We start from the raw sequence: 117,268 nt of genomic DNA on the forward strand, positions 1-117,268 counted from the left end.
ACAGAAACTGGTTATTGAGGGGGCAGCAGGCCGTGGGGGGGGGCAGCAGGCCGTGGGGGGGCAGCAGGCCGTGGGGGGGGGGCAGCAGGCCGTGGGGGGGGCAGCAGGCCGTGGGGGGGGCAGGAGGCCGTGGGGGGGGGGCAGCAGGCCGTGGGGGGGGCAGGAGGCCGTGGGGGGGGCAGCAGGCCATGGGGGGGGCAGCAGGCCGTGGGGGGGGCAGGAGGCCGTGGGAGGGGCAGGAGGCCGTGGGGGGGGCAGCAGGCCGTGGGGGGGGGCAGGAGGCCGTGGGGGGGGCAGCAGGCCGTGGGGGGGGCAGGAGGCCGTGGGGGGGCAGGAGGCCGTGGGGGGGCGGCAGGCCGTGGGGGGGGGCAGCAGGCCGTGGGGGGGGGCAGGAGGCCGTGGGGGGGCGGCAGGCCGTGGGGGGGGGGCAGGAGGCCGTGGGTGGGAGGCAGGAGGCCGTGGGGGGGGGCAGCAGGCCGTGGGGGGGCAGCAGGCCGTGGCGGGGGGCAAGAGGCCATCGGGGGGCGGCAGGCCGTGGGGGGGGGCGGCAGGCCGTGGGGGGGGCGGCAGGCCGTGGGGGGGGGCAGGAGGCCGTGGCGGGGGGCAGGAGGCCGTGGCGGGGGGCAGGAGGCCGTCGGGGGGCGGCAGGCCGTGGGGGGGGGCGGCAGGCCGTGGGGGGGGGGCGGCAAGCCGTGGGGGGGGCAGGAGGCCGTGGGGGGGCGCAGCAGGCCGTGGGGGGGGGGGCAGCAGGCCGTGGGGGTGGCAGCAGGCTGGCTGCTTAGATTTCCTCTGGCCCCTCCCCTACCGACCCACAGGGAATATTTATCCCCTCCCCGCCCCCGACAGGGACTATTTATCTGCTCCTGCAGATTTTTACCAGAACGCTTGGTTTTAGGGCCGTTCCCCAGCACTGAGCTAGAGACACCCAGGAGAACGTGGCTTTGCTCAGGCATTGCCGTGCGAGTACTCGCCGGTGTGTGAGGCTGAGGGCACCCAGGCTCCCATCCCAGTTCTGGCTGCCCGGAAGGGAGTTTGGGACATCAGGGACAAGCAGGACCCACAGTAGCACCCCCCACAGCATTCCCTGCCTGCCTTCATCTTCCCAGCTGTCCCTCCACCCCCCGGCCCACTCCTGCCCTGCGGCTCTGAACTCATTTGGGGACGAGGGTTGCTTAGGCTGGTGGTGCTGGGGCCCAGGGTCTTCTGGGGTCGCTGTAGGTCACCCCACCCCTTCACCTTCCTTGACCTCAAGGGGTGGTTGAGTGAGTTTGCACTGTGCCTGGCCCGTCTTGGGGTGCTGGGAACTGTCCCTGGCCTGTTCTCCCCACGAGGCTGGGGCCAGGCTTGGGTGTGGCTTGGGAGTTTCCTGTTTCAGTCGAAAGGCCTTGCAGTTCTGATGGGATGGCCTTGCACGCCGGCCTCCAGCCACCAGTGCCCAACCTGGCTTCTTGGAGAAGTGCACTGAGCCAGGGGCGCGGCCATGGTGGAGGGGAGGCTGGGCATCCCGCGCCACCTCGAGGGGACGGCCGGACCCTGCTGAACCCCCGCACCGCCCCCACCCCCCCGCCGGCACCTGTCCCTGCTCCAGTCTGCCATTTGATTGCTTTCTTAACACTCCAGAGATTCTATTCATATTTATTTGTAAATTTGTGTTATATGTGTTACGTGGTGTTTGTTTGTTTGTTTTTTGAGATGGAGTTTTGCTGTTGTCGCCCAGGCTGGAGTGCAATGGCACCGTCTCACTGCAAACTTCACCTCCTGGGTTCAAACGATTCTCCTGCCTCAGCCTCCCCAGTAGCTGCGATTACAGGTGCCCACCACCATGCCTGGCTAATTTTTGTATTTTTAGTAGAGACAGGGTTTCTCCTTGTTGGCCAAGCTGCTGTCGAGCTCCTGTCCTCAGGTGATTCACCTGCCTCGGCCTCCCCAAGTGCTGGGATTATAGGCATGAGCCACTGCACCTGGCCTGTGTGACTTTTTGCTGAGGCAAAATCACATAACATAGAATTACCCACGTAAAAGTGAACAGTTCAGGGCATTTGTACATTGACAAAGCCGTGCAGGCACCACCTCTGTCTGCTTCCAAAACACCATCGCCCCGGCAGTGCTCACCCACCACGCAGTTGCTCCCTGTTCCCGCTCCCCGTCCCTGGCCGCCGTCGACCTGTTCATCCCTGAGTTTGCCTCTGGGCGTATCACGCAGTGGCGTCAGCGTGTGGCCTCCTGTGTCCGGCTGCTCCCACGCGGCACGGCGTTTTCAGGGTCCATCCGTGTTGTGGCAGGTGCCTCGGCTTCCTTCCTTTTCACGGCTGAAAAATATTCATTGTACGAAGGTGCCACGTCCTGTTTACTGGTCCGTCACTGATGGACATTTGGGGAGTTTATCCTTGCTGGCTGCTGAGAGTTATGATGGGCATTTGTGTGCAGGTCCCTGTTAGAACAAATCCTTTCACTTCTGTTAGGTGTGTACCTAGGAGTGGCGTTACTGGGTCACGTAGTGCTTCTGTGTTTAACTCTGTGAGGAAAACCACACTTTTCCACAGCAGGGGCACCATTTAGCATTTCCACTGGCAAAGCGCCGGAAACGTTCCGATTTCTCCACAGCCCCACTGACACTTACGTTACGTTCCATTAAGAAATAAGACAGCCATCCTAGTGCTGTGAAATGCTTTTTAATGATGGATTTTTGCTTGCGTTTCCCTAGTGATCTACAGGGCCGAGCATTTTTTCGTGTGTTGACCATTTGTGTATCTTCTTTGGAGAAATGTCTCCTCGAGTCCTTTGCCCACTTTCTTATTCGCACACATTTATGGGGTGCACTTCTAATTTTGTTACGTGCACAGGTTGCAGCGATCAAGTCAAAGTTTTCAGGGTGTCCATTAACCGAACAACGTAATAGTGCCCCTTAACTAAGATGTCATCAGCAACGCCCCTGTCACCCTCACCCCTCCCGGCCTCTGTCGCCTGTCAGTCCACTCACCACGTCCGCGTGCAGGTGATTTTAGTGCGCACTCGTGAGTGAGAACGTGCAACATTTGACTTTCTGTGCCTGGCTTGTTTCACTTGAGATAATGACCCCAGTTCCATCCATGTTGCTGCGAAAGACATGATTTCATTCTTTTTCTATGGCTGAATGATGTTCAATTGTGTGTGTGTAGCACACGTTCTTTTTACTCATCCACTGAGGGACACTTAGGTTTATTTCATCTCTTTGCTATGGTGAATATGCTGCAATAAGCATAGGACTGCAGATATCTTTTTGATATATTGATTCTTTTCCGCTGGGTAGGGGCCTCGTAGTGGGGTTGCTGGATTAAACGGCAGCTCCGTTTTTAGTTTCTGAGAAGTCCCCATATACTGTTTTCCAAAGACGTTGTGCTGGTTCACGTTCCTGCATCTTCAGCAGCGTCTGTGCTTTTTAATGTTTTCTGAGACAGAGTCTCCCTGTATTGTCCGGGCTGGAGTGCAGTAGCGCAACCTCAGCTCACTGCAACCTCTGCCTCCCGGGTTCAAGTGATTCTCCTGCCTCAGCCTCAGAGGCGCCCACCACCATGCCGGCTAATAATTTTTGTATTTTTAGTAGAGACAGTTTCACCATGTTGGCCAGGCTCATCTCAAACTGCTGACCTCGAGTGATCCACCTGCCTCGGCCTCCCAAAGTGTTGGGATTACAGGCGTGAGCCACCGTGCTCGGCGCCACCGTCTTTTTAATAATAGCCATTCTGACTGGGGTAAGATGGTATCTCACTGTGGTTTTAATTTGCATTTCTCTGATGATTAGTGATGTTGAACTTTTTTTCATAGACCTGTTGGCCATTTGCATCACTTCTTTGGAAAAACGTCTATTCATGTCCTTTGCTTACTTTTTGTTTTTTGAGACGGAGTCTCGCGCTGTCACCGAGGCAGGAGTGCAATGGCGCAATCTCGGCTCACCGCAACCGCTGCCTCCTGGGTTCATGAGATTCTCCTGCCTCGGCCTCCCGAGTAGCAGGGATTACAGGTGCACACCCCCACGCCCGGCTAATTTTTTGTATTTTTAGTGGAGACGGGGTTTCATTATGTTGGCAAGACTGATCTCGAACGCCTGGCCTCGTGATCTGCCCACCTCAGCCTCCCAAAGTGCTGGGGTTGCGGGCGTGAGCCACTGTGCCCGGCCCCTTGGCTCACTTTGTAACGAGATCACTTGGGGCTTTGATGTTGTCGTTGAACTGTTTGCGTTCCTCGTATATTCTGGTCACTAGTCCCCTGTTGGATGAACAGTTTGCAAATATTTTCTCCCATTTAACGGGCTGCCTTGCCACTCTGTTTATCGTTTCTTTTTGCTGTGCAGAAGGTTTTTAGTTTAAGTCCGTGCTACGTACAGACTAGTGTGATTTGAAGCCAGATCTTGATGCGGTTACGCTTTGTCCTCACCCAAGTCTCACCTGGAGTGGTAGTCCTCAGGTGTTTAGGGAGAGACCTGCTGGGAAGTGATGGGATTCTGGGGGCGGTTTCTTCCATGCTGTTCTCATGATAATGAGTGAATTCTCACGACATCTGATGGTTTTATAAATGGTAGCTTTTCCGTGTGCTGACACACACCTCTCTTTTTTTGTGCTTATGAATTTTAGGATTATTCTTTCTCTCTCTCTCTCTCTTTTTTTTTTTATAAGACAGGGTTTCACCATGTTGGCCAGGCTGGTCTTGAACTCCTGACCTCAGGGTATCCACCCACCTCGGCCTCCCAAAGTGCTGAGGTTACAGGCGTGAGCCACCATGCCCGGCCTATTCTTTTTCTCTTTTCTTCTCCTTCTCCTCCTTCTTTTTATCTCTTTTTTGTTCAAGATGGGATCTTGCTTTGTCACCCAGGCTGGAGTGAATTGGTGCAATCATAGCTCACTGCAACCTTGAATTCCTGGGCTCAAGCGACTCTCGCCTCTGCCTCCTGAATAGCTGGGACTACAGGTGTGTGCCACCATGCCTGACTAATTTTAAATTAAAATATGTTTTTGTAGAGACGGGGTCTCACTGTGTTGCCCAGGCTGGTTTCGAACTCCTGGCCTCAAGCAATCCTCTTGGCTTGGCCTCCCAAAGTGCTGGGATTAAAGGCGTGAGCCACTGTGTGCAGCTCACAATCTAAAAAATTAGATTGTTTTTTCTGATTCAGTGAAAGATTGCTTTGATATTTTGATAGGGATTACACTGAATCTGTAGACTGCTTTAGGCAGGTGGTGATTTTAACAATGAACTCTTCTGATCTGTGAGTGTGGATGTTTCTGTTCGTGTCCTCTACAGTCTTCTTCCATCAGAGATTTATTCCCAGGTATTTTTAATGCTTATTGGGAATGAGATTGCCTTCTTGATTTTTTCTCATCTACATCATTGTTGTTGTATAGAAATGCTACTGGTTTTTGTATGTTGATTTTGTCTTCTACAACTTTACTGAATTCACTTACCAAAGCTAAGAGTTTTTTGGTGAAATCTTTAGGTTTTTCTAGATAAAAAATCATATAATTGGCAGATAGGAATAATTTGACTTCCTCTTTTCCAATCTGAATGCCTTTTGTGTACTTTCTCCTGCCTGATTGCTCCGGATAGGACTTCCAGTATTATACTGAATAGGAGTGGGCATTCTTGTCTTGTTCCAGTTCTTGAGGAAATGCTTTCAACCTTTCTTCATTCAGTAGGATGCTAGCCGTGGGTTTGTCATAAATAGCCTTTATTATTTTGTGCTATGTTTCTTCTGTGCCAGTTTTTTGAGGAGTTTTATCATTAAGGGATGCTGAATTTTATTAAGTGCATTTTCTGCATCTACTGAGTTGATCGTGTGGTTTTTGTCCTTGCTTCTGTTTATGTGATGTATCACGTTTATTAATTTGCATATGTTGAACCATCCTTACACTCCTGATACGAAGCCTACTTGATTGTGGTGTATTATCTTTCTGATGGGCTTTGGATTCAGTTTGTTAATATTTTTTTGATTTTTTTTTAGGTGGGGTCTGGCTATGTTGCCCAGGCTGGAGTGCAGTGGCTATTCACGGGCGTGATCCCACTACTGGTCAGCACAGGAGTTTTAACCTGCTCCGTTTCCAGCCTGGGCCAGTTCACCCCTCCTTTGGCAACCTGGTGGTCCCCCACTCCCAGGAAGTCACTATATTGATGCCGAACTTAGTGTGGACACCCGATTGGCATAACACACTACAGCCGAGAACTCCTGGGCTCAAACGATCTTCCCATTTCAGCCTCCTGAGTAGCTGGGACTACAGGCACGTGCCACCGTGCCTGGCTGATTTTTTTTTTTTTTTTTTTTTTTTGAGACAGGGTCTTACTCTGTCACCCAGACTGGAATGCAGTGGCATCTTCTCAGCTCACTGTAACCTCTTCCTCCTGGGTTAAAGCGATTCTCATGCCTCAGCCTCCCAAGTAGCTGGGAATACAGGTGTGCACCACCACGCCCTGAAAATGTTTATGTTTTCAGTAGAGACAGGGTTTTGCCATGGTGGCCAGACTGGCCTCGAGCTCGTGACCTCAAGGGGTCTGCGTTTGCTGGTCTCCCAAAGTGGGATTACAGCGTGAGCCAGGGTGTGCCACGGAGGACTTTTTAGTCTATTGGTCTGTAGTTTTCATGTTTTGTGTTCTCGTCTGATTTTGGTATCTGGGTGACATTGGCCTTCTACAATGAGTTAGGGAGAATCTTCTCCTACTCCATTTTTTGGAACAGTTTCAGAAAGATTGGTCCTAGCTGTTGTTTGTATGTTTGGTAGAATTCAGCTGTGAATCCATCTGGTTGCGGGCTTTTATTTGGGGGGAGGTTTTTAACTAGTGATTAAATATCGCTTCTCATTATTTATCCGTTCAGGTTTTCTATTTCTATTTATTCCTATTCAATTGTGTTTCCAGGAATTTATCCATTTCCTCTAGGCTTTCTGATATGTGAGGACATAGTTGTTCACAACAGTCTCTGATAATCCTTTGAATTTCTGTGGTATTAGTTGTGACGTCTCCTTTTTCATTTCTGATTTTATTTAGGTCTTCTCGCTGCTTTTCTTGGTTAGTCCAGCGAGCAGTTTATCAATTTTGTTTATCTTTTTGCAGAACCAGCTTTTTGTTTCGTTGATTCTTTTGTGTTTTTGTTGTTTTGGTCTCTATTTTGTTTAGCTCTGCTCCGGTCTTTGTTATTTCCTTCCTTGAGGCGCGTAATTAGATTGTTAATTTGTAATCTTTCTACTTTTTGGATATAGACATCTAATGCTATAAACTAGGGGCCCTCAACCCCCAGGCCTCGGACCCATCCATGGCTTGCTAGGAACCAGACCACACAGCAGGAGTGAGTGGTGGGCAAGCGAGCGTTGCCACGCAGGCTCCTCCTCCCGTCAGCTCAGCTGCAGCAGGAGATTCTCATGGGAGCGTGAGCCCTACTGTGAACCGTGCATTCGGGGGATCTCGGCTGCACACTCCTTATGAGAATCTAACTGATGCCTGATGGTCTGAGGTGCAACAGCTTCATCCCCAAACCGTCCCTGCCCCGACCTCTGCAGTCTTCCACAGAACCCGTACAGGATGCCAAAAATGTTGGGGACCAGCACTATAAACATCCCTCTTAGCACTGCTTTTGCTGTATCTGTATCTCACAGGCTTTTAAAGTATGTTGTGTTTAATTTTCATTTGTTTCAGCAATTTTTAAATTTCCATCTCAATTTCTTTGTTGACCCAGGAGCATGTTGTTTAATTTCCATGTATGTATAGTTTCCAGAGTAGTTCTTGGTATTTCTGATTTTATTCCACTGTGGTTTGAGAAGACACTTAAGATAATTTTGATTTTTAAACATTTGTTGAGAGGAAGAGGAGGAGAAGGAGAAGGAAGAAGAGGAAAAAAAGAAGAAAAATCTGTTAAGACTTAATTTTTTTTTTTTGAGATGGAGTTTTGCTCTTGTTGCCCAGCCTGGAGTGCAGTGGCGCAATCTCAGCTTCCTTCAACCTCCGCCTCCCGGGTTCAAGCGATTCTCCTGCCTCAGCCTCCCGAGTAGCTGGGACTACAGGCACATGCCACCACACATGGCTAATTTTTTGTATTTTTAGTAGAGACAGGGTTTCACCATGTTAGCCAGGATGGTCTCAATCTCCTGACCTCGTGATCCACCTGCCTCAGTCTCCAAAGTGCTGAGATTACAAGCGTGAGCCACAATGCCTGCCCACGTCTGTTTTTAAAATAGAGAAAGGATCTCGCTATGTTGCCCAGGCTGGTCTCAAACTCCCAGTCTCAAGCAGTCCTCCCATCTTGGCCTCCCAAAGTGCTAAGATTACAAGCTTGAGGTACTACGCCCAGCTTATGTGTGTCTTTAGAGGTAAAGTGAGTTTCTTGTGTGCAGTGTATAGTTGGATCATGCTTTTAAAAATCCATTCTGCCAAACTGTATCTTTAAATTGTAACATTTGCCTGGGCGTAGTGGCTCATGTCTGCAATCCCAGCACTTTGGGAGGCTGAGGTGGGTGGATCACTTGAGGTCAAACTTCTTCCCATGAGTTTGAGATTAGTCTGGCCATCATGGTGAAACCCCATCTCCACTAAAAATTCAAAAATTAGCCAGGAGTCGTGGTGCAGGCCTGTAATTCTAGCTACTCAAGAGGCTGGGGCAGGAGAATCACTTGAATCTGGGAGGTAGAGGTTGCAATGAGTCAAGATCATGCCATTTCATTCCAGCCTGGGTGACAGAGTAAGACTCCATCTTAAAAAACAAAAACAAAAACAAACAAAAAAAGTGGAGTGTTGGAGCTGTTCACATTCAAGGTTAACATTGGGGCGTGGGACCCGGTCGCATTCAAGGTTAACATTGGAGCGTGGGACCTGGTCACATTCAAGGTTAACATTGGAGTGTCAGAGCTGTTCACATTCAAGGTTAACATTGGAGCGTGGGACCTGGTCACATTCAAGGTTAACATTGGAGCGTCCGACCTGGTCGCATTCAAGGTTAACATTGGAGCGTGGGACCCGGTCGCCTTCAAGGTTCACATTGGAGCGTGGGACCTGGTCACATTCAGGGTTAACATTGGAGCGTGGGACCTGTTCACATTCAAGGTTAACATTGGGGCGTGGGACCCGGTCGCATTCAAGGTTAACATTGGAGCGTGGGACCTGGTCACATTCAAGGTTAACATTGGAGTGTCAGAGCTGTTCACATTCAAGGTTAACATTGGAGCGTGGGACCTGGTCACATTCAAGGTTAACATTGGAGCGTCCGACCTGGTCGCATTCAAGGTTAACATTGGAGCGTGGGACCCGGTCGCCTTCAAGGTTCACATTGGAGCGTGGGACCTGGTCACATTCAAGGTTAACATTGGAGCGTGGGACCTGTTCACATTCAAGGTTAACATTGGAGCGTCCGACCTGGTCACATTCACGGTTAACATTGGAGCGTGGGACCTGGTCACATTCAGGGTTAACGTTGGAGCGTCGGACCTGGTCACATTCAAGGTTAACATTGGAGCGTGGGACCTGGTCGCCTTCAAGGTTCACATTGGAGCGTGGGACCTGGTCGCATTCAAGGTTAACATTGGAGCGTGGGACCTGGTCGCATTCAAGGTTAACATTGGAGCGTGGGACCTGGTCGCATTCAAGGTTAACATTGGAGCGTGGGACCTGGTCGCATTCAAGGTTAACATTGGAGCGTGGGACCTGGTCGCATTCAAGGTTAACATTGGAGCGTGGGACCTGTTCACATTCAAGGTTAACATTGGAGCGTCCGACCTGGTCACATTCACGGTTAACATTGGAGCGTGGGACCTGGTCACATTCAGGGTTAACGTTGGAGCGTCGGACCTGGTCACATTCAAGGTTAACATTGGAGCGTGGGACCTGGTCGCCTTCAAGGTTCACATTGGAGCGTGGGACCTGGTCGCATTCAAGGTTAACATTGGAGCGTGGGACCTGGTCGCATTCAAGGTTAACATTGGAGCGTGGGACCTGGTCGCATTCAAGGTTAACATTGGAGCGTGGGACCTGGTCACATTCACGGTTAACATTGGAGCGTGGGACCTGGTCACATTCAGGGTTAACGTTGGAGCGTCGGACCTGGTCACATTCAAGGTTAACGTTGGAGCGTGGGACCTGGTCGCCTTCAAGGTTCACATTGGAGCGTGGGACCTGGTCGCATTCAAGGTTAACATTGGAGCGTGGGACCTGGTCGCATTCAAGGTTAACATTGGAGCGTGGGACCTGGTCGCATTCAAGGTTAACATTGGAGCGTGGGACCTGGTCGCATTCAAGGTTAACATTGGAGCGTGGGACCTGGTCGCATTCAAGGTTAACATTGGAGCGTGGGACCTGGTCGCATTCAGGTTAACATTGGAGCGTGGGACCTGGTCGCATTCAAGGTTAACATTGGAGCGTGGGACCTGGTCGCATTCAAGGTTAACATTGGAGCGTGGGACCTGGTCGCATTCAAGGTTAACATTGGAGCGTGGGACCTGGTCGCATTCAAGGTTAACATTGGAGCGTGGGACCTGGTCGCATTCAAGGTTAACATTGGAGCGTGGGACCTGGTCGCATTCAAGGTTAACATTGGAGCGTGGGACCTGGTCACATTCAAGGTTAACATTGGAGCGTGGGACCTGGTCGCATTCAAGGTTAACATTGGAGCATGGGACCTGGTCGCATTCAAGGTTAACATTGGAGCATGGGACCTGGTCACATTCAAGGTTAACATTGGAGCGTCGGACCTGTTCACATTCAAGGTTAACATTGGAGCGTCGGACCTGGTCGCATTCAAGGTTAACGTTGGAGCGTGGGACCTGGTCGCATTCAAGGTTAACATTGGAGCATGGGACCTGGTCACATTCAAGGTTAACATTGGAGCGTCGGACCTGGTCACATTCAAGGTTAACATTGGAGGGTCAGAGCGGTTCACATTCAAGGTTAACATTGGAGCGTGGGACCTGTTCACATTCAAGGTTAACATTGGAGCGTGGGACCTGGTCGCATTCAAGGTTAACATTGGAGCGTGGGACCTGGTCGCATTCAAGGTTAACATTGGAGCATGGGACCTGGTCACATTCAAGGTTAACATTGGAGCGTCGGACCTGGTCGCATTCAAGGTTAACATTGGAGCATGGGACCTGGTTGCATTCAAGGTTAACATTGGAGCGTCGGACCTGTTCACATTCAAGGTTAACATTGGAGCGTCGGACCTGGTCGCATTCAAGGTTAACATTGGAGCGTGGGACCTGGTCGCATTCAAGGTTAACATTGGAGCATGGGACCTGGTCACATTCACGGTTAACATTGGAGCGTGGGACCTGGTCACATTCACGGTTAACATTGGAGCGTGGGACCTGGTTGCATTCACGGTTAACATTGGAGCGTGGGACCTGGTCGCATTCAAGGTTAACATTGGAGCATGGGACCTGGTTGCATTCAAGGTTAACATTGGAGCGTCGGACCTGTTCACATTCAAGGTTAACATTGGAGCGTGGGACCTGGTTGCATTCACGGTTAACATTGGAGCGTGGGACCTGGTCGCATTCATGGTTAACGTTGGAGCGTGGGACCTGGTCACATTCAAGGTTAACGTTGGAGCGTGGGACCCGGTCGCATTCAAGGTTCACATTGGAGCGTCGGACCTGGTCGCCTTCAAGGTTCACATTGGAGCGTGGGACCTGGTCACATTCAAGGTTAACATTGGAGCGTGGGACCTGGTCGCATTCAAGGTTAACGTTGGAGCGTGGGACCTGGTCGCATTCAAGGTTCACGTTGGTATTTCAGGGCTGGTTCCTGTTGCGTTGTCAGTTGTTCCCTAGTTGTTTTATAAGTTCGTTGCTTCGTTCTTTTCCTCTGGCTGTTTGTCATTGTGGTTTGGCTGAATTCTGTAGTGATGCTGTGATTCCTTTCTCTTCCTCTGTGTGATCGCTCTACCAGTGAGTTTTATACCTTTGTGTGTTTTCATCATGGTGAATGTCGTGCTTTCGCTTCCAAGTTAGGGCTTCCTTGAGCAGTTCTTGTAGGACTAGTGGTGATGAATTCCCTCAGCACCGGCTTTTCTGGGAAAGACTTTATTTCTCCTTCATTTATGAAGGTTAATCTTGCTGGGTATTGAATTGTTGACTGAAGGTTTTTTCTTGCAGCAGTTTGAATGTGTCACCTTGTTCTCTTCTTTCCTGCAAGGTTTCTGCTGAGAACGCCACTGTTAGTCTGATGAGGTTTCCTGTAGAGGTGACTAGACGCTTTTCCCTTGCTGTTTTAGAGTTTACTCTTTCACTGTGACTTTGGGCTGATTCATGGTGCACTGTGGCAGTGTCTCTGTCGCATGTTGGTTTCCTGGGGATTGCTGAGGCTCCTGGTTCTGGATGCTTAGGTCTCTTGCTGGACTTGGGAGGTTTTCATCTATTACTTCATTAAATACGGTTTCTGAGCCTTTCAACATCTCTGTGCCCTCAGGAAGACCAATAGCTTGTACATCAGTCACTGTATGTAGTCCCAGCTCATTTTTTCTCATTCTTTTTGCTTTGTTTTTGTTTGATTGGATAATTTCAAAAAACCTGTGTTTTAGGTTCTGAAATTCTTTCTTTTGCTTGGTCTAGTCTATTGTTGAGGCTTTCAAATATATTTTGTATTTCTGGGTTTCTTTAGAGATATATATCTCCTTGGGAAATATCTCATTCGTATTCTGAATTAATCTCTGAATTCTGTGTATTGATTTTCAGATTTTTCACGCATCTCATTGAACTTCTTTAAAATCAATATTTTGAATCCTTTCTCTGGGATATTGAGGATTTCTTTTTGGTTGAGATTTATCTACTGTCGGAGAATTGTGTTTCTTTGGGATTGTCATATTTCCCTGATTTTTTATGTTTCTTGTGTCTTTATGTTGCTTTCTGAACACCTGGCGTAATAGTTGCTTTTTCTTATTTTTGGATTTACTTTTGTTGTTGGGGGCACCTTTTGCTGGAGCAGTGACTGGGATGTTGGTTGGTAGGGCCCTTTGGATTGACTTCTGAGGCATGCAGCAGCGAAGCCTCTGTATGATTTATCTGGCTGTTAGCAGTGTTAGTGGTATCTGTGCCTTCCTTGGTGTGTTAGGGTGCAGTTATTGTTGGAGGCTGTGGTGAGTTTCTTGTCTGCAGTTGTGCTGGGGACTGGGATGCCGGGTGGGCCCATCTTCAGGCTCCAGTGGTAGCAGCTGTGTGCCAGCCGTGTCTATCCTTGTGCCCCAGGGTGGCACACACTGGCACCTGTGTTGGCAGTACCAGGCAGGCTGATTCTTGGGCCTCTGGATGGCTTTCTCAGAAGCTGGTTGCAGCAGCAGTGTACTATGAAAGTGAGCAGGCTTCCAAGTTTTTGGGCAGCCAGGGTGGTGTGGGCGATGGTGGTGGCAGTGGTGGTGAGATGCCCTTTTGGGTCCCAGGCAGTGTGTGCATGTGTTGGCAGTGGTTGCAATGGACTGTGGTTTTGGCCAGCCTCCAGTCCAGCAGCTGGCACTTGCAGGTAGGTGCCAGCTGAGGTGGTAGTGGCAGGGTATCCCCTGTGAGAAGGGCTTGGTGTCCCAGGTGGTAGACTGGGTTGTGGGTCCTCCAGGTCCCTGGATCCCACACTGTCTTGTGGGTGGGCTGGGGAAGGGGGATGCCAGGCAGAACTGGACCAGGCAAGCTTGCTCTAGCCCCCTGAGTGCATGCACCAGCTATGACAGGTGTGGCTGAGTGATTTTCAGGGCCTATGGCCGAATGTCTGGATGAGGGGCAGCTGCCACAGGGAGGATGGGGCCAGTCCCGGCAGCCGGAAACTTGGCCATGGATGGAAGACCCGCGTCCCTCTCATGCCCCTCCCATGGGGCTTGCTCCCCTATCCTGGCTGTTGGAGACAAAAACTGTTCCATCAGCCCTGACACTTTGTGCCTGGCCCGGGACTTAGCTCCAGGCTGTAGGCCCTGCACAGCTCGAGACCAAACCTCCACGGCAAATCTTACCTCACTCAAGTCCCGAGGGTGGGACCTGCTTCCAGTGCTGGGAGCTGCAGCCCCTCCCACACTTGCCTCTTAGTCCTGGCCACAGGAGTCCACTTTCATGCCTCAGTTCTGCAAGCAGCAGTCCAGGTTTCCCTAATGCCTTGGACTGGCGCCACTTGTACCCAGGAGGCTGCTAAGAGCTAGGGCTGAGAATGGTGTCTGTTCCAGCTGCTTAAATTCCTTCTCAGTCTCTAAATCAGATGCAGAGATTGGGAGGGTTCAGTTGCCTCTCCTGTGTCAGACTGACATGATTCTCCATTGGGAACGTGGACTGTGGGAGATCTTCCTCACCCTCACTCTGGGGAGTCACTCCAGTTCCCGGTGGGAACGTGGACTGTGGGAGATCCTCCCTCACCCTCACCCTGGGGAGTCGCTCCAGTTCCCGGTGGGAACGTGGACTGTGGGAGATCCTCCCTCACCCTCATCCTGGGGAGTCGCTCCAGTTCCCGGTGGGAACGTGGACTGTGGGAGATCCTCCCTCACCCTCATCCTGGGGAGTCGCTCCAGTTCCCGGTGGGAACGTGGACTGTGGGAGATCCTCCCTCACCCTCACCCTGGGGAGTCGCTCCAGTTCCCGGTGGGAACGTGGACTGTGGGAGATCCTCCCTCACCCTCATCCTGGGGAGTCGCTCCAGTTCCCGGTGGGAACGTGGACTGTGGGAGATCCTCCCTCACCCTCACCCTGGGGAGTCGCTCCAGTTCCCAGTGGGAACGTGGACTGTGGGAGATCCTCCCTCACCCTCACCCTGGGGAGTCACTCCAGTTCCCGGTGGGAACGTGGACTGTGGGAGATCCTCCCTCACCCTCATCCTGGGGAGTCACTCCAGTTCCCGGTCGGCGGTGACCACACAGGCTCCCTGCTTTCTCTCCTCCTCAGTTCTGGTGTTTCCTGTCACTTTCCTGCCGAACTCCCATGTTGTTTCTTGGAAAATATATTCAAAGTGTGATCATCTGAAGTCTCCTTTGTCTGGGACTCTCAGTTGCTTCATTTGATTAATGTTTGCCTGGTGTATCTTTTTCTATCCGTTTTATCTACCAAGTCTTTATATTCAGAGTAGATCCGCGACACATTTCTGACAAGGTGGATATTGTGTGTTTGCCTCCTCCTCCAGGCTGCACACAGCCTCACACAGGTGAGGGCTCCTTTGCTTCCTCCCCAAGCCTTTGGCCCAGAGCCTGGCATGGGATGGTTACTGCACACAGGTCTGCAGGATGTTTGTGAGCGCTCAGCTGCCCCTATTGCATGGAAGAATCAAGATTCTGTGACAAGAAGGGTGATGCCTTCTCTGAGGTGAATGACAGGTGAGCAGACTGGCCTGGGCATAGATACTGGACTGCTCCTCAGGGGCCCTGCTGGGAGGTCCACGCCTGTGTCCAGCACTGTTGGTGGCGGCTGGTGGGTGTAGTCAGCTGGACTCAGGGTGCTGTGAGCTAGTGACTTAAGTGGAATCCCAGGATTGTAGAGTGGAGCAGAATTTTACATAGCAAAGAGAAAGCCTGTTGGCCCAAAGCACAAGGCCACCGAGGGCAGGGATGAGAAGAAGAGCTGCTGCGAACACCACAGGGAGGTCACACCAGAGAGGAGATCACGCTGCTGCCTGCACACTCTCAGGGGTGATGGGATCACGTGGTCCCGTGTGTCCCCTTGGGGTGACAGGAACATGGGACCCTGGGTACCCTCTCGGGGCTGATGGGAACATGGGACCCTGCATACCTTCTCAGGGTGACAGGAACACAGGACCCCATGTACCATCTCAGGGATGACGGGAACATGGGACCTCATACCCTCTCGGGGGCAACCAGAACACAGGACTCCGCATACCCTCTTGGGGGTGATGGGAACACGGGACCTCATGTACCCTCTGGGGACGACAGGAACACGGGACCCTGAGTACTGTCTCGGGGGTGATGAGAACATGGGACCCCACATACCCTCTCAAGGATGGTGGGAACGTGGGACCCTGCGTACCCTCTTGGGGGTGACGGGAACATGGGAACCCACATACCTTCCCGGGGTGACGGGACCGTGGGACCCAGCGTGACGACCTGCAGGCTGCCCAGGCCTCGGCCGCGCCTCGTCCGCACGTGGCTTCCTTGATGGCTTCCTGGTCAGGACCTCGGCCTCCCGTCATGGCGCCGTGGGCCAGGCTCCAGCGCAGCCGCTTCTGTGGGGGGGGCCGGGACCCGGCTGCCGTGAGGGGTGACCCAGGGGAGGCCTGGCCGCGGCGGGTTCTCCGCACGGGGGGCTGGAGAGCAGGGGTCCCGGGCCAGGGGGTCCCACGGGGAGGAGGAGGCCGTGGGTGTGGGGGCGTCGCAGTGGGAATGGGCGCGCTTGGCGTTCCGGTGACCCGGGTGCCCCTGTGTTCCAGGCCGCGGACGATGATCCCGCCGGGGGAGTGCGCGTACGCCGGCCGCAAGCGGAGGAGGCCGCTGCAGAAAAGGTAACGTATCCGCGCCGCCCGTGCGGGTCACGTCACCCGGGAAACCGGTGGAGGGGGCGGCGGGCACCATGGGGCTCAGGCCGGGGAGGCGGGTGCAGCTCCGGGCGGCGGGGGCGGGGGCCGTGGCGGCTTCCCAGGCTCCACAGGTGAGACCGCCACCTGCTGGGACGGAGGGTGTGGCACAGCCGTGTGTGCGGGTGTGTGAGACTGTGTGGGTGTGTGAGACTGTGGGTGTGTGAGACTGTGTGGGTGTGAGACTGTGTGGGGGTGTGAGACTGTGGGGTGTGAGACTGTGGGGTGTGAGACTGTGTGGGTGTGTGAGACTAGGTGTGTGAGACTGGGTGTGTGAGACTGTGTGGGTGTGTGAGACTGTGTGTGGGTGTGTGAGACTGTGGGTGTGTGAGACGTGTGTGGGTGTGTGAGACTGGGTGTGTGAGACTGTGTGGTGTGTGAGACTGTGGGTGTGTGAGACTGGGTGTGTGAGACTGTGTGGGTGTGTGAGACTGTGTGTGGGTGTGTGAGACTGTGGTGTGTGAGACTATGTGGGTGTGTGAGACTGTGGGTGTGTGAGACTGTGTGTGTGAGACTGTGTGGGTGTGTGAGACTGTGGGGTGTGAGACTGTGGGTGTGTGAGACTGTGGTGTGTGAGACTGGGTGTGTGAGACTGTGTGTGGGTGTGTGAGACTGTGGGTGTGTGAGACTGTGTGGGTGTGTGAGACTGTGTGTGGGTGTGTGAGACTGTGTGGGTGTGTGAGACTGTGTGTGGGTGTGTGAGACTGTGTGGTGTGTGAGACTGTGTGGGGTGTGAGACTGTGGGGTGTGAGACTGTGTGGGGGTGTGAGACTAGGTGTGTGAGACTGTGTGGGTGTGTGAGACTGTGTGTGGGTGTGTGAGACTGTGGGTGTGTGAGACGTGTGTGGGTGTGTGAGACTGGGTGTGTGAGACTGTGTGGTGTGTGAGACTGTGGGTGTGTGAGACTGGGTGTGTGAGACTGTGTGGGTGTGTGAGACTGTGTGTGGGTGTGTGAGACTGTGTGGTGTGTGAGACTGTGTGGGTGTGTGAGACTGTGGGTGTGTGAGACTGTGTGGGTGTGTGAGACTGTGTGGGTGTGTGAGACTGTGGGGTGTGAGACTGTGGGTGTGTGAGACTGTGTGGTTGTGAGACTGGGTGTGTGAGACTGTGGGTGTGTGAGACTGTGTGGGTGTGTGAGACTGTGTGTGGGTGTGTGAGACTGTGGGTGTGTGAGACTGTGGGTGTGTGACTGTGTGTGGATGTGTGAGACTGTGTGGGTGTGTGAGACTGTGTGTGGGTGTGTGAGACTGTGTGGTGTGTGAGACTGTGGTGTGTGAGACTGTGCAGGTGTGTGAAACTGGGTGTGTGAGATGGTGTGGGTGTGTGAGACTGTTGGTGTGTGTGCAGGTGTGCAAGGCTGTGTGTATGTGTGTGAGGCTATGTATGTTAGTGCTGTCTGTAAGGCTGTGTATGGAGGGCTGTGGGAGGGCTGTTTGTGTGTGGGTGCTGTGTGTGTGAGGCTGTTTATGAGGCTCTGTGTGCATGCAGGTGTGTGTGAGGCTGTGGGGGCTGGGTGTGAGGTTGTGTGTATGTGTATGGGTGTGTGTGAGAGGCTGTGTAGGGGGCTGTGTATGAGGCTGTGTGCTTGTGTGTGCACATGTGGGTGTGTGAGGCTCTGGGGGGTTGGGTGTGAGGATGTGTATGTGTGTGTGTGAGGCTGTGTGGTGGGCTGTGTGTGTGAGGCTGTGTGCATGTGTGTGCATGTGTGGGTGTGTGAGGCTTTGGGGGGCTGGGTGTGAGGCTGTGTGTATGTATGTGTGTGTGTGTGTGAGGCTGTGTGGTGGGCTGTGTGTGTGAGGCTGTGTGCATATGTGTGCGTGTGTGGGTGTGTGAGGCTTTGGTGGCTGGGTGTGAGGCTATGTGTATGTGTGTGTGTGTGTGTGAGGCTGTGTGGAGGGGCTGATGGGGGAGGCTGTGCAGCAGTGTGTAAGGCTGCAGGGGGGCTCCATGTGTGGGAGACTGTGCATCGGGGAGGTTGTGTGTGTCAGAAGATGTCCCCAGCTGTGTGTGTGTGTATGGTGTGTGAGGCTGTGTGCGTGAGGCCGTGGGGGTGCTGTGGGGGGAGACTGTGTGTGGGGGCTGTGTGTGTCAGATGATGTCCCCAGCTGTGTGTGTGTGTGCGCGCGTGAGGCTGTGGGGGGGCTGTGTGTGTGTGTGTGCGGTTGTGTGTCTGTGAGCCTGTGTCAGATGATAATCCCGGCTTTGTGTGTGAGGCCGTGTGTGTGAAACTGTGTCAGATGTCCCTGCCTGTGTGTGTGGGGAGGTGTGTGTGTGATGCATGTATGAGGCTGTGTGTTTGAGGCTTTTGTGTGGTGTGTGTGAGGCTGTGTGTGTGGTGTGTGAGGCTGTGTGGTGTGTGTATGTGGTGTGTGTGTGTATATGGTGTGTGTGAGGCTGTGTGTCAGATAACCCTGGCTCTGTGTGTGGTGTGTGTGTGTGAGAGAGAGAGAGGCTGTGTGTGTGTGTGTGAGGCTGTGTGTGTATGGTGTGTGTGAGGCTGAGTATGTGTGAGGCTGTGTGTGTGGTGTGTGAGGCTGTGTGGTGTGTGTATGTGGTGTGTGTGTGTATATGGTGTGTGTGAGGCTGTGTGTCAGATAACCCTGGCTCTGTGTGTGGTGTGTGTGTGTGAGAGAGAGAGAGGCTGTGTGTGTGTGTGTGAGGCTGTGTGTGTATGGTGTGTGTGAGGCTGAGTATGTGTGAGGCTGCGTGTGTGGTGTGTGAGGCTGTGTGGTGTGTGTATGTGGTGTGTGTGTGTATATGGTGTGTGTGAGGCTGTGTGTCAGATAACCCTGGCTCTGTGTGTGGTGTGTGTGTGAGAGAGAGAGAGAGGCTGTGTGTGTGTGTGTGAGGCTGTGTGTGTATGGTGTGTGTGAGGCTGTGTGTGAGGTTGTGTGTGTGTGTATGGTGTGTGTGTGGTGTGTGTGTGTGTTGTATGTAAGGCAGTGTGTGTCAGATGATGTTCCCAGCTGCTGGGGCTGTTGGATTCTGTGCAGATTCACAGCAACGCCTCACTGCCCTGTCACCTGCTGTGACGCTGACGTCGGGCCCCTGATGGGTCAAATGCTGGGCCTTAGTGTGTGGCCATAGTGCCTCCAAGCACTGTAGGGTCAAGGTTAAGGTCAGGGTTAGGGTCAGGGTTAGAGTCAGAGTCAGGGTCAGGGTCAGGGTTCGGAGGAGCTGGGGCTGGGAAACGGGGAGGTAAGGCCCCCCTTGGGAAGGAAGGGTTTGTTTGCTGTGTGAACAGTAGAGAGATCCCTTGTCCCACAGGGAGAGCTGACCTTGTCCCTCGCACTCTCCTTGCATCGAACGCCAGCGTGCAGCAGGCTCACTGCCCAGGCGGCCGCTGGCCCAGCGGTGAGCACAGGCGCAAAGCCACACCTGGGGCCGTGCACACAGCTGAGGCCGGCCGAAGGCTCAGGAGGGACCCAGCACAGCCCTGCGCTGACGGCGGGCAAGCTCTAGGGCAGGCAGTTGTAGATGCAGATGCTGCAATTCGCATATAAAGGGAGGACGCATAAATACCACGTGTGCACATGTAGTTTATTCATGTCTCCTGAGGGAGTCACAGAAAACTGCAAGTCAGCGGCCTCTAGGCAGGGAGGCAGCCTGAGGACACGTTCCTCTGAGTGTTGAACCAGGAGAGCATTCAACCAGCCATTGAAAACACCAGTGCATAAAATGCAAAGGCCCCAAAACTCCTTTCTCAGGCCTTTGCAGTGGAATAAAAACAAGAAAAGCAGGACATTTAGTTGTGATTCTTCCCTAGACTTCCCCACCATGGGGACCGCATTTGCAGCTGTGGGGCCAAGCTATTTTCTCTCTTTACGAAATGTGACAAGTATGTCACCTACACAAATCTCTCAAGTGCAGAGACTGAGGAGCATGTACATCTCATGGCCCACCCCTGGAGGAAGAACCAGCTACGGAAGCTTCTCAGCCCTTCCTGGCCCCCGGCGTGCACCCCGCACCATCCTCCCTGGCCCCCAGACATGGCCGCCCTTCACCTGCAGACCTCAGCCTCACCCTGTATAAAGCTCAGTCTTCCTTGGTTGCTGGAAGAACCCACTGTGCACACAGCATCAGCCAGGGCGCTTCCGCATCCCCCCACGGGACTTGGGGACCTGGGTGAGTGCTGAACGCGTGGAAGCTCACGTGGCTTGCCGAGCCGTGAGTCCTAAGCCCTTTATCTCCCCCTCCGGGGCCTCATGTCTTCTTCCAGCGTCCACGAAACAGAAATGCGTTGTTAGCGTGCGAGAAGTAAAATCGAATCCCCTACACTCATATATTGGGAGGATGAAAACCCAGGCGTGGAATTGCTCAGCCAAAGCGCAGGCGTTTGTCGTTCCGACAGTTGTTACCAGACCTCCCAGCGTAAAGGTGAAGGTTCGAGGTCCTTGCCAGCGCCTCCTCCCCATGCCCCAGCACTTACTGCATTCCCGGTGCCGCGATTGTCATTTGCTTTCTTGTGCCGTGAGTGAGGTTTAAGGGCGATTTACATGTCGTCTTCTCTGAACGGTGCTTACGGCTTGTGCTCATTTTTCTACGGGGTTGTTTTTGTGTTGTGCGTCTTGATTCGTAAGAGGTCGGAAACTAGGGAAATTAATGTTCGAAAGGGTTTCAAATGCTTTACCCCAGTTTTGATTTTGCGTATAGTGTTCTTGCTGTGCAGAAAAAAATTGAATTTGTATGAAGTTGAATTTGTCAGTCTTGACTTTTGTGGCTGACCTGACATCGTGGTTAGGAAGAGCTCCCCTGCTTCAAGTTTATCGGAGAATATTCCCATTAGTTCTTCAAACACATTCCTTAAATTATATGCATTTGTGGTTGAAACTTTTCAGCATGTGAGGAAGAAAGAGGGAAAAAAGAAAAGCAGTTGTGATGTGAGTGGCAAAGGCAGTGGATGACTTGAGTGCCGTGAACTGTTTTCACACTCAGACACACACGCCCACTGCCGCACACGCTCACCTCTGCACGAGGTGATGGAGGCTGGCGCGTCCCAGTGCGGGCGTCTCTGGGAAGGCTGCGTGTCTTTCTCCTAGAGGGGCTGCTGGGCACATGCTGGGCTCCTGGGCTCAACGTCGAAACAGTGTTTTGGCCTCTAGTTTCCCTGCATGTTTTGAGTTGCAGGCGCCCATCCTGTAGCCCCTCCTGGAGTGGGGGCCCCCTCCGCTCTGGCCATCCCAGCTGTGAACCCTGATGCACCTGAGGGCCACGTCCAGTGCTCTGGTCTGGCTGGCTCTTCTGTGGTGATGGGGGATGGGTCCGTGTGTGCCCCCAATCTCATCTGGAAGGGGTGGCTGGTAAAGGCTGTGGACGGCGCCATCGGAGGGGGAGTTGGTCTAGAACCTGCTCCTGAGAGGCCCCCACAGGCACCGAGTGCAGGGGGCAGCTGACGTGGAGGAAGCTGGGCAGCCGGCTGGACGGCCCTCCCCTCGGTGGTGCCCGTGACTCCTGCTCAGCCTCAGTATCTTTTGGGTCACACGGGGGATCCTGAATCCACAGCGCTCTTCCGGGGGTGAATGCCCTGTGCCACTGGCAGCCTGTTTGAAGCTCCTCGTCTTCTGGGATCGCCAGAGTTTTCTGCAGGGACAGTGCCTTCAGCTCATGACACTGTGGAAACCATGGGAATTCCCGTTTTTGGCATTTTAATCTTTATCGGGATATAACTGAAGCACACGTGTTTCAGTTGAACTGCACGTCGGAGGTGCGTCGTTGGGTCCGTTTGGACGTTTGTGTACACCAGCGAAGCCATCGCCAAAATCCGGATGAAGCGCTTCCGTCACTGCACAAGCTTCTCTGTGGCCCCTCATAATTCCTCCCTTTAGCTCTGCCCCAGGCGACCTCTGATCTGTTTCCTGTCGCTGTAGGTGGTTTGCGTGTCCTGGCATTTTGTGCAAATGGAATCACATAGGATTTTGTGGTCTGCGTGCATTTGTCATGAAGGTCCTGGGATTCGTGCGTGTTTCCAGCATCAGCCACGTGTTCCTTTTTATTGCCGTGAACTGTTCTGTTGTGTGGACAGACCAAATCTGCTAATTTACCTGCGATGGAAGTTCAGGCTGTTCTCCATTTGGGACTATTACACATACAGCCACCGAGAACATTTTCGTACAAGTCTGTACGTTGTTATGTCTCTTGGATAAAGCAGTGCAGGGGAGCTGCTGCCGGGTGACTCTCGGGGCGCCGCTGCCGGGTGAGTCTCGGGGCGCCGCTGCCGGGTGACTCTCGGGGCGCCGCTGCCGGGTGAGTCTCGGGGCGCCGCTGCCGGGTGACTCTCGGGGCGCCGCTGCCGGGTGACTCTCGGGGCGCCGCTGCCGGGTGACTCTCGGGGCGCCGCTGCCGGGTGACTCTCGGGGTGCTGTTGCCGGGTGACTCTCGGGGTGCTGTTGCTGGGTGACTGATTAAGTTAGTACTGTTAACTGTTTTCCAGGGCAGTCGTGCCATTTCCCACTCCCAGAAACTCCCAGTCCCTCTGCACCTCCGCCGGTGCCTGGTGTGCTCAGCCTTCTTGGGTTTTGACCGTCCTCATGTGTTGGTGGCACGTCCTCAGGGTTTTAATGTGCATTTCCCTGGTGACTGATGGCGTTGAGAACACCTTATGTGCTTCTTCACCACCCACGTGTCTTCTCTGGGGGTGTCAGTTTAAATAACTGGCCATGTTCTTATTGGCTTCTTTAACCTTATTATTGAGTTGTAAGAGTTCTTTACAGATTCTGGATATAAACCCTTGTTGTGAATATTTTCTTCCAGTCTAAGGCTCATCTTTTTCATCTTGTTGCTATTGACTTTCAAAAGATGTTTGAAAACCTTTTGACGAAGACCAACTTGTGAGCTTTTTTGTGTGTGTGTTCTAAGAGTCCCGTGACTACCCCGAGGTCTGAAGGACTTTTGCGTGTTTTCTTCTAAGGTTTTACAGTAGTTTGAAGCCCCTTGAGGTCTACGCTCCTTTTTGAGTTAATTTTTGGGGATCACATGAGGGCGGAGCTGGTGTCCATTTCTTTCATGGATATACAGTTACTGGAAACATTTCCCTTGCCCTATTGAGTTGCCTTAGTATCTTACGAAGACCCAAGAAAAACCAGCGTGTCTATTGCTAGACTCACACCATTCTTTTCTATTCACTTTTATTTCTATGTTTTCTCTAATAACCAAATCATCTTTAATGTCGTAGCTTTAGAGAGGGCCTAAACTCGGTGCCCTTCTCTTTATTCTAGGTCCTTTGTATTTCCACGTAAATTTTAGAATCAGCTTGTCAGTTTCTGTAGAAATTGCTGTTGGGGTTTTAATTAGGATTACACTGACTCTATAGATCAGTTTTGGGGAGAATTAGCATCTTAACAATATTGAATCATCCAGTCCAAGAACATGGTGTATCTTTCTGCGTATTGAGGTCTTTCGATTTTTCTCAGCTCTGGTTTGGGTGTCTTTTGTTAGGTTTGTTCATAGGCATTGCATATTTTGGGGCCTCTCTTTCCCCCTGAGCTGCCTTGGGGCTCCTCCCGCACCCATTTCTGTGCTGACAGCACTGGAGAATCCTCCTGGAGTCTCCTCTGCCCTGGACCGAACTGGAGCTTCTCCTGCATGGTTCTGGACCTCGTGGTTCTGTCCGTGATCAGGGCTCCTGGACCTGGCGGTTCCGTCCGTGATCAGGGCTCCTGGACCTCGCTGTTCCGTCCGTGATCAGGGCTCCTGGACCTGGCGGTTCCGTCCGTGATCAGGGCTCCTGGACCTGGCGGTTCCGTCCGTGATCAGGGCTCCTGGACCTGGCGGTTCCGTCCGTGATCAGGGCTCCTGGACCTGGCGGTTCCGTCCGTGATCAGGGCTCCTGGACCTGGCGGTTCCGTCCGTGATCAGGGCTCCTGGACCTCGCGGTTCCGTCCGTGATCAGGGCTCCTGGACCTGGCGGTTCCGTCCGTGATCAGGGCTTCTGGACCTCGCGGTTCCGTCCGTGATCAGGGCTTCTGGACCTCGCGGTTCTGTCCGTGATCAGGGCTTCTGGACCTCGCGGTTCTGTCCGTGATCAGGGCTCCTGGACCTGGCGGTTCCGTCCGTGATCAGGGCTCCTGGCTGTCCTCTCTGCGCTGCCGTCCCCCACCTCCCCCATCTCTCTGGCACCCCACTCTGTGGTCTCTCCCAGCCCCTGCCTGCCCACTAGGTGCCCCTTTGTCTTCTGGGGAGGCCTTGGGTACGGTTCACTGAGAGGTGGGCCCCTCCAGCCAGGGGATGGCAGCGCACACGAGAGCAGATCCGGGTCGTCCCTGGATTCTCCTGCCTATTTTTAAATTTTTGTTGGAGGTGACATTAAAAACAACAACAACCAGAAAGTGGAAAGATAACCAAAGATAACACACAGAATGAGAGAAAATAAATACAAATCATATACTCATTAAGGGCCTGGTATCCAGAGGACACAAAGAATTCTTACAACTCAAAAAGAAGAAGATAACCCAAATTTAAACTGGGCAAAATGCTTGAATAGCCGTTTCTCCAAAGAAAATATAAAAACGGGCAACAAGCATTTGAAAAGGTGCTGAACATCATAAGTCATTAGAGAAATGCAAATCCAAACCATAACAAAATACCACTTCACGCCCACCAGAATGGCTGTCATCAAAAGACCAGAAAATCCGTAAGTGGGGGTGAGGATGTGGAGAACCAGGAGGCGGGCCACGTCGCGGGTGGGAAAGTGAAATAGTGCCGCCACGTGGAAAGCAGCTTCGTGGTTCAAAAAAAATGAAGCAGAATTAACATATGATCCAGCAACTGTACTGCTAAGTGTATGCTCAGGAGGATTGAAAGCAGCAGTTCACACAGAATCTTCCAGACGAGTGTTCCCTGCAGTGATAAACAGAGGAGACAGCACAAACACCATCAGCGTGTGGATGGATAAACCGACGTGGCCCATCCACACACGGGAATATGACTCAGCCACGAACAGTAGGGAAGGAGGCACCGGGGACGAGGTGGATGAACCTTGAAAACGCTGTGCTGTGAGAAAGAAGCCGGGCACAGAAGGCCACGCCTCGATTCCATTTCTGTGACACGTCTTTAGTAGGAAGGTCCATGCCCAGGGCCGACTGGGCGCTGCCAGGGCTAATGGAAGGGGAATCTGGAGAGACTGCTGATGGGGAAGCGGTTTCCCTCAGGGCTGGAACTAGATAGCGCTGATGTTTGCACGGCTTAGCGACTGCCCTAAGGGTCTTTGACCTGCTCACTTGTAACTGGTTAGTTTTGTGTCGAAGGAAATAGCTCTGGATTTGGCACTGTCAGGCTGCTCTGTGACTGGCATATGGCGGGGGTCGTTAGACAATGAGAAATGGAGTTTGTGGCGCGGGGTTCCTGACAGGACATCGCTTCAGACTTACAACATGCACGTGTCGGCTCACTCATAAGTGCAAACACTGGAGAAAAATTAGGGATTTCTTGACAAAAGAGACCCAAACCCCTGGAAACAACAGGCTCACTCCTATGTGTGCCCGGTCCCGGGAGGGTTAGTGGAGAAAGTCAGGCGGCCTCGTTCCCATGGTCCTTCCGGTGACCTGCCCCTTCTCAGTCTCCCCACGCAGCCTCAGTGGACTCCACACTGGCTGCCATCTTTTCTTTGCAGATGAATGTGTGTGGAAATGATATCTAGAATGAGAGGTCAGTCGATGTGGTTTCTGTGCAATGATGGTAAATGGGTCAGTCATAGGGGATGGTCACTCTGAGGTTAAAAGGGTCATCTGTAGAGGATGGTCACTCTGAGGTTAAATGGGTCAGCCATAGGGGACGGTCACTCTGAGGTTAAATGCATCATACATAGGGGACGGTCACTGTGAGGTTAAATGGGTCAGCCGTAGGGGACGGTCACTGTGAGGTTAAATGGGTCAGCCATAGGGGACGGTCACTGTTGATTAAATGGGTCAGCCGTAGGGGACGGTCACTGTGAGGTTAAATGGGTCAGCCGTAGGGGACGGTCACTGTGAGGTTAAATGGGTCAGTCATAGGGGACAGTCACTCTGAGGTTAAATGGGTCAGTCATAGGGGACAGTCACTCTGAGGTTAAATGGGTCAGTCATAGGGGACAGTCACTCTGAGGTTAAATGGGTCAGCCATAGGGGACGGTCACTGTTGATTAAATGGGTCAGCCGTAGGGGACGGTCACTGTGAGGTTAAATGGGTCAGCCGTAGGGGACGGTCACTGTGAGGTTAAATGGGTCAGCCGTAGGGGACGGTCACTGTGAGGTTAAATGGGTCAGCCGTAGGGGACGGTCACTGTGAGGTTAAATGGGTCAGTCATAGGGGACAGTCACTCTGAGGTTAAATGGGTCAGCCGTAGGGGACGGTCACTGTTGGTTAAATGGGTCAGCCGTAGGGGACGGTCACTGTGAGGTTAAATGGGTCAGCCATAGGGGACGGTCACTGTGAGGTTAAATGGGTCAGCCGTAGGGGACGGTCACTGTGAGGTTAAATGGGTCAGCCGTAGGGGACGGTCACTGTTGGTTAAATGGGTCAGCCGTAGGGGACGGTCACTGTGAGGTTAAATGGGTCAGCCGTAGGGGACGGTCACTGTGAGGTTAAATGGGTCAGCCGTAGGGGACGGTCACTGTGAGGTTAAATGGGTCAGCCGTAGGGGACGGTCACTGTGAGGTTAAATGGGTCAGCCGTAGGGGGCGGTCACTGTGAGGTTAAATGGGTCAGCCGTAGGGGATGGTCACTGTGAGGTTAAATGGGTCAGTCGTAGGGGACAGTCACTCTGAGGTTAAATGGGTCAGCCATAGGGGACGGTCACTGTGAGGCATGGGTGAGCTGTACTTCCCTGGTGTGTGCTGTGGGTTTCAGTGTCTGTGTCTTGAGGCATGGGTGAGCTGTACTTCCCTGGTGTGTGCTGTGGGCTTTAGTGTCTGTGTCTTGAGTCATGGGTGAGCTGTACTTCCCTGGTGTGTGCTGTGGGTTTTAGTGTCTGTGTCTTGAGTCATGGGTGAGCTGTACTTCCCTGGTGTGTGCTGTGGGCTTTAGTGTCTGTGTCTTGAGTCACGGGTGAGCTGTACTTCCCTGGTGTGTGCTGTGGGCTTTAGTGTCTGTGTCTTGAGGCGTGGGTGAGCTGTACTTCCCTGGTGTGTGCTGTGGGTTTTAGTGTCTGTGTCTTGAGTCATGGGTGAGCTGTACTTCCCTGGTGTGTGCTGTGGGCTTTAGTGTCTGTGTCTTGAGTCATGGGTGAGCTGTACTTCCCTGGTGTGTGCTGTGGGCTTTAGTGTCTGTGTCTTGAGGCATGGGTGAGCTGTACTTCCCTGGTGTGTGCTGTGGGCTTTAGTGTCTGTGTCTTGAGTCATGGGTGAGCTGTACTTCCCTGGTGTGTGCTGTGGGCTTTAGTGTCTGTGTCTTGAGTCATGGGTGAGCTGTACTTCCCTGGTGTGTGCTGTGGGCTTTAGTGTGTATGTCTTGAGGCGTGGGTGAGCTGTACTTCCCTGGTGTGTGCTGTGGGCTTTAGTGTCTGTGTCTTGAGTCATGGGTGAGCTGTACTTCCCTGGTGTGTGCTGTGGGCTTTAGTGTCTGTGTCTTGAGGCGTGGGTGAGCTGTACTTCCCTGGTGTGTGCTGTGGGCTTTAGTGTCTGTGTCTTGAGGCGTGGGTGAGCTGTACTTCCCTGGTGTGTGCTGTGGGCTTTAGTGTCTGTGTCTTGAGTCATGGGTGAGCTGTACTTCCCTGGTGTGTGCTGTGGGCATTAGTGTCTGTGTCTTGAGGCGTGGGTGAGCTGTACTTCCCTGGTGTGTGCTGTGGGTTTTAGTGTCTGTGTCTTGAGTCATGGGTGAGCTGTACTTCCCTGGTGTGTGCTGTGGGTTTTAGTGTCTGTGTCTTGAGTCATGGGTGAGCTGTACTTCCCTGGTGTGTGCTGTGGGCTTTAGTGTCTGTGTCTTGAGTCATGGGTGAGCTGTAGTTCCCTGGTGTGTGCTGTGGGCTTTAGTGTCTGTGTCTTGAGGCATGGGTGAGCTGTACTTCCCTGGTGTGTGCTGTGGGCTTTAGTGTCTGTGTCTTGAGGCGTGGGTGAGCTGTACTTCCCTGGTGTGTGCTGTGGGCTTTAGTGTCTGTGTCTTGAGTCACGGGTGAGCTGTACTTCCCTGGTGTGTGCTGTGGGCTTTACTGTCTGTGTCTTGAGTCATGGGTGAGCTGTACGTCCCTGGTGTGTGCTGTGGGCTTTAGTGTCTGTGTCTTGAGGCATGGGTGAGCTGTACTTCCCTGGTGTGTGCTGTGGGCTTTAGTGTCTGTGTCTTGAGTCACGGGTGAGCTGTACTTCCCTGGTGTGTGCTGTGGGCTTTAGTGTCTGTGTCTTGAGGCATGGGTGAGCTGTACTTCCCTGGTGTGTGCTGTGGGCTTTAGTGTCTGTGTCTTGAGGCATGGGTGAGCTGTACTTCCCTGGTGTGTGCTGTGGGTTTTAGTGTCTGTGTCTTGAGTCACGGGTGAGCTGTACTTCCCTGGTGTGTGCTGTGGGCTTTAGTGTCTGTGTCTTGAGTCATGGGTGAGCTGTACTTCCCTGGTGTGTGCTGTGGGCTTTAGTGTCTGTGTCTTGAGGCGTGGGTGAGCTGTACTTCCCTGGTGTGTGCTGTGGGCTTTAGTGTCTGTGTCTTGAGGCGTGGGTGAGCTGTACTTCCCTGGTGTGTGCTGTGGGCTTTAGTGTCTGTGTCTTGAGGCGTGGGTGAGCTGTACTTCCCTGGTGTGTGCTGTGGGCTTTAGTGTCTGTGTCTTGAGTCATGGGTGAGCTGTACTTCCCTGGTGTGTGCTGTGGGCTTTAGTGTCTGTGTCTTGAGGCGTGGGTGAGCTGTACTTCCCTGGTGTGTGCTGTGGGTTTTAGTGTCTGTGTCTTGAGTCATGGGTGAGCTGTACTTCCCTGGTGTGTGCTGTGGGCTTTAGTGTCTGTGTCTTGAGTCATGGGTGAGCTGTACTTCCCTGGTGTGTGCTGTGGGCTTTAGTGTGTATGTCTTGAGGCGTGGGTGAGCTGTACTTCCCTGGTGTGTGCTGTGGGCTTTAGTGTCTGTGTCTTGAGGCGTGGGTGAGCTGTACTTCCCTGGTGTGTGCTGTGGGTTTTAGTGTCTGTGTCTTGAGTCACGGGTGAGCTGTACTTCCCTGGTGTGTGCTGTGGGCTTTAGTGTCTGTGTCTTGAGGCGTGGGTGAGCTGTACTTCCCTGGTGTGTGCTGTGGGCTTTAGTGTCTGTGTCTTGAGGCATGGGTGAGCTGTACTTCCCTGGTGTGTGCTGTGGGCTTTAGTGTCTGTGTCTTGAGGCGTGGGTGAGCTGTACTTCCCTGGTGTGTGCTGTGGGTTTTAGTGTGTATGTCTTGAGGCGTGGGTGAGCTGTACTTCCCTGGTGTGTGCTGTGGGCTTTAGTGTCTGTGTCTTGAGGCGTGGGTGAGCTGTAGTTCCCTGGTGTGTGCTGTGGGCTTTAGTGTCTGTGTCTTGAGGCGTGGGTGAGCTGTACTTCCCTGGTGTGTGCTGTGGGCTTTAGTGTCTGTGTCTTGAGGCGTGGGTGAGCTGTACTTCCCTGGTGTGTGCTGTGGGTTTTAGTGTCTGTGTCTTGAGTCATGGGTGAGCTGTACTTCCCTGGTGTGTGCTGTGGGCTTTAGTGTCTGTGTCTTGAGTCATGGGTGAGCTGTACTTCCCTGGTGTGTGCTGTGGGTTTTAGTGTCTGTGTCTTGAGTCATGGGTGAGCTGTACTTCCCTGGTGTGTGCTGTGGGCTTTAGTGTCTGTGTCTTGAGTCACGGGTGAGCTGTACTTCCCTGGTGTGTGCTGTGGGCTTTAGTGTCTGTGTCTTGAGGCGTGGGTGAGCTGTACTTCCCTGGTGTGTGCTGTGGGTTTTAGTGTCTGTGTCTTGAGTCATGGGTGAGCTGTACTTCCCTGGTGTGTGCTGTGGGCTTTAGTGTCTGTGTCTTGAGGCATGGGTGAGCTGTACTTCCCTGGTGTGTGCTGTGGGCTTTAGTGTCTGTGTCTTGAGTCATGGGTGAGCTGTACTTCCCTGGTGTGTGCTGTGGGCTTTAGTGTCTGTGTCTTGAGGCGTGGGTGAGCTGTACTTCCCTGGTGTGTGCTGTGGGCTTTAGTGTCTGTGTCTTGAGGCGTGGGTGAGCTGTACTTCCCTGGTGTGTGCTGTGGGCTTTAGTGTCTGTGTCTTGAGGCGTGGGTGAGCTGTACTTCCCTGGTGTGTGCTGTGGGCTTTAGTGTCTGTGTCTTGAGTCATGGGTGAGCTGTACTTCCCTGGTGTGTGCTGTGGGCTTTAGTGTCTGTGTCTTGAGGCGTGGGTGAGCTGTACTTCCCTGGTGTGTGCTGTGGGTTTTAGTGTCTGTGTCTTGAGTCATGGGTGAGCTGTACTTCCCTGGTGTGTGCTGTGGGCTTTAGTGTGTATGTCTTGAGGCGTGGGTGAGCTGTACTTCCCTGGTGTGTGCTGTGGGTTTTAGTGTCTGTGTCTTGAGTCATGGGTGAGCCTTACTTCCCTGGTGTGTGCTGTGGGCTTTAGTGTCTGTGTCTTGAGTCATGGGTGAGCTGTACTTCCCTGGTGTGTGCTGTGGGCTTTAGTGTGTATGTCTTGAGGCGTGGGTGAGCTGTACTTCCCTGGTGTGTGCTGTGGGCTTTAGTGTCTGTGTCTTGAGGCGTGGGTGAGCTGTACTTCCCTGGTGTGTGCTGTGGGTTTTAGTGTCTGTGTCTTGAGTCACGGGTGAGCTGTACTTCCCTGGTGTGTGCTGTGGGCTTTAGTGTCTGTGTCTTGAGGCGTGGGTGAGCTGTACTTCCCTGGTGTGTGCTGTGGGCTTTAGTGTCTGTGTCTTGAGGCATGGGTGAGCTGTACTTCCCTGGTGTGTGCTGTGGGCTTTAGTGTCTGTGTCTTGAGGCGTGGGTGAGCTGTACTTCCCTGGTGTGTGCTGTGGGTTTTAGTGTGTATGTCTTGAGGCGTGGGTGAGCTGTACTTCCCTGGTGTGTGCTGTGGGCTTTAGTGTCTGTGTCTTGAGGCGTGGGTGAGCTGTACTTCCCTGGTGTGTGCTGTGGGCTTTAGTGTCTGTGTCTTGAGGCGTGGGTGAGCTGTACTTCCCTGGTGTGTGCTGTGGGCTTTAGTGTCTGTGTCTTGAGGCGTGGGTGAGCTGTACTTCCCTGGTGTGTGCTGTGGGTTTTAGTGTCTGTGTCTTGAGTCATGGGTGAGCTGTACTTCCCTGGTGTGTGCTGTGGGCTTTAGTGTCTGTGTCTTGAGTCATGGGTGAGCTGTACTTCCCTGGTGTGTGCTGTGGGTTTTAGTGTCTGTGTCTTGAGTCATGGGTGAGCTGTACTTCCCTGGTGTGTGCTGTGGGCTTTAGTGTCTGTGTCTTGAGTCACGGGTGAGCTGTACTTCCCTGGTGTGTGCTGTGGGCTTTAGTGTCTGTGTCTTGAGGCGTGGGTGAGCTGTACTTCCCTGGTGTGTGCTGTGGGTTTTAGTGTCTGTGTCTTGAGTCATGGGTGAGCTGTACTTCCCTGGTGTGTGCTGTGGGCTTTAGTGTCTGTGTCTTGAGTCATGGGTGAGCTGTACTTCCCTGGTGTGTGCTGTGGGCTTTAGTGTCTGTGTCTTGAGGCATGGGTGAGCTGTACTTCCCTGGTGTGTGCTGTGGGCTTTAGTGTCTGTGTCTTGAGTCATGGGTGAGCTGTACTTCCCTGGTGTGTGCTGTGGGCTTTAGTGTCTGTGTCTTGAGTCATGGGTGAGCTGTACTTCCCTGGTGTGTGCTGTGGGCTTTAGTGTGTATGTCTTGAGGCGTGGGTGAGCTGTACTTCCCTGGTGTGTGCTGTGGGCTTTAGTGTCTGTGTCTTGAGGCATGGGTGAGCTGTACTTCCCTGGTGTGTGCTGTGGGCTTTAGTGTCTGTGTCTTGAGTCATGGGTGAGCTGTACTTCCCTGGTGTGTGCTGTGGGCTTTAGTGTCTGTGTCTTGAGTCATGGGTGAGCTGTACTTCCCTGGTGTGTGCTGTGGGCTTTAGTGTGTATGTCTTGAGGCGTGGGTGAGCTGTACTTCCCTGGTGTGTGCTGTGGGCTTTAGTGTCTGTGTCTTGAGGCATGGGTGAGCTGTACTTCCCTGGTGTGTGCTGTGGGCTTTAGTGTCTGTGTCTTGAGGCGTGGGTGAGCTGTACTTCCCTGGTGTGTGCTGTGGGCTTTAGTGTCTGTGTCTTGAGTCATGGGTGAGCTGTACTTCCCTGGTGTGTGCTGTGGGCTTTAGTGTCTGTGTCTTGAGGCGTGGGTGAGCTGTACTTCCCTGGTGTGTGCTGTGGGTTTCAGTGTCTGTGTCTTGAGGCGTGGGTGAGCTCTAGGCCTCCTCCCAGTTTTTGTCCTGGGGGCAGCTTAAATGCTCCTAGTAAGGTAACTGCAGAGGACAGTTCTGCTGGAGAAGCCCATCTGACCCAGGCCATTTCCCTACAGGAGGCCTGCCTTGGGGGTGGAGAAGTCCAACCCCTCCAAGCGGCACCGGGACCGCCTCAACGCTGAGTTGGACCACCTGGCCAGCCTGCTGCCCTTCCCAGCTGACGTCATCTCCAAGCTGGACAAGCTTTCTGTCCTGCGCCTCAGTGTCAGTTACCTCCGGGTGAAGAGCTTCTTCCAAGGTAGGAGTCTCCCCTGTGTCCACCTGTTCACCTGAGTCAGGCCAGGTCTCCCCTGTGCCCACCTGTTCACCTGAGTCAGGCCAGGTCTCCCCTGTGTCCACCTGTTCACCTGAGTCAGGCCAGGTCTCCCCTGTGTCCACCTGTTCACCTGAGTCAGGCCAGGTCTCCCCTGTGTCCACCTGTTCACCTGAGTCAGGCCAGGTCTCCCCTGTGCCCACCTGTTCACCTGAGTCAGGCCAGGTCTCCCCTGTGTCCACCTGTTCACCTGAGTCAGGCCAGGTCTCCCCTGTGTCCACCTGTTCACCTGAGTCAGGCCAGGTCTCCCCTGAGTCCACCTGTTCACCTGAGTCAGGCCAGGTCTCCCCTGTGTCCACCTGTTCACCTGAGTCAGGCCAGGTCTCCCCTGTGCCCACCTGTTCACCTGAGTCAGGCCAGGTCTCCCCTGTGTCCACCTGTTCACCTGAGTCAGGCCAGGTCTCCCCTGTGCCCACCTGTTCACCTGAGTCAGGCCAGGTCTCCCCTGTGTCCACCTGTTCACCTGAGTCAGGCCAGGTCTCCCCTGTGCCCACCTGTTCACCTGAGTCTGGCCAGGTCTCACCTGTGCCCACCTGTTCACCTGAGTCAGGCCAGGTCTCACCTGTGCCCACCTGTTCACCTGAGTCAGGCCAGGTCTCCCCTGTGTGCACCTGTTTACCTGAGTCAGGCCAGGTCTCCCCTGTGTCCACCTGTTCACCTGAGTCAGGCCAGGTCTCTCCTGTGCCCACCTGTTCACCTGAGTCAGGCCAGGTCTCCCCTGTGTCCACCTGTTCACCTGAGTCAGGCCAGGTCTCCCCTGTGTGCACCTGTTTACCTGAGTCAGGCCAGGTCTCCCCTGTGTCCACCTGTTCACCTGAGTCAGGCCAGGTCTCACCTGTGCCCACCTGTTCACCTGAGTCAGGCCAGGTCTCCCCTGTGCCCACCTGTTCACCTGAGTCAGGCCAGGTCTCCCCTGTGTCCACCTGTTCACCTGAGTCTGGCCAGGTCTCCCCTGTGCCCACCTGTTCACCTGAGTCTGGCCAGGTCTCACCTGTGCCCACCTGTTCACCTGAGTCAGGCCAGGTCTACCCTGAGTCCACCTGGGTCCACCTGGATCCCACCTGTGCCAGCTGTGCCTCCTCTGAGTCCCGCTGGGTCTCCCCAGGGTCCTCCTGCATCCTGCGTGGCCTGGTGACGTGTGTCTGGTGGGCTGTACCGTGTGCACTCCCTTCTTCCCCTGTTGCCCCCAGACTCACCTGGAGACTTGGCCCCGGGCTGGGAGCTGGCAGGGCTGTGGATTTTCCTTGGGGCCGGGTCTGGCCCTGGCTGTCTTCGACACTCTCAGGGTGGGGGTCTCACCCCACTTTGCTGGGATGGGCCAGTTTGCGCCTCTGGTTCTGGGTTCACTGAAGCGGCCCAGCTCCTGTGGGAGGGGCTAGGGCTGTTCCCCCCACTGCCGGGCCTCACTGGGGCTTCCCCACAGCACCCAGCTCCAGCGAATGGGGGTCGGCTTGGTGGGTGAGCAGGGCTGGGCATGGTCAGGAGGCTGAGGTAGGACTCGGGGGCTGCCCTGGTGTGCTGGGCGCCTCCCCCTGCCCATGCCAGGCCCTCCCCGGATGCAGCTGCTGGGGCTGCCCTCCATGGGGAGGGGCTTCCTGGGCTCCTGCCTCTCTGGTGGGGCCTCCCCAGGCCTGTGCCTGTCTGTCCTTGGAGTGTGGCATTTTGTGGTTATTGCTGCCCTGGGAGCTGGGATCTCTTCAGAGAACTCGAGGTGTAGACTGTGGGGCCTTGGCATTGCGGGAGGGTCGGGGAGGAGCTGCTTCCAGCTTCTGTGTTGGGTGACATGCCCACACGTAGTTTGATTGCACCACTTTTAGAATTAAAAGCCTGTCATCAGCAGCACGTGGCAGTTGTGCCCAGCACCTCGTCTTCTGAGTTCTGAGTCAGGGTGGGGACCTCGTCTCGGGGAGGGTGTCTGTCTCGGCATGTGAGAGGGTCTCAGTGCCCGGGCCTGTGCAGCCCCCACACACCCTCAGACACCCCCAAGGAAGGACGTGGCCTGTGGGATATGGGAATGAAAGCCACGGGGACCTCAGCGTAATGTGCTGTGTGCCCCCACACTGAGGGTCTTCCCAGCGTCCTGGCGGCCCCAGCCCCAATGAAAATCAAATCCCACAAAGTGTTAACAGATCTTATCTGAGTGATGAGGTCACAGCAAGTTTTAGTTTTAGGTTCCAGGTTTTCTAGTTTTATGCTGAAAATATTAATTTTATATTTACCTTCATCCCCAGCCCGGGCCTCTGGTGCCCAGGGCCGCTGGGTGGTGTTGGACTCACTTTACCTGTGAGACTTGGGGTTTGCTGTGTGCACAGGATGGCGGCTTGTCCACGAGGATTAAGATGTGGTGCAGTTGGTGTGGTCTGGTGTGGCAGGGTGGGCACCAGCATGGAATCCAGGGCAGGCTCCCGGGTTTGCCTTCTGGGACACGCTTTTCATGGCTGGGGCGGTGTGGCTCGGCAGCCCCCGTGTCTGGACGGCGCAGGAAGGGCTGGGGCAGCCGGCAGGGAGGCTTTGTACCGAGCTGAAGACCTGGTGTGTCTGCCATCGTCCCGGGTGATGGCACGGGGTGGCCGTCCTGTGCAGGGCCCCGCACGTGTCTTGTGAGAGCGCTGCAGCTCTCACAGTCAGGGAACGCAGTCAGCTTCTTGATTTTTCTTTTTTGCTTTTTTTAAAAATTTTGAGACAGAGTCTTGTTCTGTTGCCCAGGCTGAGTGCTATGGCGTGATCTTGGCTCACTGCAACCTCCATCTTCCAGGTTCAAGCGGTTCTCCTGCCGCAGCCTCCCAAGTAGCTGTGGTTACAGGCGTGAGCCACCGCGCCCGGCCAACTTCCTGATTTTACTACCAAGGATTGTGGGTTTTGTGATCCCCTTCAGGCTGTACATGTTACAGGAAATTGTAAAAACCTTTCTGAAGCCATGTCCACTGTGTAATTAGAAACAAGTCGGGCTATAAAAGTTGTATCTTAAACTATGCCTCGACTTAGAGATGGGTAAGCTAATTTCATCAAGGCTGCCATAAAAAGTTGCCTTTGGGAAGGATATGAACCAGGTTCACCTCAAAGGGTGATGATGGCCTGAGCGTTTGCTTGTGACGTTAATGTTTTCCTTCGTGGATTTCTGGAATGCAGTGGGTTTATTTTATGTTTGTTTGCGGACTGGCACTTCAAATTATAAGATCCCTCTCCTGGGCGACGGTTAAGGTGGGCATTTTCCGCTCTCGGCGATTCCCTGCTCACACCGGGGGAAGCCAGGCACGGAAGAGGGAGGGAGGGAGGTGGTGCGGGGCAGACGGTCGCGCTGCCGTCTTGAGAGTAACCTCTGGCCTCCTGTTGTGGGCAGGGAGGGGAGCTGGGCCCCTTCTAGGCTCAGTCCTGGTCACAGCCTGGGACGTGGGACCCTAACGCTGGCTGGAAGGGTCCAGAAGCTCCGCCTCGGTGGCTGAAGCCCAGCTGTGGGTCAGGCCACCCTCCCGGAGCTCCCTGGGGGTGTCTGTGTTTCCCAGGACCCTGCAGTGAATGGCTAAGGGTGCCCGGCACTGGAGACCCTCAGGCATGGAGTCTACCCAAGCCTGGCACGCAGCTGTGTCCGCCTCCACGCGTGGGACGGCAGGCGGCACAGCCTCGCTCTGAGAGCCCGGGGGATCTTCCCGTCGGGATGACTCTGCTCCTGCTCCTCCGGCTCGTCGCCCGCAGCGGCATCCAGGGCCCTCTCGTGGCTCGACGTCCGCCGCGCTCCACTGCACACCTGTGTCCATCCTGGCTCCGAAACCCACCTGGGCCGAACGGGCACGTCCGCGTCACCGCACGTGGCTGGGCAAGAACCGAGGCCCCGCAGCGCCACGGGGGCTCCTGGGATCTGGAGCTCCGGAATCCACGCTTGCTGTGAGTCACAAGTTCTGTGCTCCCTGCGACCGTGGGTGATCGCGTAAGCCCAGGCCTGAAGTCACAGGTTCCTCAGCCACATCGTGCCCATTTCCAGCTTCCACCGAAGACGTGCCGGTTCCTCCACGATGGTCTTACGGACGGGATGTCGGCCTCGCCCCTTCGGCCATTCACACGGTGAAACCCTGGTTCCCAGTGTGGCTGTATTTGCAGATGGGCCTCTCAGGAAGAAATTAGGGTGAAACAGCGTTGTGAGGGTGTGGCCCGATCGGATAGGACCGGTGTTCTTCACAAGGAGACGTAAGAGAACCGTCTGTCACCCTGTGCTGAACACCCCCCTAAGGAAGGCCGTGACGTGACGGGGAGAAGGCGGCCGTCTGCAAGCCGGAAAGACGACCCTCGCCAGCGCCAGATCAGCTGCATCCTGATGACGCCGTTTAGTTCCACGCAGAGAAGTGGGGTGCCCTGTACCACAGACCACGTACCTGAGAATGGCTGGCTGACGGGTGGCGGCTGGAGTTTTGAGGCCTGCGCTAGAAAGAGCCCCGATGGCTGTGAAGCGGTGGTTGGTAGAACTGTGGGTGTTAAAGGCATCGTTGGCGGGGGCTCTGGGAGGAAAGCCTTGTAGGGAGAGCGGCCGTGGTCGTAGAGAACACACGCAGCCCATCAACAGAATGCCGGTGGAAGCGTGAGCATGAAAGCTGACTCTGGTGAGGAACGTGCCCGTGGAAACGCGAGGAAAGTGATTCTTGTTGTAAAACCGCCAGGACTGCGGAAAGTGGAACTCGAGTGATGAGATGGGATGTTTGCTGGGGCGATTTCTAAGCCAAGTGTTGAAACCCCTGCCTCTCCTTGCTGTGCACAGTGAAACGTCGGGAGATACGTCGAAGGAACTGTCAGGAGAAAAGGAACCAGAACTTGCAGATTTGGAGAAGTCTCAGTCTACCCACATTGCAGAAAGTGAGAAAATGTCCTGGACAGAACACTCTGCATGCAGCAGAATGACCCTTTGACAGGGAGACTGGCAGGAATCAGGAGTCCAACCAGGAAGCCTCCTCAGCAGAGGCCAGGAGTGGGGATGGGACCAGCTTGCAGAGACAGTGTCAGCTTGGCCTCAGGAGAGCAGGACGGGAGGCAGCCCTCTCTAGCGGCCAGATGCTTCATCTTTTCAGAAAGGGGAGAGTGTGACTGGGGGTGACTCAGAGGTCATGGGGTGCCACTCCCAGGCCCAGGGCAGGGCTGCCTCCTCCTGGGTTTCCAAGGGTGGGGCCACTGTAGAGCTGGGGGTGAGGCAGGGCCTGTGGGCAGAGCACAGAGCCGAGGAGGATTGTCCCCAGGCCTCCGGGTCTCAGGGGCTTTGCCTTGCCAGCTGTGTGACTTGCATGGGACCCGTCTCCTGTCTCTCCCTTCTGTGCTCTGCCTTTCAGCACGGGAGTTCCATCCTGTGCCTCTTCACCGCTGTATTTTAGAAGCACAGGGCTTGTCCGGCTTCACAGGTTCTTGGCTGGAGAGCGATTCTGCCTTAGGAGAAACTGGACCTTGAGTCTTACCCACTTCTGATTTAGATAGTGGGTAAATGCATTTTGGCTTCAGGCTTTAGAGTTGATGCTGGAATGGGTTAAGACTTTCAGGGCTGTTGGGATGGAATTAATGTATTTTGCATGTGAGGACATAAATTTTGGAGGCTAGGACTGAATGCTATAAACTGAACATTTATGTCCCCTAAAACTCGTATGTCAAAGCCCTAGCCTCTAGTTTGGCTGTATCTGGAGAAGGGGCCTCTAAGGAAGTTAAGTTTAAGGTTAAATGAGGCCGTAAGGGCAGAGCTCTGATCTGACGGGATTAGCACATGGATAAGAAGAGACCCTGGAGGGCTGGCTGTGTCCACAAGCACAGCAGGAATTCCACGTGAACATGCAGTGAGAAGGCGGCCGTCCACCAGCCGACGAGAGAGCCCTCACCAGAAACGGGCTTCTAGTTTCCAGAACTGCAAGAAAATAACTTTCTGTAGTTTAAATCATTTCGTCATAGCAGCCCTGGAGACTAAGGCAAGCTCCCATGGCAGGGCCGCAGGTCGGGGGCTCGACTTTTCTCATCCTGTGGCGGCCGTGGGCACGTGTGGCTCGCGTGGCTTCCAGCTCTCCAGGCTGTGCTCCAGCTTTCTACCTCGCCCCTTCCTCTCCATCACTGGTGCTTTCTGGAAGACGGCTTCCCCTTGGGGAGAGTTTCCTGCAAAGACTCACACGTTTAAAATAATTTAGGATATTTCTCTGTACTTGAGAGCCAGGAGAGGATGAGAGCTGGTCCTGCCCTGATGTTGTGAGGCCACGCCTGCCTCTGACCCTGAGGCCCTCAGGAGGGGTTTCCCGAGCACTGCTGTGGTTGTATGGCAAGATCGCCCTTATTTTATGAGCTGATTTTACTTTTCCTGCCTCTTTTAAATGCTTCTGAAAGATGAACCTGGCCAAGAAGAGCAAGGGCTCATTCACTCATTCATTCCTGGTGCTTGAGTTTACTCCTGAAGGAAGGGTTGAGAGAAGACAACTTTGATTTTTCTCATGTCTGCCCCAGCAAGTGTCCTTTGTGGACTGATTCTCCTGTGCTCAGAAGAAATGGGGATAATCTCAGGACTTTTCTGGTCCCTTCTAGGTAATTCAGTGTCTTCCACTAATGTGGCCCAAGCAGGCTGGGCTTGGTGATTAGTATAGGTCCAGCAAAACCGTTAAAACTCTACATGTCTTCCTGTGAACCTCTTTCTTTCTTTCTTTTTTTTTTTGAGACAGAGTTTCGCTCTTGTTACCCAGGCTGGAGTGCAATGGCGCGATCTCGGCTCACCGCAACCTTCGCCTCCTGGGTTCAGGCAATTCTCCTGCCTCAGCCTCCCGAGTAGCTGGGATTACAGGCATGCGCCACTGTGCCTGGCTAATTTTTTGTATTTTTAGTAGAGACAGGGTTTCACCATGTTGACCAGGATGGTCTCGATCTCTTGATGTCGTGATCCACCCGCCTCGGCCTCCCAAAGTGCTGGGATTACAGGTGTGAGCCACCGCCCCCGGCCCCGTGAACCTCTTTCTAACCTCACCTGGCGCTGTGGCAGGTGGGAGGCTGGGTGTTAGGCTGCTGCCCCATGGGTCCTCCCCAACTGGTAGCTATGACTTCTGACACTGCAGGGTGGGAGGATAAGAGGTAAGGACAGGAGAGGTTCTGTATGGCTGGCATGGCAGAGAGCTGGCACATGAGGCTGGCAGGGAATCCAGGGGCCTCCTGGGGCATTCTCATGGTCTCTTGAGTGACCACCCCACCCTGGGGTGTCTCTGCCACAATTGGCCAACACAGGCGGTACATCCTCTCCAGCTGGTCCCTTACCCTGACTTCCTTAGCCCAGATGGCCGTGGTACCTCTAGCCTCTTGCCACAGTCTGCCCTCATATCTCCAGGCACTGACTTAAGACATCCCAGGCCAGTGCTCAGGCAGTACGACCCCACCTGGTCCACAGGAAATGTGCCACTTTGATCCACTGGGTTAGGGTTATTTCCACATGCAGCCCGGCTGCCTTTTGCCCTTTAGATTTCTTGAAGAGTAAGAGGGACACCAGTTCTCAGTACCCCCGACCAGCCTCAGGAGGCACACGGTAGGCCCTTGCAGGCCTGGTGAAACCTGTCTTGGAGTGGAATGAGGAGAAGGCTGCCCAACCCCCCATGGTGCAGGTGGGGTGCAGAGAGCACAGCCCCCCTCCCTGAAAGAAGCCCTCCTATCAACCTTGAACTTGTCTCATCTTCAGCACCTCCTCTACCTAGGTCACCCAGAATTTCACATGGGAACAATCGGCACTTCTTGTCTTGGGGCCTGAGCTAAAATTCAGACTGGAAAAGTTGCGTATGAACATCCTGCCTAATGCAAGTTAAAAGAGAGCTACCATGGTCCTTGCTTCCTGGCATTTAGAGTCTAGTGGGAGAGTATCTGCTACTTAATTCAGTCTCTTCCATTTCCAGTATGTAACTGAGTCATCCTTCTACTGATAACAGCCAAAACTTTAAGAGAAGATATTTTAAGCCTTTAAAAATACATTTTTGTGCTGGTAGGAAGTTAAGGAATACTCAGAGACCGAAAACTAAGTGAAGCTGAGAATCCAGAGATAACTTTATTAAAGGAAATTATTAAAGATATACTTCATGCAGAAGGAAGAGAATTCCAGGTGGAAGATTTGAGATGCACGAGGGAATGAAGAACAAGAAGGTGGTGACTTTATGGGTAAATCAAATGAAATCAAACATTAACTGTGTAAAATAATAATGATGACATAAGAATTTAAAAAAGAGAAATAAGTGTATAGTCACAATGTCATATAAATTTGAAGAGGGTAACTTGAGTTGAAAAGTTCTAACTTTGGAGGATGGTTATCTAATATATAATAAAATCTTCAGGATAATTTCAAACTAATGGAAGGAGAAAAGAATGAGAAAATGTAATCAATCAAAAGGAAAAGACAAGAAAGGGAAGGGAAAAAACAAACACAAAAGAGGTGGAACAAAAGTCCAAATATATCAGTAGCTACAATAAATGTAAATGGAATAAACATAATTAAGGATAAAGATAATTAAAGTGGATTACTATCTGCTGTTTACAGAAAACACATCTACACTCCAAGGACACAGAAAGAATGAAAGTAACTGGACGGGAAAGGGCATACTGCGGAAATATAAACTGAAAGAGACAGAGAAAATCACTACACAATGATTAAACAATTCATTTCATCAAGCAGATAATATAATTTTGAATTTTTATGCTTCCAGTAACATAATTTCAAAATCTATAAAGCAAATATCATCAGAACTATAAGGAAGAATAACTAAATTCATTATCAGAGAGAAATATTTTAAATACCGTAACTCAGTATTTTAAAGAAGAAGTAAACAAAAGCCAATAAAGGTTCTAGAATATTTGAAAAATGTTAAAAAAAAAAAAAAGTTAATCTAGTGGTCATACATAAAGCACTATACCCCCAAACTACAATATTCGCGTGTGTTCAAAGCCCACATGGAACTTAGAAATATATGGAAACATTATTGGCCAATAAAGTAAGTCTCTGTAAATTTCCAAAGACAAAATAATGAAGAATTTATGATGGGACCTCAATGCAAATAAACTAGAAATCTGTAATAACAATATAATTTGAAAACCCTTATATTTGGAAATAAATAAACACACATAAATAACTCATAGGTCAAAGAAGAAAACATGATGTAATTTTAAAATATTTAAAATGTGTGGGATGTAGGCAAAGCAATACTTATAAATAACCTTAAGTGTTTATGTATAAAAGAAGAAAGGCTAAATATTAATGAGCTAAGCATTCAATTTAGTAGTTCTGATAAAGAATAATAAAATAAAAAGAGAGTCAAATAAAGAAAATAATAAAAGAAGATATTGATGAAATAGAAAGAAACATACAATAGAGTTCTTTTAAATGAAAAACTTTACAAAGATCTGCTGAAACTGATCAAGGAAAACGTAAGCAGTGTTACATATATAAAGGGAGACTATTAGGAACAAATTAATGCTAATAAATTTGAAGTTTGAAAACATAACTAAATTCTTAGAAAATATAACTTATTAAAACTGACTCAAGAAGAAATAGAAAACCTGAATAGTCATAGGACAATTAAAGAAATTGATTCAGTTGTTTAAAATCTTTGCACAGAGAAAATCCAGGTTCAGACAACTTTAAAGCAATTTTTACCAAATACTAGAGAAAAAACAATTCCATTCTATGGAATCTGTGATGTTGAATTGGAACTGGAGGTATTGGTGTGAAGTCATGGTTTTCAATATATAAAGAGAGACATGAATATGTATGTAACATGTGTGTACATTCACACCCCCCCACACACATACACACTCTGTCCACTGAGAGGGCCTTGGAGCAGCGACACCCCTGCAGCAGCAAGCACACCTAACGTTCAGATGCTGATTTCTAAATGCTTCTTGCCACTAAAAGGAACTAAGGCTTTTGGGGCTCTTTCAAGAGCTGGAATAGAAAAGGTACAAGGTAAGTTTGTGCTTATCTCATGCCAGAAAGCAAGGCAGTGCTCCCCAGCGAGGGAAATGTGTCACAGGACACAGAAGCTGTCTTGAATGGGCTCCCACTGGCCAAGTCTGAGACAATTTCAGCATTAAACAAAGAATAATAGTACTGGATTATAACCCAGTAAATAAAATATGATTTTATACGGCCACACTTACATAAATGAATGACTAAAGAAGTAAATAATAAGATAGGTTTTTCCTCACAATGGGCTGCTAATTAATGACTGTAAGAAGAGAGAGGACTGTAGCGAGAAGAGGTGAATTACAAATCAAATATGGTGATCACCACAGTCATAATTCAGGCAAGGAATAGCAACTGGTGCTAAAATTGGTGGTGAAAATGGGGTGAGATGGCATTTTTATACTCTTTAACAAAATATCTATTAATTACGAAGCAGAAAAGCCCAGCATTCACTGTCCTAAGTCACCAATCTGACCGTGCCAATCGTGGAACAAGCGACATTTGCGCCACGCGATAGGGTATGTGAGGGGAGCACAGCGCTGCTTTGTTGATGATACTCCAGCGCCACGCGGTAGGGTATGTGAGGGGAGCACAGCGCCGCTTTGTTGTTGACACTCCAGCGCCACGCGGTAGGGTATGTGAGGGGAGCACAGCGCCGCTTTGTTGATGATACTCCAGTGCCACGCGATAGGGTATGTGAGGGGAGCACAGCGCTGCTTTGTTGATGATACTCCAGTGCCACGCGGTAGGGTATGTGAGGGGAGCACAGCGCTGCTTTGTTGGTGATACTCCAGCGCCACGCGATAGGGTATGTGAGTGGAGCTCAGCGCTGCTTTGTTGATGATACTCCAGCGCCACGCGATAGGGTATGTGAGTGGAGCACAGCGCCGCTTTGTTGATGATACTCCAGCGCCACGCGATAGGGTATGTGAGTGGAGCACAGCGCCGCTTTGTTGATGATACTCCAGTGCCACGCGATAGGGTATGTGAGTGGAGCACAGCGCTGCTTTGTTGATGATACTCCAGCGCCACGCGATAGGGTATGTGAGGGGAGCACAGCGCTGCTTTGTTGTTGACACTCCAGCGCCACGCGGTAGGGTATGTGAGGGGAGCACAGCGCCGCTTTGTTGATGATACTCCAGTGCCACGCGGTAGGGTATGTGAGTGGAGCACAGCGCTGCTTTGTTGATGATACTCCAGCGCCACGCGATAGGGTATGTGAGTGGAGCACAGCGCTGCTTTGTTGATGATACTCCAGCGCCACGCGATAGGGTATGTGAGGGGAGCACAGCGCTGCTTTGTTGTTGACACTCCAGCGCCACGCGGTAGGGTATGTGAGGGGAGCACAGCGCTGCTTTGTTGATGATACTCCAGCGCCACGCGATAGGGTATGTGAGTGGAGCACAGCGCTGCTTTGTTGGTGATACTCCAGCGCCACGCGATAGGGTATGTGAGGGGAGCACAGCGCCGCTTTGTTGTTGACACTCCAGCGCCACGCGGTAGGGTATGTGAGGGGAGCACAGCGCCGCTTTGTTGATGATACTCCAGTGCCACGCGATAGAGTATGTGAGGGGAGCACAGCGCTGCTTTGTTGATGATACTCCAGTGCCACGCGGTAGGGTATGTGAGGGGAGCACAGCGCTGCTTTGTTGGTGATACTCCAGCGCCACGCGATAGGGTATGTGAGTGGAGCTCAGCGCTGCTTTGTTGATGATACTCCAGCGCCACGCGATAGGGTATGTGAGTGGAGCACAGCGCCGCTTTGTTGATGATACTCCAGCGCCACGCGATAGGGTATGTGAGTGGAGCACAGCGCCGCTTTGTTGATGATACTCCAGTGCCACGCGATAGGGTATGTGAGTGGAGCACTGCGCTGCTTTGTTGATGATACTCCAGCGCCACGCGATAGGGTATGTGAGGGGAGCACAGCGCCGCTTTGTTGTTGACACTCCAGCGCCACGCGGTAGGGTATGTGAGGGGAGCACAGCGCCGCTTTGTTGATGATACTCCAGTGCCACGCGATAGGGTATGTGAGGGGAGCACAGCGCTGCTTTGTTGATGATACTCCAGTGCCACGCGGTAGGGTATGTGAGGGGAGCACAGCGCTGCTTTGTTGGTGATACTCCAGCGCCACGCGATAGGGTATGTGAGTGGAGCTCAGCGCTGCTTTGTTGATGATACTCCAGCGCCACGCGATAGGGTATGTGAGTGGAGCACAGCGCCGCTTTGTTGATGATACTCCAGCGCCACGCGATAGGGTATGTGAGTGGAGCACAGCGCCGCTTTGTTGATGATACTCCAGTGCCACGCGATAGGGTATGTGAGTGGAGCACAGCGCTGCTTTGTTGATGATACTCCAGCGCCACGCGATAGGGTATGTGAGGGGAGCACAGCGCTGCTTTGTTGTTGACACTCCAGCGCCACGCGGTAGGGTATGTGAGGGGAGCACAGCACCGCTTTGTTGATGATACTCCAGTGCCACGCGGTAGGGTATGTGAGTGGAGCACAGCGCTGCTTTGTTGATGATACTCCAGCGCCACGCGATAGGGTATGTGAGTGGAGCACAGCGCTGCTTTGTTGATGATACTCCAGTGCCACGCGATAGGGTATGTGAGGGGAGCACAGCGCTGCTTTGTTGTTGACACTCCAGCGCCACGCGGTAGGGTATGTGAGGGGAGCACAGCGCTGCTTTGTTGATGATACTCCAGCGCCACGCGATAGGGTATGTGAGTGGAGCACAGCGCTGCTTTGTTGATGATACTCCAGCGCCACGCGATAGGGTATGTGAGGGGAGCACAGCGCTGCTTTGTTGTTGACACTCCAGCGCCACGCGGTAGGGTATGTGAGGGGAGCACAGCGCCGCTTTGTTGATGATACTCCAGCGCCACGCGATAGGGTATGTGAGTGGAGCACAGCGCTGCTTTGTTGATGATACTCCAGCGCCACGCGATAGGGTATGTGAGGGGAGCACAGCGCTGCTTTGTTGTTGACACTCCAGCGCCACGCGGTAGGGTATGTGAGGGGAGCACAGCGCCGCTTTGTTGATGATACTCCAGCGCCACGCGATAGGGTATGTGAGTGGAGCACAGCGTTGCTTTGTTGATGATACTCCAGCGCCACGCGATAGGGTATGTGAGTGGAGCACTGCGCTGCTTTGTTGATGATACTCCAGCGCCACGCGATAGGGTATGTGAGGGGAGCACAGCGCTGCTTTTTTGATGATACTCCAGCGCCACGCGATAGGGTATGTGAGGGGAGCACAGCGCTGCTTTTTTGATGATACTCCAGCGCCACGCGATAGGGTATGTGAGGGGAGCACAGCATCGCTTTGTTGATGATACTCCAGCGCCACGCGATAGGGTATGTGAGTGGAGCACAGCGCTGCTTTGTTGATGATACTCCAGCGCCACGCGATAGGGTATGTGAGGGGAGCACAGCGCTGCTTTGTTGATGATACTCCAGTGCCACGCGATAGGGTATGTGAGGGGAGCACAGCGCTGCTTTGTTGATGATACTCCAGCGCCACGTGACAGGGTATGTGAGTGGAGCACAGCGCTGCTTTGTTGGTGATACTCCAGCGCCACGCGATAGGGTATGTGAGTGGAGCACAGCGCTGCTTTGTTGATGATACTCCAGCGCCACGCGATAGGGTATGTGAGTGGAGCACAGCGCTGCTTTTTTGATGATACTCCAGCGCCACGCGATAGGGTATGTGAGGGGAGCACAGCGCCGCTTTGTTGATGATACTCCAGCGCCACGCGATAGGGTATGTGAGTGGAGCACAGCGCTGCTTTGTTGATGATACTCCAGCGCCACGCGATAGGGTATGTGAGGGGAGCACAGCGCTGCTTTGTTGATGATACTCCAGTGCCACGCGATAGGGTATGTGAGGGGAGCACAGCGCTGCTTTGTTGATGATACTCCAGCGCCACGTGACAGGGTATGTGAGTGGAGCACAGCGCTGCTTTGTTGGTGATACTCCAGCGCCACGCGATAGGGTATGTGAGGGGAGCACAGCGCTGCTTTGTTGGTGATACTCCAGCGCCACGCGATAGGGTATGTGAGGGGAGCACAGCGCTGCTTTGTTGATGATACTCCAGCGCCACGCGATAGGGTATGTGAGGGGAGCACAGCGCTGCTTTGTTGATGATACTCCAGCGCCACGCGATAGGGTATGTGAGGGGAGCACAGCGCTGCTTTGTTGATGATACTCCAGCGCCACGCGATAGGGTATGTGAGGGGAGCACAGCGTTGCTTTGTTAATAATACTCCAGCGCCACGCGATAGGGTATGTGAGTGGAGCACAGCGCTGCTTTGTTGATGATACTCCAGCGCCACGCGATAGGGTATGTGAGGGGAGCACAGCGCTGCTTTGTTGATGATACTCCAGCGCCACGCGATAGGGTATGTGAGGGGAGCACAGCGTTGCTTTGTTAATAATACTCCAGCGCCACGCGATAGGGTATGTGAGGGGAGCACAGCGCTGCTTTGTTGATGATACTCCAGCGCCACGCGATAGGGTATGTGAGGGGAGCACAGCGTTGCTTTGTTGATGATACTCCAGCGTCACGCGATAGGGTATGTGAGTGGAGCACTGCGCTGCTTTGTTGATGATACTCCAGCGCCACGCGATAGGGTATGTGAGGGGAGCACAGCGCTGCTTTTTTGATGATACTCCAGCGCCACGCGATAGGGTATGTGAGGGGAGCACAGCGCTGCTTTTTTGATGATACTCCAGCGCCACGCGATAGGGTATGTGAGGGGAGCACAGCGCTGCTTTTTTGATGATACTCCAGCCCCACGCGGTAGGGTATGTGAGTGGAGCACAGCGCTGCTTTTTTGATGATACTCCAGCGCCACGCGATAGGGTATGTGAGGGGAGCACAGCGCCGCTTTGTTGATGATACTCCAGCGCCACGCGATAGGGTATGTGAGTGGAGCACAGCGCTGCTTTGTTGATGATACTCCAGCGCCACGCGATAGGGTATGTGAGGGGAGCACAGCGCTGCTTTGTTGATGATACTCCAGTGCCACGCGATAGGGTATGTGAGGGGAGCACAGCGCTGCTTTGTTGATGATACTCCAGCGCCACGTGACAGGGTATGTGAGTGGAGCACAGCGCTGCTTTGTTGGTGATACTCCAGCGCCACGCGATAGGGTATGTGAGGGGAGCACAGCGCTGCTTTGTTGATGATACTCCAGCGCCACGCGATAGGGTATGTGAGGGGAGCACAGCGCTGCTTTGTTGATGATACTCCAGCGCCACGCGATAGGGTATGTGAGTGGAGCACAGCGCTGCTTTGTTGATGATACTCCAGCGCCACGCGATAGGGTATGTGAGGGGAGCACAGCGCTGCTTTGTTGTTGACACTCCAGCGCCACGCGGTAGGGTATGTGAGGGGAGCACAGCGCCGCTTTGTTGATGATACTCCAGTGCCACGCGGTAGGGTATGTGAGTGGAGCACAGCGCTGCTTTGTTGATGATACTCCAGCGCCACGCGATAGGGTATGTGAGTGGAGCACAGCGCTGCTTTGTTGATGATACTCCAGCGCCACGCGATAGGGTATGTGAGGGGAGCACAGCGCTGCTTTGTTGTTGACACTCCAGCGCCACGCGGTAGGGTATGTGAGGGGAGCACAGCGCTGCTTTGTTGATGATACTCCAGCGCCACGCGATAGGGTATGTGAGTGGAGCACAGCGCTGCTTTGTTGATGATACTCCAGCGCCACGCGATAGGGTATGTGAGGGGAGCACAGCGCTGCTTTGTTGTTGACACTCCAGCGCCACGCGGTAGGGTATGTGAGGGGAGCACAGCGCCGCTTTGTTGATGATACTCCAGCGCCACGCGATAGGGTATGTGAGTGGAGCACAGCGCTGCTTTGTTGATGATACTCCAGCGCCACGCGATAGGGTATGTGAGGGGAGCACAGCGCTGCTTTGTTGTTGACACTCCAGCGCCACGCGGTAGGGTATGTGAGGGGAGCACAGCGCCGCTTTGTTGATGATACTCCAGCGCCACGCGATAGGGTATGTGAGTGGAGCACAGCGTTGCTTTGTTGATGATACTCCAGCGCCACGCGATAGGGTATGTGAGTGGAGCACTGCGCTGCTTTGTTGATGATACTCCAGCGCCACGCGATAGGGTATGTGAGGGGAGCACAGCGCTGCTTTTTTGATGATACTCCAGCGCCACGCGATAGGGTATGTGAGGGGAGCACAGCGCTGCTTTTTTGATGATACTCCAGCGCCACGCGATAGGGTATGTGAGGGGAGCACAGCGCCGCTTTGTTGATGATACTCCAGCGCCACGCGATAGGGTATGTGAGTGGAGCACAGCGCTGCTTTGTTGATGATACTCCAGCGCCACGCGATAGGGTATGTGAGGGGAGCACAGCGCTGCTTTGTTGATGATACTCCAGTGCCACGCGATAGGGTATGTGAGGGGAGCACAGCGCTGCTTTGTTGATGATACTCCAGCGCCACGTGACAGGGTATGTGAGTGGAGCACAGCGCTGCTTTGTTGGTGATACTCCAGCGCCACGCGATAGGGTATGTGAGTGGAGCACAGCGCTGCTTTGTTGATGATACTCCAGCGCCACGCGATAGGGTATGTGAGTGGAGCACAGCGCTGCTTTTTTGATGATACTCCAGCGCCACGCGATAGGGTATGTGAGGGGAGCACAGCGCCGCTTTGTTGATGATACTCCAGCGCCACGCGATAGGGTATGTGAGTGGAGCACAGCGCTGCTTTGTTGATGATACTCCAGCGCCACGCGATAGGGTATGTGAGGGGAGCACAGCGCTGCTTTGTTGATGATACTCCAGTGCCACGCGATAGGGTATGTGAGGGGAGCACAGCGCTGCTTTGTTGATGATACTCCAGCGCCACGTGACAGGGTATGTGAGTGGAGCACAGCGCTGCTTTGTTGGTGATACTCCAGCGCCACGCGATAGGGTATGTGAGGGGAGCACAGCGCTGCTTTGTTGATGATACTCCAGCGCCACGCGATAGGGTATGTGAGGGGAGCACAGCGCTGCTTTGTTGATGATACTCCAGCGCCACGCGATAGGGTATGTGAGGGGAGCACAGCGCTGCTTTGTTGATGATACTCCAGCGCCACGCGATAGGGTATGTGAGGGGAGCACAGCGCTGCTTTGTTGATGATACTCCAGCGCCACGCGATAGGGTATGTGAGGGGAGCACAGCGTTGCTTTGTTAATAATACTCCAGCGCCACGCGATAGGGTATGTGAGTGGAGCACAGCGCTGCTTTGTTGATGATACTCCAGCGCCACGCGATAGGGTATGTGAGGGGAGCACAGCGCTGCTTTGTTGATGATACTCCAGCGCCACGCGATAGGGTATGTGAGGGGAGCACAGCGTTGCTTTGTTAATAATACTCCAGCGCCACGCGATAGGGTATGTGAGGGGAGCACAGCGCTGCTTTGTTGATGATACTCCAGCGCCACGCGATAGGGTATGTGAGGGGAGCACAGCGTTGCTTTGTTGATGATACTCCAGCGTCACGCGATAGGGTATGTGAGTGGAGCACAGCGTTGCTTTGTTAATAATACTCCAGCGCCACGCGATAGGGTATGTGAGTGGAGCACAGCGCTGCTTTGTTGATGATACTCCAGCGCCACGCGATAGGGTATGTGAGGGGAGCACAGCGTTGCTTTGTTAATAATACTCCAGCGCCACGCGATAGGGTATGTGAGGGGAGCACAGCGCTGCTTTGTTGGTGATACTCCAGCGCCACGCGATAGGGTATGTGAGGGGAGCACAGCGCTGCTTTGTTGATGATACTCCAGCGCCACGCGATAGGGTATGTGAGGGGAGCACAGCGCTGCTTTGTTGATGATACTCCAGCGCCACGCGATAGGGTATGTGAGGGGAGCACAGCGCTGCTTTGTTGATGATACTCCAGCGCCACGCGATAGGGTATGTGAGGGGAGCACAGCGCTGCTTTGTTGATGATACTCCAGCGCCACGCGATAGGGTATGTGAGGGGAGCACAGCGTTGCTTTGTTGATGATACTCCAGCGCCACGCGATAGGGTATGTGAGGGGAGCACAGCGTTGCTTTGTTGATGATACTCCAGCGCCACGCGATAGGGTATGTGAGGGGAGCACAGCGCTGCTTTGTTGATGATACTCCAGCGCCACGCGATAGGGTATGTGAGGGGAGCACAGCGCTGCTTTGTTGATGATACTCCAGCGCCACGCGATAGGGTATGTGAGGGGAGCACAGCGCTGCTTTGTTGATGATACTCCAGCGCCACGCGATAGGGTATGTGAGGGGAGCACAGCGCTGCTTTGTTGATGATACTCCAGTGCCACGCGATAGGGTATGTGAGGGGAGCACAGCGCTGCTTTGTTGATGATACTCCAGCGCCACGTGACAGGGTATGTGAGTGGAGCACAGCGCTGCTTTGTTGGTGATACTCCAGCGCCACGCGATAGGGTATGTGAGGGGAGCACAGCGCTGCTTTGTTGATGATACTCCAGCGCCACGCGATAGGGTATGTGAGGGGAGCACAGCGCTGCTTTGTTGATGATACTCCAGCGCCACGCGATAGGGTATGTGAGGGGAGCACAGCGCTGCTTTGTTGATGATACTCCAGCGCCACGCGATAGGGTATGTGAGGGGAGCACAGCGCTGCTTTGTTGATGATACTCCAGCGCCACGCGATAGGGTATGTGAGGGGAGCACAGCGTTGCTTTGTTAATAATACTCCAGCGCCACGCGATAGGGTATGTGAGTGGAGCACAGCGCTGCTTTGTTGATGATACTCCAGCGCCACGCGATAGGGTATGTGAGGGGAGCACAGCGCTGCTTTGTTGATGATACTCCAGCGCCACGCGATAGGGTATGTGAGGGGAGCACAGCGTTGCTTTGTTAATAATACTCCAGCGCCACGCGATAGGGTATGTGAGGGGAGCACAGCGCTGCTTTGTTGATGATACTCCAGCGCCACGCGATAGGGTATGTGAGGGGAGCACAGCGTTGCTTTCTTGATGATACTCCAGCGTCACGCGATAGGGTATGTGAGTGGAGCACTGCGCTGCTTTGTTGATGATACTCCAGCGCCACGCGATAGGGTATGTGAGGGGAGCACAGCGCTGCTTTTTTGATGATACTCCAGCGCCACGCGATAGGGTATGTGAGGGGAGCACAGCGCTGCTTTTTTGATGATACTCCAGCGCCACGCGATAGGGTATGTGAGGGGAGCACAGCGCTGCTTTTTTGATGATACTCCAGTGCCACGCGATAGGGTATGTGAGGGGAGCACAGCGCTGCTTTGTTGATGATACTCCAGCGTCACGCGATAGGGTATGTGAGGGGAGCACAGCGCCGCTTTGTTGATGATACTCCAGCGCCACGCGATAGGGTATGTGAGTGGAGCACAGCGCTGCTTTGTTGATGATACTCCAGCGCCACGCGATAGGGTATGTGAGGGGAGCACAGCGCTGCTTTGTTGATGATACTCCAGTGCCACGCGATAGGGTATGTGAGGGGAGCACAGCGCTGCTTTGTTGATGATACTCCAGTGCCACGCGATAGGGTATGTGAGGGGAGCACAGCGTTGCTTTGTTGATGATACTCCAGCGTCACGCGATAGGGTATGTGAGGGGAGCACAGCGCCGCTTTGTTGATGATACTCCAGCGCCACGCGATAGGGTATGTGAGTGGAGCACAGCGCTGCTTTGTTGATGATACTCCAGCGCCACGCGATAGGGTATGTGAGGGGAGCACAGCGCTGCTTTGTTGATGATACTCCAGTTCCACGCGATAGGGTATGTGAGGGGAGCACAGCGCTGCTTTGTTGATGATACTCCAGCGCCACGTGACAGGGTATGTGAGTGGAGCACAGCGCTGCTTTGTTGGTGATACTCCAGCGCCACGCGATAGGGTATGTGAGGGGAGCACAGCGCTGCTTTGTTGATGATACTCCAGCGCCACGCGATAGGGTATGTGAGGGGAGCACAGCGCTGCTTTGTTGATGATACTCCAGCGCCACGCGATAGGGTATGTGAGGGGAGCACAGCGCTGCTTTGTTGATGATACTCCAGCGCCACGCGATAGGGTATGTGAGTGGAGCACAGCGCTGCTTTGTTGATGATACTCCAGCGCCACGCGATAGGGTATGTGAGGGGAGCACAGCGCTGCTTTGTTGATGATACTCCAGTGCCACGCGATAGGGTATGTGAGGGGAGCACAGCGCTGCTTTGTTGATGATACTCCAGTGCCACGCGATAGGGTATGTGAGGGGAGCACAGCGTTGCTTTGTTGATGATACTCCAGCGTCACGCGATAGGGTATGTGAGGGGAGCACAGCGCCGCTTTGTTGATGATACTCCAGCGCCACGCGATAGGGTATGTGAGTGGAGCACAGCGCTGCTTTGTTGATGATACTCCAGCGCCACGCGATAGGGTATGTGAGGGGAGCACAGCGCTGCTTTGTTGATGATACTCCAGTGCCACGCGATAGGGTATGTGAGGGGAGCACAGCGCTGCTTTGTTGATGATACTCCAGCGCCACGTGACAGGGTATGTGAGTGGAGCACAGCGCTGCTTTGTTGGTGATACTCCAGCGCCACGCGATAGGGTATGTGAGGGGAGCACAGCGCTGCTTTGTTGATGATACTCCAGCGCCACGCGATAGGGTATGTGAGGGGAGCACAGCGCTGCTTTGTTGATGATACTCCAGCGCCACGCGATAGGGTATGTGAGGGGAGCACAGCGCTGCTTTGTTGATGATACTCCAGCGCCACGCGATAGGGTATGTGAGGGGAGCACAGCGCTGCTTTGTTGATGATACTCCAGCGCCACGCGATAGGGTATGTGAGGGGAGCACAGCGTTGCTTTGTTAATAATACTCCAGCGCCACGCGATAGGGTATGTGAGGGGAGCACAGCGCTGCTTTGTTGATGATACTCCAGCGCCACGTGACAGGGTATGTGAGTGGAGCACAGCGCTGCTTTGTTGATGATACTCCAGCGCCACGCGATAGGGTATGTGAGGGGAGCACAGCGTTGCTTTGTTAATAATACTCCAGCGCCACGCGATAGGGTATGTGAGTGGAGCACAGCGCTGCTTTGTTGATGATACTCCAGCGCCACGCGATAGGGTATGTGAGGGGAGCACAGCGCTGCTTTGTTGATGATACTCCAGCGCCACGCGATAGGGTATGTGAGGGGAGCACAGCGTTGCTTTGTTAATAATACTCCAGCGCCACGCGATAGGGTATGTGAGGGGAGCACAGCGCTGCTTTGTTGATGATACTCCAGCGCCACGCGATAGGGTATGTGAGGGGAGCACAGCGCTGCTTTGTTGATGATACTCCAGCGCCACGCGATAGGGTATGTGAGGGGAGCACAGCGCTGCTTTGTTGATGATACTCCAGCGCCACGCGATAGGGTATGTGAGTGGAGCACAGCGTTGCTTTGTTGATGATACTCCAGCGCCACGCGATAGGGTATGTGAGTGGAGCACTGCGCTGCTTTGTTGATGATACTCCAGCGCCACGCGATAGGGTATGTGAGGGGAGCACAGCGCTGCTTTGTTGATGATACTCCAGCGCCACGCGATAGGGTATGTGAGGGGAGCACAGCGCTGCTTTTTTGATGATACTCCAGCGCCACGCGATAGGGTATGTGAGGGGAGCACAGCGCTGCTTTGTTGATGATACTCCAGCGCCACGCGATAGGGTATGTGAGTGGAGCACAGCGTTGCTTTGTTAATAATACTCCAGCGCCACGCGATAGGGTATGTGAGGGGAGCACAGCGCTGCTTTGTTGATGATACTCCAGCGCCACGCGATAGGGTATGTGAGGGGAGCACAGCGTTGCTTTGTTGATGATACTCCAGCGTCACGCGATAGGGTATGTGAGGGGAGCACAGCGCTGCTTTGTTGATGATACTCCAGCGCCACGCGATAGGGTATGTGAGTGGAGCACAGCGTTGCTTTGTTAATGATACTCCAGCGCCACGCGATAGGGTATGTGAGTGGAGCACAGCGCTGCTTTGTTGATGATACTCCAGCGCCACGCGATAGGGTATGTGAGGAGAGCACAGCGCTGCTTTGTTGATGATACTCCAGCGCCACGCGATAGGGTATGTGAGGGGAGCACAGCGCTGCTTTGTTGATGATACTCCAGTGCCATGCGATAGGGTATGTGAGGGGAGCACAGCGCTGCTTTGTTGATGATACTCCAGCGCCACGCGATAGGGTATGTGAGTGGAGCACAGCGCTGCTTTGTTGATGATACTCCAGCGCCACGCGATAGGGTATGTGAGTGGAGCACAGCGCTGCTTTGTTGATGATACTCCAGCGCCACGCGATAGGGTATGTGAGGGGAGCACAGCGCTGCTTTGTTGATGATACTCCAGCGCCACGCGATAGGGTATGTGAGTGGAGCACAGCGTTGCTTTGTTAATAATACTCCAGCGCCACGCGATAGGGTATGTGAGTGGAGCACAGCGCTGCTTTGTTGATGATACTCCAGCGCCACGCGATAGGGTATGTGAGTGGAGCACAGCGTTGCTTTGTTAATAATACTCCAGCGCCACGCGATAGGGTATGTGAGTGGAGCACAGCGCTTCTTTGTTGATGATACTCCAGCGCCACGCGATAGGGTATGTGAGGGGAGCACAGCGTTGCTTTGTTAATAATACTCCAGCGCCACGCGATAGGGTATGTGAGTGGAGCACAGCGCTGCTTTGTTGATGATACTCCAGCGCCACGCGATAGGGTATGTGAGTGGAGCACAGCGCTTCTTTGTTGATGATACTCCAGCGCCACGCGGTAGGGTATGTGAGGGGAGCACAGCGTTGCTTTGTTAATAATACTCCAGCGCCACGCGATAGGGTATGTGAGCGGAGCACAGCGCTGCTTTGTTGATGATACTCCAGCGCCACGCGATAGGGTATGTGAGTGGATCACAGCGTTGCTTTGTTGATGATACTCCAGCGCCACGCGATAGGGTATGTGAGTGGATCACAGCGTTGCTTTGTTGATGATACTCCAGCGCCACGCGATAGGGTATGTGAGGGGAGCACAGCGCTGCTTTGTTGTTGACACTCCAGTGCCACGCGATAGGGTATGTGAGTGGAGCACAGCGCCGCTTTGTTGCTGATACTCCAGCGCCACGCGATAGGGTATGTGAGTGGAGCTCAGCGCCGCTTTGTTGATGATACTCCAGCGCCACGCGACAGGGTACGTGAGGGGAGCACAGCGCTGCTTTGTTGATGACACTCCAGCGCCACGCGATAGGGTATGTGAGTGGAGCACAGCGCTGCTTTGTTAATACTCCAGCTGGAGGTGCATAACTTTGGTCTAATCACAAGGAAACACCAGACAGACCCAAACTGCAGGTTAGTCTGCACCAAAACTCAGCTGTCATCTCCAGAAAATCCGAAGGCCATGAAAGCCGAAGAGATACTGGAAGGGATGGAGAGGTGGTAGCTACTGGGGCATCATGGCGATAGCTGCTGCCACGCTCCAGCACCACTGTGGCTAAAAGGATGTTATTGGGACACTGGTGAAACCCAGCGGCCTCCGTGGGCAAAGGGTATCTGGGTGCTTTATGTCATTCTTACAGCTTTTCTGTAAGTTTGATACTCTCTCAAAATGTGAGCAGGAGGAACAAGGAAACCTAGAATGGAGAAGTTGCAGGGTGTTTATATCAGCCCCAAAGTGAGTCCTTGGTGGGTAGCAGCAGAGCCCTGGCTTCTCCTGCGCACTGGGAGCTGGGGGGAAGAGCAAGTGTCCAGGTAGCCAGCGGGAGAACGGGAGGTCTCGGGCATGCAGTGGGCCCTCAGCATAGCCAGATGTGGGACAGCAGGATGTGCATTTGTATGTTTGTGAGGCAAGTCACGTCTTAGTGCTTTTAGGAGCACTTGGCATTTTGTGCAGCTGGGCCTTTTGTAAAGAGAAATATAAGAATAACTGGCTGAGTGTGGTGGCTCATGCCTGTAATCCCAGCACTTTGGGAGGCCGAGGTGGGCAGATCATGAGGTCAGGAGATCGAGACCATCCTGGCCGACATGGTGAAACCACATCTCTCCAAAAAAATACAAAAATTAGCCGAGCGTGGTGGTGCCTGCTTGTAGTCCAAGCTACTTCGGTGGTTGAGGCAGAAGAATCACTTGAACTGGACGCAGAGGTTGCAGTGAGCCAAGATTGTGCAGCTGCACTCCAGCCTGGTGTCAGAGCAAGACTCTGCCTCAAAAAAAAAAGAGAAATATGAGAGAGATCCAAGATGGCTGATGATTAGCAGCTCGGGCACGTACCTCCCAGTGAAAGCGCAAAGAACGAGAGGACGCCACACTTTCAGACGAATATTAGTTGCTCACGGACCACGAGATTCCCAGTGGAGGAGCTCCACGGGTCGCCAGGGCGACTCTTGTGGCCGGCGTGGCGGTTTTGCTGGTGCCTTAGCATGCCAGTTCTTGGTGCAGAGTCCGGATATTCCCGGGCAGAAAAGCACCATCAATCTTAACACCGCTCTTTTGGCCGGCTCAGTGGATTGCTCAGATTTCGGCGCAGGGAATCAACAAGTTGGACGTCAGAGACCCAGTTAGAAAGTCGGTAATTATAAAGACGACAGACGGACAAATATATAATGAAGGGAAGAAACCAGCGTAAAAAGGTAGAGAATACTCAAAATCAGAATGCCTCTCCCTCTACAGGGGATTGCAATTCCTCATCAGTAACGGAACAAGGCTTAATAGATTACACCGGTATTCCAATAACAGAAGCAGGTTTCCAAACGTGGGTGATAAGAAACTTCTGTGAATTAAAAGAACTTATTCTAACCCAATGCAAAGAAACTAAGAACCTTGAAAAAAGGTTTAACGAAATGTTAATGAGAATGGACAATTTAGAGAAGAATATAAGTGAATTGATGGAGCTGAAAAACACAACACGAGAACTTCGCGAAGCATGCACAAGTTTAAACAGTCGAATTGATCAAGCGGAAGGAAGGATATCAGAAGTCGAGGACCAGCTCAGTGAAATGAAACGAGAAGACAAGAATGCAGAAAAAAGGATGAAAAGGAATGAGCAAAGTCTCCAGGAAATATGGGACTATGTGAAAAGACCTAATTTACGTTTGATAGGTGTACCTGAATGTGACGAAGAGAATGAATCCAAGTTGGAAAATACTCTTCAGGATATCATTCAGGAAAATTTTCCCAACCTGGCAAGGCAGGGTAATATTCAACTCCAGGTAATACAGAGAACACCACAAAGATATTCTTCAAGAAGACCAACCCCAAGGCACATAATCGCCAGATTTATTAGGGTTGAAATGAAGGAGAAAATACTAAGGGCAGGTAGAGAGAAAGTTCAGGTTACCCATAAAGGGAAGCCTACCAGACTTACAGCAGATCTCTCAGCAGAAACCCTACAAGCCAGAAAAGAGTGGGGACCAATATTTAACATCCTTAAAGAAAAGAACTTTCAACCCAGAATTTCCTATCCAGCCAAACTAAGCTTTATGTGCGAAGGAAAAATTAAATCTTTTGCAAACAAACAAGTACTTAGAGAGTTCACCACCACCAGGCCTGCTTTACAAGAGCTTCTGAAAGAAGCACTATACATATAAAGAAACAACCAATATCAGCCTTTCCAAAAATATATCAAAAAGCAAAGAACTTTAACACAATAAAAAATTCACATCAACTAATGGGCAAAACAGCCAGCTAGCATCAAATGCTGGTATTAAACTTACATATATTTTAATTGGATAAAAAGCCAAAACCCATCGGTATGCTGCATCCGGGCCCATCTTACATGAAACAATACACAAAGACTCAGAGAGAAGGAGGAAGATTTACCAATTGAACAGAGAGTAAAAATAAACTAATAAACAAAAAGCAGCAGATGCAATTCTCACCTCTGATAAAGTAGACTTTAAAGCAACAAAGATCAAAAGAGGCGGGGAATGACATTACATAATGGCAAAAGGATCAATGCAACAAGAAGAGCTAACGATTCTATAGATCAACGAGATAGAAAATTAACAAGGATATTCAGAACTTGAACTCAGACCCGGAACAAGTAAACTTAATAAACATTTATAGAACTCTCCACTTCAAATACACAAAACATACATTACCACCTCACACCTATTCCAAAGGTGACTATATAATTGGAAGTAAATCACTCCTCAGTAATCGCATAGCATTTCATAGGTTTAAATTAAATATTGGTTGGCTGTTTGTTTGTTATCTTCTTCCCTTACTCCTTCCTGATTACATCATTAAGTATAATTATCAGTATAAAAGAGGTTTTCAATACCCATTACTAAATTGCATTCTAGCCTGGGCAAGAAAGCAATACTCCCATTCTCTCTCCCTCTTTCTTTTCCTTCTCCCTCCTCCCCATTCTCTCTCTCTCTTTCTCTTCCTTTTTTCTCCTTCCTATTCTCTCTCTCTCTTTCTCTAAAAAAAAAAAAAAAAAAAAAAAAGAAACTGCAATAGTAATCCCAGCACTTTGGGAGGCTGAAAAAAAAAAAAAAAAAGAGGTCATTATTTTGCCTACTGAACAACCCTGTAATAGTTGTTAAAAAAAAAAAAAAAAAAAAAAAGAGAAATATAAGAATAACCACCTTCTTCACTGTCCATCACAACCTCCCTGCCCCACAGACAGGGTCTGAGCCACAGGGCGTGGTCAGGGGCACACAGGAGTCGGCAGTGGTGGCCGTGGGAACCAGACGAGCCGGCCTGGGATCTTGGATATGGCAGCACCAGGCAGTGATGCCACGTGGGCCTTGCTGGGGGCGGCATTTGAGGCCTGGCGCACCTGTAGCTTTTGAAGGCCATGCCCTCCTGTGGGGCCTCTCGTCTTCACCCCTCAGGAGGCCTTCCCCGGCGTCCCTTTTAACATCGCAGCCTCTGCCCCTCTGACCTTACACCGCCCGCCCCCGCCCCGCTCATTCTCTCTTAGTGCTTAACTCATGTGTTGCTGGGTTCTGTCCCCGCTTCTCTGTTGTATGCCCAGGACAGGGGTTGGCAATGGCAGATGCTGAAGAAGTGGATGACCACACAGGCGAACAAGGGCCCACGTTCTTCACGGCCCCATGCATCTGGGCACCGCGGGCCCTGAGACTTTCTCAATTCGGTCTGCATCAGTTGACGGTGACTGTTGCAGGACTCACGGCCGCTGGCCGCCTGGAGTGAAGTGTCAGGACAGTGAAGGCCGTGGTGAGTCACAGGCGGGTCAGCTCCACGTGGGTGTTCGTTGTAAGTTCATGGTTACGTAACTTCATAAATTTACTTACAAATTCATTACTTATAAATAAATCAGAGAAGCTGTCTGACAGCTGAGCTGCCACTCCTCACTGACGTGAAAGTTGACAAGCAGGCAGCATCCATACCTGTGGGCAGACGGCAGACGACTCAGTGAGGGCTCGGCCCCCTCGCCCGCGGTGGGAGAGGCCAGTGGGGCTGCTCGTGAAGGCTCCCTGGGTGTGCAGCGCGCCACCGTATCCTGCCTGAGTGCGAGGGCCAGGGCGCTCTCCGGCCACGGCCACGCAGGGTTAGTGGCCTGCGACGTGGCCTGCTCTCTCCTCTGTACACCTGGGCACCGTGTGCTGATTGGCCGAATACTGGTTTAACAGCAGCACAGGTTTTTGGGTTTTGTTTTACAAAAGGTTTCCTGCACCCTTGGTGTGGCCCCGGTGCGCCTTTCCTTGGTAAGTTGAAATGTAACGAGAATGCCCAAATCGCTGCTTCTAACACATGTTTCGCATCATGAAGAGAATACGGAATATGGATTTGCAATGTGTGCAAGTGTCTTTTTTCCCCAAAGAGCTATTTTTGGTTGCATCTTCCACGATAACATGGGTTCCAAGGCCGGGCTGTGTTTTCTCTGCAGGATGAGCGTGTGACTCTGGTGACCGCAGAGCCCCCCCGAGGCCCCCGGCTTCTGTGATCTCAGAAAGTGGTTAGAGGCGCATTCTCTTGACCAGAGAAGCTCGTGGGCACTGCCAGCTGCCGCCTCCCCGGCCTTCACTGGCTCAGAGGAAATGCATTTTTCTGTGGTTCTTTTTGTACTGTATGGAAGTGTGAAATCTCTAAAGCTCTCTGGTGCTTTATGAAAAATCTGGAAATTCTTGCTACAGGAAATTCGACGCCTCGATGCAGTGTATGTCCTGGGGTGCCCCCCGTTTTATAAATATCATGTCTGTGTGAAATGAGCACGTTTATTTATACTCCTGATGCTTTTTCTTGTGTAAGGGAATTTGGGGCTTTGAAGGGCATTTTTAACCCCCTCTGTCCCATAAGCTGTAACTAAGGATTTTGGAAGGACACCCGCCCATCCAGCACCCACTTGCTGGGACCCCTCCTCACCTGCTGCTCCTCTCTGCCCTCAGTGAGCACCTCGAATGCTTTCCCCCAGGCTGTTAAATAATGCCTGCCCGTGTTTCAGGAGCCACGTGGCACAGTCGTCTGCTTCTCACACTCTTCCTCACACCCTCCCTCTTCCCAGGCATTCTGTCTGAACCCCCAACCTGCTGACTGGTGTTTTCTGGGACGGCTGAGGGCTCTCGCTGTGCTGGTCCCCGCCCACCCACAGCCTGAAGGGTCAGCTTTGTCCCACAGGGTGGACTTGCCTGTTTTCCAAGGCTGGGCACGTGTTCCTCACAGATGAGCAGACCTACAGTGAGGCAAGCACTCAGCACCCCACTCAGGGGCGGAGGCCTCCCACAGCACGAGCCGGGCCCGGGGGGCTCCCTCTGTGGGCACTGGCTTCACTCTGAGTCTTTGTCGCCTGCCCGAGTGCTCCCGATGCCTCCTGGGCCACTGGGGAGAGCTGTGCTCGTCCCCACACTCTGGTACAGGCAGCCCCTGGGTGACCGTCCCAATGTCTCCTCTAAACCTTTCCTGTGCAGAAGCTGGGACAGAATTCTGTGTGTCCAGGTACAGAGCACACCTGTTCAGAAGGTAACTGGGTGGTGAGGAGTTTCCTTTGCAAATAGAATTCACAGCCATCAAGAATCTCTAAATGACATTTTCTTCCAGAATGGACATATTACAGTTCATCTTCAAAACAAAACAGTTTGTCATCCAGTTCTTGAGCAGTGAAGGAAGGGAGTGTTTGAACGCTTTGAAGGTTTGGAAACCTTGAGTCTGTGGTCCCCTAATTTGACGTAAAACTTGCAAAGGCATTTGCAGAAACAGTTGGGGTCAGAGGTGCCCCCAGGAACGTCTTGGCTCTGAGAGTGCTGCCCATCCTCCCGGGCCCTCGATGGAAGCCCTGGTCATTTAGTCCCTTTGTCAGGGTTGTGCGGCGTTTCCTGGATCCACGGTCATGTCAGGCAATTCTGGGGAGAGCAGGCATCGGGGGAGGGTTGGATGGTGTCCCAGGCATCTTAGAGCGTCCCATCCAACTCCCGGAGGGGAGAGGCGCCTTAAAGGTGCCTCAGGAGGGAGCCTGAGCTGGGAGCAGGGGCAAGTGAAATCAGGTTCAACGGGAACTTTCACTGAGGTCCTCTGCCACCCTCAGGACCCTCAGAGTCTCACAGGGGGTGAAGCCCCAGGTAGGTGGCATGCTGGAGGGAGCAGCCCAGGGGAAGGTGCAGGTGATGGGGGTGGGGTAGGCTGCCCATGGGAAGGTGTGGGTGATGGGGTGGGGGGAACAGCACATGGGGAGGTGTGAGTGGTGGGTTGACAGCTCTTGGGAAGGCACGGGTGACAGTGTGGGGTGATGGGGTGACAGCGTGGGGTGATGGGGTGACAGCTCACGGGAAGGTGTGGTGATGGGGTGGGGGGCAGCTCTCGGGAAACACGGGTGACAGCGTGGGGTGATGGGGTGACAGCCCACGGGAAGGTGTGGCTGATGGGGTGGGGGGGCAGCCCATGAAAAGGTGTAGGTGTGGGGGGGCGCCCACGGAAGAGCGAGGCACGTTCCCATCACTCCCTGGATGGCTGGAGGAGGAAGTGGCCCAGAGGAGGGCTGCCTTGGAGGCACCCAGAGCACAGAGGCCAGGCCTGGTGTGGAGCTCTCGGCCGACCTCAGGCCAGGCTTCACCGGGTGTGTCAGTCAGGGCTCTGCAGAAAAACAGAACCAGATACAGGGAGGTTTATTATGAGGAGGTGGCTCAGACAGCTGCAAGCTGGAGACCCAGGACGGGAGAGGTATAGTTCAGTCCAAGCCCAGAGGCCTGAGGCCCGGGTGCCAGTGTCTATTCCAGCCCGGGGCCAGAGGAGGGGATGTGAGCGGATCTGGCTCCAGTCATGAGTCAGGAAAAGGGGCGACAGCTCCTGCCTAGCTCTCTTCAGGCCCCCTGCGAACTGGTCGGTGCCCAGCCACATTGGGGAGGGCCACCAGCTTCACCAAGCCCACGGGTTCAAATGGGACCCGCACCTGTCCTGGGCCTGCCTGTCCTGAACCCACCTGTCCTGGGCCCACCTGTCCTGGACCTGCTGCCTGTCCTGGACCCACCTGTCCTGGACCCGCCTGCCCTGGACCCGCCTGTCCGGGGCCCGCCTGTCCTGGGCTCTCCTGTCCTGGGCCCGCCTGTCCTGGGCTCTCCTGTCCTGGGCTCTCCTGTCCTGGGCCCGCCTGTCCTGGACCTGCCACCTGTCCTGGGCTCTCCTGCCCTGGACCCGCCTGTCCGGGGCCCGCCTGTCCTGGGCTCTCCTGTCCTGGGCTCTCCTGTCCTGGGCTCTCCTGTCCTGGATCCGCCTGTCCTGGGCTCTCCTGTCCTGGACCCACCTGTCCTGGGCCCGCCTGTCCTGGGCTTGCCTGTCCTGGACCCAGCTGTCCTAGACCCACCTGTCCTGGGTCCACCTGTCCTGGACTCACAAGATGGCTCTGACTGTCCTTCCAGGACTGTGGAACTGACTCCCATGGTCGCTGTGGAAGCCCTCTGCTCCCAGGAGCTGCAGACTGTCAGGCAGCTTTACGTAGGAAGATTTCCTAGAGGGAGTCCTAAGCCGAGTGTGCCTGGGGCCCCCTGCTGCGCTCTCCCTCATGCCCCTGTCTGTGGAGCTCTGTCCCTTCCAACGAGGATGCTTAGGGTCCATGTGCCTGCTAAGGGCTGGGTGAAGATGGCGAGACAGGGATCCCGGGCCTTCCTCTCGTCTGGCTGCTTTCACCACTCAGGCCCTGCTGAGGGTAGGGTCAGTCCTGCCGACAGGGACCCTCATGAGGCATCCATGTTCCTTACTCCTTCTCCGGCCCTCACAGGAAGGAAGCTGCAGAGTTTTTGCTGGTTGAGCCCCTCCTCCAGGCTTCCTGGATAGGAAGCACACAGCCCCTCAGCGCCTTCCCTCCTCCCCTAGGGCTGGGGTGGGCTGGGGGCTGCCCCTGCTGCTTCGGCTTCCCCTGTCTGCAGACTGGGGATCGTGTTACTGTGGGCTGGGGCCTCACGGAGGCGTGTCCTCCTTCCCAGCCAAGGTGCTGGGATCCTGACTGTCACCTGCCCCAAATCCAGCCTGGGCCCTGTCTGCTCTGGGGTGGGTCAGAGGATACCTGAGAACCGGTGCAGCTGCCGGGTCCAGGCTGTGGTTTGGCTGAAGGACAAAGGGACGTCTCTTCTGCCCCCTGTCCCGGTTCTGTTTCCTCTGTTTCTTCATCTCTCCTTCCCATGCTCTTTTCAGCTCCCTATCCAGCCCTGAAGATCAGAAATGGACCTTACTCAGCCCTGCACACAGCAGGAAACCAGCTGCAGTCGCTGTGCAGGGCTGGGGTGCGTGATCTCCAACGGCAGGGCCGAGGCTGGGCAGCCCCAGGGCCGACCCCCCATCCTCCATCCGTACCGCCTCCCCCGCCCCTACCAGGGAATTGGCTTCAGGGCGCTGGGAGCAACGTGGCTGTGTTTCTGGGCATCACAGCATCACCCAGACCCAGAGCTGGACCTGCCTTCTGGCTCCTCTTTCGCCAGGGACAGGGGGTCAGACCGAGTCACAGAGCCAGGTGCCCGCGGTGGGGGCCAGATGGGGTGGCCTTGGGTTCCCGGTGACAGCTTGCTCTGAGTCTCCTCTGTGAGAAGAAATGGAGGGACTTAGCAGGAGGCAGGGGCACCTGTGGGATGCCTGAGCCTCCCACTCTGCCTCCAGCCCTGCTGTGGGACAGGGTCACCCGAGACCTCGGTGCTGACTTCACATTCTCTCTATTGCAAACGAGCCTCTTCTTGGCTGCAGGGAACTCTGCAGCCGTGGGCGGAGAGCCGGGGGTGGCCCTGAGACTCTAACGTGGCCGTCAGAGCCCCCCACCTCTGTTTCACAGTTGAGCGGTTGCTGGCAGGACATGGAGGGTGCCTAGGCTTCCGATCCGGGTTCAGGCCCAGCAGTGCGGCCTGTTCACCTCTGAGGGGGCGGCCCTGGCCTGCCCTGCGCCTTATCTAATCTGACACGCAGCCCTCCAGCCTCTCGCTGCCTCGGGGTGGGCCCTGGGAGTGGCCTTGGCCAGACCCTCTCTCTGCAGACCCTGCAGGACCCGCAGGCTGGGCGGCGGCTGGGCGGCAGGGGACAGTTTGGCCTCTCAGGTCCTCCCGCCCTGGGCCTGTGGCCCCCTCCTCCGGTGCCTCGTGAGGGTCGCGGTGATAGGCCGCCCTTCTCACCAGTGCCCAGGAAGGACCCCTGCTCCCAGCTCCCTTCCTCCCCATCCCCTCAGCACTGGCAGCCGTGGTGGTGGCACGTGGGTCTCCCCACATCACAGAGGAGGTCACCGGGCTGGAGAGGTGGAGGATGGGGGCTCCCTCCGGGCAGACCGTCAGGTGGGAGCCCAGGCGCAGGGAGGGCAGGGGGATCTGGGGAGGCTGTGGCCTGGTCCCCCCCCGCCGCGTCGTGTGCACCCGGAGCCCGCGGACCCCAGCACCCCCTCCCCGCCGCGCGCCTGGCGCTCCTGGCGCTCCTGGGGCTCCTGGCGGCCTGCCCAGGAGGGCGGGGGCGGGGATGCTGCTCGCACGCGAGGCCGGGCGGCCCCATCGCGTGACTGTGCCGGCGGCCGCGGGGGAAGTGGGGGGAAGTGAGCGGGCGCCCGCGGGGGGGGGCCCGCGCTGCTGGGAGGGGCGCCCCACCCCCGCCCCCGCGCCGACGCGCTTCTCTTCTGGGGACGAGGCCGGGTGCCGGGAGCGCGGGGCGCCTGCGGGCGGGGCGGGGCGACCCCTGCGATGGGGTCCGCGTGCGCGCAGGTGGCCTCGGCGCGGTCGCGTGGCCGCCTCTGCTGGGAGCGCCCGGGGCCGGCACGGGGCGCGGGGCGCGGGGTCTCGCGGGCGTGGGGCTGCTCCTGCCGGGCCCCCGTTGCGCTCCGGGTCACCGGGGCTGGGACCCGCCCAGCGCCTTGGGGCGCCTCCCCGCACGGGCTGCTCTGGGCCTTCGGCTTAATTAACAGCGTGTTGTGTGAACTGTGGGGTCCCTGCCCGAGCGGGGGGCGCGGGAGGCTGCGCCGCTGGGGTTTCCAGGCCCGCCCCAGCGATGCCCCCACCTGGGGGGGCGGTTCCTGCTTCCTCGGAGCAGCCCTGCTTTGTGGCAGAAGAAAGGGACGTTTCTTGTCGCGTTTAGCGCGGTGAGCAGAGCTCCAGTTGTCACCGGCTACGGGAGTTCAGGAAGCAGCGGGGGCTCAGAGCCCGGGCGCGAGGGGCACAGGGAGGCCAGACGCACCGTCTCCGGGCTCCTGCTGCCTCCCCGCCTCGCTCAGGCCCCGCCCGCACGGACACCCCTGCAGCCGGCACCCCGGATTCTGAATCAGTGGCTCCCGGCATGCCCTTTCCGGTGCAGGGGGTGCGGGCCCCTCCCAGCCGTCGGTTCCGGGGTGAGGGTGAGGGGTCTTCCTACGCAGTGGTCCTGGCCTGACGGGGAGCGGGTTCACCCAGCGTCCAGACCCCAGCCGTGCTCACCGGGGCCTGCGGACGCCACACGCGCTCGTCCTGGGGGCCTGGGGGCCACCGGCCCAGGGACTGCGGGGTGAGCGGAGCTGGGAGGAAAGTGTGACCCACTTTGAATAGCAGGTGGGTGCCTTGATGGAAGCCAGGACGATTCCGGGGGGAGCAGGAGGCAGGGACCCACGACGAGGCTCAGGCCACACACGGTGCAGAACGCTCCCAGGTGACGGTCCAGCCCACCCTGAGTGAGAGGTTAAGCTTCTATTCAAGTGCTAATTCTGTTTCTTGAGAACATACCCAGAAGCCTCACATCATTTTGGGACTGCGATGGGCTGCAGGTGGACACGTGCTTTTTGATGAGGCTGTGGGCCTCAGACCTGGTTTTCTGTGTGTCGGGCTCTTGCTGAGCATCGGGGTGGAGTCTAAGTCTGGCCCAGTGAGGAGGGAGGCTGGTGGAGGGGGCTGCTTTGGAAACGGCTGTGTCTCCCTAGCCGATGGAACTGGGCGGATCCTGGGCTGAGCCGAGCTGGGACCAGCCTGCCCTGAGTGGAAACCCCAGCACAGCCTGGCCTTCAGGTGCTGTGCGCGGTGACAGTTTTTATGCCATCTCGAGGTCAGAACCAGTGGCAAAGTGGCATCTGCCTGAGTGGACACCACCTGTGGCTTCAGCTGAGGATCTGGGAGACGTGGGAGCAGCAGGTGCCCCCCCACGGCCTCAGCGGGGGTGCTTCCATCCACGCACTGGGGTCAGCCGCTTGCCGGGAGGCCTCTCCCCGCTGCCCTCTCAGAAGCTGGAGGGGGCGTCCCTCCCATGAGGACACTGGGCGGGCAGTGAGCACCTGTGCTGGCCGGGAACTCAGCCCTCGGCCAGCTGAGAGGTGAACGGTGTCGTCTGTCCCGAGCTCTGCACTCATCCTCGGGAGTGGGGGTGTCCTTGGGGGCTGCTCACAGTCACCGGGAAAGGGGTGGCACATGCCGCTGTCCTGGGCCTGCCTTTCTTTGCCCTGCTGTGTTCTGTGCAGCCCCTGAAGCCTGGGGCCAGGCCTGCTCCCCACCAGGGAGGGGCTGCGGGGTTCCAGGAGGGAGAGGTGATGTGGCTGTGCAGGGCACAGAAGATCCGGGTGGACGCAGGGGCCTCGGCCCAGCCCTCAAGGGCATGCAGCCCACAGTGTGGTGGGTCTCAGGAGAGGGGCCGTGGGGACCCCCGGGTGGCTGTGGGGGGTTCTGGCAGGAAGCTGGACTTTGTCCCAAGATGGGTGGGAGCCCTGGGGGTTGGGCAGGAGGAGACAGCAGTTTCTGTGGAGCAGAGTGGGGGTGGGGGTGTTCTCAGGTCGGGCTCTGCCCCCACGTCCTGCTGTCCCCTGCCCCCCTGGCTGACCTGGGGCCTGCGTCTCGGCGTCCCTGCCCCCTCGGACCCTCAGGGCTGTGCTGGGAATGCTGCGTGGCCTGCAAGGGGTCAGTGCCGCCCAGGCCAGGTGTCAGGCGCAGGCACGAACCGTGGGGTGAACGTGGGGAAGCGTGAGAAGGACGCCATGAAGCCGAGTGGCCAGGTCGGGGCTGGGGGTTCCTGACGTGTGTGTTCTTCTCTGACAGCTGTGCAGGAGCGGGGCTCACGGCAGCCGGCGGCCGGCACCCCCTCGCCTGGAGACAGCTGTCCTCCTGCAGGGTCTGCGGTGCTGGAGGGAAGGCTGCTGCTGGAGGTGAGTGCCACCCTCGGTTCCCCGAACACGTCACCCTTGGTGCTCGGCGTCAGGAGGCCCTTAGGTTGTGACGTTTGGTGGAGAAGGGTGTCCCTGGATCGGGGTCCGTCTCTGGTGTGAGCCCCGTGGGCTGGGACGGAAAGGGCAGCCTGAGAGCTCACGGCCCTGTGTGCTGCGCCAGAAAGTCCCCCTCATGCTGCACGCTCTGCTCCTGCGTGTCAGTGAGGGAACCTTGTGCAAAATTAAGCCTTTTGCCCCAAAATGAAGGATTTGGCAAAGTCTGCATTGGACTTCCCTGCTGTGGTTTCAATCTCGGGTGGCCTGTGTGACACCCTGGAAGCTGTGGGCCTGGGCAGGAAGTTCCACGGGGGGGACTTTTCACCACATCTCCCCCTCCCCCGTCTCTAAAGTGCTGGGTTTTCCCTCACCTGTAACTCGGGGCCTGTTACCCCTCTGGGAGGGGAGACTGCGGACCATTTTCCCAAACAAGGTAAAATGGTGGCATGGAGCCCTCCGGGTTGAATCCGGTCGCTGTTCTGAAGATGAAGGGGGTTGCTGCCTCCACCAGTGGCCAGAGAGACATGGGCCCCGGGTGTCCCCAGGACGGGGCTGGTGAGCTTGCAGGGAGGAGGTGGGGGCAAATGGCACTTCCCGGGTAACAGGGTGGGCTCCAGCCGGAACTCAGGACCCCTGGGTGGGGCAGGAGGGCACCAGGCAACTCGCTCCAGATGAGAGGGCACTGGGGCCTGGGTGGCAGGCTGCCCCACAGCCAGCAGCCTCTGTCTCCCTCCGAGCTTCACACCCCCGGTGCCTGGGAAAGGGCCCCCGACCCCCTCCCCAGATCTTCCCATGTGACTCCAGGTCAGTTCACAGCCATCAGCTTGCTCTGCCCCGACCCACCTTGATGGGTCCCTGTGCCGGGGCCCGAGAAGCCTGGAGCACGCCCCAAGCTCCCTGCACGATAGAGTCGGAGCTACTAGGTTTTACTTCTGTTTTTTAGGTGGGCCACGGGGCCGTTGTGTTTAGCTCGCTGGAGCCACGGCCGTGAGCTGTGTCTGGATGGGGTGCCGTCACTGACTGCTTAACTTAACTGGGACTAATATAGCTGAAATCAAGCGTGTGGTGATGCGGGGTGCGTTTTCCAACACTTACGTAAAAATCTGCGTGCACTAAAATTCATCCTTTCCGGTATTCAGTGGGATGTGAGTGCCACCGTCATGAAGATTCAGAGCCCTCCCATCCCCAAACGTCTCCCCTCTGCTGCCGTTTGCAGTCACAGGCCCCTGCCCGTGGCTGTGACCGTGTGTGCTCCGTCCCTGCAGCCTCTCCTGTGCCTCCCTCTGGACGTCCTGCACACGGAGTCACGCGTGGCCTTTGGCGCAGTGCCGTTGGGGTTCGCCCACGTGCTCCGGGTCACCGGCTGGTTTCTTGTTATTTCTGCGGGCAGCTGGTTTGTTTCTTGTTGTTGGTGAGGTACGGGTGGACGCCGTGTGCCATTCAGCTGTCGAGGGATATTTGAGTTGTTTCCAGGTTTTGGTGTTTATGACTAGAGCTGCAGTAGACATTCACGTGCAGGTGTTTCCGTGCGCGTAGGTCTCCGTTTCGTGAATAGTAAGCGTGTCTGTGGCTCTTACCCCCCAGCAGTGAGTGAGGGTTTCGGGGCTCGGCATCTTGTGTTTTGCACTTGGTGTTACTGTCGTCAAAGCCATTTGAATCCTGGAATCTCGTCAGGGTTTTAGTTTGGATTTCCCTGCGACTGGCCGTGGTGCCGACCTTTTCACGTGCGTCTGCGTCCGTGTGTCGTCTTTTCGTGTCTGTAGGTTCCGTGGCGATGTGTCATTTCATTGGTAATCTGTGTCTTCTCTCACTTTTTCTTGGTCAGTTGAGTTAGAGGTTTTTTACTTTTACTGATTTTTTTTTTCAAAGCAGCAGCTATTGGTTTTATTTTCTGTTTTCAATTTTATTGATACCTGTTCTTATCTTTATTATTTTTATTTTTGTTCCCTTCTTTCGTCTTTTCTGCCCTCTCTTTGATTATGGGAATGTGTATTGGTATTACATTTTAGCTTATCCACTGGCTGTTGGGTGTATATTTTCTTATTTTTTAGTTGTTGCTTAAGGATTATAACATGTAAATCCTACTTTTAACAAAGTTAAAATTTTACCACTTCAAGTAAAACCTTGAAACCTTAAGCTACATAATCCCCCAGCCCTTTGCCTTGTATTTGTCGTACGTGTTACGTCTACAGACACTAAACCCTACAGACAATATAATTTTTTTTTTCAGACAGAGTTTTCCTCTTGTCACCCAGACTGGAGTGCAACGGTGCGACCGTGGCTCAGTGCAACCTCCGCCTCCTGGGTTCAAGTGATTCTCCTCCCTCAGCCTCCCAAGTAGCTGGGATTACAAGTGCCCATCACCATGCCCGGCTAATTTTTGTATTTTTAGTAGAGACAGGGTTTCACCATAGTGGCCAGGCTGGTCTTGAACTCCTGACCTCATGATCCACCCACCTCGGCCTCCCAAAGTGCTGGGATTACAGGCGTGAGTCACCACGCCTGGCCTCTTTTTAAGAACTCTCATTAGCCCTTCTTATAGTTCAGGTCTGCTGGTGATGAGTCTTTTATGTATCCTTTTGTTTTCTTCTGAGACAGGGTCTCTCTCTGTTCCCCAGGCTGGAGTGCAGTGCTGTGACCCACCTTACTGTAACCTTGAGCTCTTGGGCTCAATAAATCCTCGTGCCTCAGCCTCCCAAATAATTGGGATACAGGTGCACACTACCGTGCTTAGATACTTTTCAAATGTTTCTGTAGCGATACAGGGTTATTATAGTGCCCGAGCCAGTCATAAGCTCCTGGTCTGAAGCGTTCCTCCTGCTTCAGCCTCCCACAGCACCGGGATCACAGGTATAAACCACCAGGCCTAGCTTTGCTTGCATTTCTGATGAACACTCTTGCTGGGTTTACAATTCTGGGTAGTTGTTTTTTGTTTAGCACTTTAAATATGTCGTCCACTGTCTTCTGGCCTCTGTGGTTTCTGATGAGAAATTCGCAGTCGTTCAAATTCTTGTTCCCTGTGTGAAATGTGTTGTTTTTCTCCGGTTACCTTTATGACTATTTCTTTATTTGAATTTCAAGTGTGATGCTGAATTTTGATGTAACCCAGTTTAGATGCTAGAGACTGTCCTGTTTAGGGTTTGCTGATCTTCCTGAACCTGTTTGTTTATTTCACCAAATTTGGGAAGTTTTCAGCGATTTCTCTTTAATTTTTCTTTATGACGTTCATCTTTTTCTTCTCCATTTCAGAGACTCAGTTGAGGAAAATGTTAGACTTTTTAATGTTTCCTCACAGGTCTCTGAGGCTCTGTTCGTTTTTCTCAATGTTTTCTTTCTCAGACTAGATCATTTCTATTGAACTGTCTTTAACTTCACTGACTCTTTTCTCTGTCACCTCCATTTTGCTATTAAACTCATCCAATGAAATGTTTACTCATATATTTTATTTCTCAGTTCTAAAATTCCCATTTCCTTCTTTTTCACAGTGTCTGTTTATCTGCTGGAACTTTTTATGTTTCTTTAAATTTCCAGAGTGTTGACCTTTCCCTCAGGGAGTATGGTTATATTAGTTTCAAAATCCTCATCGATCATGACGCCATCTGTGTCATTTCAGACTTTATTCTCTGCTTATCATCTTTTCCCTTGAATATTAGCCCCGTATTCTGGTGCTTGGGATATGCAGCATGCCGGTTCCCAGAGCGTGTGGATATGTCACTTTACGCAGTAAAAGGGACCATCCAGGTTTGATTAAGCAGGTTCTGAGGTGGGGAGATGATCCGAGTAGGTTCAGTGTAATCACGACAATCCTTAAAAGCAGAGAACCGTTCTCACTGAGCCAGAGGAAGAGAGGTGGCAACAGAGGGTCAGAGGATGCTGCGTAGCTGGCCTTGGCCCGGAGCCAAGGTGTGGAGCGCCAGCAGCCTCTCCAAGCTGGGAATGGCTGCGAGATGGTTCCCCCTAGACCTGCAGAAGGAGTGCAGCCTGCGGGCGCCTTGCTGTAGCCCACTGAGACTCATTTCAGGCCTCAGCCACGGGCCCGAAAGGGAATGTGTTTGTGTTGTCGGAGCTGTGAGTGTACGGTAAGGGACTATAGTAGTAACAGGGAACTAACCCAGACTTCCGCCCGGACGCTCTCACCTGTGCCGTGAGACTCTGGCCTGGCAACGCCGTCTAGGGAAGGTTATTTTTCGTTCTGTCTTAGTCACAGCCAGCCCAGTAGCGAGGTTCAGCTCGCAGGTTCTCTCTCCTCCCGGGAGCCTTATTTCCATATGGGTTCGATTGTCAAAGCCTCTGCTGCGCTGGGTGGGCCGGCCCCTGACAGGCAGCCGTTGGGGTCTCGGGCACAGGTTCACATCAGTGCAGCTCCAAGTGCTTTCTGCCGCGTCTCTGGTGTGTTTCACACCTGCAGCTTGGGGTGAGCCAGGACGCATGTCAGTTTGTACGCAGAAGCGGGCTCCTGTCTCCTGCCCTCTCCTCTGTGGAGACCCTCCACCCTGCTGCCTCCCGGGGACTCCTCCCGGTCTTCTGATGAGAAAGAGGACGTTTCTCTTGGAGTTGCAGCTGCCATTCCTGCTGCATGGTTCTGTGCAACAGGCTTGCTGTCAGGGCAACGTGGTGAGAGAAAGGGAGGAAAAAATATTGAGGATCGTGCTCTCTTTGCACAGCAGGGACGCATTGCTGGGGTCCTCCATCCACAGTGACGGATTTTCTCTCCAGGAACTTATGTCCACACATACCCTTGCCACAGCAGCCATGGCAGCCACGGCAGCCACACAGCACATCCTCCACCTGCCTTTCAACCTGTCTGCTGAGGGATGAGGCACTGTTGGAGGGCCTGGGGCAGGGGCCTGACCTCCTCAGCCTCTCTGTGGCCTCTGACAGCCGCAGAGGTAATATTGGTAACACATAGTGGGGGTGGGGGTGGGGGTGGACACTGTTTTCTGAGTGTGATCGTGGGCCCAGACGCCATGTCTGCCGGACAGCATGTCAGTTTCCTGGGGCAGCCTTAACGAATGCCTGCAAACTGCGTGGCTTGACCAACAGCTCTGGAGGCCAGAACCCAACACCAGCGCCACTGGGCTGCAAGTGAGGTGTTGGCAGGATGGGTCCTTGCTGAAGGCTCTTGGGGAGTGTGTACCCCATGCCCCCTCGCTTCTGGAATGTTGTTCCTGTGAATCTCTGCATCTCCTCAGTGTCTGGGTGCAAATCCTCCTCTTATAAGGACAGCAGTCGTATTGGGCTTAGGGCCACCCTAACCCAGCGTGACCTCATCTTGACTTCACGGCATCTGCCACTGTCCTGTGTCCAAATACGGGAAGGTCACATGCATGGGTGTGGAAGGAAACGAATTTCGGGGGACACCACTCAACCCAGTACCACTGTGCTTACCTCACAGCTTTATTGTGCTGGAGAGGAGGAAGCTCAGGTTGAGAGAGCTGAGGGTTGGAGCAGAAACTCAGGCCTCCCGACCTCCCTACCCCAGCCCTGAACTGCTGCTGTACGCAGAGCTCAGCGCTGACTCCACCTGCTGCCGTCCCAAGACCGTGGAGCTCATGGACTCACGCAGCTGTGATGACCCTACGGGGAGGGTGCTGCCATGACCTCTGTCTAGGCGTGGGGAAACTGAGGCGCTGTAACCTTGCACCTGTCACACCCTAGGAAGGACGAGCGGGGCCCCCACTGCTGCTTCTCTCCCAGTGGGACCCTGGAGGAGCGGGGGTTGGACCCCTGGCAGGTCGCCTCCAAACCAGGGCATCCGCAGTGGGCCTGAGGCGAGGCTGCCCCATGCCAGGCAGCCCTGAGGGGCCGACCAGACTCAAGGGGCACAGCCTGGCATGGGGTGTGGTGACGTGAGGGGCGGGTGTCAGAGCCAGGGGCACCGTCCTCACATCGGCCAGAATAAGGGCTGAGCTGTGATACCCCCGGGGCAGCAGCCGGCCTGTGACCCCTCTGGGCCCTGAAGAGCATTTGGGGGGCTTCAGTTTCAAACCTCGAAGCCACTGGGCAGAGGTTGGGTGGCAGCAGCTTGTGCCAGCTTTGGGGACGCGGTCACAGAGGCCTCAGGTCCCGTGGGCTGAACTGAAACAGGAAGCTGGCGGGAGGACGTGGCGCGCACGGCAAAACCAGCCTCACACCAGAGATAAGATGGAGCCATGTGGGCACCAAGGGTGAGGGGCCCCGAACAGGAGGGCTGGCTGGGCCTGCGGACCGTCCTGAGGGCCCCACTGGACCAGACGCCCCACGAGCCACACGGTCACAGTCCAGGCGTGGTTCTCCCTCCTCAGGGAGACTGGGCAGGGACCAGCCGCTCGGGAGCCAGGTGGCCCTGCTGACGATGCTCTGGTGGAGGGGACCCCAGGGGCCCAGTGGGGCTTGTGGGGTGGGGAAGGCGGGAGTCGGGGAGGGAGGCGAGCTGGGGCCGAGCAGTGAGCAGAGGCTCCGGCAGATGCAGCTGAAGGAACACACTCTAAGGGAAGAGGCTGTGATCCAGGCAGCATCTGCAGCGCGTGACCCCCTGAGCCCTGGAAACCAGAGCGGTCACTGGGAAGGCCAGGCGGGTGGCTGTCGGCACCCAAGCGACTCGGATCACGTTCTCGAAGTGAATCAACGACGCCAGCATCGAGCTGCCTTCCACGCGAGGGAGCCACAAGCCGCAGAGCCGGGAGTCCCAGCGTGGCACGCAGCCCATGTGCTTGAGATGCTGCTGAACGGTCGAGGAGTCCTCAACCTCCCGGGTCCCCCATTCTGTGGAAGAGCACGAGGGGCTCTTCCTGGGCCCTGCCAACGTGGTGGCTGGGAGCCCTGGACATGCAGCCGGGCCCCAGACCAGCGCCAGAGCACTGGGCGCCTCCACCGCAAGGCCTCTGGGGGCGTCTGACGGCCCAGAGAGAGGACCAGGACGCGGACGCGGAGGCCCCCAGGACACGCAGCACAGGCTCGCTCTGGCACCCGTGCCAGCCTTGCTGGGTTCTTAAGGAAAGAGGCCACTGTGAAAGACGGTAGAGAGACCCAACCTGAGAAGACGACTTGGAGGGGACCGAGACACGCAGGATGAAGAAAGGACGGAGGCCCGGCGTCCAGGGACACGTGGCGGGGCGAAGACGGGTGTGGTGAAGAAAGGACGGAGGCCCGGCGTCCAGGGACACATCGTGGGGCGAAGACGGGTGTGGTGGAGAAAGGACGGAGGCCCGGCGTCCGGGGACACGTCACGGGGCGAAGACGGGTGTGGTGGAGAAAGGACAGAGGCCCGGCGTCCAGGGACACGTCACAGGGCGAAGACGGGTGTGGTGAAGAAAGGACGGAGGCCCGGCGTCCAGGGACACATCGTGGGGCGAAGACGGGTGTGGTGGAGAAAGGACAGAGGCCCGGCGTCCAGGGACACGTCACAGGGCGAAGACGGGTGTGGTGAAGAAAGGACGGAGGCCCGGCGTCCAGGGACACATCGTGGGGCGAAGACGGGTGTGGTGGAGAAAGGACGGAGGCCCGGCGTCCGGGGACACGTCACGGGGCGAAGACGGGTGTGGTGAAGAAAGGACGGAGGCCCGGCGTCCAGGGACACGTGGCGGGCGAAGACGGGTGTGGTGAAGAAAGGACGGAGGCATCGGAGGCACAGTGCGGGGACTACAGTCAACAATAACTTAATCGTACATTTCAAAATAACAGTGTAATGGGATTGCTTGTAACCTAAAGGATAAACGCTGAGGGGATGGACACCCCATTTTCCGTGACGTGACTGTTAGACACTGCACACCTGGATCAGAACATCTCAGGCGCGCCATGAATATGTTCACATACTATGTACCGACAAACATTAAAACAAAAAAAAGTCTTAGAAAACCGAGACAAAATCAGCTGCCATCAGGACCCTCGGAGGCCGGCGAAGGCACCACCAAATGAAAATCAGTCGCTGCAGAAAGGGACGTTCAGGCCTGAAAAACGGCTCCATGATCAAAAGCGTGAGAGCAAGCCCTAAAAATCCCGCAGAAGGGTTGACGTTAAAGCTGAAGAGGTCTTTCCACGAGTAAAGGAAGAAGAGTTGGAAATAATGAGGTCACGAAAGGAGCAGAGCCCGAGACGTCGGAGGTCAGAGCAGGAAGACGGGAGGAAGGGGGCTGTGGGGGGAGGCTGAGCTGGCTCCCCAGAGCCGAGGGCAGGAGATTCCGGGTTGGAAGTTCCTGCTGGGATCTCTGTGAAACTCCACACCCTTGGGGACAAGGAGAAGATCCTAAATGCTCCCAGAGAGGACGGATGGGCTTCACGGAAAGGATCAAGAGCAGGTGCCTGGACGCAGGAGGCCAGGAGTTCCCGCACACCCAGGGCTGAGTTCTTCCTTCAGGAGCCCCTGGAGGGCTTCTCCTCCAGAACCAGCCACAGAAGGGGTGCGGTGGGGATGGGAGCCCGTCGGGGAGGTGGTGGGAGAGAAGGGACCCAGCACACGACACAGCATCCTCAGACGGAGGTTGGGAGAGGCTGGGATAGAGACGGCGGGAACCACGCAGAGGAGGTGCATTCAGCTGAGAGACTTGGGGCTGCATCGGTGGTGGGTGAGTGAGCACCTGGGAACCTAAGTCAGCAAAGACGCCGGCAACCCAGGCCACCAGAGCTCTCAGGAGGGGGGACGGGTTCGGGTGACAGGAGCCCTGCAGGTTGAGCTGAGGGTGGTCACCACACAGCCAGATGAGGAGGGTGGGGCTGGAGCGTGCACGGGCGCAGGGCGAAGCGGGCCCAGGGTGTGGGCACAGGGCGAGGTGGGCACAGGGCGAGGCGGGCACAGGGCGAGGCGGGCACAGGGCGAGGTGGGCACAGGGCGAGACGGGCACAGGGCGAGGTAGGTGCAGGGTGAGGCGGGTGCAGATGCGGCACCCACAGGCCTCAAGACAGTGTCTGGAGCTGGGGGAACCCAGCAATGACTCATTACATAAGCGTGTGACTTAGCAAGACAGAGGAAAATGCTCAGACCGCCGCTGAGAAGGGTTCAAAGCAGTCGCTCAAGGGAGCAGGAAACGGTGGCAGGAAGGCTGGTTCTAGGGCCAGCGGTGGGTTTCGGTGGAGGCTGGCATACCGTGTGAGTCTTCAGGCCTGGCACATTAACGTCGACTCTGCTTGCCCGTTGCATTCATTTCTCAGGGCTCACAGGTGCCGCCCCAGGCTGGCTTTGCTTCCTGGCTGCTTGGAGGGCCCACCCGTGCCTTCACCTCCCGCGTTTCCTTCTCCGTGCAGGGGCCCCTTGCGGGCGGCAGGCCGAGGGCTCCCCACACTGAGCACCTCCTTTCACTGGGGCTACCTGCTTAGACTCTCCGTGATTGTTTAGGAGCTGATTCCTGTCATCCTGTTTTGCATTTTCCATTCACCGCACGCCCTTTGCTTTCTTCTTTCCTCTGGCTCTCGGTTAGATGCATCGAGCTTTCTTGAACTAAAGGTGCACATTCTGCTTCTGTCTCATGGGGACGCCTTTGAGATGAGGCCTCTCAGGTTGGTCTGCGGCTTCTCAGACTCGTCCGCAGCGGGGCCTGTGCCGGCGCAGACGTGTCCTTTGGCCGTCCCCGCGGCGGCCGCACGCCGACTGTGTCTGGAGGCTTCATCCCAGATGACACACGTTCTCGTCTCGGCTCCTGACGTTAGGTGTCCCCAACCCCTCGTTCCTCCTCCGAGTGTCCCTGCCGTGGTCTGCTGTGGCCTCGCCGTGGGTCCTGGGTGCCCCTGCGAGTGGGAGAATGCTGCTGCGTCTTCGTGCGTGGACGGCAGCCACGCTGCACACAGAGCTGAGGCCTGTCCCGTGCGTGCAGGCCGCGTGGCCCGGCTGCTGAGCCGGCGGGTCTGGGTCTGCTCCTCCCTCGTGGCCGTGCTCTGGCTCTCCTGGGAGCTGTTGCAATGTTTTCTTTTCTTTTTCTTTCTTTCTTTTTTTTTTTTGAGACAAAGTCTCACTCTGTCACCCAGGTTGGAATGCAGTGGTGGGATCTCGGCTCGCTGCAACCTCCACCTCCCAGGTTCAAGCGATTCTCCTGCTTCAGGCGCTCAAGTAGCTGGGATTACAGGCGCGAGCCACCATGCCCCGCTAACTTTGTATTTTTAGTGGAGGCAGGGTTTCGCCGTGTTGGCCAGGCTGGTCTCCAACACCTGATCCCAAGTGATCCGCCTGCCTCGGCCTCCCAAAGTGCTGAATTACAGGCGTGAGCCCCTGCGCCCGGCCTGTCAGTTTCCTTTCTGGTGGTCTTGAGTTTTGCGGCCACGTGTCCTCTGGCTTCCCTGCTGGGGGCTCTGTGAGTTCTTCCCGGCCAGCCGAGGCCCGTGGCCTTCTGTTCCGGATGCTCTGTGTCTGTCGCACACTGGCGTGCCCCCTCCATTCTTCTCTCTCTGGACCATCCATGCATGGCCCTTCGCGGCCACCCTCCAGGCTCTTGCTTTCTCGCTGGGCTCCGTCCGGGTGGCGGGAGGGAGGCCCTGGAGCTTCCTGGCTGCCGCTCTGTGCTCAGCCGCCCTCCTGCCGTGCGTCTGCACTTCCCCACGTCTCTCCTTTCCTCCCTGTGTGTTAGAACCGCACGTTCTTCGCCCGTCGCTTGCCTCTGCTTTCCTGGCTGCGGCTCCTGTGCTCCGGTCCCCGTGGGTGATGGCTCTGATTGGCCCGTGTGGGGCAGGGCAGGGCTGGCCCTGGTTGCGTGGAGAGCAGAGGGGAGGGCAGGCGGGCAGGGCCAGCTCCTGGGTGAAGAGTTTATCTCTGAAGGGAGCACCCTGGGAGGGAGCACTCTCGCCCTGAGTCCTCCCCAGCCTGGGGCTTTGCACAAGAGGAGGAGGTGGGTGCTGGAGCTGGTGGCACAGCCGTGTCAACCTCTCACACCTCCGGATCTTGCCCCTCAGGCCCCAGCCCAACCTCCTGCTGTCGCCGCAGGCAGGGCTGTCCCAGGGCATCTTGGGAGGGCAGAGGCAGCACAGGAAAGGGATTTCTGCCACCTGTTCTTCCCCTGAGCCCCTGCCCTGGGCTGTGGCTCCCAATCTCCTCCACTCCCTAACCCCAGACAGCCCAAGACTCCTGGGGATCCCTCGGCTTTTCTGGGATCCTGTCCTCCGGTCCCCCTCCCTCCAGGTGGCTGACACCTACTGCCCTGCGTCCCCCTAATGACACTGGTGCGGGATGCAGACAGAAGCGGCTTGGGAGACGTGGGCTCCCGTGTGGGAGGCAGTTGGCCAAACAGCAGGCTGAACAGGGTCCGAAAATTAGGCGAATTAAAGTCCCAGGAGAGGACGAGGTGGCAAACAGGAAGGGCAGCTGACTCACCAGCCCGGAGCAGGGGAATTCTCACCAGTTCCCTGAAACGGAGCTTCTCAGCTCTGGGGCTGGATGGGCGGCTTCCCGGAGGCCACTCCAGGCCAGGTCATCAGAGGCGCCTGCTCCAGCTCCCACCCTGCGCCGTGCCCAGTGGCAGCTGAGCAGGGCCTCACAAAAACAGCTGTGAGAACAGCCTTGCGTGTCTGGAAGCCCCAAGCCGCTCGGCGACTGTCACCGGGCCACGCCGCTGTGCTGTGGTTTCTGGAAACGCATCCACAAATTCCTGAGAAGTCCCCGGGAACCGAAGTGTCCAGCACTTGAAATTTAGCAAGTGGGGGGACGCTCCTCCGCTGCAGCCTGCTGTCCTAAAGAAAGGCCCAGAAGCCCTCCCAGCTGGGGCTGCACACACGTTCCTGTGAGGGACCCTTTGGGAGAGGATTGAGCGAGGGGCCGGGGGTGGAGTGAAAGGGCCGAGGGTCCCTTCCTCCAGCTCCCCACATGTCCGTGATGCTGTGTGGCTCTAACGGGCTCCTGATACGAGGATTAGGAGACCATGGGTCGTCCAGAAATTCAGGCTGGAAGCGAAGGTAGAAAACCCCAGATGGTAACGCAGGGCCACAACTCAGGGGGCTCTGGGAACGCAAAGCGGGGTTCGGGGGATACCAGCCCAGGAGGGTGAGCAGAGGCAAGGGACAGCGGGGCCCTGCAGCCCAGGAGCTGGGGGTCCCAGCCCCCATGACAAGGCAGCAACCCAGAGGGAGGGGTCTGGGCCTTGGGCCTGTCCTGGCAGGACAAGTGCAGGGGATGCCCTCCTGCCCTCCCTCTGGGCCTGGCACCCCCGTCCTTGGGGGAGGAATGGGGGCTGGCAGGGACAGTGTACAGGGGTGAGGCTGGGAGGGGGCATCCCACACCCACCTCTGTCCCTGACTTTAGAGGTGAGGGGGTGGGGAACTGAGCCCCCCACACCATGGATGGGGCTGTGTGTCTGGGGGGACTGAGGCGGGTGGCCCGCACCCCACCCTGGCACCCGCTGGCCGCCGCGGAGACAGCTCTGTGATGCCCGAGCCTGCTCCTGGCTCTGTTCTGGGCAGTGTCCCACAAGCCCCGCAGAACACACTTGGCCTCATCTCCTGGCCTGACATTTTCTGCTGCTGCTTTGGCCTTTCGGCTACTAGAAATCCACGTTTTACCGTCTGCTGTAGCTGCTGGGCCTGCTGTTCCAGGACTCCTTTGAAGTGGCTTTCATTTCAGGAGGTCATCAGATGTATTTAATCAATAAAGGTTAGGGCAGAGGTTTCACCAGGGAGGAGGCGTGCTGGGCACAGCGGGAGGGCAGCCCAGCTCTCCACGCGCCCGCCTGACCACCCTCTCCCCGACCCCCACCCACGTCTCCCACCCGTCCATAGCCCAGGCCAGTTCAGGGAGGCTGGGGACCCAGCTAGGTCAGGGTGCCGGGCTCCTCGCCCCACTCAGAGGCTGCCACAGGTGTCTGGGGCCCAGACTGGGCTCTCTGTGACTTTTAGATCCCCAAGACTCTCCACCATTTGCCTCTGACCATCCTCGCCAGCCCTAGCTCATCCACCTTAGCCCCCGACCGTCCCCGTTAGCCCCCGACCGTCCCCGTTAGCCCCCGACCGTCCGCGTTAGCCCCCGACCGTCCCTGTTAGCCCCCGACCGTCCCCGTTAGCCCCCGACCGTCCCCGTTAGCCCCCGACCGTCCGCGTTAGCCCCCGACCGTCCGCGTTAGCCCCCGACCGTCCGCGTTAGCCCCCGACCGTCCCCGTTAGCCCCCGACCGTCCCCGTTAGCCCCCGACCGTCCGCGTTAGCCCCCGACCGTCCCCGTTAGCCCCCGACCGTCCGCGTTAGCCCCCGACCGTCCGCGTTAGCCCCCGACCGTCCCCGTTAGCCCCCGACCGTCCGTGGTTACTGAGCTGGTGCGTGGGGTTCCATGCAGTGGTGTTCACTCGGCCCCTGCTCTGCCCTCGGCTCAGCTGGGCTTGGACCCGTGCATCCCAGGCTCTGCCCAGCAGGTGACGTCAGCACAGGTGAGGGTCCCGGGCCTGCCCCGGTGGGGCGTACGTGTGTGCTGCCTGGGTTTCGGACACTGTGCGCTGTACGCGTGGGTCACACCACTCGACTGTTACTTCTTTCTAAGCTGCCGACACTGGGGAGGCGGCAGGGTCATCACTGATGGGCTCGTCTGAGAAGGGCTGGGGCTTGCAGGGCCTTCCGCACCTGGGCCTGGGTCAGGGAGGCCGAGTGGCTCTCAGTGAGCTGTGAGTCTGTGTGTGGCCCTGGCTCCGGGAGCTGCCCAGTCTGTTCCGGGTGGATTTTCCTCACCTGAGGTCACTGGTGCACCTGGCGCCCCTCCCCCGCCACCTGCCCAGCGGCACCGTGGTGCACCTCATTTTTCTCGAGGACCAAGCAGCCGCAGCTCCCACTCAGCACCCACCTCTCGGCCTCACTGCCGTTCTCCTCTCAGTTTCCTGTCAGGTGGTTCTTATCCCCACGTCACCCTCCTTGTCTGCTCTGAAGCAGCCGGGACAGCACGGAGCCCCCTCGGGCTCTCCTGAGTGTGGAGCTGCAGGTGCAGAGGGACAGCCTGCAGGCCTGTCCCAGGCCAACTCTGGCCCCACCATCTCTAGTCCCCATGGGGCTGGTGGTGCAGGACACACCCAGGGCGTGGGGTCCCAGGCTTAGGGGTCAGCGGGGGCGGCTCCCCAATCACCAGGACCCTGGCAGGATGGTCCTGGCTCTTCCCGAGTGAGATTCACGGTGGGAGCCGTCCGCTGCCTTTGTTTACGGGTTGTACCTCCGCCTCCCGTGAAGTCACGTTTCACACACGGGTGTTTGCGTTCAGAAAGCGGATCCCAGTTTTAAAAACGTAAGTTTTGTTCTCTAGAAAATGACATCAACTTTAGATGTCACATCGCCCATCGGGCACAGCCGCTCGCCTTCCGGTCACGGTGACCGCGGGTGCCGCCCTGATCGCTGGAGGGTGCCTGGTGCTGCCGCTCACCGCGCCCTCACAGACGCTCACGGCTGCTGTTCCAGCTTTCACAGGGGGAAACTGAGGCCGGGAGAGGGAATTAATCGCCAAGGGCACTCAGCGAAGACGAGGCTGGAGGCGAAGGTGGCGTCGGCACAGGCTGTTCTCCCTCGGCCAGAAGGGGGCTCAGGGCACTGGGTTAGCTGAGCAGGGCTGCGGTGGGCGTCAGGAGTGACTGCCCGGGGCCACTGTCCGCCTGCTCTCTGAGGCGCCCGGGGCCTGTGTCGCACTCCCCCTCTGTGGCCGTCCGGCCGTCCACCAGCTGCATTCTCAAGCACTGTTTTCAAGCTCTGGAGCTGCGCTGTGGAAGGGATTCAAGGCTGCGTTTACTGTTTGTGGGATCTGTAAACAGCCAGTTATTCAGCTCCCCGAGCAAGAGCGCTGCCTCGCACGCACGCGAGCCCCGTGGGGCGGCCCCTGTGAGTGATCTGGCTCCAGGAGGCCGGGCCAGCTGCCCCGACGCCGCCCGGTGCCCGCTCGCGTGACTGGCCGCTGTGTTGTGGCTCCGTAACCGTGGCAACGGCTCTCAGGGGAGCACAATGCTCCCAACTTCCCTTTGCTCCGAGGAGGGGCAGCCAGGGGGCTGCGGAGGGTCGTTCCTCATCCCTCATTTTCCCTCTGCCACGACCTTGGCAAAAATAATCTTTGAAGTACTTGCCGGCTATTTTTTCTGCCCTGGAACTGGAAGAGATCGGGATGTTTAAAGGGTTTGATGAAGGAAGTCCCGGCTTTCTCAGAACGTTTGCCCCGTTCCCTGCAGGCCTAGGGGAGAGCGTGGCTGCGGCCCTCACCTGCCCCGACCTCCGTCGCTCCCTGCAGGCCTAGGGGAGAGCGTGGCTGCGGCCCTCACCTGCCCCGACCTCTGTCGCTCCCTGCAGGCCTTGGAGAGAGCGTGGCTTCGGCCCTCACCTGCCCCGACCTCCGTCACTCCCTGCAGGCCTAGGGGAGAGCGTGGCTGTGGCCCTCACCTGCCCCGACCTCCGTCGCTCTTGCCGGGTGGCAGGTGTGCCGTTTCCTCATGTTCAGTGACAGAACATAGATGTGATCTTTTTCCCCTAAAAAATGTACAGCCTTAACCTTAGAGCCAAATCCCTTTTTCCATGTGGAAAAGTGATCTCATTTTCCATGGACCGTGTTTAAAAAAACCAAAACTCTCCTAGGATTAGGAAGGCAGAGGGAGAGAAAACAAACAGACGTTTGAGATGCATATTTGAGAGATGGGCCCACATGTGTTCGAGTATTTGGCGTGACAGTGCTGGACCAGAAGTCAATCTGATATTGAATCCATATGACACGGCAAACAGCATTTGATGGTCTTGAAAAACATTCTGCCTTGTGAGTTAAAATTAAGGTTGCTCTGGTTGTGACTAATCTCATAAAATCTTTTTTAAGAAGATATTTTATATACTCAAGACTTGAAAATTTCTTTGGTCTTTGAACTATTATTAGTAGGACATCATCAGTATGTGGCAACCGCTGAATTGGGAAAAGCTGTTGCAGGAGCCGGCGGGCACAGCCCCCTCCGGCAGTGCCAGGAAGGGCTGGGGGCTGAGGACTCGAGGCCCTGGCGCACGCGGTACACACACCTCCGGCCTGTGCGGGACGGGAGCGAGGACCCCCAGCGTCACCGCTGCCTGGTTCCGAGCGCGGTTCGATGGCAACTCCGTTCTCTTTCAGCAGACGGCGGCCGCTCGGCCACACGGGCCTGGCTGCTTCCTGCTCCCCCCGGCAGTCGTCCCCAGACGGTCGACCGTCTCAGCAGAAATGATGCCTCGTTTTCTACCAACCCCTTGGTGCACCCCGCGTCCTCTCACCCTGTCTCTGCCTAAATCCCAGGCCCCGAGGGGCTGCAGGGGGTGAGGGGCAGGTACCAGATGGCTGCTCTCGGGGTCAGCCTGAGGCACAGTGGTGGTTGGGCCCCCTGGTTCTAGACACAAATGCTGGCCCCTAAGATGGGAGATGCCATGGAGAAAGGGCACCGACGCCGTGGGCGCCCACGCTGGGCCGGGCTTTCCCAGCTGCGCAGTGTCTGCATCACCACATGGGAAGGGGGTGGGGTTGGCCCGTGGTCCCTCCATGGCCCCAAAGTCCCTGACCTCCACCGGCACCAGCCCAGGGCCAGACCTCGCTGAGCACAGGCGGGGACGATCCCAGGCCCTCGTGGGTACTCCCCACGCTCAACTCCAGGCAGGACAGGAACTCCAGGAGGTCCAGGGAGAAGCTGTGAAGCCGGCACAGGCGGGCGCGGTGACAAAATGCGGGTCAGGTATGCCTGGCACCGTCGTTCCTCAGGACGCCAGCTCTGCCAGGCACAGAGTGTGATGTAACCCTCACCACAGCTTCTGAGCCTCCTTTTATCCCAGCTGGGGACTGCAGGGAAGAGCAAAGTGTTGTGAAGGGATTTCAGCCTTAGAGACCTTCCTTCTGGAAATGCGGCCACAGCAGCAGTGCTCACAGTCAAAGCAAGGGGGCGCCCAAGCCGCCGCCGACAGATCGGGGGTTAGCAAGGTGTGGCACCTGCCTACAGAGGAGGAGTATTCAGCCTTAAAAAAGGCAGCGCAACAGAAGAGAAATACACAGACAGGACTGCGCCACGCTGAAACGCTTCTGCACAGCAAAGGCAACACTCAGCAGAATGAAGAGGCGCCTGCGGAACAAGGGGACGTATTTACCCACCGTGCGCCTGACGGGACATATTCACCCACCGCGCGCCTGACGGGACATATTTACCCACCGTGTGCCTGACGGGACATATTTACCCACTGTACATGTGACAGGCGGGAAATACCCCAAGTACATAAAGAATCCAGACAACCCAAGAGCAGGAAAACAACCAGGTGAAAAGCCAGACAGAGGACCTGATAGGCGCTTCTCCAAAGGAGACGCAGAATGGCCGCGTTGTACGTGGAAAGTGCCTCAGCATCACCAGGCACCGGCAAGTGCGGATGGAAACCGTCAGCCCGCACGTCTCACGCATCAGGACAGCGGTTTCGAAAGGATGGAAGGCAGTTGTTGGCGAGGGTGTGGAGGGAAGGGAACCCTTGTGCGCCACTGGTGGGGATGTGGATTAGTGCAGACGTATGGAGGACTACGTGGGGCTTAGTTTTTTTTCCTCAGAAAAATAAAAAACGGAACTTCCCTGTGACCCAGCGGTCCCCTGCAGGGCATTTCCCCAAAGGAGTTGAAATCAGAATCAGAGACAGCTGGACTCTGTGTTGACGGCAGCACTCGTCCCAGTAGCCAAGACGCACGGACGACCTCGACGTCCGCCAGGGAATGCACGAGGAAAACGTTGTGAGCAGACACCGTGGAACACTGCTCAGCCGTGAAAAGAGGGGCGTTCTGTCATCTGCACAACACGGGTGAACGTGCAGGACACGGTGCCAAGTGAGCAAGTCGTGGAAAGAGGGTTCTGCGTGATCTCACTCAGACGTGGAGGCCAAACAGGTGGAACTCGTCGAAACAGAGTCGATGGTTCCCCGGGCCTGGGGAGGGGAGCGGATAATAAAGGAAGGAAGGACGTGGACACGCACCGTGGCTCACAACCTCGAGGACCCTGCGGAGGGAAATGAGTCCAGGCCTGCTTTATTCCGCTCAGGTGAGGCCCCCAGTGTAAGCAAATTCACAGAGACAGAAAGCGGGTGGGATGTGCCGGGGCTGGGGCGGGCGTGGGGCGAGTGTTTAACGTGGACAGAGTTTTGCTTTGGGAGGAGGGAGGCTCTGAAGATGGACGGTGATGATGCTGGCACAGCAATGTGGCTGTACCTAATGCCCTGAGCTTAAAATGGTTAAAATTAAACCACTCAGGCCGGGTGTGCTGACTCACGCCTGTAATCCCAGCACTTTGGGAGGCCAAGGCGGGTGGATCACGAGGTCAGGAGTTCGAGATCAGCCTGGCCAACGTGGCGAAACCATGTCTCTACTAGAATACAAAAATTAGCCAGGCATGGTGGCAGGTGCCTGTAATCCCAGCTACTTGGGAGGCCGAGACAGGAGAATTGCATGAACCCAGGAGGTGGAGGTTGCCGTGAGCCGAGATCGCGCCACTGTACTCCAGCCTGGGTGACAGAATGAGACTCCGTCCAAAAAAAAAAAAACCAACATTAACCACTTAGAATGGTTAAAATGGTAATTTTTATGTTACATATATTTTATTATAATTTAAACCCTTTTTTAAAGTTTGGAAAAAGCTGTCGTAAAAATACACTGTCTTGGTTGAGTCCGTAAGGTGAGGGACGTGGAAGTCTGGCCATGGGGTCCCCAGCCTGGTCACATGAGCTAAAACTAAAGTCCCTAAAAATCCTCCAGGAAAAATTTCTTCCGGCTGGTGGGAGACTGAATGAGAAGATGTTATGTTTTTAGGTGAAAATCTCTGGGGCGCACAGGACATGGTGAGATGATCATCCAGCTTGCTAATCTGCCGGTGGGTACCACGTGCCGTTCCTCCTCCGTGCCTTTGAGTAGCGGGTTCAGTCCGTTTCGGGGAGGCTGGCATGTGGCTGTCTTCACACTCCCAGTGGGGTCCATTTCATGTCCTGCTGATAAATCCAGCGACTGGAGGGAAAAGAGTGATTTCCTCTCTGTGGATCACCCCATGGGCACATTGGGTCCTTTATTCAGTGATATAAACAGCTAAGTCCCAAGTATTCCATAGCCCCTTGCCCCAAAGAAATGCAGCGTGTCGGAGAACGGAACCTCTTGGGGAAATTCGGGCAAACCGAGAGCTTGTAAACCCCCTCTGGCCGGGTCCAGGCAGGCCCCCCAGACCTTCTGCTCACGACTCAAAGACGTTAGTGTGGAACCAGCTGTCTTCCTCGGGGCTGCGCGGGAGTGGAAACGTACAAGTTCGCGTGAGTTCCTCAGATGCTCCTGTGGGTGCAGATGTCCCCATTTCCCTTTCTCTAGGAACCTGCCGGAATCCAGGGTGACTGACAATGAGGGGCTTCTTGTCTGATGCCAGACCCTGTAAAGCACTGGCCTGTTTCGTCATCACAGAGCAGCCTGCGGAGTTTTGTTGTGACTGCTGGGTGGGGCCATCCGAGTGGGAGGTGCTTTGTGAGGCTTGGGTTTCTTGCTCAGATGGTCCACACAGTTCAGATCCCATTGTGAAGTCATCACCTGGTGCCTGCACCTCTGTTTCCAGCACCAAGGGGGCGGCACACTCTCCGGTCGCTGCCCCCTGACCCAGCAGTCTCGTCCCGTCGCCTGCGGCCACCAGTGCCTCAGCTGTCTCTTTGCAGCCGAGCGAGGCTCTAGGTTTGAGGCTGCGTCCTTCTGCATGTGACTTTCCTCCTGAACTAGGTGTGGTGTGACGGTGTCTTTGGGAAGAACACGCAGCTTCTGGTGTGAACCGGCCCCTGGGTAGCAGGTCAACCTTGCCCATCCCTGTGACACCCCACAAGGTAGACACAGATGTATGAAATGCTCCACAGCCGACCGAACAAAGAAGGTAAAAGTCTACAGCAAAATTAACTGGGGGAAAAGCTAGGGAGAAAACGAGATGGAAAGGCCTTTCCAGGAAGAAGCCTCTTGTCACGTGCCTGGGAACCTGCCGCAGCTGCACTTGGCCAGGAGCCCACGGTGTCGCCGGGACTCGGGCCCCTTCTGCTGCCCCCAGACCCCTTCCTCCCAGCCAGTCACTCTGCGAGCCGCCTCTTGTCTGCGTTTCTCGTAGGAACATGGAAGGCTGGACCAGGATGGCCCCAGGTCAGGAGAGAGAGACTGAGTCCCCGAGCCCCAGCCCCTACCTCATGCCGAATCACTCCGTGTGAAAGGCTGGGAGGCACATGTTTTTGTGTGAGTGAGATGCGACTCTGAACAGAGTCGTAATTGCACTGGTAAGGAGGAATGGGGAGTCCTCTCAAAACAAAGGGGGTCAGGTGCCTGGTCCGCTTGTTCTTGGAAGCAGATTTCAGGAAACCTTTAAGAAAGAAAATACTCAAGCCGGTTAAGCCACTGAAGAGCATAGAAAGGGACAGAAAGCTGTTTAGTTAATTCTGAGAGGTCAGGAAATGCCGGTGCAAAGTACGATGCAGGCAGCTTGGAGGAGAGACGCAGCCCCTTCTCCCCGTGAAACCGCACAGAGCAATTCCAGGGGAGATGACGGCAACTTGACTCCCGTCTGTTACAAAAGCGTGAGCCGCCGCGGTCACGGTGCTCTAGGGATAAGGTGAGACTCCGACGTTGAGCGTGTCACCGTGTCAGCTTGTGGATTACCCAGCTCTGACTAAACACACGGGCTACGGTAACGGCGTCTCGTAATACAGCAGCAGTTACTGAAAAGCCCGTCTCCGTCCCGGGGATTTGAGGTGACGCCTTTTTCACGCGTGTTCTCCCTTCGCCCTTGGACCACGTCCGACTCCCCATTCCAGCACGTTGATTCGTGTGTCTGTTCTTAGATACTGAAGGAGACGCACCCGCCTCCTGGCGGTTTGCCTTCCAGTGCTTCTGTAGCTGTCACTGCGTATCTGCTTTCGTGTTGAGTATAAACCTCGTAGCTGCGTGAACAGTTCGGCGCGACGTTTATTAGTGTTACGGCGTGTTGATACGTTCGCTCAGGAGGAGCAGGCATCTCGAGGATGTTGACTCACCTTGTGCAGGATTGAGGCGTCTTCTCATTTGTCCAAATATAATTTTTTGTGTCTCTTGAAGATGTTTTGAAGGTTTCTTCGTAGAGGTTTTGCAGATGTCCTCATCAGCTGCTTTGATGTTTCTGTAAATGGGGCTTTGTCTACAGTTCTGTGCCCTAACCTGGTCATTTTTCCAGTATGTGAAGGTCATGGATATCTGTATGTTAATTTTTTACTGACTTCTTTCATTCGGGTTGTTTTCTCGTTGATTCTCTCGGGTTTTCCAGCTGTACCGTGACGTCATCTGCAGATAGAGACAGTTTTACTTCGACCTCCTGTTGAGGTTTCGTGTTGAATTGCATCGACCCAAGCCTGCAGTGCACGGTCCAGTGCCATGGGTGGGGTGGGCAGGGCTCTTCTTTAAAGGCCCACATGGTAAAGGTTTTAGGCATTTTGGGCTGTACCGTGTCCGCCCAGACACTCAGCTTTGCGGTTGCAGTACAGAAGTAGCCATAGTGAGCAGGTGCGTGCGCACGGCTGCGTTCCCCTGAGGCGTTATTTACAAAATCAGGTGGCAGGCCACACGGGGTGCCACACTGGGGCTATGGTTGTCCCCCTTGTACGGGTGGTGCTGGGCATCCTCACCCTGTTTCCTGATCTCACTGGAAGCACCTTGAACGTTTCCCTATGAAGTCGCTGCCGTAGGAACGAGACGCGCACGTACACTTTACCCGTGAAGAAGGTATTCAGCAATTCCTCTTTTCTTGAGCCTTTTTTTTTCAGGAATAGTTGTTGAGGGCTTCTTTCACCATATATGGAGGTAATCATAGGACTTTCCCCTCAGGTCTGTAAATATGGCGTATCGCATTCATGGGCTCGAGCCTGCGTCCTTGGATAACATCTGCCGGGTTATTGGTTATGTTGCTTGGTTATTCACGTTATTTTCCTCATCTGAAACTGGAGTCTATTTCTCAATACCTCATGTAGCACATTTTCATCAATATTCAAAGGCGATATTGGTGTGTCATTTTCTTTTTTATTTTACTCTCCATATCAGAGTTAAGCGTCAATGTTACACTTCTTAAAAAGGACTAGAAATTTTCCTTCACTTTCTATGCTCTGGAACAGTTTATGGGGCGTTGAAATTATCTGATCTTCGAAGATGTGGTGGAATACCATGTTAAAACCAAATGGACCCGGTGCATGTTTGTGGGTGATTCCTTGATAACTTTCTCTGTTCCTTCTGCAGGAGTTGATCTTTTAAGCTTGCTCTCTCTAATGGGGTCAGTTTTTGTAAGTTGTAGCTTCCTAGGGAAATATGTACTTTAGGGTTTCAAATTCATGTGTATATAAGCCACTTTCTGCTGTTTATTACTGTAGATTGCTTTGGCCTGTTCTTAGATGTCAGATAAATACACTCTTAAGGTTATGAACTTTTGCATCTGATTTTTATTTAATATGGTATCTGTGGGATTCATCGATGTGTTTGCATAATCACTAAGTTAAAAATGTTTTAATTGTGTGACAGTATTCTATTTTAGAATTGTCTGCAATTCATTTATGGATTGTCCAGCTGATTGTTGTTTGGGCTCTTTCTAGCTTTTATTATCAGTAAGACCGCTGTGAACATCCCTGTTCAAGCGTTTCTGTGAACATACCCATTGTTTTCTTTAAGGGTTAGTGTTTCTGTATCCGACCAAATCTACCCACCTCAACTCATGAGGGTGCTTTCCGGGGTTTTCTTCTGGAAGCTTTGTGGCTCTGGGCTTTGTGTTTGTGTCTGTCATAGGTCTTAATTTTTTGGCGTGGTGTGAGATAGGAGTCGGGGTTCGCTTTTCCATACAAATCTCCAGCGGTCCCAGCCGTGCTGTGTCAGACCGTCCTTCCCCACTGATGGACCTAGTGCCTCGGCTGAAGCTCAGCCTGTCTATCCTGACCTTGTCCTGATGACCACAGCTTTATAGGAACCATGAAGTCAAAATACGTTCCACAATTTTGTTCTTTTTTAACAAGATTTCTTTAGCACGCCTAGGTCTTTTGCAATCCCATAACTATTTATTTTATTATTTTAGTGGCAGAGCCTCACTCTGTCACCCAGGCCGGAGTGCAGTGGGGCAATCTCAAGTCACTGCAACATCGATTTCCCGGGCTCAAGCGATCCTCCCACCGGAGTCTCCCAGGTAGCTGGGACTACAGGCGTGCACCACCGTGCCCAGCTAGTTTCTAAAGGTTATGTTTGTTTTTGTAGAGATGGGGTCTCGCTGTGTTGCCCGGGCCGGTCTTGAACTGCTGCACTCAAGCAATCCTCCTACCTCGGCCTCCCAAAGTGCTGGGATTACAAGCGTGAGCCACCGTGCCCAGCCATAAAAATTTTAGAATCAGCTTGTCACTTTCTATAAAGAAAAAAAACCCTTAAAATTATGATTGGGATTACATTATATGTACAGATCAATATAAGGAGACAGGACATTCGAGCTCCATTGAGCCGTTCAATCCAGGAACACTGTATCTCTCTTAGTTAGTTCCGGTATTTTCTCAGTAATGTTCCATAGTTTTCAATATACCAGTCTGAAACAGCTTTTATTAGATTTGTTCCTAGGTATTTTATGTTTTTTTATTGGGGCCTGGAGTTTTCTTTGTGGGAAAGTTTTGCTTAGAAATTCGATTTATTTAATAGATATTAGGTTATGTGGATTTTCTAGTTCTTATATAACTTTTGTTAATTTGCATATTTCAAGGAATATTCCTGTTTCATTTAAATTGTTTAATGTATTAACTATCATTTCTAGTGTTTTCTTATTATCCTTTTAATATTTGTAGGACCTGTACTGATGTACTTTTAAACTCCTGGTGTCATCAGTTTGTTTTCTCTTGACAAGTCTTGCTAGCAGATTATCCATTTTATTAATCTTCTCAAAAATTCAAATTTCGACTCTGTTGATAGTCTGTATTATTGAGTGTTCTAAACCATTTTCCTGGATTTTTCACTCCTTCTACTTACATTAGATTTAACTGACTCTTCTTTCTCTAGTTTCTTGAGGAGGGACTGTATACGTTTGACACAGTCATTCGAAGCCCACTGGGAGTTGTGTGACTTCTCTGTGTATGTGTTCTCATTACGATGCAGCTCACCAGAGAATGTAGGGAATGGTTTTCAATCTCATTAGCATTCAGAGAAACGAAAACTATGATGGTAAAACAATTTATCTCTTTTCAAATTGGCAAAGATTTCAAGAAAAGGAAAATAAAAGTACCCAGCATGGTCCAGGTTTAAGGGAAGTTAGTCCGTGACGTGCTGCTGATAGGCACAAATGTCACGGAAGTTAAAGTCTCTGTTTTAAAGACACAAATTCCAAGAACAAATTAAAAAGTCATGATCAAATGGGACTTACCTCATAAAGTACAAGAATGACTCATTATCAGAAAATCTATCAATCACACTAAAGAAAAATTGTGATTATTTCAGTAAGTACAGATGGAGATCAATATTTTTTTCTCTCTCTTTTTTTTTTTTTTGAGATGGAGTCTTATTCCGCTGTGCAGGCTGGAGTGCCGTGGTGCCATGTTGGCCCACTGCAACGTCTGCCCCCTGGGTCCGGGCAATCCTCCTGCCTCAGCCTCCCAAGTAGCTGGGATTACAGGTGTGCACCACCACACCCAGCTAACCTTTGTGTTTTTAGTAGAGACGGGGTTTCACGATGTTAGCCAGGCTGGTGGATGGAGTTTGATACTTTTCATAATACCAATCCTTACAACAGCCAGAGCACTGCAGATGGCGCGTGGAAGGAGGCGCCTGCTGAGAAGACGGAACGCTGCCGCCCTCTCTCCGGTGCCTCTCACTGTCACGCGTGATTTTGTATTTATTAGAAAAGGGGCCTGTAAACCATGGCTGCCTTGTCACGTTGCCTGTTAACTTGGAGCCTGCGACAAAATGTAATAAATACATTAAAAGTGGGCACTTCCGGAGGTTATGACTGTGCACTACCAAACAGGAGGATATTGTTGGAAATTTAAGCAAATGATGCCTGCACGTTTTCATTTCGGATGAGCCAATTCGACTTTTGTTTTTTTTCTAGTCTCTTAATGGCTTTGCTCTGGTCGTGAGTGCAGAAGGGATGATATTTTACGCATCAGCAACGATCGTGGACTATCTGGGCTTCCACCAGGTAAGTGAAACCAGAACAGCCTTCCAGGCGCTCAAGTGCTCGGTTCTCTTCCCTTTGTAAATGTTTATTCTCTTCAAGGTCTGAAAATGTCTAAAACCAGGCTTTTCACATCACTGAGCTCTTCTCAGATAAAGATCTCCACACCCCGTCTCTGTCTAGGACAGCGTCTCTTCCAGCCTGGGTTCGGGGTTTCCATGAGAGGCCACTCAGGGTCAGGGGTGTTCCGGTCTCAGGCAGCTGTGGCTCGCAGATGGCGGCTTGGCCTCCTCCGGCTCAGGCACTCTGCTACTCCGCTAGGTCCCCTGCCCCACCAGGATCATCCCATCCATCCACTCCCAGTCAGCGTGTTAACCCCCAGCTTCTGGGTGCACTCAGGACACGGCGTGTTCTGGAAATGCCCTTCCTGACATGTGCGTGGTTCATTTGGAATGCTACCCGGCCAGCCCCAGGTGGATGAGTCCAGGCTTTGGGGCAGAGAATGGGGTTGAGGCCTAATCAGATACCAGGCCCCGAAGGGCAACTCACCCAGGAAAAGGTCGGATAAAAAAATCTCACCTGGCCAGGCGCGGTGGCTCTCACCTGTAATCCCAGCACTTTGGGAGGCCGAGGCAGGTGGATCACGAGGTCAAGAGATCGAGACCATTGTGGCCAACATGGTGAAACCCCATCTCTACTAAAAATACAAAAATTAGCCAGGCGCGGTGGTGGTCGCCTGTAGTCCCAGCTGCTCGGGAGGCTGAGGCAGAAGAATTCCTTGAACCCGGGAGGTGGAGGTTGCAGTGAGATGAGATCGTGCCACTTCACTCTAGCCTGGCGACAGAGCGAGACTCCATCTAAAAAAAAAAAAAAAAAAAAAAAAAAACTCACTCAAGGCCAGGAGGGGAGCAAGGGAGCTGTTTTTCTGTCTGGGAAGGAGCAGGGTCCCTCATGGAAAACCAGATGATGGTTGTAGAATCCAGATTTCTCTCATTGCACGGCGAGGCTCCCAGGATCTGGAAATCAGGCGTATTGCAGACTGACGAGATTAATGGAGAACTCAAAGAAGCAAACGTGGGGCCCTTTATCTGCACTTCCACACGCCACCCCCACAAAAATACTCGCCCTGCGGACGAGCTCCCAACGCAAGTTATAAACCCAAGGAAGGTGCGCAGACGGAGAGCAGGCGCCAACAGACAGGTGGACGAGCTGTGCTTCCTGGAAACTGGCAAACAAGACTTAAAATAATGAAATACAGAGAAAGCATTGCACGTGATGGAGAAGGAGCAGGTATGTTGGAGAAAGATCAAAACTAAACTTTGAAAACTAGAGGGCATATTGGGGTTCAGTCTGGAGACAGAAACTCTGCAGAAATTTGAAGTTTTATGGAAAGACTTAAGACGGGTTTACTGTAAGGGAATGTTAACCAGTTGCCCCAGCTCAGCGGCCAAGGACCGAGGGGACTCTGAGGACACAGACACAGCTGCGGAGGGGCAGCGGCACCCACAGGGCCCAGGCAGGGGCACCCACAGGGCCCAGGCAGCGGCACCCACAGGGCCCAGGCAGGGGCACCCACAGGGCCCAGGCAGCGGCACCCACAGGGCCCAGGCAGGGGCCGTCTTGGAAACCCCAGCCCCACCGAGGCTGGAGCCAGACCCTCAGTGGCACGGGTGGGGCCATGGCATTGGAGGAGTTCCTGAGATGCTCAGGCCAGGGCCTGGCTGGCAGGAAGCCTCCCTTTGGGACCCAGGTGAGATGCATACCTGGAGGCTGCTGGGCCCTGGGGACAGCTGACACCAGGGGGTGTGCACCGGTGGTGCGGGAGGCCCCAGGGCAAGCCCTCCACCTGCAGTGCCCACACCTCTGCCTCCGAGGAAACGGTCCCAGAGCCAGCATTCGCGCTGAGTAAGAGGCAGCACGCAGGTGATCAAAGCGAAAATCTCCCTGGTCGGGTGGAAAGCATAGGGGCTGTGCGGAGCAGCAGGCCGTGGAAGCCACGAACCGCCCTCACCCACACTGGTCCCTACACATCACTAGCATTCATGTCTGCCCAGGCCTCAGGCTGCACAGTTTTTTATCCAATTTCCACAAGAGCCGGGATTTTGAGTTTTTTCCCAAAGCTGAAGCTGCTGCTGCCTTGCTGGTGATTCTGCGAAGCAGCTCCTCTAGTCCGCCTCTAAGTTCAACCCCAAGGCTGCCCTCCCTGTGAACTGCCAGGACCAGGTGACCGTGAGCTTGTTTTCTGCACCTCGGCTATCTCTGCACATTGGACGCCTCCTCGGGACGGCCTCTCCCCCAGCGTTCACGTGAGGGTGCAGCTCGTCAGCAGGCCTGGGCCGGCCCTGGTGGAGGACGCAGGGGGACACAGCTGTGTGCAGGGAGAGGGAGTGCCGTGCGGTGGGCATGGCTGCCAGGGGGTGTCCTGGTCGCTGCCCTCCCGGGAACTCAGTGCAGGGTGGATACACGGCTTTGCTGTCCCAGCAGCAACCTTGAGGACGCTGAGCCTCGTTTTCCGTGGCACACGACGGCCAGCAGTGCTGTTTGCCTGCCAGGCTGCGGCCAGACCACGAGGCCACTGAGCAGAGGAGTGCTGGGAAAAGCCCTGGTGCCTGGCGCCACAGAGGGACATCACTCCAGGCAGCTGTTTCAACACCGTGTGACCACAGGCTCTGCTGAGTGTCACAGCACTTTCAGCTCCTGACGTCTCCTGTGAGAGGGGACCTGCAGTGACGGCTGATAGGTCCCTCATTCCCTCAGATCGCGTGAGCATCTGGGTGGCCGCTGGCGTCTTCATCTCCATCTTCTGTGCTCAGATGCCCTGGAGCTGCCCGTGGGCTGCTTCCTCTCCATGCGTGGAGAGCAGTGGAGTGGGTCTGTATGCACTTGCTGGGGGTCGGTGCCTCCCTCGCCGTGGGGTGCCCTGAACAGGGGAACGCTTGCGTGACAGGATGCGGCGGACGTGAGGTGTGGCTCAGTGACTCCGTCAACCTAAACAGAGCAGCTTCGGCTTGGTCTCGTGGCTGTCGTGCTGGGTGAGTCTAGAGGCCGCTCGCTCTGCCTCTCGCACGCTCGGAATCACGTGCAGCTCCAGCCGCCGCATCCGAGCTGCCCGCGTCCTCCAGACGCACCCAGAGCCGCCGCCTCGGGCCAGGCGCAGCGGGCTCACTGCGGGCTGGGCTTTGGGGTGGGGGCAGGTGCTGCGCAGAGCACGCTGATTCTGGGTCGGAACTTGCTAATTGGACTTCGTGTTTTCTTGGCGTTTGGTCATTTTCCCCCAAGCACGAGAAGTTAAAAACCAAAAAAAAGTTTTGCCTTGATTATGAGGAAATTGGTTCCAAATGCCATTCAATCAGGCATTGCCTCTAGTTTATGCAAAATAACTCATGAAAACTTTAGAACAGCTTTGTGCTTATGTGACCTTATTGTGCAAAATGCTTTACAAAAAGTCCGGAACCAATTATCCCGTCACTGCATGAGCGCACGAGCTCAGTGTCTTCGAGCGCAGCATGCCTGCTGATGAATACACGGCTTCGGGCGTATACTTTGGTTGCCATTGACATTTGTTGATTCAAGAAGTTGTTCGTTCCCTCAAAGGTTAGAGCACGTGGATCAGCACAGTTAGACTCCCACAGGCATGGTTAGCAGATGGGTGCAGGCTTTTGTGCAAACAGGTAAAACTGTCAGCTGCAATTAGCTCTAAATCTTATTCATACTTACTTTAGAGCATATGGAAATTAGAACAGTGTGAGTGATTTGAGCAAATTACATTTTCTATATTAAATGTTGAAATGTAAGTCTATTTTTTTCATACCATTAGTACTATTTCAGGTTCTTAAAGCCCTTCAAGGTACAGCAACTGTGAGATATTTAACAGAAAAACTTGTCACATTATAAAAACAAGCTCTAAATGCAAAAGATGATGTTTACAAATTTTGTAAGATTCTTCTCATGATTACAGGTTTCTATAATAAATGAAAATAGGGGAAAGGAAAAAACATTTAAAATGAAGTGAATGCACATTCATTCATTTATCCGAAAAGTACTAAGTCACAGTCTTTGGCCAAGTGCTTTAATAAGTGATGGGTATAGAGAGATTTGGTTGGTTTTATTTTAGGGAGGGATGAGGGGAGGCAGTCGGGAGGCCGGGGCTGCTCAGGGAGGGTACTGGGGGTAACCTTCCGGGGACCTAGCACTCGGCGTTGCCTATGGAAAGGCATGACAGGGCCATTTGGTGCGAGGCAACATGGGGTTGCCAGGGCCGGGCTGCGGCTGCTCTGTGCAGGAGGCACACTCCATGGTGAAGGACTGGAGAGAGAGTTCTGGAAGGTGCAGGGCCTCATGATCTGCATAGGAGGAGGAGGAGGGACACTCCATGGTGGAGGACTGGAGAGAGAGTTCTGGAAGGTGCCAGCTACTGCGAGGACAGCCAGGTGTCCACACAGCAGGGCACCCAGGCATCCAGGACTGCCATGTGCCTCTGGCACAAACCCAGGCCTTGGTGACTGGTGAGTCAGAGAAGTCCCCCGACCGCCTGGCTGGGTGCACCATGCATTGCAATGACAGCCAGATTTCCCAGATGCAGGGAGCAAGGGGCTACAGGTGAAGCGGCAGCTGCCAGCCACGTGACCACGGGTGTGGACCACCTCATGGGCCTCATCCCAACCGTGACCATAAAGATGAAGGAGTCTTTCTCTTCTGCTGCGAAATAAGTCTCTGCTTGTGGTCCTTGGGGCTAAGGGCAAGAATCTATTTTTAAAAGGAATAGCAGAATCTCAGCTGACTGAAACCTCAGCCTCCCAGGTTCAAGCGAGTCTCCTGCCTCGGTCTCCCTAGTAGCTGAGATTACAGGTGCGCACCAGCATGCCTGGCTAATTTTTGTATTTTTAGTAGAGACGGGTTCATGATGTTGGCCAGACTGGTCTCTAACTCCTGACCTCAAGTGATCCACCTGCCTCAGCCTCAAAGTGCTGGGATGACAGGCACGAACCACTGTGCCAGCTGGGAATTTTAGTCTTTTGAGCAACATTTATGAAGGAAGAAATTAGGAATGGCAGCAAGTGTAAGGGGAATGCCGCTTGCCTCTGGATGCTGGTTCCTGTACGATGCAGTTCTAAAAAGCTGGCACTGAAATGCAGGTCGGAGCTCGCACAGGAGAGCGTTCCGGAGCCAAGTTTCCTGAGGCAGGTGCTTGTCCTGGCAGAGCAGGGGCCTTCTGAGGTGCCCGGCTCTTACTGCAAAAGGACCAACAGGCTGGCCAGTGAGAGCGGATGGGGTGGGTGTTTCTGTTTGTTGCCAACCTCCGTTTACTGGGAGCGTCACCACGCCATTCTCCGTAAGCTGTGAAGCAAAAGTCATAAGGTCTGTAGGTTAGAAGGGGGCAGACTCAGGTTTCTGGGTCTTTGTTTTCTTGGCTTCGTGTTTTGCATGCCAGGGGTAAAGTGTGGGGTTGGGAGGGAGCGTGGTCTGGATGAGGGCTCTGAAGCTTCCTTGTGGATCCCCTTTTCTGGCCGTCAGGATGTGGATGTGCATTTCTTAAAGTTCTCCTACGCTGCATCCTTCAGCCTGCAGACCCTGCGGAGACGTGAGAGGCGATGCCACGGTGGTTATGCAGCTGAGCATCCTCTGACGGGCTGGGGCCGCTGCCATACAGCGGCAGAGCCACGCAGTTCTGGAGGAGAAGGGGGTTTTGACTGTGAAGGAGGAGCCGCTGGCTACTTGGTGATGAGAGCTGTGAAGCCCTGGATTTGGGAAAACCTGGCTTTCATAGAACAGGACGGGATGGAAGCCTAAACCCAGCCTTGCTCACTCACCCCTGAATTGACAGAGTCCCATGGAGAGAATCCCCTGGCAACAGGAAGTCAAGGGAGAAAGAGGGAGGCCTAGGGCTGGGAGGAGCTGACTCCTGGGAGCAGAGGAGGGGCCTGGGCCTTCGCATTTGAACGGAGGCGGCGCTGCGGACGGAGGAAGCCAGTCTTGAGTCCTGGCTCACACCACAGACAGCTTCAGGGTGATGATGGAAGTTTCCAGAAGACAACGGGGCAGAGCTAGGAAATGTGTGCGGAAAGATTTCTTAGGAAAAAGCTCTCCCCATGTGGAGAGGATGGATGGGTTGGGCCGTGTGGTGTCCATCAGGAGGGTGGGAAGCGGCGGGGACACATCCCAGGGAATGCGCGTCCAGAAGGGCCTGGGCAGGGAAGCCGGGCGCTCGGGGGGATTCCAGAAAGAGACGCAGCCAAGCTGCACGCACGCACACAGTCACGCACAGCCATACGCATGCAGCCACGCACGCACGTACACACGCAGCCATGCACGAACGCAGCCACCCATGACCGTATGCACGCAGCCACACACGCACGTACACACGCAGCCATGGACGCATGCCGCCACGCATGCACCCTCACACTGACGCGCCCTCACACGCACACGCACTCACACACCACTGACTATCCCACATCTGTAAGGTGCTCATTCTTACGGTTCACGACGTGGGAATTGAAACCACAGAGAGAAACATGGCGTATCCACTGCAGCGACTGAAAGACAAAGGGGAAAAGGACAAACGTCGGCCAGGAGCTGAAGCCCCGGAGTGTCCGTGCACGGCCATGCCGGAGCGTATGTTGGTGCAGTTGCCTCGGAGACCGTCGGGGTTAACTGGCAGCTGAGCCTCCCCGGCTTGGGAGGCCTCGGCCTGTGTGCAGCTCCAGGGAGCGGTGGCGTGTGTGTGTGTGTGTGTGTGTGTGTGTGTGTGTGCGTGTGCACAGAGTGGACAAGGCCGTTGCACTGCAGGTGCCCGCACGGTCACTATACGGGGCAGGGGGACCCTGGCAGGCATCCTCCCTCTATACGCAGTCGGCGGCACAGAACCAGCCCCCGCACCGAGGGCGAGGGCAGCCCCGACTCAGAGGCAGACGTGGCCTCGCGGGTGCTGGCGACGTCCCGTGGTCTCACCTGGGTGGTGTTTTCTCGGAGGTGACTCATCAGCTGCGTGTTCTCGATTGGGCACTTTTTGGCCTAAGTTACCCTCCGGTCACAGAGGTCCTTAGGAAGGCAGCGATGGTGGAACCGCCGAGGCGTGCACGGCAGGAGGCTGGTGCGGCCCTTTTTGCCTCGAGGGGTGTCTGCCCGCGGCCCCACGTTCACCTCCGTAGCCCCTGGCCCGCCAGCACCAGTGGAAGGTGGCAGCCACTTCCCAGCTCTCTGCCTTCCTCTCCGGACTCCTCTGCCCACCGCCTCCCGTGACAGCGTGTTCACAGAAGGGGACAGCGGGGGCGCTGGCGGTGAGAGTCCAGCCCCTTCAGGGAGGGCCACCTCCTTCTGCCCTCCTGAGGCCGTGTCTCTTCTTGTTCGGGGAGCCCCGCAGGTCCTGCCATGAGGCTGCTTGAAGTTGCTCATCCCTTTAGTGTGAGTGTATTAGTTACATCTAAAGTCTCGATTCTTAAGGAGTTTCACATCCAGTTAGGAAGAACCACTTGGTTATTATCATGATAATGAATGTCACTTAGAATTCGGTCACCCTGAAAGAGTCCTGAGGTCACTAGCAGTCCCTGGCAGGGTTAATTATTTGGGGGGTGGCCCAGGTGAGCCAGGCTCCAGGTGCAGACGGCCAACATCCTTCAGTTACGAGAAGGAAGAGGGTGGTGGGACGGCCATCCTTCCTCAGGCTCAGACACACTCACTGGCAGTGGTGACAGTCAGGTCCATCTTGAAGTCAGTCTTTCTGGCCCACAGTGTCAGCCTCTGTCACCGGACGTGGACCCTGGGTGCCTGTGAGGGTCGGCCTCTGTGTCAGGGCCCAGATTTGCTTCTGAGCAGGAGGAAGGAGAGAGGACCAGAGAGAGGCCTGTGAACTGGCAGGTCCTGGAGGCACCGTGGGAGTGGGAAGAGGTCGAGGGCTGAGTGTCAGGATGAAGGGAATCGCCGGCCCTAAGACGTGAAGTGATGGGAAACAGAGTGACAAAGGGCAAGTCACCAAGAAGGTGGATGTCTCGGCCCCAAAATGTCCACAGCCCAGAAGATGTTCAGCTCTTGGCCTCCCGCTTGCCCCGAAGGCTGGATGTGGGCGCCACTGGGCTGGCAGACGGGTGGGCGGGCGTTCCAGGCAACCTAGGCATCTTCCCAGGAGGGAGCATGGGGGCCCAGGGCCGAGCGCCGTCTTTTTGATGGGATTCTCTCCCCATGGCTGTGACTTACTTTGACAAGCGGAGGGGAAACTCATCCATGCAGTGAAGTGTGCAAAGCCACTTGGGGAAAGGCTAAAATAACCTTGTTGCAATATTTCAGACGGACGTAATGCACCAGAACATTTACGACTACATCCACGTGGACGACCGCCAGGACTTCCGCCGGCAGCTGCACTGGGCCATGGACCCTCCCCAGGTGGTGTTTGGGCAGCCCCCGTCCTCGGAGACAGGTGGGTCAGCAAAACCTAGAACAGGTCACATAGCACTTGATGCCTCTGGAAAACGTCCTGGCGTGGCTTCTTGGTGTGCTCTGCCTTCCACATTAACCTTAGCGCCGAATCCCACCTTTCTTCAGAGACCTCCTCCCATGTCCCTCCCGTCCCCTGGTTGGGCCGCCACCAGCTCTGTGTGGCTCCTGCCTCACTCCTGGTTGCTTTCCTGGGCTCTGCCGGGCTTGAGGTCACCGCCATCCTTGCCGCCTCACCGTGAGCTGCAGTCCTGGCCTCTTGTTTTGCAAACTCCCCTGAAGTCTCATGTCTGCCAGGAAGTTTCTTTGCTTCATACTAGATTTATCCAAAAAAAGCCCCTGAAAGTTTGTCGCTGTTCAGAGTCAGTTGCCCCTTTTTATGAAGACCCCTGCACAGGGCTTGCCCCCCGCCACCCCGTGGCCCCGACTGGTAAGATGAGCCCTGCAGGCTTGGGGCTCTGTGGAGGTGGCGTCTGCCCAGGGGTCCTGTGCAGAGGGCGGCTCCCTGGTCCCCTCACACAGATCCACGGAGGCCTAAAATAATTCACGGAAGTTTCCACCACAGCCTTGTGCAGAGCCTTTCATGAAGCTAAAAACAAGCCGGATGAAACCATTGGTGGATCGTCGTGCATGCACGTGTACTAAAAACAATGTTTTTAAAGGCAAAGGACGACGAAGGCAAACTGTCCGAGTGATGTCTACAGGGATGCTGGGGGTGGGAGGGAGGCGTGCGCAGCGATAGGGTTTCCACCATCTTGGCGTGAGAACCACGGCGTGTTTGCCGTGTGCTCCGTGCCCGCTGCCGCGCGTGTGGCCCCGTGATTTGGCTTCTGCCACCATCACGCCCCTTGACCCCTGTGGCCTGCAGGAGATGACGCCATCCTGGGGAGGCTGCTCAGGGCCCAGGAGTGGGGCGCAGGCGTGCCCACCGAGTACTCGGCCTTCCTGACCCGCTGCTTCGTCTGCCGTGTGCGCTGCCTGCTAGACAGCACCTCAGGCTTCCTGGTGAGTGTGTGGGTCCCTGGCAGGAGGCTCCTGACATCTGGGGTGCGCTCCACCCTGGTATGGAAGGAAACAGGGCGAGAGGAGGTGGGGGCATTAACCCACATGTCCCTGGTGGAGGGTGAGGGCCGCACACTGAGCTCTGTGCACACCGCGACAGCGTGTGGCCTTGACGCCTCTGGGGTGCGAGGGGACGCGTGATGAGTCACCTGTGAGGCCTGCTGTGCTGGGCGAGCCGGGTCGATGAACATGTAAAACTCTGCAGTAGGTTTATACTCTAGCTGTACCTTTATTTAAAACTTAGTAAAACATCTTTTAAAATGTGCCCTACATAGGCTGGGCACGGTGGCTCAACGCCTGTAATCCCAGCACTTTGGGAGGCCGAGGCAGGCGGATTTTGAGATCAGGAGTTTGAGACCAGCCTGACCAACATGGTGAAACCCCGTCTCTACTAAAAATACAAAAATTAGCTGGGCATGGTGGTACGCACCTGTAATCCCAGCTACTCAGGAGGCTGAAGCAGGAGAATAGTTTGAACCTGGGAGGCGGAGGTTACAGTGAGCTGAGATTGAGCCACTGCACTCCAGCCTGGGTGACAGAGCGAGACTCTGCCTCAAAAATAAAAATAAAAAAGAGCCTCCAGCTGTGGCTGGCGTGAGTGGCTGAGCCCACAGCTTCTGGTGAGCTTGTGGTTTTACCCTCTTCTCTTGCAAACAGATACTTGGGATTTTTACTTCTGCTATTTGACCATTTCCTCTTCTAGTTCAACGAATTAGAGAAGTCCTCCCCCTCAGACATGTCAGGGCAAAGACTTCCCACCCTGTCCCAGACCTCTGCCCACCTCGTGGACCCCTGAGGCATCTGCCTCTCTACAGCCCCTATGCCCTGGGTCGCAGCCGTCAGGCCTGGGTCGTGGCCCCTGAGAGCCCCAGTGGTGGCCTCTGCTGTCCTCCTGGCTGCAATTCAATGCCACAAGGCCCTCTGACCTCTGCACCCTAGCAGGGCAGGCCCCTTGGGCTCAGCTTTCCACCCATTTGTGGGCCCATGACCTCCTGGGGATCCCACGGCAGAGGCACCTGTGGGTCTGCATGTTTCTGTCTGTCCCCCACCCACTGGGCACCTTCTGGAAGGACCAGCTCTTCTCAGGCCCCAGCTCTGTTGCCACACACACGCCCCAGGGCCCATCTTTCATTTATAAAGGTACTGACAATAAAGGCTTTAATTTTGGTATTTTGTTCTAAATTTTGTGGACATTAAGATACTTTTATTGGCTATGGACTGTTGTTCATTTAAAAAAATTATCTAACCAATTATTAGCTAATTAAAAACTCTTATTTCTAGATGACACAAAATTGGAAGGATTTTACTGTACAGCCACTGAAATATAGCCACACCAAGACCCCGCACAACCCCACAGCTCTTCCCAGCTTTAACCCTGAGTGGTGCAGCCTGGGCAAAGCGGGTGTCATGGGAACTCCCTCATGCCACCCAGGGCCAGCTGTGAAAATGCTAGTTTTTGAGATTCGGTTGAAGTTTACTTGGAAGCTTGAAATCAGCCACGTTGGGAATATTTATACTAAAGAAATTGGCAAACGGTGCTTATTGGGGCATTTTCCCCCTGGAGAGCTAGATGTTAAACATTTCCCAGCACACCCCTGCCTTGAATCCCTCATACCAATTGTGCGACTGCTACATAGCAGGTGTTTATTACTTGTTTAATAAATCCATAGACATATGGAAAGATGAATGGGTGGGTGGATGGATGGATGGACAGATGGATGAATGGATGGATGGATGGTTGGATAAGATGGGAAGATCGATGGATGGATGGATAGATGGATGAGTGGATAGATGGGAAGATGGATGGATGGGTGGATAGATGGATGAATGGAAAGATGGATAGATGGACAGATGGGTGGATGGATGGATGGGTGAGTGGTTGGATGGATGGATGGGTAGACACATGGATGGGTGGATGGATGGCTAGATGATGGATAGATGGGTGGATGGATGGATGAAAGATGATGGATGGACAGATGGGTGAATGGATGAGAAGATGGATGGATGGAAATATGGATGGATAGATTGGAAGATAACAGATGCATGGAAACACGGATAGATGGATTGGTGGATGGATGAATGGATGGATGGATGGAAACATGGTAGGATGGATGGGTGGATGAGTGGATCAATGGAAAGGTGGATGGATGGGAAGATGATGGATAGAAACATGGATGGATGAGTGGATGGATGGATGGGTAGGTGGATGGATAGGTGGGTGGATGGATAGATGAATGGGTGGATGGATGCATGGGTGGATGGATGGATAGATGGATAGGAAGATGATGGATGGATGGGAAGGTGGATGGATAGATGCAAAGATGGATAGATGGGTGGGTGGATGGATGAGTGGGTAGATGGATGGATGAGTGGGTAGATAGATGGGAAGGTGGATGGATAGATGAGAAGATGATGGATGGACGGGTGGGTGGATGGATGGATGAATGGGTGGGTAGATGGATAGGTGGGTGGATGGATGGGCGGGTGGATGGATGGGAAGGTAGATGGAGAGATGGATGGGAAAATGATGGATGGATGGGTGGATGGATGGATGGATGGATGAAAAGATGGGTTGTTGGGTGGATAGATGGATGGATGGAAAGATAGATGGATGAAAAAAGGATAGATATAGAGAGACGCCACATTGTGGAATCATCCTTCCATGGAAGGCAGGAGTACCATGAAGGCCCCTGGTAAATAACTAAATTATACATCAGCCTTTCTTTTGTAGAGAGATACTTTATTTTCTTTTATAACAAACTCTTAGGTTACTTGCTGGCTTTTAAAGTCACACTGTACGCCCTAGATAAATAAAATCAAGTTGTGCCTAAATGTTATTAAAATGAAGGATTAATAATTTGGAAATGGGATATTAAAGCTGAAACGGTGCTCGGAGATCATCCGTTCCTGCAGATTCCCGCCAGGGGGTGGCCAGTGGCCTGACTGTGGGTGGGTGGCAGGCAGGCCCAGCAGGTGCACATTCACGCCCACCTGGGGGGGAGCGGCGCACACACGAGCGTGATTGCGTGCTCACACGGGAACGTGCCTGTCAATTAGAGGCGAGTGCGGCGACTCCAGAGAAACCCGCGAATCGCTGCGCAGGCCGTGGGGTCGCAGCTCGGCAGCCGCAGCTCCGCCCCCCTGAGCCCTAGTGGTGAGCAAATTCCAGCTGCTGTGGGGCTCTTGAGTTCTGTGTCCCGTGGCCACCTTGCGGGGCACTTTGTGAACACGCCTTCCTCTCTGTCTTAAACACCAGACGATGCAGTTTCAAGGGAAACTGAAATTCCTGTTTGGACAGAAGAAGAAGGCGCCCTCGGGGGCGGTGCTCCCACCGCGGCTGTCGCTGTTCTGCGTTGTGACGCCGGTTCCCCTCCTGTCCGCGACGGAGGTGAAAGTGAGGAGCGCGCTTCTGAGGGCCAAGCCCAGGGCTGACTCTGCGGCGCCCACGGATGCAAAGTGAGTAAGACACACCTTCGCGGCCACGTGGCGCCTGCCGGCGGCCTCCACGCTCAGTGTCATCTGTGTCTTTCTTCTTTTCCAGCCAGTAATAACATAACAAGTGTTCTGTTTTGAAAGTCATTACACGACCCAGGTAGCAACGTTGAGATTAAACATTTTCAGACTCGTATTTGCAAACTGGCACCAAACGCTGCCTGTTTTGACTCATTCCCAAATCGCCCTGTTACGGAACCAGTTTCAGAATGAGCGCCCTGACCCCGTGTCCTCAAGGGGACGGAAGGTTGGCGGTGGCCTGTGCCTTTCTCCACTGCTCAGCTGCCCCTTCTTCGCACAGTCTGTCCATGGACAAGTGGAGGTGGTTCCTGGCTGCAAGAGACGCCAGAGAAGTACGTCCCTGGTGGGCAGACGGAGGGTCAATGGCACAGCTGCCCCTCCAGCCGGTCCTCGTCCCTGGCCAACCCCGTCCTATCCCAGCACTTTCTCAGCCTTTCTGAAATAGAAAACACCCGATTGGTCCTCGGCCTTGTTGGCGCTAGGGACCAGTTTCGTGGAAGACAATTTTTCCATGGACTGGGAGCAGGGGGGTTGTTTCAGGATGATTCAAGCACATTTAGTTTCTATGCATTTCATCTGTGTTTTTATTACACTGTAACATGTAATGAAATAATTGTACAAGTCAGCGTGATGTAGAACCAGTGGGAGTCCTGAGCTTGTTTTCCTGCACCTAGGTGGTCCAGTTGGGGGGAGGTGATGACAGACAGTGACAGATCGTCATAAGGAGCTTGAAACCTAGGGCCCTCCCACACGCACTTCACGACAGGGTTCAAGCTCCTGTGAGAACCTGATGCCTCGGCTGAGCTGACGGGAGGCGGTGCCACCGCTCACCTCCTGCTGTGCAGCTTGGCTCCTGGAGGCCACGGACGGTACCGATCTGTGGCGTGGGCGCCGGGGACCCCTGCCCTCAGGGATTCGTGCCTGTAGTCTCCTAGATTGTGTTAAGGCTGTCCTGTGTGCCGGGAGAGATGTAAATGCCGTGTATATAGAAACTGTGTGTCCCACCTGTGGGGAAGACACCAGTGATGTGGGGCTGGGGCAGCCGGGATGCCAGAGACCCAACTTCATCTCAGTGACCTGGACGAGTCACTGCTCCTGTCACTGCCTCCTCGTGGGACAGCCTGATGGGAGGGAGGGGGGCTGAGTGCAGGGCGGAGGGGCGGTCCGGGCTGGCCTGCACCCTGGCCCTCAGCTCCCTGAGGCCCTTGGCTGCTGGCAAGGTGCTCCTGCTCTGTGACTTTGAGACACCCGGCTTGTCCTCGGCCCCTCGGCGCTGCACGCAGGCCCTGGTAACCAAGTGCAGCTCAGCCTGCCTGCGATCCTGCAGCTGCTCTTGGGCAGCCCACTTTGTTCATGGCCTCCCTGCTCTGTGGGCAGCAAATACTGAGCTGGAAGGAAATCTTAGCTCCCCATCCCAGTGGGAATCTCTGCCATAGCACCCAGGAGCGATTGGCTGAGGCTGCACGAACCCCACGCACAGAAAACATTGCTGGGTTCAGACAGAACCTTGAGAGCAGATTCATCCTGGTGTGACTTGACTCTCACTGCCTGGCACTGCCACCGTCCTGTCTTGGCCGAGTGCTCCCTGCTCTGTTTGCCTTGCCCCGGGTTCTGGTTTCCAGGTATTTCCTGATTCCTACGCTTCTCCTCTGTGCATGGACGGCGCTGGGGGGACATTCGCAGCAGCAGGAGATGTCCCCACCCTGTTTTGAGAGCTGCCTTTACTGATGCGCCAGCTGCGGCAGGCACCTTAGGGCGATCCTAAGTCGCAGTGATGTGGGGTGCCTTGTAGTCTGACTTTGGATTCTACTGCGTTCCTTAACTTTTGTTAGTATTAAATTTCATTCTTTTAGATGCAATCTTGATAGACCTTGTCAGAGTCCAGGCTCCTGAGCTGGTTTGAGATCTGGGACTCAGCAGCGCCCACCACACTGCTGTCCCTCCCGTTCCCTGGCACCTTTGGCAGGCCAGTGCGCCCTCTGTGGGAACGCCGGGACCTGCTGCTGAGCCCCTCTGCCCATCGGATCCCAGAGATGCTGGGAGACCCCGTCACGCACCTGCTGACTTCCAGATGCAGAGGATGTGGCTGGGGGCCCTTTCACCCCAAGGGGCTGCAGAGGAGGACGTTGGAGGCTCTGGGACCCCTGCTGTGTCCAGGGCTGACCGAAGGCCCCAAGGCCACCTTGCCCGCACTCACAGCACTCCGCTGTGGCCGTGACGTCCATCCTCACCTTTGACCTCTTTAAGATAACCATTTGCACAGCTCTCCAGCCTGACAGCAGCAGCGGTCACTTGAAGGCTTTCATGCCGTGTTGGCTTCTGCCTTCGTTACTCATTTCTGCTCGTCAGCGGCCTCTGCCTGGGCCCTGACAGCCCCACCTCACTGCTGCTGTCTGAGGACAGAGGGAAGCTTCGGGGATGGCCGGGACACGAGCCAGCCTGCTGAGGCCCACAGACCTCCGGAGGGTTTTTTGTATGTTTGTTTTGAGATGGAGTCTTGCTCTGTAGTCCAGGCTGGAGTGCAGCGGCACAATCTTGGCTCACTGCAACCTCCGCCTCCTGGGTTCAAGTGATTCTCCTGTCTTAGCCTCCCGAATAGCTGGGACTACAGGCGCGTGCCACCACACCTGGCTATTTTTTTGTATTTTAAGTAAAGATGAGGTTTTGCCGTGTTATCCAGGATGGTCCTGATCTCCTGACTTCACGATCTACCTGCCTCAGCCTCCCAAAGTGCTGGGACTACAGGCATGAGCCACCACGCCTGGCCTCTGGAAGGTTTTACGTTTTAAAGGATGGAGATGGAAAGCGCAGGTTGAAACACAGAATTCTAAAGGGAAAAGAAGTGAATGCTGCACTGACACACAGAAAGCCCGGGGTCCCCGCAGGGCTCTGGCCCAGGTCCTCCTGCACCTGCAGGAACCATGCAAACCCTGGGCCGCTCTTTACCTGGCTTGGTCTTTATATTGAAGGTGCACACCGAGAGCCTGGTCTTCCCTGTGAGTTCCCTGTTGAGTTCCCAGCCGTAGAAGCAGAGGGGACGAAGCCCCCTGGTGTCAGAGCCGGGCAGGGCAGGCCTGGCCCCACTGCACCTTGCATGCCCACAGCCCTGTTCTGGCTGTCCCGGGGTGGAGCGCAGGTGTGGGGCCGCGGGTCACAGCTCTCTTCTGGGCCTGGACGCCCAGACCCCCTGTGGGGTCATGAGGGCAGGATGGAGCGCAAGGCACATAAAGCCGGCACACAACTTCAGCTCAACACACGTTATTAAAACTCAAAACGCGGAAGAAAGCTTGCCAAGCCAAGAATGCTGACTCCCATCCACCCAAGGCTTTCGGAATCCTCACCACCCTGCTCTGAGCTGGATTCAGAAGCCAGCTTCCAGGATGCACCCTGTGGTCCACCAGCCCTGAGCGCCACAGTGGTGTAAGATGCAAGGTGCACTCCGCAGAACCAGAGCCCCGAGGCAGTGGCAGCAGCCGCCGTGGCCCCCTGTGACCTCTGGCAGCCCCCAGCAGCCACCCAGTCTCCTACAGCTTTTCCCACAGGAGTTTTGTGACATGATCCCGCTGTTCCTGAAGCCCATTCTGAAGTGACTTCCTCTGCTCACTGTAATTCACTGGGACCCCCCACATCTACACACCCTGTGCTTTGCAGCCATTCACGGACACACATGCGGCACTGTGAGTCTCGTGCTGGACATGGCCCCTGCTCAGACTTTGGTCCTGGCCCTCCTGGAGGTGCTCAGAGTCAGAGAGAAGGGCAGCTCGGGAGCGGTGGCCATGGAGTCAGATGGGCTTGAACCCAACTCTGGCAGCTGCTGGTGGGGCAGCACCACTAACGCTTCTCTTTTGAAAAACAAAAGGAAATAGAATCTACCAGGGTGAGCTGTTAGGACTTCAGATTCAGATCACTGTGATGCGTATGTGGGCACACACACATTTCCAATGTGAGCTGGTCTTCACCACCTCAGTGTTCACTTCTTAGAACACAACTACCTGGAATCAGGAGAACAGACTGTATTTTCTTTCTGGCCTTCCAGGAAATGATCTTAGCTCTGAAAATCATCTATGACTTTATCCTTGTACTTTCTGAAGCTAATTCATGAGCCCTTCATTGGCCTGAAAAGTGACATGATTATTTTCAGTAAATCTGTAACTGAGAAAATAACTTTCCAAGCTATAAAGAATTAAACAAGAGTGAGTTATTGTTTCTGTCTTTACCGCTCGGGTGCGACAGCAATGCCTGTCACCATTAATTTCTACCTTCGATGCATGTTTAATCCACACGTCATCTTGCTGTTATCTGTGTTCTTCACAGAGTGAAAGCCACCACGAGTCTGTGCGAATCGGAACTGCATGGAAAACCCAATTATTCAGCAGGTACTTAGAACATTTCTATCTGATCTTTTCCACGTGGGTAAAATGTGTTTCTGCTTCTTGGGGAGCTTCCCTGCCCGGCGGAGATGTGGCGTATTCCATGGAAAAGCTGTTTTGCAGACTGGGTGTCTGTCTTGCTGTGGACAGGCACCGGTCCTGGGCTCTGGTGTGTGCATTTCTAAGCAGCTCAGTGGGTCCTGCCGTGCTGAGAACATGCAGCGGTCGTCCAGGAGCTCCTCAGCTCACACAGTGATGGCTTCCTCCCCCTCTAAACCCCAACAGGAAGGAGCAGCAGAGAAAGTGGCATTTTGGTGCTCAGGGAACAGAATGACACTGGCCGATGGGCACAGGTTCCCGCCAGAGCCCCGTGCCCCTGCCTCCGGGGCAGCCCTGACCTTGTCCTCGACTCTAAGGGGACCTCAAGGTAAGTGGTGCCAGGCAGCCTCCCCCAGCCCCGACAGCTCCCTAAGTCACCGTGGAGGCCCAAAGTAAGGGGGTGGGAGGAGTGATTACGAGGGAAAAAAGACGATGGCAGCCTTGACCCCCACGCGAGCCACAGCTGACCCTGCTCCCTGTGGAGCTGTGCACGCAGCTCCCCGGCTGGAAGTCATGCACGTCGCTGGGGACCGACCCCGGGGAGCAGTGGTCCCGGGATGTCGGGGCTGAGGATGCCCCGTGGGCTCTGGCTGAGCTGCCCGGGCTCTGGGACCAGCCCTCACCTGTCGCCTAGAACCTGGGTCACCCGGCTCCATCCTGAGCTTGCCTTTGCTCAGAGTCCTGTCTCCTCCCCCTCCCTCCCCAGGGCCTGCCTTCTGCCCAGGTGAGCCTTCCCCCTTTCCTGACCAGCCCAGCTGTGTACCGCAGGCCCCTCCCCACCCTCCAGGCCACTGTCTCACAGTCACACAGTGCCAGTCCTAATGTCATGTGGCGTCCAGTCAGTCAGCAGCAGAGCCTGGCCACAGAAACTGCTGGACACAGTGCTCTCCGCTTTGCAGTTCCATGGGGCCATTTGCATGGCCCCTCCCACCCCCAGAGCTACTGACTGGTGTGGCTGACACTGCACAGGCAGCCTAGGCCTCACGGAGACCCCTCCCTGAAGCCTGTGACCTCCCCAACCCTGGGCCCTCCTGACTTGCCCCAGGCACATGGGGCAGGGGTGGAGGGTGCTGGCACGGCCTTCTGGGCTGCTGGGTGGGTCAGAGGGGATGGTGTGGTGTGGGGTCAGTGTAGCATCGTCCTAACGTAGTAGCCTCCCTTAGAGACCCCCACCGAAGACGGCCAGACCTAGTGTCTTCAGCTGCTGTCAAATGAGCATCTTTTCTCTGCAGGGACAGGGAGGAGGAGCAGCAGAGGGTGCTGAGCAGGGCCTCTGGAGCTACAGGGCGGAGGGAGACGCCAGGACCCGCAAAGCCCCTGCCCTGGACGGCAGGAAGGCGCAGTGAGGCTGGTGCCCGGCTGAAGCTGCAGCCCAGCCAGAGTGACCTACTCTCCCTGCGCCCCACGTCCCGTGGCTCCTGCCTGCCCTACCCATGTATCCAGGGCACTTTCAATGCCAGTGGCTCAGGCACATTCAGGAACTTGCCCATCTCTCAGCTGCCGAGCCCATCCCCCAGTGCCCACGCCATCCGGACCAGCAGAGCCTCACGGGATGTCAGTGAGGACCAGGTGCACCCTCCCTTCTGCCACTTTCCCCAGGGGAGGCTGCAGCACCCTCAGCCTGAAGCTCAGCGTTTGGCCTCGAGGGGCTATCCCGCAGAGGACGTGAAGCTGCGAGGCGTGCAGATGCCTCCGGGGGGCCTGTGCGGCCCGACGCTGCTGCTAGATGTGCCCATCAAGATGGAGAAGGACTCTGGGTCTGAGGATGCTGCCCACGGCTGCATGCCCAGCCAGGTGTGGGGGCTGGGGGCCGGGGACAGGAGCCGTCCGGTCACCTTCCCTACCAGGATGCCCCTGAAGACAGAGCCAGACTCCCTGCACCAGGTCTACACTGCACACCTCGGGCATGGCGTGCTGGGGGCTCAGCCCCACGGCAGGGCCACTGCAGGGCACAGCAGGGAGTTGGCCCCTTTCCACCCTGCACACTGCGCGCGCCTGGAACCCACGCACAGCCTTTCCCAGCTGGAGCCTCCCCACCAGCTCTGCACGCGGGGCCGAGGCGAACCGTCCTCCCTGCCGAGCTGCACCTGCAGAGCTGCTGAGGCAGCCCCTGTGGTCAAGCGCGAGCCGCTGGACTCGCCCCAGTGGGCCGCTTACAGCCAGGGAAGGGCGCCTGGGACGTTTCCCAAAAGTGGCTTGGCGACGCTGGCCCCACCCCAAGCCTCAGAGTGCACATTCCTGCCGTAGCGCGGTGACCACCGTCCAAGCTCAGATCCGTCCGTCTACGCTCAGGTGCGCCAGTGGCTGGGCTGCCCCCCAACCTGGTCAGGTCGCAGACCTTCCTAAGAAATGCTCTGCAGAGCTGCACATGCGCAGTCCCCTCGTCTGTGTGCGCAGCATACGCTGCAGCGTATCCCAAATTTTATAAAATATCTCAACCATTCTCAAGTGCGAACTGGCCTTAAGTCTACTCAGGCATGACAGCATTTCTCTTTGAGGAATTAAAATCTTTAATGAAGCGGTCATGGCCGGACAGTGTCATGCCCGAGAGGCAGGGAGTGCCGTCCCACTGCCGCCAAGGCCAGAGTCAGGGAAGCTGTGGGGGCGCTTCTAGCTCGGCCCTCCCTGGCCACCTGCAGCTTCCGGCCTGTGCCGTGCAGGCAGCGTCAGCCCGTCACTGGAGTGCGCTGCAGAGGCCAGCACCCGGCAAATTAGAAATACACCTCGCAGAGAAAGGGGCTGTGAGCCCCCTCACGGAGGAATCTAGAATGCTCCAGGCAGCAGAGGCTGGCAGTGCTGGATCCCACACTGCCCCGCGCTGTGCAGCAGTGCTCCGTGGGGCCAGAACAGAGTCTGAGGCCAGGTCTGGACTAGAAATGGACAGGGTAACACCTGTTCCTTCTGGACATCTCCCGTGTTCTTAGTGGGTCTCTGCGGATGGTTCTTACTAATCTGCCTCTCGGTACATCACGTAATACCGAGTTCACAGACCTGAGTTTGGAAGTACAAAGAAACACACAACGTAGAGAAAAGGCATAGGAGACTGCGCTGTCTGTGGGGTTTTTCTCCCTGTCCGGCTGTCTCTATAGTTCACTCAGACGACGGTTCCCATGGCCATTCTCGGAGAATAATCAGGCACCAGACAGGCAAGTACTAATAGCATCAAAACAGCCGTAAAGGCCATATATTCTGAGGGTAGGAAATTTGGATACAAAAGCAGTCAGAAAGCGAAGGTCACCGGTCCGCCAACCCGAGAGAACTTACAGCTGATGGTGCAGTTCAGGCTTCTTCCACGCTGCACCCGGCTGGTGCAGGCATCACATCAGGGTGTAGAAGTCACCACCAAGCAGGAGGAAGCCATGGCACGACGCCCTCTCCTCAGGGACGTCAGCTGCATTGGGAGAGCCCTTGGGGTGAGGGACCCGCCATCCCGTCGCACTGTACATTCTGCCTCCTGTGTGGACGCCCCCTATCGGTGGCTTTGGAGTGTCAGCGTTTAGCCCCCGGTTTAATGGTGAAGCCATTGGTTAAATGCACCTTCACTTTGTGAAAACCCAGGTTTGGTTGGTGGGACTGGGTCTTCTGCCCACTGCCAGGTGCCTGCACCCCTCAGCAGCCTGGTCCTGGGACAGTTTGCCCCCATGTGGCAGGGATAGGGATAAGGCTCTCTTCCCAGAACTGAAAGAGGAAGGCCAACCACCCGAGCCGAGTCACAGATCCAACGTGGCCTCCTGTGACTCCCAAGCCCTGCCGAGGGGCCACTCACTCTGCTCAGCCACTGGGCACCTTTCGAAAGGTGACCTTGGTGCTATGCTGTCGTGGGCATGAGATGTGCTCATGGCATTCCACTGCCATCTCCCCCTTACCTGATGCCTAGACTCACGATGGGGACAGAGCTACCCAGGGGCCAGCCATGGGGTGAACAGCCACCTGAGGGCCAGTCACCTGTGAGGACCAGGCACCCATGAGGACCACATGTGAGGACTGGCCCCTACTTCCCACCTTGGCCCCTCACTGCACAGAGCCCTCTTTATTCATTTCTCATGCTGAGCATGGCACACCTCTGGTCTCTGGGCATTTATGGATTTAAGACCAGGATGGTATTTCAGAAGCTTCCCACTTCCTTCCTATTCTAACCAAGTGCCCAGTTCCTTTCCTGATCATGGAAAGACCCTTAATAATTAGACCTGCAGGCCAGCCGCAGTGGCTCATGCCTGTAATCCCAGCACTTTGAGAGGCTGAGGTGGGAGGATCACTTAAGCCCAGGAGTTCAAGACCAGCCTGGGCAACATAGCAGGAACTTGTCTCACAAAAAAAAATAATTAAAAATCAGATGTGCTGTATCCCTGAAAACATCTTGATCAACACGCATGTTCCACTCCTGGAGTTCCCTGTCCTGAGGGCTGGCCATGTCCTGCGTTCTGGAGCTGAACCCTCTGCAGCTCCCTTCAGCCTGGGCGCTGCCTGGGTCCCAAGAGTGGCAGCTGCCCTTCCAGTCTCAGGGCTGAGGTGGGCAGGGAGCTCAGTGATTGACAGTCTTGCATGTGTATCACAGGGCTCGAGTGTCCTAGAACCAATGGCCGTCACTGGGAAAAACACCAGGCCCCAAAGATGGAATCAGACGTGGCTTTGCGTTTGCCAATTGTAGCCAGGGCCCTCAGTGCCGTCAGAGCAGCACAGACGGCAGCCCCTGCCCCGGAGGCTCCTTCGCCACATCCTGCCTTGCACCTGCCAGACCTTCAGACACACCCCCATCCAAGGCCCTCCCGGTGACAGACTGCGTCGCCGTGGCTGCTGTGCAGCCCACGCAGTGTTGACGCTGCGCTCAGCACACAGGTGTCAGCTCTCTAGGTTCTGTGGCGTGGGGACCCCACAGGAGGCTGTGGCTCTGAGTACCTGGGGCCAGCAGGGCGTCCAACGTCCCTTCCTCGGTGGCAACAAAAACTCCCCGTCAGCACTTTTGTTATTTCATAGCCGCATCCCTCTTGGAAAACTGTGGGGCAGCGCGTGGAACACAGAAGGTGCGACGTGGCCCTTTCTCTTGTTAGCACTAATTACAGGTTCCTGTCTTTCTGTTTATGTAGCTTTTCCCTATACAGCTGAAAAAGTATGAAAGTCAAGTGTAATGTGGGAATGGGATGGAAGGGAGGAGATAAATACAGCTTATATTTTATATTTTCGCAGTTTCTACTGGAAGAAAAAAGTTTTCAATACCTAGACTAACTTGTTGAATTTTTAAAACTTATGCACTATAAATGCAGCTTTCCCTACTGCCTTCTCAGTGCCTTTAGGAAGCTTTCAAATACATTTTGTACTGTGGTTTGTATTAAATTTGCAATACTGATATAAAATATATGACATGCTAGTACCTGTTTAACATAAATTGAAATGTCTGCATTTTCCTAATGAAGTCACTTTATTTCCTTTAAAGGGTGTGCTGGTTAATTTACCTTCTAAAGCAGCCTTTCACCACTAAATAGAAGGCAGCAATAAAAATAAAAACTCTAGAGGTACCAGCCTCCTGAAGGAGGAGGAAGTGCCTGCCGTTTCCCTGCTGCCGCCCAGTGGCACTGCTTCTAGAGACGGTCTAGGCCCCTCTTCCCTGTCACTGAGGGTCAGGGACCCTCCCAGGTGCTCTCAGGACGCCCCAGACCTGACCTGTTAAGTGAGGAAGGTAGAGCTGAGGGCATTGTGGGTCGGGGGCCAGGTGGCGTCCACCCTGCCTGGGACAGGGCCTGCATGACAGGCCCATGGGAAGGGGGCGGGGGGGTCACTGGCCCAGGCAGATTGTGGCCAGATGCCCCCCCACCCCCCCCAATGCCATCAGAAAAGTGCTGGGGCCTCCTTAAGCACAGATGGCAGCCCAAGGCCCAGGGAACTGCGCTTCTGTTTCCTCAGGCAACTTTACAGAGTCCTAGCAGCCCCTGCCAGGCCTCCTTTGCACCCTGCAGCTGGTCAGCAAACCCGTCCCGGTCACTGGTGTAAGACTCCCATGTCCCCCCCGGGGACCAGGCCAGCCCTCCCATCTGTGGCTCCATACCTTGGCCCACCCCTCCCCCCATGCCCTCTCCTCTGTGGCCTCAGGCAGATGGAGTTCCCACATTTTCACTCC

The 117,268-nt window shown here is 54.9% G+C and overlaps 1 protein-coding gene across 1 annotated transcript; it reads left to right on the forward strand.

The window, feature by feature from the left end:
* The first annotated feature begins 16,102 nt into the window (after positions 1–16,102).
* On the forward strand, positions 16,103–113,868 carry AHRR (aryl hydrocarbon receptor repressor). Its single transcript, XM_064375746.1, has 10 exons — positions 16,103–16,413; positions 32,876–33,057; positions 68,498–68,604; positions 93,620–93,709; positions 101,966–102,095; positions 102,981–103,117; positions 106,431–106,630; positions 111,002–111,063; positions 111,343–111,484; positions 112,389–113,868. The coding sequence occupies exons 1-10, from the start codon at positions 16,103–16,105 to the stop codon at positions 113,401–113,403; spliced, it is 2,376 nt and encodes a 791-aa protein (XP_064231816.1). The 3' UTR covers positions 113,404–113,868.
* Positions 113,869–117,268: the final 3,400 nt, after the last annotated feature.

Source organism: Aotus nancymaae, unplaced genomic scaffold, assembly GCF_030222135.1.
Source record: "Aotus nancymaae isolate 86718 unplaced genomic scaffold, 86718_ANA_hifiasm-v0.15.2.pri h1tg000014l, whole genome shotgun sequence".
NCBI lineage: Eukaryota > Metazoa > Chordata > Mammalia > Primates > Aotidae > Aotus > Aotus nancymaae.

Bases quoted from the DNA above. Each gene is read 5' to 3' on its own strand.
- AHRR (XM_064375746.1), top strand. From the start codon at position 16,103: ATGGCGCCGTGGGCCAGGCTCCAGCGCAGCCGCTTCTGTGGGGGGGGC. The intron at 103,118-106,430 runs GTGAGTGTGTGG...CTTAAACACCAG, and splicing joins ACAGCACCTCAGGCTTCCTG to ACGATGCAGTTTCAAGGGAA. The intron at 111,064-111,342 runs GTACTTAGAACA...AAACCCCAACAG, and splicing joins AAAACCCAATTATTCAGCAG to GAAGGAGCAGCAGAGAAAGT.